Source organism: Tursiops truncatus, chromosome 2, assembly GCF_011762595.2.
Source record: "Tursiops truncatus isolate mTurTru1 chromosome 2, mTurTru1.mat.Y, whole genome shotgun sequence".
NCBI classification, from domain to species: domain Eukaryota; kingdom Metazoa; phylum Chordata; class Mammalia; order Artiodactyla; family Delphinidae; genus Tursiops; species Tursiops truncatus.
The window spans coordinates 141,002,492-141,116,705 of NC_047035.1; the positions used below are offsets into that span (position 1 = coordinate 141,002,492).

At 41.0% G+C, this 114,214-nt stretch overlaps 2 protein-coding genes and 1 pseudogene across 12 annotated transcripts; 1 reads left to right on the top strand and 2 right to left on the bottom strand.

The window, feature by feature from the left end:
- The first annotated feature begins 7,415 nt into the window (after positions 1-7,415).
- Positions 7,416-48,154, top strand: TM6SF1 (transmembrane 6 superfamily member 1). Of its 9 annotated transcripts, XR_012330301.1 has the most exons (11): positions 7,419-7,966; positions 12,875-12,978; positions 15,161-15,258; positions 18,800-18,903; positions 20,685-20,767; positions 21,392-21,513; positions 23,276-23,380; positions 25,171-25,263; positions 25,468-25,587; positions 46,875-47,070; positions 47,878-48,154. XR_012330301.1 is itself a non-coding variant. In XM_073801442.1 (10 exons), the coding sequence occupies exons 1-10, from the start codon at positions 7,875-7,877 to the stop codon at positions 46,887-46,889; spliced, it is 936 nt and encodes a 311-aa protein (XP_073657543.1). In that variant the 5' UTR covers positions 7,419-7,874; the 3' UTR covers positions 46,890-47,710. The 9 variants fall into 9 exon arrangements, 8 of the variants coding, with proteins under 8 accessions (XP_019801447.1, XP_073657543.1, XP_033708099.1 ...); XM_073801442.1 differs by lacking the exon at positions 47,878-48,154 and having other exon boundaries at positions 46,875-47,710; XM_033852208.2 differs by lacking the exons at positions 46,875-47,070; positions 47,878-48,154 and adding an exon at positions 32,992-34,892 and having other exon boundaries at positions 7,422-7,966.
- HDGFL3 (HDGF like 3) lies at positions 34,702-109,501 on the bottom strand. Of its 3 annotated transcripts, none has more exons than XM_019945887.3 (6): positions 109,280-109,501; positions 59,844-59,920; positions 51,925-52,063; positions 49,052-49,210; positions 44,933-45,079; positions 34,702-35,797 (listed from the first exon to the last, which is right to left on the bottom strand). In XM_019945887.3, the coding sequence occupies exons 1-6, from the start codon at positions 109,361-109,363 to the stop codon at positions 35,792-35,794; spliced, it is 612 nt and encodes a 203-aa protein (XP_019801446.1). In that variant the 5' UTR covers positions 109,364-109,501; the 3' UTR covers positions 34,702-35,791. The 3 variants fall into 3 exon arrangements, with proteins under 3 accessions (XP_019801446.1, XP_073657549.1, XP_019801445.1); XM_073801448.1 differs by lacking the exon at positions 34,702-35,797 and adding an exon at positions 37,041-37,686; XM_019945886.3 differs by lacking the exon at positions 34,702-35,797 and adding an exon at positions 41,033-41,185.
- LOC109551811 (low molecular weight phosphotyrosine protein phosphatase pseudogene) lies at positions 86,886-88,983 on the bottom strand (annotated as a pseudogene).
- Positions 109,502-114,214: the final 4,713 nt, after the last annotated feature.

Genomic DNA, 114,214 nt, shown 5'->3' on the forward strand with positions numbered 1-114,214 from the left:
GATGAGGGAGAATGCCATTGCTTTCACCTATTACATTTTCGTGCCAGGAGAGAAGGAAGGGCTGACTATCTGAGCTGTCCACAACACTGCTCCTCAATGCTCGTCCAAACCCCCCTACCCTGCATTTATTGACTCTGAACTTGGACCTGCTCCTTATCTCCCTTGGGAAGAATTTTGGTGTCTCAGGTTTAAGTTGCCTCTGTTCTTTCTCCACTACTGCTTCCTATTTTTCCGTTATCCATGACTGCATGACAAACCACCTCAAACTTTAATGGCTTAAAGCATCAAAAATGTCTCCTTTTTCATGCTTCTGTGGGTTGACCATGCAGCTCTTTTGCTTTATGTGGTGTTGATGTTGGGATGGCTGGGAGGTCAAAACTAACCTTCTTCCATGCTTGGTGCTGGCTGCTGGCTGGGATCTCAGCTTGGGCTGTCAGCCAGGGGCCTTGGTTCTTCTCCGTGTTGTCCTTTCCACATGGCTGCTTGGGCCTCCTTACAGTATGGTGGCTGGTTCCAAGAAAGAGCACCATAAGAGGACAGACTCTAATGGGCAAGCTCTTATAAGCTTTTGTTTAAATTATACTTCCTAATGTCCCATTGGCCAGAGCAAGCTAGCCACCTGCCAAGTCCAGAGTCAGTGTGGTAGGGAACTACAAAGGGCACAAATACTGAGAAGTGTGGTTCAGGACACCAGCAAAGTAACAGCTACCACAGTCTTCTATGTATCCTTCAGATTTCAGGTCTACTAGGAGTACTCTTTCCTATTTCAAGCACTGTATTGCTTAGTCTTTTTAAAAAATGTATTTATTGGCCAGTTAATTATGTTAACTATTCTTATGTTAACTCTTGAATCAGAGGTTGAAAAGGTATCTAGAGGGGAAAAGTAAATGTCAAGGAAGTCCCTCAACCTCCCCTCCAATGGGTTCTGTCTAACCCAAACCCTGACATGTGAAGTCTTTTTTTGTTATACCTCAGGAGGGTCTGAACAATGCAGCAACCTCGGGTTTGTTTGTCCCATGCTCATCCTTTTCATGCAAGAGTGTCAAATTACCCTCCATTTGTTTGCCTGTCAAACCATAATGCTCTGTCCTTACTTATCCACTCAGAATGTTTCTTCTCTCTTGCCAGCCACTGAAATTTCAAACTCTCTGTCGCTTCATTTGTATTAAGATGTTACTATATGAAATAATATTCACAGAATATCACCTGAAGGATATTCGTGAATACCCTTTGATCAGAACTGGCAGATCGATTTAGGTTGGCAAGTGAGAAGAAGCCTATTGGTGATGTCCAATCTCCATGGGAGAAGGTTTCATTGATCATTCGTGAATGATCAATGAAACCCATTGATGCTCTGGGCTTGGACTGGAAGTGGTGGTGTGCTTGCCGGGAAGGTATTTCCGCCTCTGCCCCCAGATATCATAAAATCTATCATCGAACCAAACCAAACCTTCTGAGAGCTGCTTATCTGTGAGGAATTATTTTGGCTCCTTTGCACTGAGTGACTCTTGGCAATATGCCAGCCACCTGCACTGAAGACATACTGAGAGACAACTGTTCAGAATTAGATTTCTATATTTATTGTAGGAATGTTGCTGAGGACATACTATATGACATGGTGTTCCCTTTAAGAGGAGCCATGAGAGAGATCTTCTGAGCCTATGATCTGTTTTTATCTTACGGACACTGACTGTTATAACATTATGTTTCCCTCTTTGCTTTGATTGCTAGGAAACCCAAGGCAATGGTGCAGATCTCATCTAGCAACTGCACAAGACTTTTTGACAAACATTTTACATACTAACTTTACCTCTCCCTTCAGCTAGCATTTATTGAGCACCTGCTCTATGCCTGGCACTACCCAAAAATATCCACGTTAATCATTGTAGCATATTAAGACAGTCAGGGCACTTGTGGCCAAAGACAAACCCAGTGTTTAATGTGACTTAGTGTTTAGGATAACTTAATGTTTCTTTGAGTGGACTGGTCACTCTCTGGTCCCTTCTCGGGACAAGACCCTAGTAATGTACCCACCAAGATACACTACCCTTACCCTGGTCACTCTCAGGTCATTTTTTTTCTGTCTCTATACACCCCACAGAGCAATCTGTTTGCCCCATTTACGTTTGTCTAGAGTGTTCAGCCTTTCCAAAGAACACGATCACAACTTTTATCAGAAGGATAAAAAGTGGGAAAAAAAGGGAAGAGGGGAGGGGACAAATTAGAGGTATGGCATTAACAGATACAAACTACTATATATAAAATAGATAAGCAACAAGCACTTACTGAATAGCACAGGGAACTGTACCCGGTATCTTGTAATAACCTGTAATGGAAAAGAATCTGCAAAAATTACTGAATCACTATGCTGTACACCTGAAAGTAACACAATGTTGTAAATCAACTATACTTCAATAAGGAAAAAAAAGAAAGAAAAAAGGAAGGAAGGAAAATAGTGGAAAACTGAAGCATGTGAAAGCGGAAGACGCCACTGGGGCTGGGTACTAACGAGTGAACACAGGGCTGACTTCTACACTCTTCCAGAACAGCCTCACTGTGCTCCCTCAGTTCCTGCCCAGCAGTATTCTTCCTTAGTTCCTACTTCCTATGCGACCAGGTTCTCTGATGTTTTGCTTTCACTTCCCCTCCATGGCAGAAGCAGACACGGTCAGGGGCCCTTCCGTGTAATTCCAGATTTGTCAATTCTTTTGAACCAATACACCCAAAACTGTCTTTCTCATCAGGGAATGGGCAGAGTACAGACCTCCGTGTGTCTATTTTTGCTTCCAGGAAGCTTGGAGTCAAATTTCACAGCTATAATATTAGCCTTCACGGCTTGCAAGATGGATGGTCCTAAAAAAACAAAAACCGAAAATCAAAAAACAAATTTATTGTCTGAATGCCTTTTATTCTAAGTCATACCCAACCCATTTTCAAGAGAAGGGGCAACTTAATAATTACTGATTTGCATAGAGCAGAACTCCAGAACTCAGCCTCCTAAAGCAATGAGTCAACTGGCCAAATTTGTAGGGTGTCCACCCACCATTTCTAAGGTGCCCGATGTGGTGCTTTGCTGCTGGTCAGCTGTGGCATCATGGGTATAGTGACTTAAAGTCAGCAAATCTGAATTTAAGTGCACCCTCTCTTAGCCCTTTGACCTTGGGCAAGTTGCCTCACCTCTTTGAGCCCCAGTGTCTTCATCCATAAATGGCTCCATACTCTTCAGAGAACTGCTGTGAAGATTATAGGATAATGTTGATGGAATTCCTTTATAATTTACAGAGTACTGCAGTGCTGGAGAATGAGATTATATTCACTGGGTTTGTGCCCTCCCCAGAAACCTGCGGAGGGTTTCTTCACCACTACAAGCATTCTGACCACTCATATTTTCAGCATTAAGACAAATTGTTGTCAACAAAATAATATAATCTCCAACATGCACACCAAAGTACCCCAAAGCTTTGCCATGGCCCTTGGGTCCCTGGCAGACTCCTAGGGAGCAACTCACAGGTGTGGGATGTTGGATGCTTCTGCCATTGAGTTCAGATGCCCTTGGGCTGCTCTGCTGATGGAAATGCTCACCAGCCCCTCTCAGGTGGCCTCTATTACCATTCTCTTTGACTCGACCCTCTTCCTGGACATTGAATTCATTTCCTTGATTTTTAAGCCACACCTCTAGGCTGGTGACCCTCAAATCTGTATCTGCAGCCTGCGCTTCTTTGGGTGCCAAAGACCAGTATCCCCAACTGCCTATGGGACGGCTCCTCCTGGGAGCCCCATGGGTACTGGAAACCCAACGTATCCAAAACCAAACTCATCCTCAAGCCCCCTTCTCCAGGCTCTCTCCTCTTACAAGTCCTATCCAGATCTTTCACATCTGCCCCCTCCTCTTCCCTCTCATTGCCATCACTTTGGTTCAGGTCCTCAGCATCTCTTGCTAGGATAAGCCTCCCACCTGGACTTCCTGCCTCCTACCTCTCCTCTTTCTAATCCATGGTCCACATCAGCTGCCAGCAGATCTTTGAAGATGCTACTCTGGGAAATTCCCCTTCAGGCCAGTGGTTCGGACTCCGTGCTTTCACTGCCGCAGCCCAGGGTTCAATCCCTGGTCAGGGAACAAAGATCCCACAAGCCTCGTGGCAGGCCCCCCCGCTGCAAAAAAGTGACTCTGATTAAGTCAGCCTCTCCTCCTACTCATAAATCTTAAATGCTCCCTGCCCTTGAGGTTTTCTGAGACTGAATCCCCGATCACCTCTCCATTGCCACTTCCCGCCAGCCCCCCTCATGCACGAGTGTTTCCAACCAGAGCAAACAGCTTGAAGTTCATTGACTGACATGCTCTCTCTTACATTTCTGGCTTTCACATGTGTTATTTCCATTTTCTGGAAAATCCCACTAGTCCTTGCCTGCTTATCCAGCTTCTACTCGTTCTGCAAGGCTGGTCTAAAGCCTCAACTCCTCTCTGAAGCTTTTCTTGACTCCTTCAGACAAGATTGGTGATTCCTACAGCAATTTGTACATAAATCTTTTATCACCTTGCATGCTAATTGTTTACATGTGTTTTTCCCACGCTAGACTGTGGTCTTTTGGGGCGAAATGTGTTTGTGATTCATCTTTGTGTGACCACTTCTTAGAACAATGCTGGAAACATGGTAGACCCTCTGAGGATGTTTGAGTCCTCTTGTTAGTGATTTAATTGTCACACCCATTCCTAAAGTAGCAGAGAGCATAACCGAAGCCAGTTTGATAAGATAGGAGGAATACATATAGAACTGTGAAGTCCAATACAGATGCCACTGGCCACAGGTAGCTATTAAGCACTTGAAATGTGACTAGCCTGAAATGAGTTATACTGTAAAATACACACAAAATTGCAAAGCCTTAGTATTAAAAAAAAAAAGAATGTAGAGTTTCCCATTAACACCTTTGACATTGATGACCATTGAAATGATCATCTTTGGACATATCGTGTTAAATAAAATATATTATTAAAATTAATTTCACCTCTGTCTTTTTACTTTTCTAATGTGGTTACTAGAAAATTTAAAACTACACATGCGGTTCACATTTGTGGCTTGCATTATATTTCCGTCAGACAATGATGATCTAGAGCGTTCATTCTGTGAACAAATGTTTCTCGAGTACCTGCTCCATACAGGTGTTAGTCTAGGTGATGGAAATAGAATGGTAAACAAGATAGATAAGGTTCCTGACCTCAGGGAGCTTATATCATAATGGAGAGAGGGACACAGAACAGGAAGCAGATGTGTAAACAAGATGATTTTGGACAGTACAAGTAAAGTACTATGAAGAAAGCAAAGCAGGGTACTTGATAGAGAGGGTGGAGGAGGCACAGGAGGGTGGCCAGTTAAGGTCTTCTAGAGCAGGTGAGGTCAGAGGCAGGGAGACGGGAGGAGGCTGGCACATGGTAGATAGTAGAGACCTGAACTGAGACAGCAATGGTTCAGATAGGGAGACAGACTTGAGAGATATTTGGGAAGTAACAGGAGGACTGTGTTAATCATAGGAGTTCAGGATTGGCCAGAACCGATGCGGACTGCCAGTTTTCTGGATCACCAGGTGAATGGTGGTGCCACCGGATGAGATAAAGCTGGAGTGGTCTTGCGGCAGACGAGGAATTCCATTTTGGCCATGTTGAGGGTGAGGTGTCCGTGGAATGCCAGGGAGCAGCGCTGAGGGGAGACATCAGTGCTAGGAATGATAAAATGGGATCTATTAGCACAGACACGGTCATTAAAACCCAGCATGGATGGGACGAAGTGAGAGAGTGGCATGGACATATATACACTACCAAATGTAAAATGGATAGCTGGTGGGAAGCAGCCGCATAGCACAAGGAGATCAGCTCGGTGCTTTGTGACCACCTAGAGGGGTGGGATAGGGAGGGTGGGAGGGAGACGCAAGAGGGAGGGAGATGTGGGGATATATGTATATATATATATATATACATATATATATGTATATGTGTATATATATATATATACATATATATGATTCACTTTGTTATAAAGCAGAAACTAACACACCATTGTAAAGCAATTATATTCCAATACAGATGTTAAAAAAAAAGTTTTAAAAGGGATAAAAACAACAACAATAACAACAACAACCCAGCATGGATGGGAAAGGAAAGAGAGAAGATGGCAAATGGAGAGGACACACAGGTCCAGGGAGCAGTTTTCTAAACTGGATCATACACGAGCATGTGTCTAGGTTGAGGGGAAGGACCCAGGGTGGCTAGAGGGGTTCACGGTATAAGAGAGAAGGCAAGATTGATTTGGCAAGGTTTGGCTGGTGATGGAGGGGTTGGGCTGGCCTGGGAGACTGGCTGGGAGGAGAGAAGGGGTATCCGACGAGGTATTTGTCCTCGGGGAGGAGGAAAGAGTTTAAGGAGCTGGTAAAGGTTAGGAGTAGCTGTGGAAGAGGATGATGTCCAGGTCACAGGTAAGGACATCACTTGGGGAAGCTTTGGATGTATCACAGTTTGGGCCAAGGCTTTATCATTATGTCCTCAGAGTTTGAGAAGCCTCCAAGAAGCGCTGGGATAGGGGATTGGGAAAGCTGGCCTTTGAAAAGTTGAGTGGCCCTGGGGCAGCTCAGAGCCTCTTTGCCTCTCACTCTTTTCTCTCACCTCTAAAACGAGCTGCTGGTGTCTTCAGCTTGTTAGCAGGTGTAAGGTCACTAAGTACATGTGCTTCCCTCGGTTGCTTGAGCTGTCCTCTGTCTGAAACTCACTTCCCTTCCCTTTCCCAGCCAGTAGAGGACTCCAGGCTCTGTCCCAGGGGCTGTCTGAGGCCGCCCCGCAGCAAGGTCAAGCAGCCAGGACAGACTTGGCCCGCATTATTCTCTGTAACGAGTGGGCGTCTGTCTGTCTGACAGCAGTGTGAGGGCAGAGTCCTTGGCTTCCTTGTACTCTGTATGGCCTAGGGCAGGCTGGCTGGTGGTAAGCTGGCTTCCAGGAACGCTACCTGTAAGAGAAATGGATAGCGTTCTAGTCTCTTAAATCATCGTATTCCTCGGAGTGTCAGCTCCAAGTAAAAATGGGAATTGCAGGTGATAGCAGTGTACTGATTAGTACTGGGCACGCACTCCATGCCTATTAACTCAGTGAATCCCACAATCACACTGACGTGGGTTATTCCCATTTGGTAGAGAAGGGAAAAGACACAGAGAGGTTAAGTACTTGACCAAGGTCGACATCTGGTGAGTGAGCAGACGGGGTTTAAACCGGAATTCGGACTCGGCGTAGGAGCACTGCTCGCTGCCGGTTGTTGGCTGCTCCGGTGGAGAGGTTCCAAGGTTTCGGGATCATTTATCCCTTCCTATCCCCGGCCCGAGGGTTCCCCACGTGGATGATCTCGCGGGCTCTTCCCGCTCTGACACCCCCGGGTCTGGCTCCACCCTCTGCCTGCCCGCAGTCCGGCCCAGACACTCTTCAGAGCCTCTCTCGTCGATGACAAGCTCCCGGCTGCGCCCAGGGCCGGGGCCCCGCGCCCACCTCCCGGTCCGCCGCCTTCCCGCAGAGCGCGCGCCTCCGGGGACACCTGTCCGCGGTCAGCGGGCTGTCGCCGCTCCTCGGCGCCGCCCGGCGCTCGCGGTGGAGCCCCAGCAGCCCTGGGCGGGAGGACGGCAGGGGACCTCCCGGGCCTGTGCACCTGCCCTGCTTACCAGGAGGCTGCGGGCGGGCAAGGCGTGGGCGCGCTGCTGAGGGCGCTGCTGAGGGCGCAGCGCGGGGGGCGCGCTGGGCGGGGCGCCTTGAAGGGCGCGGCCGAGGGGCGCGGGCGCAGCCGGAAGCTGGGGCGGGGCGCCCGCGCGGGATGCGGTGAAGGGCAAGCGGCGCGGCGGCGGCGGCGATGAGTGCCTCGGCGGCCACAGGGGTCTTCGTGCTGTCCCTCTCGGCCATCCCGGTCACCTACGTCTTCAACCACCTGGCGGCCCAGCACGAGTGAGTGGGTGCGCGCGGCGGGGGTCGGCGCGTCAGGAGCCCTAGCAACTTTTCAGAGGGGGCCGAGCCGCAAACTGCAGGGCAGCGGTTCGCCGGCCTCCAGGGCTCCCCGCGGGCAGCCGGAGGAAGGGAGGCGCCCGGAGTCGTGCGGGCCGGGGTTCTCGCTTAGGCTGGCATCCCTGACATTCGGCGCAATTCTGGGGGCAAGTGCTGGGCGTCCGTTCTGTGCCCGCCCCGTGCCAGGTATCCGGGGTTACAGAGGTCAATAAGGCAATGCCCCTAAACTTCAAGTGCCCAGGGGCAGGGGTGGGGCGGTACACACACCGACAACTTGGGAGCTTGGTCTTATCTCAGGCTGTGCCTTGTTCGTTTCGCATTTCTCAGGAACGTTCCCATGTATGCACACACGCATACTTGTCATTTCGTATTAATTTTAGAAACTGTTGTGAATGACTAGCAGAAATAGCCCAGAACGAACAGACAAAGACCTGGGTTCTAGGCCTGGCTTTGGCACTAACCGTGGGGCCCGGCCTCAGTTCTCCTGTCAAATGGCCTATATTTGCATCCTATTGTCGGGATCCAAAAAGCCGTAAGGGCGCAGTGTTGTGTAGGATGGGCAGCGAGGCAGAGAGGCAGGGCAGTTCCATGCTAAGGAAATGGGTGGGGCTGAAGGAGGCCGCATATGGATTTGGTTCAAAGCCCTGCCTCTCCTCTGTGAGGGATCCCTGGTCAAGCAATGGGCACCAGTCAGCAGCCAGCCTGCTCCAGCAGTGGGAAAGGTGCCAGACAGACCCCCGGGCCTGCTGATGTTTCTTGCTCTCTGCGGGGAAGAGGAAGTAAACCTGTTATGTGTCCCACAGCAGTTGGTGCTAAGGAGATTGCATCAGTCTGTATGCTGCAGACCCCCTCCAGACCTGCAGGCTGTAGAGAAGTGTCTGCCCACAGGGTGGTGACTTGCTCCTCTCTTGTTCCTGGGGCCACCACTTGCTGACAGCCTTATCCAGATGGCACCCATCCATACTGAGTGCTCCCTAGGCATGGGCGGTGACAGCCCTCGGTCTGACCCAGTCTTGGGGCACAACTCCTGGAAGAAGCATCTCTGGGCAGTGAATGTCACATGTCTGTGAATATAGTGCATGGAGGACCCTGCCCTCCTAAAATGGCATTATGGGCAGTTCAGCAAATATTTATTGAGTACATATTCTATGCTTGGCACTGTTTCAGGTGCTGGGGAAATAGCTATGAACAAACCACAAGAGATTGGGGAGGCATGTGTTGAGATAGACATCAGCACAGAAAGTGGGGCGACATGAGAGTGATGGGGGGGACTGGTGGTCAGGGAAGGCTTCTTGGAGGAGGTGACTTGAGCTGCAGCAGGTGGCCACAGGAAGATCTGGGGACAGAGCTTTCCAGGTAGGGGAACAGGGAGCAGTGCAGGGAGAGGGATGTGGCTGGGTGCTGGGATGTTTGGGAGGGGGGGCAGTGCAGCTTGTTGAAGGATCACATGGCATGGAGAGGATCTGAGATGACTGAGATTTTGGCCTCAGCCACTGGGAGGATGGTGATAGCATTTACTGAACACATGGTGAATTATGTATTGCTGTGTATTGTTGAGCACATTGCTAAGCCCTGCAGAGTTTGGAATAATTGGTTCCAACCATTCTTCCTGTCCTCCTGCAGGTTAAAATCCCAGTAGCCTTTGATTCCTCCCTCTTCTTTCTCCACTCCTTCCCTCCAGCCCTCCCACTGTCTCCTTCTCTCTAATTCCCTGGGCTGGGCTAGCATGTTTCCTCCTTCCTGTTCCCCTGGCACTGGCCCTCTCTGGCCCAGCCCATGGCAAAGCCTCCCACGGGAGGTCCCCTTCCTGCCCCAGTGCCCTGTGCATTTCTGCCTCAGCCCACCAGCGCAGCCCACTGTGCTGGTGCTTCAGCCACACGGGACTGTTCTGTGCCCCTAGGACACTCCTTAACTTTCCTGCCTCCCGGCCATTGCTCACACTGTCCCCTCTGACGGGGATGCCTTCCTCCCTGTAGCTGACTGTTGAAGCCACACCTGGGCTTTATGGCCCAGAGGAAAATGCCACCTCTTCCTCTTCCAGGTCCCTCCAAGCAGATGTGATCTCTCCCTCCTCTGAGCCCGGCTGGGTTGTGCTCTTCCCACAAGAGTTACTTTCCTGTGGTCAGAACTTACCTTCTCAGGCCATAGCTCCCCTTAGTATTGTCCTGCCCAGGACGGGGCCTCGTGCCTAGTGGGCTATCCCGTTAAGTTTGCATTAGTTGACTTAGTTGAAGCTTCCTTCTCACCAGACCTTTTACAAAAGCCTTAAAAACAGAAAAATCAGATTAAGTCGAGGAGTCAGAAAAGGGTGGGATCTCTCTCTCTGTCACACACAAATACACACACACACACAAACACACACGCACACACAAACACTCTGCTCATACTCACCCATACATGACCCCGCTCAGTAGCTGTCTGTTCATGGAAGGGCATCAGTAACTCCCCGCTCCCCATCCCAAAACACACACACATTCCAAGACTAACAACATTTCCACCCTTGGGTTAGTGGCAGCCCTTACCCCTCCCCCCACACCCCGAGTCCCTGCTGGATCCATTTCTCCCTGTTCTGAGCAGGCCCTGCACTTGGCTGTCACTGGGAGACACAGGTGATCTGTTGCCCCAGTTTCTCTTCATTTTTTGCTCCTCCCCCAGAGGTGGAGAGTGTGAGAGGACACCGTGAACCAGTTCACACTGCTCTCTCATAGTCCAGAAGAGCATCAGCTGTGTGACGGTGCTGGCTGCGAGCCTAGGTCCTTGGTAGGAGCAGGGATGGGAGTTGTCTCCTGGCCACTACCTGTCTCAGGCTGTGATTAAAATGTCTGTCAGCTTACATCACACACTATCCTCTTCCCTCTTCACCGGATGCTTCAGCCCAGCATCATGTTCCTGACCCACATTAGCTTCCTCTTCCATCCTCTCCTCCTTTGTCTCATCCCTACAGGAGAAGCCTGGAGCATCCACTGATGTGTACCGCTAGAAACCTCCTATTTCAGTCTCTTGCCTGGTCACTGACATGGTCATCCTCATTCTTGTCATAGAACTATGTCATCCATTCACCATCCGTCCATCCACCCATCCATCCATCGTCCATCGTCCATCCGTCCATCCATCCATTCATCCATTCACCATCCATCATCCATCCCTCCACCCACCACCCATCGCCTGTCATCCATCCAGCTATCCATCCATCTACCATCCATCTGTCCATCCATCTACCATCCATCCACCCATCCATCCATCCCATTTCTCCTTCCTTTCTTCCTCTCCCTTTCCTTCCCTCCCTCATTCATCCATCAATTCCTGAACACCTTAAAAGAGGTCCCGAGGCAGACTTTCTGTGCATACACTTCCAGGTTTCTTGGGAAAGGTTGCACGTTCCCATACCCCACCCCTGAAGTATTCTGATTCTGTAGGTCTAGGATGGCATTTGGAAATCTGGGCGCTGCTGATGCCCAGAGCCCACTCCTTTACTCTTTAAGTGGGTCCTGGGGCCAGGTGCTGGGGACACAGCTTTCCTGGACCTGGGGCCAGTCTCCTTGGGGTCCATCTACCTGCAAGGAGTTGGATCACTTCCTGACTGACCTCTCTGACATTAGGGGCAGATTTCTGACTGGTGCCTAGCACCCATTCCAGCTGTAGGTGTGTGGAGTGAACTTCAGCATAAGTTCGTCCCTCAGATATTAGTAGGCATTGGTGGGCTGTGAAGGATACTTTCCAGAAGTCCCAGGGCATGTGGCAAACGTTATCCAGAAATCCTCTGTGATGCTGTGGAGGGCTTTGGCTAAGGAGTGGTGCTTGCAGCCTCTCTCAAGGGCTACTGAGGAGTGTAGCAGGCCATGGGAGTGGGCCAGGTGGTGCTTTGTCTAGAACTGGATGCCTTGTTGGCGTGGAGGAGTGAGAGAGAGAACATCTCTTAGGACTGGAGGTAGCCTTCTGGGTGAGAAAGCTCAGAGCCTATTGAGATAGGTTCCCCCCATGTAGACAGGGATCTTTTTTCATCCACAGTGCCTGGCACATAGGGGTGTGCAAGGCATTTTCCCTCAATATATTTTTTAATGAATTAAAAACCAGATGATGAAATGACATGATGTTCCTAAGGTCACACAGGGAGTGGCAGAGTAGGTACTGGACTCCAGGTCCCTTGACTGCTGACTCCACCAAGCCTCGTGCCCTAGTGCTGTCCTGCTGAGGAGGGCCTTTGGTCCCCAGTCTCCTTGGTGCTGTGCCCTCTCCCAGGAGAAAGACCAGGGGCTGTGCCCAACCTAGCCTCACCCTGGCTCCCTGGGCATGGGGTTGCATGCTGGCTTGGCTTCCTGGGTGTTGGGGCGCTGGCATCATTCTGGCCTTAGGCCCGGCCTAGGCTCTTCCCTCCTTGGATTGGCCTCGTCCTCTGGCCCCTTTGATTATACACACAGCCTGTGGCTTGTCCACCGAGAAGGTGTATGTAGTTGTGACTCCTGTGTGTTCCCTGGAGCTCGGTCTGAGGGTTTCCAGCTGGCCCTGAGAGAGGAGGCAGATTCAGTGGTTAGACCTGTCAGACACTGGGAACAGGGCTTGGAGGAGCAGGTGGACAGAGGCAGCGGGACAGCAGCAGAGGGCGCTCGGACACATGGTTCACCCAGGTGGGCAGGATGACAGGAGAGTGAGGACCTAGTACCTCTGGTCCCTGAAAGTCACAGGGGCAGCCCAGAGGGGCCCAAGTGCTGCGGATAAACTTCATGAACTCCACAGTGCTTGAGGGATAGGCAGAGGCAGAGCTGCGAGAGAATGCATTCAATAGCCAGGGAATTCCATACACCAGTGTGTTTATTTTGATAAGTGACCACCACCCTGTTCTGGTTGTTGCAGTTCCTGGACAATTGTAGGGGTGGCTGCCCTCATCCTGTTCCTGGTAGCCCTGTTGGCTCGTGTCCTGGTCAAAAGGAAACCACCCCGGGACCCACTGTTCTATGGTACGTCTCCATGGGAGGGAAACACTTTGTGTCCACTTAAGAGCACAACACTGGGGCCTCAGTCTCTTTCCCTCTGTGGCTGTGAAAACTCTGAGCCCCCTGGTAAAGCGGCGGGAAGGGTGGGAGTATTTTTGTTCTCCTGTAAGCTAAAGTCTCTCCCAGGCTGTGGACCCCACCCTGTCGCAGCTGGGAGCCTGGTGGAGGGAAGGTCGCTGCCAGGGCCAGGCAGGACACCCCTCCGTTCCTCTCCCCTGCGCCCAGCCATGCTCTGACCTCTGACCTCGGCTCTTTTACCAGCTCCTTCCTGGCTTCCTGCCTTCAGCCTGCTGTTTGCAGCGCCCTCCACCTGGCAGGTGTGGCCCTGGCAGCCACGTGTAGGAACGTAGCCATATGGAGCCTCAGTTTGCACATTTGTGTAATGAGGAAAATAATAGTATCAATACTTACCACGGGGGGTTGGTACCAACATTAGATACTAGTTGTAAAGTACTTAGACCACTGCCTGGCAAGTACGCTTGTATGTTAAAGGAATAAAAACACCACTGATTGAGCACCTGTGGTGTGCCTGGTGTGACTCTGACCGCATTAGCAGTATCATTTTATTTAATCCTCACAACAAATGTCCTCCCTGCACAGATGAAGAATCTGGCTCAGAGGGTGCTAAGAAACGTGGTCAAGGTCACAGTTAGTGAGACAGCACTGACCCGCACACTTTCTCCCAACTTGCATGTAAAAAATGCTGAAGCTTAGAGAAATGATGTAACTTACCTAAGACCTGACAGCCGGTCAGGAGATGAGCTGGGCCTGTCTGAGTTCAAGGCCCCACTCCACCTGCCTTTGATCTGGCCTCTGCCCCCCTCTGCAGACTGGTCTCCTGCTGCCGTCTTCCCCCGACTCCCTCCACACTCCGTGGAGCCCACGCTTAGCTGCGCTCATGTCTCTTCCAACTCCTCAGGGTGGAGGACCCTTGCTCCTACCCCCTCAGCCCTCTGTCCTCATGTCTGTCACTGCAGCCACAGGGCCAGACTGGAGGGCAGAGAATATCCTTGCCATCTCTGACCCAGCGTCTGACACTCCTGTTGGCATCGGCGATTGTTGGTAGAATAGCCGAATGAGCATGTGCTGAAGGCTTCCTCTCCTGGGAGACACGCAGTGGCTGATCACCTGATGGCTCATCGCTGTCAGTGGGATCTGGACCAGAGGCCTGCACAGAGGCCCGGGGAGGCAGGGTCTACAGGGCCGGGCACGCGTGGGCCTTCTGCTCCTTCTGGGGAAGATGTAAACGCAGACTCAGGGCAAGGGCAGCTTCCCTTCTCTGTGAGTTAACCTTCCCCTCTCTCCTCTCCATTTCTTTTTTCACAGCTGTTTTGATATTCATCATCAGATTTTTCTACCATCCATGCCCATCACATAGTTTGACACCGATTTGTTACAACTTGAACGTGCAGCTTTATTGACAAACTGCCACACGCTAAATTTGATCACTCACTGTTTAAAAAGTGTTATTCCTAAGCTGTTTGTTGCTGGTAGTTTTCAGCCCGTTGAGGAGATTCTCACAACCTTAGTGAGATTCTCTAAGATGCTACGGCTTTCCTTCTTTAACATTCATCGGTTCCATCTCGTATCCATTTTTTAAAAAAATCGCTGGCCTTTCTTCTTAAAGCCACTGTCACTTGCACGTCAGCCACTGTCTGTCTTTCGGATCTCCAGTGTGGGATAAAGCAAGTGCGTTGGACACACCGTGAGGCAGACTGCTTGGTAACCATTGAGATGAATGATCTCTTTTGAGTCCATGTTTTAAACCTGGGGGTCACCTCTGTGCTTCCTTGGCCACTGGTTAATGGTTTTGTTCCCGCTACCCAGGTGGGATGCAGATGTGGCCCTGGCAGCCACGTGTAGGAAGTGGAGGATGGGTGGGGCAGGCTGGTAGAATCCTCTGGGACAGTCAGTGGGTGACTTTGTCACTCGCTACTCCCTGGGTCGGGGGGTGTCCTCTCCCAGCTCCACGGCACGGGCAGAGATCCAGCTGCGTGCACAGGAGGTACGTTCTTCTAGTCCGTATTGACAACGTCCACAGTATCTTCTGGAAAACAGGAAAATAAATCATTACTGGCGAATGCCAGGCTCTTAGGCAACGTCCCCTGAGCTACGGCTTTTTGAACTCCTGCTTTCTTTGCTCTAGTGTATGCAGTTTTTGGATTTACCAGCGTGGTGAACCTCATCATAGGACTGGAACAGGACGGGATCATTGACGGCTTCATGACATACTACTTGAGAGAGGTACGGGGTCGGTAGCGAGTACCAGCCTTGAACTAAAGGGTCTGCGACCCCAACAGCATTGCTCGAGATGGAAATCCTTTCGTTTAGTGTAAGCAGGGATGACACACGGTATTTCATTTGCTGCCATAGACACAGGACACTTAGTCACGTGGAAGATGAAGCAGAAAGTTAGGATTGGATCATGGGAGGCAGTTCTCCTCGGCGTTCGGTCTTACAGCTCCTTCCTCACACCCAACCCACCACCTTTCCCCTTTACTTCTATTTAATATAAATGAGGTTACTTTAAATGAATCCAGTATCTGTGGATCTACTGTTATTAATACACTCCTCTCTAAGAAAGCCCAGGTCAGTCTTAAATGTATAAAGCCCCAAACACTGAGGCAGTTAAGAAAGCCATTTGATTGTGAGGATGAACATGCACTCCTCCCCCCATCACAGCATGATAGACCTACCTGGCACCTGACAGAGCTAGTCCTTTTTCCTTATTTTATGGTGTGATGAATCCAGCCCCAGAGAGGTTAAGTAATGTACTTAAGGTCACACAGGAAATAAGGAGCAGAGCTGGAAGTGTAGTCTTCATCTGTGTTTCAAACAATGGGGAGCTTTGTGTGCAAGCTAAGGGAGTTTGGATTTTGTCCCGCATGTGAGGGAAGATGTTAAGTCAGCGAACAGTGCAGTCAGCTCTGAGAAGGATGGGCTTGACGGAAAGGGTCGATGTCATAAGCTGGGACACCAGTCAGGAGGCTTTTGCAGGGCCAGCGAGGGCATGAAGATGGCCCAGACGGAGGCCAAGCATGGACAGTAGAGAAGGACGGACAGACTTCAGAGAACTTGGGCGGCTGGAATGAGTAGGTCTCGGGGATGAGTTGGGGGCAATGGGGAGAGTAAGGGCTGAGGCGCCATCCTGATTCCTGCTTTTGGAAGAACGCTGGTGTTATTCAACCGGAGAGGGACAAAAGGGGAAATGCAGTTCCACAGATGTTCGGTGAGCAGACTGTGGGGGTCACAAGACCTGCTTTCTCCCTCCAGGAGCTAATGTGGCAGTGAGATGGCATGGTCCTAGGCGCAGAGACGGAGGCTCACGCCAGGCGCAGCGCGCACTGAGGAAGAACTGACTCTGGGAGCACTCGGGGGAGCCTCAGCGAGTTGGTGACGCTGCCCTCGGCTTTTTTAAAAATGGCAGTGGCCGTGGATGATAAATGTTTTCCAGATAGACTAGGGGGTGGAGGGCATGCCAAGGAGAAGAGACAGTGTGGGCAAAGGCTTAGAGAGAAGGGACTTCCCTGGCGGTCCAGTGGTTAGGACCGCGCTTCCACTGCAGGGGGCGTGGGTTCCAGCCCTGGTCGGGGAGCTAAGATCCCACAAGCTGCACGGCACAGCCAAAAAAGAAAAAAAAAAAAAAAGGAGGCTTAGAGAGGAGAAACAGCATATGTCTCCCCACTGCCAGCCTGGGGCACACGTGTGCAGGGATGATGCTGGGTTCATCTGGGGACGTGTGGAGTTTGAGGTGGGTAAGGAACATCCTGGCAGGTGTCCCAGCTGGCAGGGCTTTGCAGCTGTTGAGCTCGGGGAGGAGAACAAGGACCATCAGAGTACAGTTGGTACCTGAAGGTCTGGGAGGAAAGGAGAGGGTAGAGAGGAGAGGGCCGAGGGTGGAACTTTGGAGACCGTGGCCAGAAGATCAGGACCCTCTGAAGTGGACTGTGAGGGGACAGGCGAAGAGGCAGAAGGAAAGCCTGGAGAGTGCAGGGCCACTGAGTCCAGAGCGGGGAGGTTTCAGGAAGGAGGCAGCCACCTAGAGGGCCTGGAGGTTGAGCTGGTGAGGGTGGTGAGACAGGGTATGAGATGGGGGGCTGGGGTGTAACTGTGGGAGGGTCTGCAGGGCCAGGCTCAGGGACCCGGCTGCCAGAGAAGGGGAGATGGGGCTTGGTCTTGCAGCCACCAGTAGCTTTGGCAGGTTTTTGAGCAGAAGAGTGACATGTCAAGAGCCAGGGCAGCAGTGAGGTGAATCAGAAGGAGAGGAGAGAGGTAGGAAGACCATGTGGGAAAGGTCTAGTGAGGGGCACTGAGGGCTTGAACTAGGCCATGACAAGAGGGAGGGTTGCCTGGGGTGACCTTATAGAGGTAAAATTGATAGGACTTGCCAACAGACTGCATAAGAGAACAAGGAATGAACAACGACCCTGTGGTTTTGACCTGGGTAAGTTGAATGGTGTCGCCATGAAAATAGAGAGGCCAGGTGGGGCTTGGTTGAAGGGGGAAGCCAATGAGTTAAAGGAGGTAAGGTGAGTTTGAAGGGCCCACGGACCAGACAGTTGAAGATACCCATCAAGCCACCAGGAGAGGTCAGCACTGGCCGTGAGAGCCAGGTGTGTACGCATCAATGATTAAAACCATGAACTTGGATAGTATTATCCAATCAAATCATGTCAGAGAGAAAAGATGTGGGCCAGGCATGGGTACTGAAGTATGACTCACGTTGTTTCCTCCACCTCTGATTTTCACTTGATTTGATTTTTGAGGCAAGATGACAGACAGCAGTCTTTGCCCCAGGGGAGTGCAGAGCTTCAGAGAATCCCCTGCTTGGTTGGTTGACTGATGGGCTGGTTGATCTGCTCTGTTCCTTGTTGTAGAAAGGATTTAAGGCATCTTAGGAAAACATCTGAAACAAGGCAGGAGATCACAAATGTGGGAGAAAGAAGAAAGGAAAGTGAGTTGGAGCCAGAATGACACTAAAAACCTAGGCAAGTTTGACAGTGATTGTACAGTAGCCACCTGGAAACATAAGCACCTGGGAAAGGGAAATGTCGTTCATCATATAATCTGTGTTTATAAAATTAAAAATTTCTCGGAAGTATAGCTCTTCTTGGTAGTATAGTTTCTGCTAGGAATTAGCTGTGTGACCTTAGGCAGGTCAGGTAACCTCTTCCAACCTCTGTTTGCTCATCTGTAAAATGGAGTCAATCGTGTCTATCCCATAGTGTTGTTGGGAAGGCTGAACGAGGGGTTGGGTGTGAAGCTCTGAGTATAGTGCCTGCCGGTCTGTGCCTGCACTGGGGACAGAGGCGGGGGAAAGGCGTGCCTTCCTCACACTCATCCCAGCAAGCCTCTGGGTCAGTATGAATTTTGAAGGTCAGCCAGTGGCTCTGGTCACCAGGATCTTCCCTGGCCACCCCTTCTGCCCAGAGCCAAACACCTTTAGTCACAGATTAGACTTGGCCTCAGTGAGTTCATCATGCGGCCAGGACTGCCTGTAACGCCATCAGTTTTGCATCACTGTGCACACCTGTGTTGACCTAGCATAGGCCAGGCATTCTCTTAATTCCACTCCGTGTGGCAGACCCTAGTTCTGGCGGCTCCAGGGTAAATGTATATTTTCATGTTTCTACCAATTGTGTAATTGTATGGGATTAAGAATAGTTTCATTTTAGCAGACGAAGATGTCCTGCTGCTTTATTTTACTTTCAATACAGGTCTGGTGTTCTGTGTTGAAGTGTCTGAGTCATATTTAAAGTGGACTTCTGTTTAATGCTTTCCTTAGGGTGAACCGTATCTGAACACGGCCTATGGGCACATGATCTGCTACTGGGATGGCTCTGCTCATTATCTGATGTATCTGGTGATGGTGGCAGCCATAGCCTGGGAGTAAGTCAGTTCGCCTGGTGGGTGTGCCTTTGTTACCTTAGCAATCGGTAGGCGGGTAGGTAAGGAAAATGGATGTAGAGAGGCACAGACACAGGCAGGTACACACGGACATGAATCTAGGGTCTGTGGAGACAAGTTAGACATGGCTTTATTTTTCCTTGTGTCACTGCCTTTCGAACATATGCCTCTGGATTTCTCCTCTGCCATGATGGACAGCTCGGGCAGACCCCCTAACTTTCTGATTATGTTCTCTTATAAGAGCAGTCTCATTTTCAGAAATTAAAGCCCAGCACATAGTAATTCAAAACTTCAAACTCCTATCAGTTCAGAGCTCTCTCTCCCTCCAGTTCAGGCTTACCCCTGAAGCTTAGCGGCCTAGCGGCCTGCTTTGAGGCTGGGGTGCGTGGTCTGTCCCTTGATTCCTTCTCAGCTTGCTCTGCGGCTGGCTCCTCTGGGAGCATGTGTGTATGTACATGGGGTTAAAGGAAGCGGGGCAGAGTCTAACACGACAATTGCTGTTTTCTGGGAATTGGTAGCCTCCGTTAGGACATGCTGGCTCTGTCTTGTGGGGCACATGTGTGGGTTCTTGGAGACCCCTACCACAGGAAGGAACGTCTGCATTACACTGATCCCTGAAATGAGCAATGCTCTCTCAGACTGAATTTGTGTGACTCTCCTGCCCATGGTGGTACACCCACAGCTTCTTTCTGCTGGGGCCTCTGCAACCCAGGAGGCACGCCCTTTGGGGTGGGGATCCTTAAAAGATGGCTCAAGCCCAGCTACCTTCCCAGGCCTCCCCTTGGCTCCAGGTTAGAGAAAGCCGTGCATTTTGCCCCACACCAGGTTGAAACTCAGCTTGACCAGCTGTCCTGTGCCCCTCCCATGCCCTCAGTCATCCACTCAAGGACAGTTCCAACTAATTTCTGGACTTTTCTAGGCCCCCCCCCGCCCATCTCTTCATGAATGTTCCCAAGCTCCAGGGAACACATCAGGTATTTCTGAGAATGCTCAGGCTCTGCTTGCTGCCAGGAGTGGGCCAGTGTTTCTGTGGTTCGGTTAGCATCCAGTTGGGGAGGAAGATTCTGGTCTGTCCCCCTGCTGACAATCCCAGTCACTGTGAACGGGCCTCTTGGGATCTGATGCATGTGGCCTGGGGGGTAGGGCAGGGCAGGAAGCACACAGTATTCTCCACTTCTCTTTCCCGTCAGAGAATCTCTTTTTGAATTTCTCATGGCCCCTTATGGAGGTGACTGTCAGTTATCAGTTGCAAACACTTTTTGTCAACATCGCCTATTAAGATTAGGGGTATGTGTCTAGCAGCTCCTTCAGAACATGGGGTAGGTATCACTTATTATACTTATCTCTGGGGCTTTAGCTAAAATCCTGTGACACCAGGGAAAGTCCACTTAACATCCTACTAATAATGGTTTAAAATATGGATCCAATTTTCTGTGAACCTTCTTTTTACTTTCATGCTGTGAGTTTCATAAGTAATAGTGAAATGCAGGACTCCTTTGATAGTGATGACCATGGTATGGTTTAATAGATCAGTGTAGCAAGCATAATTTCCTATTCAAAAGGACACAAAGAGGTTCTATAGCATATCACATATGGAAATGCAGTTTGATCACCAGGGTTCCTTGTATTTGATTTATTACTCTTGATTCAGTACATTTTGGCTCATGTACTTTACTAGTTAGAACAAAGATAATATTGTGGAGCATCTTATACTAATAGTATTCTAAGACAAATGTGTTAAGTCAGGATTTTTTTCATTACAGGGAAAGTTATAGAACCATTGGCCTATATTGGGTCGGATCTATTATTATGAGCATTGTTGTTTTTGTGCCAGGAAACATTGTAGGTAAGAAACTTTATCTTAAAGTTCACTTTCCTTTTCTGAAACAATAGGAATTGTTTTTAAATAGGGAAGCTATTTTGGTTGTAATAGAACCAAGAAATTCCAAGTATACCAAAAAAGCTGTTTTGCAGAATTACTCCTTTTCCCTTCCATCTCACCTTCTAAGAAATGCTTTTGAGCAGTTTTCAGAAGTATACACTGAACAATTAGACTATCTAATATCAGTGTTTCCTGACTTTTAGAAGGATCTAGTGGGGTAAGTATTGTGTTTATGGCTACATTCAGTGTGAAAATATTTCCTACAACTCTTTGTATTATATATAACTCTTGACACACCATGGGAACTTGATAAATGTACTTGAAAATTAAGATTCTTGAAAGCTAATGCAGAAGAGTTATTTATGCATGCAAGAAATCAGGATATTATATTGTCTATTTTTCAAGTACTGTAGATAGGGCATGCCTGTTAATAAACACCTAATAATTTTAAATTGACCTGTTTTTGGTCTCATTAAAAATACTGTCTGGCCTATATCAAAATTTTAGATGACTTGAGACGGGGAGGTGTTCTACATGTTGTGTTTGGATATACTTTTGACTTTCTCTTTTTTTCTCTTTTTTAAATAGGGAAGTATGGAACACGCATTTGCCCTGCTTTTTTCTTAAGCATACCATATACTTGTCTTCCTGTCTGGGCTGGTTTCAGAATCTATAATCAGCCCTCAGAAAATTATAATTATCCCTCAAAGGTGATTTTATTAAGTTAAATGTAACCTGTTCTCAGACTCACAGGGCTCACTCATATCCACTGGATACTGGACTGAACCATGCCTCCAGGGATGGAGCCTTTGGAGCATTCGATCAGTGTGACTGTGCTGATTCTGCAGCATTGGTTCACACCTTAGTTACGGTAGCCAGAACGGTCTGTTTCTGCGTGAATAGATCTGCTTTGATTGGCCAGGCCATGCTTTTTGGAACTTCCTGTGCCAGGGGTTGCACTGGCTCTTCCCATCAGATTCCGCATTAGTGTGTGGAGCGTGAGGTTTGTCTGGGGCTGTTAACAGCCTGGAGTCTGAGCACCTGGGTACCTCTTTCAGAGATATCTATGCACTACTGCCCCAAAGGGAGGCTGGAGATATACTGCTGTTCCAGGTAGCACACACAGACATAGGGTCCGATTACCAAGAGATCCAGGCACATGGAGACTGGCTACAGGACGTCTTCTGAGACACCTCCCTTCCATTCACAGCCGAGGTGGTCAAGGTGAAACAATACTGGCCGGGCAGGTACTCTGTTAAGGTCTTCATTTCTAAGCTAGTGAAATTTTTCTAAGTTTCTCTTCCTTTCATAGGTATTAGATCCTTAAGCAAGATCCTTTAAGCAAAATTGATATATGAAAATATGAGTTACTAGAGATAATCAGAACACGATTCTTCATTTTACAAAAAGACTTACAATAGAATTCATTAAAATACATTTTAATTTACAGACACTTCATTTGTAAACATTTAGACACATGCTATGTAAACTCAGCTTGGCACATTGACAACTGGTACTCCCTTACACCCTCTTGAGGAATGAGGTGGTTGTTAAAAAATAAGCGAACAGTAACCATAGCCTTGGTCCTCACTCGGCTCCACGTCAGTGTATCAACACCGTTCCGTTCATGTTGTAAGACACATAGACTGTTCATTTAAAAAAACTGTTAAAACACAGTGATGGCCGGGGAGAAATAGGCATTGTCATACAGTGCTGGTAGGAACATAAATTCAGAATCGCTCTGCAAAGCCACCTGGCAGTGTTATCAACCTTAACAAATCTAACTTTTTAATCTAGTAATTCTACTTCTAGGGCACTATCCTAAGAAAATCATCAGAGATGCTGTCAAAGATTTATGTACAAAGTTGCTCATCATCACATTAAGTGTAACAGTGAAAATGCCTAAATGTCCAATAATCAGAGATGTGGCACTTCCATGTGATGTTGTTTCAGAAGAATTTTTAATAATGTGATAAAGTACTGATAGGTAGATAGTGAGAGGCAAGAGAACAAATGCAAAATTGTTTATACATTATGTCCTAATTTTGTGAAAAAATAGATGTAGATTATACATCATACATACATATGTAGTACAGTGTGTGTGTGTATCTATATATATAACTATATATATGTGACTGGAAAATATAACAACTGTTAATAGAAGTATGATGGGTTAATGGTTTATTTTTTAAAAATGAATATATTTTACATTTATAATCATAAAAATGCTTTTTCAAAAAAAATATGGCCTCATAGAGCCAGAAGGGCCCTTTGAGATCACCTGGCCCAGTCTCATTTCACAGATGAGGAACTGAGACTTGAGGGGAGAAATTATTTTCCTCTTGCATGGCTAGTGGTTTTGAATCCTCAACGTTCTCTTATCACCCATCGTCATTGTATCTGTGTTTCAGTAGATCTCAGATTATTCTTTGGCACCTTGGGCCTGCTCATTAGTTACCAACTCTACTTTAGGTCATTCAAGAAATCCAAGCGAAAGATCTGCTGAGAAGACCATGTGATTTAATGCTGGTTGTGTGTCTCCTTCTGGCAACTGGATTTTGCCTGTTTAGAGGCTTGGTAAGCATAAGAGATCATAATAACATAAAGTATATTTTTAATCAGATTTCCTAGTGCACTAACAAAACATACCTCCCATTAGAGCCTGGAGGCCTGGACCTGCTTCCTGACTCTCCTACCCTCACCCCAGACCTCTCCTCCCAGAGGGGTAGGTCCCTTCTGGGCTGCTCCATACCACCTCCTTCAGGTCCTTGGATCAAGCTCTGTACCTGAAAAATTAGCCATGAGTCTCATTCTCTTGGTTCCTTTGATGTTTCTGATTTGAGTATCTTTGGTAAGGGTGGTAACTTAAGACTAGTCAGACTGTGGCACAGAGCATCCATGTGTTCTCAGGAGTAGGGAGATGGGATTGAGGAAGGGGTACCAGAGTACAGTGTTAGACTCCTGGCCATTTACTAGCTGTGTGGCCTTGGAAAAACCACTTAACCTCTTTGATCCTCAGTTTCTTCCTCTGTAAAATAACAGTACCTACCTTACAGTACTGTTTGAAGATTAAATGAGAGGGCCTTATACCTAATAAGCGCTCAGTAAGTGATTGCTCTTACTATTTTTATTGATCGAGGATCCTTCACAATATCCCAGTTGCATGGTTTATTCTCAGTAGCAATAAATTTGAGCAGCCAGAATTATACGGGTAATTATATTCAGCTTTAATGACAATTACTGTTCTAAGGCTGCTGGCATTGCACAGCAGTTGGGGGGCAGAGTGGCAAGTGTAAACTGATGCAGCTGATTCATTGTTTTGGGGCGGCTAGCTGGGTCAGGGTGAGTAGCCTTAAGAGCTGTCTCCCTCTTTGGATCATCAGAAACTTCCTGGAGCAGAGTTGGCTAATAGGAGTGGCATGGGGAAGGGAAGTAAAGGAGAAAGCAGGGCCATAGGCTGTGCTCGGACCACAGAGCACTGAAACCATTCTTTGTTTAGTTTGCTGTAATTCCTAACGTCAAAAGAACAAAAACAGCAACAATAAAAATGAGCCCCAACTGTTTTCTTGCATAGCCATCTCCACTCCCCTGTGCACATGAGAAAAACGTGTGCATGGGCGAGTGTGTACCCTTTGGTAGGTGGGGCTTTTAGGTTGGGGCCCATTTTTACCAACTCTGCCACTGACGTGTTCATGTTATTTAGGCGGGACAACATTTATGGCTAAGGACACAAGGAATGGTACCTGAGGGAGGTGACTCAGAGGGGACCCAGTAATGTGCCAGAGAGACACTTTGTCTCTTCTGTGGCCTAAAGTCTACTCTGCCGTGACTAAATCTGCTCTGCCCTCTTTCAAAGTGGATACAGGAGGTGGCTTCAGAGAGGACCTCACTTTCAAATCATTATCCTTTACTGCCCCCAAAGGCCATTTACTCTGTGAGGCACTGGAGATAGGAGGATGCTATTTCTGAATCTTGCAAAGCACAGTTAAGATGAATTTGGTATAGAAATGTACTTTTCTTCCTGCCGGGAATAGTTGGTGAGTTATTCCCAGGAAAAGTGAAACTGATGATCTAAAGCAAGCTGTGCTTTGGTTAGCCAAACCTAGACATTTAAACTGAATACTCGGAAGATCCCAAGAACAGGGCATTAGTTTCCATTTCCTTCTCCACTATTAACCTCTACTTAATCTCTTCAGAGTAAATCTGTAGAATATTTATTTTCTTTCCTTTTTTACTGATGAGCTTCTAAAATAGCTTTTGTTAAACAGAAAGCAGCTTGTGACTAAACCTGGCACGTTTAGCCTTATCAGCAAACATAAGAACCAGATGTGACTGTATCTTTATAATGCATTCATTTTTGTTCGTAGATTGCTTTGGATTGCCCAGCTGAGCTCTGCCGATTATATACGCAATTTCAAGAGCCCTACCTAAAGGATCCTGCTGCTTATGCTAAAATCCAGGTCAAGTAGTTATGAAGCCTAAGATTTTTCTAAAATTAATTTTCTTTTTTTTTTTTTTAAAGAATGGGAAAATGTGATACCATGTAGGAAATAGGAGTTAACGTTTTCTAAGGCGAAAATGTTAATTGATGAAAATGTTGTGCTTTTCGTAAGGCCAGATTAACTATTAGTTTACTGATGACGTTATTCCTCTGTTCAATGTAGATGCTGGCGTATCTGTTCTATTCCGTCCCTTACTTTGTGATGGCGCTCTATGGCTTGGTGGTTCCTGGATGCTCCTGGATGCCTGACATAACACTGATACATGCTGGAGGTGTAGCTCAGGTACTAAGAATATGCTGTTAAGAAAGTTTATTGGGGATGTGGCTGTCATTGTTGAGTGTCTAAAAAATATCTCTGCTCCGTGTTTTAGGGTTGGGAACAGTTATTAGATATGTTGTGCCCTTTGCTTTACAGTTCTTTGGAAGACATTTCTGCATTATTTAAATCTCATAATCTGGTAGGTGTGCCATTCAGTTATACAGATGAGGAAACTGAGGCCCAGCAAGGTTAAATGATTTGTTCAAGGTCACATACCCAGCAAGCGGCACTGCTGTTTCCCAGTCTCTGAACACCACAGCTACTAAAAGAGAATTGAGAGCTGTTATCATTAAGATGTCTATCTGAATTTAAGATTTCAGAAGTTCACTATATTATGCTACACAGGACCAGGGAAACTGGTTTTAAAAAAGTTCTGCTCCTGGGAAGCTGGGCCTGTCATCCCATTCCTCCCCTCTGCTACTTAGCCAAGCCTCTGGCCTACAGTAGATGTTCAGTGAATGCTTACTTCATTGAACTGGGAATGAAATTATCTATGGAATTATCATTCAAAGCATATTTTTATAAGATAACAACCTATCAAAACAAATTGATCTTATGAACAAGGAAGAAAATTATTTTGTTCTTTTCTTACTGTAAATTAGAAAACCCAAGTGAACTCATCTTTTAAAATCATTATCTTTGTCCCGCTCTTTTTAAGCAGGCATAAAAATGAGGTTCATCCAGGAACTCTAGGCATATACAGTTAATTATACTTACGGTATAATTATGATGGCAAAAAGACACACTAGAATTTACAGGCTTTAAAACCAGTAACAGCATTTATGGGTTAATACACGGGGCTCAATCTTTGCAGTCTGAGGTACTTCTTCTTAACTATAGAATTAGAATATAAATATCAAAAAAAGTTGATGCAGTATTCAGAAGTAATGGTTCCTGTCCTTTCCTTGAAGGACATAAAGAAAGAGAATTAGTATGTACCCTCTGCAGACCTCTGAATACCTTATTTCTCAGGCCTTGGTGTGGGTTTTTATTTCCATATCTTTCAATACCAACTATAAGGTGATGACTTTTCATTTCCCATCTTTAGCTCAAACTGTTCCCAGACTCTTATATTTAATTCCGAACTCCTTCTTTTCACTTGGGTGTCTTACTGACATCTCAGATTTAATGTCTAAAATAGGACTCCTGATCCGCCCCACAACTTCTCTTTCATCTCCCCATCTCTGAAAATAGCCCTTCCTGGCATCCAGCAGCTCAAGTCAAAAAAGTGGAGTAGTTCTTTACGCTTCCCATTCCCTTACCGTCTACATGTAGCCCATCACTAGGTCGGGTTAGTTCTCTTGCCAGAGTACTTTGCAAATCCACCACTTTTTTACAGCTCCACTGCCACTACGATAGTCTGAGCTTACTTCATGCAAGGCAAGCCATGCTAAGTGTTTTACTTACCTATTTGTGTAAAGACAGGCTGTGTGCTCTGCTGGAGTAGCAAATACCCAGTGGTTAAAAATAAAGTTTTATTTATTGCTTGTGCAAAGATCATGTGGGATATTTTCAAAAGTCAGGCCTGGCACTGACCCAACTACAGAGGAGGCTGATACATGTGGTCTTCCTGTCTGCCTCAGAAGAAACTGTGTGAACACATAGCATCATCTCTGCAAGTTTTTCAAAAGCCTCACTTAAAGATAAGCAGGCCGAGACCCAGGGTAGTTACTTGCCTAAGGTCACAAAGTTACTAGAAGAGGGATATAAAATCCCATCTGACTCCAAAGCCCATATTCTTCTCTGTTGTGTTATCCCTCTCCTCATGCAAACAACCAACTATGCTCCAGAATCCTACAGCAGAGTAAGACTTTGTACGTGGCATGTAGGAGTTAGAGGACCTTCTGGGAGTGGGAGGCAATGACACCTGAGCTGTGGGCTTTACTGGCTGAATAGACTTGAAAAGACTGTGGAAGCGTTTAGATGTTGGAGTGTGCCCTGGTTAGAGGGTACAGAGGGCCTCCCACTCGCCCCACTCTTACCAGCCCCTTGATTAGATTGTTCAGGGTTCAACATCTACTCATTACCCGTGTGCTCTGCCTGCACAATCCAGCTTCCTCTGCATGCCATGTACCTTGGTCTGCCCTGCACCAGGCCCTGATGCAGGAACACCGAGTGTCATCAGCTAGGAGGCTGGCAAGAGTGAGGCCAAGTGTTGGACCTGGTCAAGTCTCAGGAGACAACTTGAGAACTAGGCAGAAGACCTAGGCCAGGGCCTAGCCATGTGCACAGGGTCAGCAGAGTCAGGAGGCTTAGGATGGTCAGAGCTTGGGGGCGAATGGGTACTTAAATCTGTAACAGTAAGATGAACGCTACCCTGTACCTGCTAGTGAGGCTAAGCTTGCAGACAGGCACCTGTGACTCCAGCCAGGAGGTTCTGGGAAAGGCAGTGTGGATAGCAGAGCGGCTGGCAGCAGCAGTGGCAGTTTCAGCCATACGCCAGGCCTTGGAGAAATCTCTGGTCTCATCCATCACTGCCCAATTTGCAAAGGTAGCCTGAGGCTGTCAACTAGATTCTATCAATGTCAGAAGGATGTTTCTCCCAACCCAACAGAAGAATGGTGTAATCTGAGAATTATGTGTCTGACATTCCCATAACTCTTAGCTGGGCTTTAATATCTACCTATTCAGAGTGTTCAGCCTATGGAAAAGTTACAGATCATACTGCAACAAAACAGTGCATATGAAGCGAATACTTGCTCACGAAATGAATTCTCATCTTGAGAGGATATCAGACACATTCATCATAGAAGCTCTCCATTACCTTGATTAGCACCCCGAGCTTGCTAAAACTGCCATTCCTAATTTAGAAGCTTTATGTATTCATGATCCCACTAACTTTATCAATGCTTTTATTGTAAGATCTAGTGAACTCCCAAGAACCTGTGACTTAATAATAAGAAAAAAATCCTTGAAAAACTTCTTGACCAGTACAAGTCAATGGAAAACATGGTTAGTAGTTATTAGGTCCCTCATTTCAGACCATTTAGGAATCTGCCAAACCTGCTGCCTTCAGAAATCAAAAGATAAATCAAAAGGTAAACTAAAATGCAATAAAACCAGGACACATTTTACACCGAAGAGTTCCACTGGGGACTTTAACCCAAGGGTCTTTTCATATAAAATTAAAGTTTCAAGTCTAATTTGAAAAGTATTACAGGCTGTTTAGATCTACTTATTAGCATTTTTTAATCAATTGAAGAATTTTTCTCTGCTAAAATATCACTGAAAATTAAAAGAAAAGATATAGTTAATATGGTTAAGACCATGAGCTCTGGAGGCAGACTGGTTCGAATCTCATTCACTGATCACTTCAGTGACCTTGGTCACTCACCTCTTTGATCCCGTTTCCTCTTCTATAAAGTAAGAATAATAATAGTACCTTTCTCATAGAGCTGCTGTTAAGGATTTTATGAGGTAATATGTGTAAAGGGCGTAGAGCAGTGCCTGGCACATTATAAGCTGTGGGCCTCTTTGTTGCTTTTGTTAATGTTGTTGTTAGAAGCTTCCCAGTAAGAGTTCGGAGGAGAAATGCCTTATGTTGCTCAGAAGATACATTAATCTGTAGCTGTGTGTTGTGTATAATTACCTAAAAATCAGAGAAACTGGAAGAAAGCTCTGGGACAGATTCACAGTGGGTTTGGCAGGGAGCCTGCCATGCCATCCAATTAACAGCTCGCAGCCATGGAAGCAGGAGCAGTTCCACTTCAGTCAGGCAATGCCAGTGCCCCTTCCCACCTGCTGCCTCAGACTCTCCCACCCCCTGGCTATGCAGGTGCCACATACTTTCTCACGAAAGGGTCTGGAGGCTCATCTGTGGATAATTTGGTTGTCAAGAGTTGACTCTACTGGGGGACAAGTTTTATTAAGTTTTTTCCTTTATGGAAGCCTTTAAGAAAACCTGAAAGTAAAGGTTTAGGAAGAACATGGATAATTGGGATACTAAAGCAAATCTCATTTTAATCATTTGCTTCTGATGTGATTCATCACTAAACATCTTTTTTGGTATTAAAACTAGAGCTTGGGTTTAATGTCTTTTTACATGCTTGTTGTCCTTTGGTGGAGACAGTCTTGAAATTGTCAAGAGATCAGCAAGGCAATCTAAAAACAAAGGGCCCCGGTTTTCAAGCAAGTAGAGTGCCAGATCATGAGCAAGTATTTCACCTGGGTTTTGTATCTGTCTGTGGAAGAGCTCCATGTGCTTGGCACTGTCCTAAGCACTTGACAAAGATCAACTCATGGAACCTGTATAACAATCCTATGAGGTGGACTCCTGCTTTTCAGGTGAGGAGCCAGAGGTAGTTACATACCTAACACAAGGTCATATTGCTGGTTTTCGGTGAAGCTGGGATTTGACGCTGTCAATCTGGTTCCAGATTCAGTGTTCTTAACCACAAGACTATGGCGCTCAGAAAACCCTAAGAAACGGTAACACGGTTCTAGATTAGCTATTTATACCGAATCAGCCAAATAACCTGGCTACTGTCCCAATGTTCACATTAGTTTTTGCCTATAATATTTATGTGGGCACACAAAACTCTTTCAATTCTCCTTTCTGGAACCAAGATTGTGATTTTTAGTCAAATTCTTTCCAGGCTGTCTCTATAGGAAAACACAGCTATTAAAATTTAACTTTTTTCTTTGACTTTATTGCCTCATTTTCCATCCCAACCATCCATTCTTAAAAAAAAAAAAAAACCCAAAGTAAATCTCTTAACTAAATTTAAGGTGAAAAATGATTTAGAATGAAGTAGAAGAAAAATTATTAGGGGCTCGACCTCACATCACTGAATTTTGGAGAAATTTCTGGGACCCATAACTTGAACATGTCATCTTGGCCATGTGTCAGTTCAGCAGCACTGAGGTCACCAAGCCACCAGATCCTACTAGCACAGTGCTCAGGCTGAGCTCTTCGGCCCTGTCATAAGGAGGTCTCATGTGCTGGTGGGAAAATCACCCAGGAGACACGGTGCAGCCCCTTAGCAGCTATGTGCTTGGGAAGGGAACCCTTCTCAAGTGAGACTGAGGGTTTTCTGAAACTTCAGCACCCTGGAAACTGGACACCATATGTCTTGGGAGGAAGCTATGGTTGGATTGCTCACTCAGCTAGAGGTGAGGCCACTGTAAATACACCCACTAGAACCATGAGCAGTACTGGAACTGCAGAAAATTGGCCTCAGGCTCTTTCTCTCAATTACATACCTCTTTTGATTAGAAATGCAATCATCTTTGCCCCTTGTTAAACAATTTTGAAGCAAAAGGCCTACTAAAATAGGTATAAAAATAGAGAAATGCTTTGTAGAAGCTTTTTTGTATTTTGACAGTCACAAGACCATTACTGTTGAACGTTTATTGAGCTCTAACAATGTGATAGGTGCCACACAAAACATCAGACACAGTACCTGCCCGGTGGGCTTACAATCTAATCTAAGGACACGATCATTTTTTAATGTTGCCATGAGTTTGCTGTTTGTGAAAATGAGGTATTAACTGCACCGGTTAGTGCAGCAAAAAAGCCTACGAAATCAGACTCTTTAGCAGGTTCCCTATGCAAGTAGGCATGATTGCTCATATTATTCTCTCAAACTATGGTCCGCATTTCCCCAAATTTGGTGATTTTTGAGATGTGTATAAGTGTCTATAAAGATAGACACCAAATGCACATTTCTTAAAACCATGGTTCAAATCTGGCCTCTAGTCCAGAAGAAAAAATTTAGTTACAATATTCAGAAAAATACTGTTATTCAAAATAGGCCCTAGAAGAAAATAGTGACGGAGGCCAAGTTCCTGTTCAGTGTTCCTAGAATGTCCACAAGAGCAGCTCCTCAGGGCAGCCTCTCAAATGCCCTTTACTCTCAAGGTGTTTTGTCTTCATAGCCCAGAGATGAAATATTTAACGTTTGCTGGGTTCTGTTTGGGCATGTGCCCCGGGGGAGGTGTGTTTGAGGGCAGAGCCCTCTCAGTGCCTCACAGATCACAATGCAGACAGACGATTCCTGCGTTGGCATTGGCGTTGGTCCCTGGGTCCTTGGCAACACACCACACTAATTTAATTTCTATCTCCAGAAAGCAGCAAAACTACCAGAGGCCCCCAGAATGTATCAGTAACTTGCAAAAATGTAACCTGTTAAAATCTGTCACTGATACAATCTGTATACATACTGCTTATGAAAACTTGTCCTTTGCTCATCATAGTAAAGTCAAGTGCTAAGTAACACTTTTATCTGTGTTAACCACTTAGCAGAATAAACTGATTTATTAACCACTTAGCAGAATAAACTGATTTCATATGGAAGGAAATGTAAGATAACTCATATGTATTTAAAGCAAATTATTTAGTTTTCATTCTTGTTACTTCTGTGCCTTCTTTAGATTATAGTATCTTCTGTCTCTTCACTTTGATCCTGATGAACTAAGTCACCACTTACTACATTTAGATTCCCAATCCTTTGTGTATATCTTGAATTTCAGTAAGATATGAAATGCAGACTCCAGGACTGCATTCTGTAATGATACAAGGATCCTGAGGAAATACTTTCACAGAAGCCTTTTCTAATAGATTCCCCTGTGCTTACGAAAAGTATCAAAAAAGACCAACTGGCACATTCTGAATGTATGTTCTCAACAAGTAATCTAAGTACAAATGGGAAGCTCTTGCCTTTCTGTTTTGTAAACTCAGATTATGCTGACAAGCCATACTTCTAAATAATTTGATTTGAAAAGGTTGCCTGCATGTATATTTGCCATTTTATAAAGAGCAACCAAATCCCTACGCCCACCCTTATCTTACAAAACAACCCTTAGTATTTTTTAAGTTGCATAAAAAAAAAATATGTGAATAAATAAACAAACAAATGCATAATGAAGGCTTTGAGCTCTTGCTCCAAGGAGTAGGTGAAAGAACTGATAAATGAAGCTGAGGTCCTCTCTCAGTGCTTCTCTTTAAATAGTTAGGCTAAAAATATTTTAAGCTGTCTAAACTCTGTACTTGCTTCATTTTAATTGGAACACATTTTGTGAGCCACAACTGAGTTCCTATATAGGATATCTCCAGAAGGTAAATCAGGAAAAAGCAGATTTTATTCAGATTTTTTGTCAAATTGAGCCACTACTGTTTGGTATGGGGGCACTAGATGCGTTAAAAAACAGCTAGCCTGATAAAGACGTGCTAAAGGTTTACTTTATTTGAAAAGTTAAGTCAAGAATAGCCCTAAATTCAATGAAATACTGAAGACGATGGATTGTTTGCAAGTCCTGGTTTTGAGGGCACAGGAGCATGGTCTGAATGAACCATTCAGAACTCATCGTGCATCCAACTAAACACAAAATTCATGCTTATCACCCCCCCCCCTTTTTTTAATGCCACAGGCTCAGTTTTCTCACATCGGTGCTTCTCTTCATGCTAGAACTGCTTATGTCTACAGAGTCCCTGAAGAAGCGAAAATCCTTTTTTTAGCATTAAACATAGCATATGGAGTTCTTCCTCAGCTCTTGGCCTATCGCTGTATCTACAAACCAGAGTTCTTCATAAAAACAAAGGCAGATGAAAAAGTTGAATAAAAGCATTATTTTATGTTCTTTCTCTCTAGATTACTGACTTTTGTTATTTTGGTACCAATATTTGGTCCCATTCCACTCTCTTCCCATACAGGAACATTTAAGAATACATAAATTCTTGCTCCGTACTGTATATGTGAGCTATCATAGGAATTATGTGGATAAATTTTCTTTTTTTGAAGGAAAATTGAAGTTATTCAGAAAGCTTGTTTAAAGAAATATATTTCAAGTTATTTGTGAATAAACTTGACCACCTATCTCAATATTCTGTTTGCACACTTTAAATATAAGTGAAAAATTACAATTTAGCTCCTATAATAGTGAGCATGAAAAGGAAACTGTTCAAAAGTGAAAATGGTCTATGCATATTAAAAATTTCAAAGTAGCAAATACAGATGGAGAAATATTTTTGCATATAAGATCTATATGTTTCATTATCAACCTCAATATAAAAGACAAATTATCAGAATATTTAAAAATGTTGTTTGAAAAATGTTTTCCCAAGGAAAGTATATTATTTACTGCTGTTTCAAAAATTGCTTTTACTGAAATTTTTCTGTGAGTCTAAGTAGCTAAGGAGGGATCTATAACTTTATCATTACCCTTATTTTATTGATGACTGGAAATGTTTCTATTGTATTTCTGTGTATAGTTTTAATAAATTATTTTTGGTCTTTTATGAAGACAAATCTTACTAAATTTGAAACATTTTGTATATTTTTTTTCAGAAAAAGTTCTGTAGTCTTTACGCCTTTTGTTTTAAAAATCTGTCAGCTATATTTCCAGTTCAAAATGTCATCTACATTCTCATGTTTTAGTGTGAGCAATGAAGAGGACTTTTCATGAATTAATTAAATTTCATTACTTTTAAATTAAAATATTCAAAATTAAAAAGTACCTTTTAAGGAAAAAGAAGTGGACTGGCATTCCTACTATCTTTTAATGAACTTTTCATATTTGGAAATGTGAGTGAATATAATAGAGGAAAGTCAATATTTGCTAAAAGTCAGAGAAACAAAGCAAAAATCCAGCCGCCGCCTCAGAGCCCGGGAGTGGTAAGTGGCGCTTTCATGCCCTCAGCTGCCATCATCGCCACCACCACCACCACTACCATCATCATCATCAATGGCCCTAAGCTTTTAGGGCCACTCATGTTTTTCCTTCATGTTATTTACAAGCTCTTCACCAAAATAAGAAAACCAAAAGAAAATGGGGTCCAAATCACTGCATGGATAATGTCAAGTGTGTGAATTTAGGGTCCACTGAACTGGTAAGTATCTTAGACGTGCAAGCAATCATGTAGCCAGTTCCTCTCCCTCCCCACAGTGTTTAAAAAAAACCCTAAAATCCATAGAGTGTTTAAAAAAAAAAGAAAACCCTCACCTGCACTTGATTCTATTGTCAACTTGCTGTTAACAATTTTTGCTTTAATATATGAATTACATTAATACCTCACATTACATATATGAAGCCAAATTACACTAACTTAGTTGTTTACAACCTCAAACCTTACTCCCAGTACACATTCCAATAAATTTATTCTGTAAAAACAATACATTTTTTTGTTTTTGATTTTTTTTTTACAGTAAACTTTTCAACTACAAACCTCGAATACGCGAAAGATGTTCCAAGGACAAGCATAACAGGACTGATAAAACCCAAACTGACTAAATGTGTTCTCACAATATAAGCTGGCATAAAAATAAATAAAATTTTCTGTTATCACAATTGCAACAATAATGTACACATAATAATGGTTTGTGGATGAGTATTAACTATTCTAATTCTAGTTCCAAAAGAAAACAACCGATCATTTTAAAAGTCTATATTTAAAAGTCAATGCTTTGTCTTACTTCCCATAGGGCTACTGCTGATTCCAGCTTTAAAATGTAAAGAATCCAGCTTGAGTGATTAGCTCAAATTGTATTGAGATTGGGAAAAAATAAATCATTGCCTTTATTTTGGAGTAACACAAAAGACTCACTAACTTCACATATAGAAACTGAGTTTGTGTACGTTAACAACATGAGTTTTGAGAAGTATAAGCTGTCAACTAGCTATTTCTAATACGGAATAGATATTTTACAATATGATTAAACTTTACACATGGCCTCAAAAACTGAAGAACAATTTTAAGTTTATCTTCAATATGCCAACATTGTGTATCTAGGAATTGGTTCCTGGGTTCTGTCACAGAGAGGAAATCCCTTAAGCATTATGTTGAGTGGTCATTTTAAAAAATGCTAATTTATATTTAACTGAGTGTTTGGTGATGGTGGAGTAAAGGCAGGAGACTGATGAACATAACTGCCTTGATAAAGGATCCTAGACTTGTATAAGCTTGTGCAAAAATCTGGATAATCCTTAGTGGTTAAGGGCAACTTCATGCAACCAAATAACATGAAATTAAATCAATAACCTTAAAAAAGGCTAAAATGTCTTTTTTCCCCCAAACACAACAGAGAGGAATGTGAATAATGTACATACAAACTGGGGTTCTGTCAATGACAACAAGGACTATGTGTTGGTTCATATCAAATCCAAGAATATTAGACAACCAAACGTATAACCTTCTTGTGGTTTTCTTAATATGCAGCATTCATTATGGTAGTTAGGTCTGAAAAAAAAAGAAAGAAAACAAGCCTTTAGATGATTTTGGATATTAAGAATAAAAGCTAGCCACAACTTTATAGTATATAACTGGGTTTTCTGAGATTCCAACCTGCACTGCAGCATTAACAATATTTAGCAAGAACAGCCCCTGAGACTCTGCTTTATACCTATTAGTGCAAAAAGCTGAAGGAATGACTAGGGCATTTTTAGTGTTCCATTAAGAAAAAAAAAAAAGGGGGGGGGCTTCCCTGGTGGCGCAGTGGTTGAGAGTCCGCCTGCCGATGCAGGGGACACGGGTTCGTGCCCTGGTCCAGGAGGATCCCACATGCCGCGGAATGGCTGGGCCCATGAGCCATGGCTGCTGAGCCTGCGCGTCCGGAGCCTGTGCTCCGCAATGGGAGAGGCCACAACAGTGAGGGGCCCGCGTACCGCAAAAAAAAAAAAAAAAAAAAAAAAGTATTTGAAGAGTATGCAGATTATTCTGTATAATATTTACAACTTACTTGTGACATATGGCTCAAAGAAATACAAAAGTTAATAAAATCAAGATGTACAAAAAGAACGGAAGCCTAGATTTCTGTTAAAATTTAGATTACATCCATGTGACAAAGATAAAATATTTCCGTTTCCTAAAAGAATTATGTTTCAATTTTGGTCCCACTTTAAATTGTATCAGGTTACATTTCCCCACAGGGATGCTATTTTTGTTTTCTTCATCATTATCCCAAATACATTAAACCCCTTAGTAATGTTCTCATGAGATGAATGAAAAAGGGAACTCGGGCCCCCAATATTTTTTCTAAAAACAGCCTGCTTCAGCTCTTTACTTCACTGAGTGAATGAACTTGTTTGTAAGCATACATGTGCTCACTCATGGGTATGTTTTCACTTATGCAGCCAAAATCTATCCTGTACCGTACAGAATACAATACACAAATAATTCCAGAACCTTCAAATAGGAAAAGTTACTAAACCTACCATCCACTCAAGATGGCAGAAGTACATTTCTTAGCCTTCTTTGTTCCTACCAAAATGAGAAAGCTAATCTTAAATAAAAATTACATTTAAAATCTGTGAACTTGCAAGATTCAGAGCCTCGTGACTCCTAACAAAGAAAAACACTAGAAATAAGATTATACTCACAGACTTTAGAGGATTTTCCTCCCTTGTGAAGGAGGAAGACACCCATTAAAACAATGAAAAATTGTTAATCGACCAAAGAAAATTCTTTGTAACAATGTCTTTTTATTAATATTAATGTGAAAGGCAATACATTCTATGTTTACATTGGTAGAAAATTCATAGTAACAACTACTCAATCCATGTTGAAGAGTATATTTGGAACAGATGGTCTGATGGCAGCCTCAGAATATTATTCGTGCTCCAAACAAAGTGCAAGTGGTAGCAAAATGTGACTATAACTTTAAGGACATGCTTTTTGGGGGGCGGGGTCTTTAAACAAGGTGCTATCAAATGAGTACTTACAAAACCAAATTATAAATCTAATTTTTTTAACTTTTCATACCATAATCACACTCTGTGCGCCTGTGTGTGAAAATATATCTTGTTAATTCATAATGGTGAATGTCCTGGACACACTGTTCTGAGTATTTGCTAGACTAGAAGTCTCCTCCACGTAAGCAGCCAGAATTTGTTCCTTAACGCGCTGGTTGCCATGCTCAGCGCCACACCACTTCTATACTGGATAATGGCTGGCTAATCCAATCAGATTCTCTCTTGAGGCATTTGAATATGAGGCACATTGAAAGGCTGCAGGGTGGCAGTGAAGCTGAAGGACACCCAGAACATAGTAAGCAGAAGTTATGAGGCAGGTGAAGTCATAGGATCTTTTTTTTTTTTTCCATAGGATCATTTTATGGAGCACCAGTTTTACTGCAAAAAATGACGACAGATAAACTATGGTTATTCAGACTTGGGCATTTGGCACTTTGTCAAAAATAAATGAAATAAGCCTATTATTTCAAGGAAAATGGCAGTATTTGTCACCAATGATAAAATCTGAGCTTTTAAGTGAAAATTAGAATTCTAGAAACTTAAATCCTCCACAACCAACAGCTTCCCAAAACGTAGATTCTTCTGACAAGACAGGCAGTGATATTTAAAATGTGACTAAAAAGATTTCATAATGAAATATTTGGAAAACTTGAATAACTCAGGGAACAAAGATTTTCCAAATGTGTGAAAGCTATTCAAAGTGCCAGACAGTCCAATGGATTTTAACCAAACAGAATACAAAGGGTTCAGTTCCACACTGCAACTAACCTCTGAGAAATTACCACTTACAGAATTGGTGTAATATCAGAGAATACACACAATGATATGAAAAGACTATTAAAATACGCATAACTCCACTTCTCAACTACATGTTTATGTAAGACCACATTTTCTTCCTATACTTCAACCAGAATAACATCACAACAGACTGAATCCAGAAGCAGATATGAGAATCCTGCCTGATGTCTTCTATTAAAGCAGACATTAAAGAGATTTTTAAAAATGTAAAACCGTGCCATTTTTCTCAAAAAATTTTGGGGAAAATGCACTTTTCACAAAAACGTGTTATTTATACTAAGTAATGGGTTTATTATTATTTTAAAGGAAATTAGTATCTTAAAATTTTGTTTTTATTTCTAATTAAGTAAATATCAATAGCTATATCAAAAACTCTTTGGGGCCCTCAATAACTTTTAAGAGTATTAAAGGGGTCCTGAGCCAGCTTGATGAACCACTGGCTTAGAATAAATGAGAGTGAACGGTGAGAAATGAGGCTGAAAAGATAAATTGGGGTTGGAGTGTGAAGGCCATTATATGCTGAAATAAGGAGTCTGGGCTTGATCTAGAGGGCAATGGCAAGACATAAGGAGGCAGCACTATATGGCAGGAAGAACAATAGTTCCAGAGTCAGAAGAATAAAGGTATGAATATTGGTTAGTGGTTACAGTGAACTCTCTGGCTATCCTCCCAACATTTATTCTATCCTCTGCTCCTCCCCACAATTATGTGATAGCCTTGTGATTTGGGGACTTGACTCCAGCTCCAGGGATGGGGAGAACCTGAGTGGTCTGAGCCAGTTCTAATCCCCTTGTTATCAGTGGTTGGTTCAGGGATGGGCAGCTTTCTGACATGGATCTCAATGATGGCTGCCTCCTGGTATTCATACCCTTGGGTAATACCCTCCCTTTGAGTGTGGGCTGGACCTTGTGACTTGCTTCTAATAAACAGAATGAGGCAAAAGTGATGGGATAACAAAAGACTGACTTCTGTGTTGCTAGCATTCTCTCTCTTGCTAATGAAGCCAGCTGCCATGTTGGAGTTGCCTTATGGAGAGACTCATGTGGCAAGCAACCAAGGGAGGCCTTTGGCCAATAGTCAATGAAGAACTGAAGCCCTCAGCCCAGTAAGCTGTGTGTAACCAAATCCTGCCAACAACTTTCTGAGTGAACTTGGAAGAGGACCACCCCTCCGCACCCCCCAGATGAGCCTCAAAATGATTTGAGCCCCTGCTAATACTTTTAACTGCAGCTTTGGAGAGATCAAGATAGAGGTATCAACAAGTTACATCTATTTGGATTCCTGACTCATAGAAAATGCTATTTTAGGCCACTGAGTTTTGGGATAATTTGTTACATGGCAAGAGACAATAGAACAGGTATATTATCTGCATGGCTTCCTGGCCACAAAGATTAGTCCCCTCCACTTTATAGCCACATGAATCAGGAAGGGGAGCTCTAAGTGTTCTGGAGCCTACCCTTTCTGCCTCATGCTTCCACTAGCAGGGGTGAGGATGAAGGCAGAGAGCCTCTGGAAATAAAGGGGGTCTCAGAAGTCTGTGGGTTCCTTGTAAGAACCTCTTCTTTCCTTTCTTTATCAATATTCATAACTTCAACACCACTATCTGCCTTGAGCCATCAATAATCCTTTTTCCTTACGCCCTTTATTCTTGCTTACTTCGGTTGCCACAAGATGGGCTCCAGAGCATCTATCACTTCCTGGACTCTCATCCTCAGTCACTTTTTACATGTTTGTTTATAACCTCATCTCTTAAATGCTCCCACCGCCCCCAACCCAGATTCCTTAATCTCTTCCACTGGGCCCCTTGGAAATCATAGCCATCAGCAAATTTCCTAAATTCATGATATATTTTACTCATCAACTTGTTCTAACTGAAACCTGGTTTCCCCTGAAGATAGTGCTGCTTCTTTTCCTGCAACCCCCAGATGGTAACTATTTCCTTTGCCACAGCTCTTATACTACAGGCCCCCGAGGTGGGGAAGGTGTCCTTGATCTTAATGACTATTTCTAAGCTCTTCTTCCTCTCCCCTGTGCTTCCATCCCCAGGAAAAATAATCCTTCTAGCTTTTAGTCTCAATATTGTGAACCACCACCCCTCCCTACTGCAGTCACCTCCAGACACCCCAGGTCACTCCCCTTTTCTCCTTGAAGACTTTAGCTCTGGCCCACTGTCATTCAATAGCATAATAACTGCTGGATGTCGACATGCAGAGAGATCGTCTTTCCAACACTCTGGCCTCTTAAGTTCCTAGACTTCCTCTTCTCCAAAGATCTCGCCTTCCACCTTACCTCAGTCACTCATTTCCATGGCTATTTCGTAGACAAGTGTTTCTCAACCACTGAGAGTATTTGCAAATACTGTTTTAAGTCACTGTTCTTTTGGGGGCAATTATGGGAACATTTTAGGTTATTATAAGAACTTGGAGGTCCTGTGGCATTTAACGGGCAGGGGCCAAGGGTACTAAATGTCCTGCGATGTGAACAGTGCTCACACAATGAAAAACTGTCCCACTCAAAATACCAAACTCACCTGCACTGTCATCAGCATCTACTGCCACCCTTCCGCAGTTTGATCTAAACATCTTCCTATTCTATAACCACCTATCTTTCCAGCTCGCTCCCTTTATCCAGTATTCCAACTCCAAGAATTCTTGGATATGCAAAATCTGTTGATCCTGTCTCCTTCCTCACATCCTTATTTCCCTCTGAACATATTTTGGATTCCATGGGTCCATCATTATAATTAATCCCTTCCTTGCATACATCCTCAACTCCCTTGTCTTGAACCTCCTTTATTCTCTGGGCAAGCACCAATTCTAGTTAAATGCAATTCTCTGCCACTCCATGATTGCACAATTGAATATGCCTGGAGAAAAACACACAGCCATCTGACTGTTCTCACTTTAAATTCATGACCACTAACCTCACGTGGGCCCTTACCGCTGTCTGGCAATTCAACTTCATTTCCCAAGTCCAATCACTCTTCTGTTCTTCTAAGTAACTATTTTATCCCTTTTCCTCTCTCTTTAAACTTTCAACACTTCTTCCTGTTCTCACTCTCAAATGTTGACCTTGCTTCCTAAGAAGATAAAAGCAATCAGAAGAGAACTTTTGCATGCTCTCACCCCAAGTACTCATTTACCTGCCCCTGTGCCCAAACGCTCTGCATTTCCTCCTGCTTCAGTGGATGGAGTAAGGTAACCCTTCCGGATGTGCACTAGATTTTATGCCTTCTTGCCTTCTGAAGAGCACTACTGTGGCAATTTTTTCTTACATTATTATTTTGTGATCATTCCATATTTGGATCATTCTCATCAGCATATGTGCTGTATATTCTCCCATCAAGAAAAAAAAGCCCCTCTGACCTTCTATCCTGGACCATGTCTATTAAATATTTGAAAAAAAAATTAGGCTACTTGCCCTATAAGATATCAGGACACATTATAAAGCTACTAAAATTTAAGAAAGTTTAGTACTGACCAAAGGAACAGAATAGAGAACCCAGAGAGAGACCCATGGCTATATGACAGATGACACTGCAGATCAGAGAGGAAAGGAGAGACTATTTAATAAATGGTGCTGGTTAAATGGTTATGCTATGGGGAGAATGCAGTAGGAGCCTATCTCATACTATACACAAAAATCAATTCCAGATGGATTAAACACTGAAATGTTAAGAACAAAACTTTACAATTTTAAAAGGAAATATAGGAGAATACCTTTCTGACTTTGAGATAGGAAAAGACTTCTTAAACAAGACAGAAAAACGATAACCATAACAAGGAAAGTTTGATACATTTGACTACAATAAAATTAAGAAAGTCTGTTCACTAACAGCTTAGAGAAGATATCTGCAATGCATGTGACCACCCATGGCAGTGAGAATCCAGAATATGTAAAGGAGTCCTACAAGTCAGTAAGAAAAGAAGTCCAACAGGAAAATGGGCAAAAAACCAAAATCAAGCACTGCACAGAAGAGGAAAACAGAGGTGGTCAATAAACATGTGAAAAGAGGCTCAACTTCATTATTGATCAAAGAATCACAAATTTAGACTATAATTTACATCCACTATATTGGCAAAAATTTTAAAGTCTGACAATGCCCAGTTAGTCACAGGGAACTCATACACTGATGGTGGGAGTATACATGGATCCAACAACTTAGGAAAATACTTTGGCATTACCTTGTAAAGTTAAAAACCTTAAACTCATGACTCAGCATGTCCAGTGTGAGTTTACATACCCTAAAGAAACTCTTTTATGTGCATTAGCTCAAAAATGAGCAAAATTATATTATTATTTAAGTATATACGTATATGTTAGGTATGGGCTAAAATTTTGAAAATGAAAGGAAATAATAAATACAACGCTAGTGGTTATCTCTGGTTAGGAAGAAGATAGGATGGGGAAGAACATGTATATAGATACAAGTTATTGTTATGTTCTAGTTTTGGCTGAGTGGTAGGGTCTCTGGTATTCATTAAATTACCATGCTTACTACTTTATTTTTATATTATATATATATATCCTTTTGTGTATAAAATTATATTATTAGAAACAGGTTAAAAATAAAAAGATCTCAGGCTCTTGCTTCAAATTCAGGCTCTGACTAGCTGTGCGACCCTGGCCCAATCCTTTCAGCTTCAGTTTCCCCAGCTACAAAGTGAAATAACACCTGCACCTACCTCCTGGGATTTGTATGAGGATCAAATGCATGTACAGCATTTAGCACAGTATGTGGCACATGGTAAAAATGTTAGCCACTACTACTCTGACTCTGCTGCTGTTGTTACTTCTAGTAGCAACTATCTTCTGAGGTGCTTTCAAGTTATTAAAGTAGAAATGGTTTTATTAAATTAGAAAAATGAATCTACAATGCAAGAGCTAGAGTGAGAAGTCATCAGTAACACCTAACAGCTGAAACCACATGAGTGCATAAGATGGAAACAGGGGAAGCTTTCAGACTGGAAGTGTACCAAGACAGCCTAGAGAAAAGTGCTCTAGAAGGAGACTGAGGAGACACTGGGAGAGGAAGCAGAAGAGACTGGTGACCTGGAGGCACAGTCAGGAGGAGAAAGTGGCTAATGGTATTAAATGCTGCAGAGTAAAATAAAGACTAAAGGAGACACTGGATTTGGCAATGAGAGGATCACTAGGAAACTTTACAAGAGCAGTTTCCATGAACCGGTCAAAGAAGAAACAAGAGTGCCATGGGTTAAGGTAGTGGTCCCCAACCTATTTGGCACCAGGGACTGTGTTTCATGGAAGACAATTCTTCCACGGACTGGGGTGCAGGGGCAGGGGTGGGGTGCGGGGGGGAGATGGTTCCGGCGGTAACGCGAGCGATGGGGAGCAGCAGATGAAGCTTCCTTGCTCGCCCGCCGCTCACCTCCTGCTGGGTGGCCCAGTTCCTAACAGGCCTCTGACGGACAGGTAGCGGTCCACGGCCTGGGGGTTGGGGACCCCTGGGTTAAGGCATGAGTAGGTGAGAAGATGGACGCTGGGAGAAAAAAGAACTCTTTTAAGAAATTAGAGATAAAGAGAAAGGTGAAAAGAGTAGGATACATGGTGGAAGGGAGGTATCTTTAAGGTTAAGGGAGACCTGATACTGCTTATAGGCAGAGAGTAAGGAGCCAGCAGAAAAGAAAGTAAAGGTATAGGAGAGAAAGGGGACCACTGATGGGGTGTAGCCTTGGAGAAAGCAGGAGATGATATTCTGGACTCTGGTGATAGGAAGGTGCAGATTAGTGCTTCTCTTTAACTTGGGCGTTTAGTTAAAATGCAGACTATGATTTGATAGCTCTGGGGTTAAGCCTGGATTCTGCATTTCTAACAAGCCCCCAGGTGATGTTGATGCTACCTGTCTGCAGACCACACACTGAGTAGTACGGGTGTAAACTACCTCTTCCTCTGTCATGGGAAGTACAGCTAGAAATTTATTGGAGAGAGGTCAAGAGAAGGAAGACAGGCAGAGGATGGGGTAAACTGAGCTGGGTGAGAGAAACAAGGGAATAAACAGAATCATAACTTGGGAAAAATCATGGGTAACTGGAAGCAGGAGGAGACAGTTGAGAGGTAAACAGTAATGACAAGAGTAAGCAAGAACTCAGCTGAAACCAGAATTTAACTAAAGAGTAATAATAATTTATTTTATCAGTATTGTTTTAAAATGATTTGCTGCTGTCCAATTAGTCTTCATAAAGACTCATGGAAAATGACCAGGGGCAAAATCTGCCTTCACTAAAACTTTTACGAAGGTGGACTTGCCTGTGACTTTGAAGTTAACAGAGGTTAACAAAAGTTAACAAGATTCAAAGTGTACAAGTTTTCCCCTTGGTTCCTTTAAACATTAATATTCACATATAGGTTGAATATTTAAATGTTTAAAATCCCCATGGGTGTATTAAATTACATACTGCTTCTAAGAAAGAAGGAGCAGTATAAAATACCCTATTTTGAACATGCCATTCATTTTATAATATAAGAAATACAACTGTCAAATTCTGAGGTGGCATTTCATAATTTCAATACTTCATGCCTGACTTCTAAAAAACTCTCAAGGTGAAGTTAGTTTAAAAAAGAATAAACCTGTCAGAGTTCCAAACTGATAGACAGGTGTAATTCCCACCCAGCTCTCTTTTGTTCTCAGACTCTAAGCATCTGATCACTTATTCAGGAGCTGTGAGTGAATGTATATGTCAAGCTGAGAATGTTTCTCCATTTACTAAGGCAACGTTTACTAATGCTGAGATAATGAAACCTGTTCTGAGGCAAAATGTCTTCTAAGTTAACAGGAAGATAAGAGAAATCACAGGTACATTCTTACCCCTTCACTGGTTTTTTGCAAGTCTGAAGTTGTGTTTCTTGTGTCATTGCCGGCATCTCCACCCTCAGAGCTGCTTTTATTTTCTTCTTCTTTGCAGTCCTTGTCATCTTCATCTCCTGGAGATTTCCGGGACTGTTTAGAGGATTTCTAAATATTTAGACAAGTTAAAAAGTATAGTCAAAAGTAGAAACCCAAATGCACAAATGTAAGTAAGAAATGTAGAAGCAGCTGACCTATATCCAGTCTTTGTGGCTTGATACAGGATATACCAATACAACATGGCAGTGTGCCACGACTGAGCTAGGTGACCTTGGACAAGTGATTTCACCTCACGGGGCCTCAGTTTAACCAGCTGGAAAGGAAGTAGAGGTGGACTAGATAACCTTCTAGTTCTTTCCAGTAGTGTGATATTAAAAGCAGAAAATAGAGATTCACATACCTGGAACACTGTCAATGAATAAATATAGGTGATGGACACCATTCTAGGAAGGCTACAGAGCTAGAAGGCACCCTAAAGGTCTCCTTGTCCTTCCCCATCATTTCACAGTAGAATGTGAGGTCCAGAGAAGCAAGGTAAACTATCTAGGATACTATATGGATATTCATGTTGGAACACTTATGGAAGCTGTTTGGTTAATGGTATACATGGGATGATCTTGACAAAACTTTTCTATCACCATATGATATGAATTAACTTTAATCTTTTAAATTATGGATAGTTATTTAAGAACTCAAGGCCACACTGGAAAACTAGCCCTTTTTTTCTTATCAACTTGCATTTGAAACCAAGATGAACTCTACATTGAAGATGAAAATACAATTATAGTTCGCAGCCAGAGATGCTTTGCAGAACAGCATTAAAATGATCAAAAGCTGGCCCCACTGTGTACCTTTAAGAAAATAACATGTAGCATTTCACTTACATTTCCTTTTTGAGAAATTTTATGAATCTTTAAGCACATGGTAAATAACAGCTAAGGCAAAACTCATTAAAGCAAGTCACTTTTGGTCTTACAGAAATGAATTAGCAAATCTGAGCTTCCTGAGACAATCAATATTTTAAAATGCAACTTTCAAAGAGAAAATATCTTCTAGCTATGTGACAGAATATGGAATTACACTGCTTCTATCTTACTTAAATGAAACTACCAACCAAGCCCAAAATGTCAGTTTAAAATGACTTCATTTTTACTTTTTACAAGGAGGGAAAGCAGGGGTTTAATAATCCAAACATGGAGTGCCTGGAGTTAAAGTTTAGATCAAGTATGATGATGTAAAAAGTGAAATACTTTTGTTCTCCTAGTAAATACAGTATAATTATTGAAATGCAATAGTTGCTTTATATAATAATTCTCAAGTAATAGTCCTTGACTTGCAGTTCTTACAGATAATAGGCAGAACTCCCTAAAATTTATAGTGCTTACAAAGGATACTTACGAGTAATCCTACAAGTGAGTTTTTAAGCTTTATAATTTGATATGCATAGACTAGAATTAGGGCATTACTATGTTTTGCTAATGAGTCACATTCGGTATTCTACTAAGAAATCTGGCTGCCAAGCTATATTTGGTAACCTTAGAAAGCGCTTACTGTGCTTATGCAGATCGTCGCAATTCCTGTAATTTTGGGGAAGGACCCTTCATCAGTTTCATCAATATGGTTTTGAATTGGTTGTGTGTCCAACTGTTGCTATCTTTGGTTTTTAACTAAGATTACTAACGGTTTACTATCATCATCAGTTTAGTTTGTTGTGAGGCTCTCTGATTAGCCCTACTTTATACAGTAAATAACTTGCATGCAAAATATTTTTCGCTTATAATTTTCTAGTATCTGTTATGGCTCAAATATGAATCACACATACACTTACTGCTAAAATGATATATATATAACCTCCCTCAAATGTGCTTATACTATGGCTCTTATGAACATTTTTTTTCCACAGAAAAAACAGAATTAGGTGAGGTAGAGGGAAAGTGAGACTTCTCCCTCAACCTAACTTGGATGCAGTCAAAAAAGTTTGTGAACCAAGAGTTTAGTGGTAAAGGAAGATTATTCAAGAAACAGATGTAAAAAAAATCACCATATTCAACAAAAAGGAAACATCTGGGAAGCCAAAGAGAGCAGTGAGGTTATACGAGGTAAGTGGTTCTCTAAATGTGGTTCCCAGATCAGCAACATCAGCTCACTGGATATTTAATTCCCCACCCTGGACCCTGCCCTAGACCTACTAAAATAGAAAATGGTGGGGGGTGCTGACACTCAGCAATAAGTGTTTTAATAAGCCCTCCAGGTGATTCTGATGCATGCAAAAGTTTGAGAACTATTGTGCTAGGTTACTCGGTTGATATTGAAAATTAAAAATCATGGTTCTTAAGTGATCATGAAAGTTGTGATCTTGAAGGAAAGCAAAGGAAATGATTCTTCAATTTAAAATCGATACGCCTTAGTAAGTAAAGTATGTCTTTACCTCTTCACTACTTTAAATTATAAATCCACCCCAGGTATGAGCCCTATTACTTCTGGTTTTCACAAGAGTGATGAAATAATGACATTTAAAAGCCACATATCCACACTATTAAATACCTCAGGTACCTTAGAGGGCTTAGATAATTTAGGGTGGTGCAACACATTACACAGAAGCTCAGCAGGCAATCATAAACTAAATTAAATTCAATTGGGTGTTTAAATGAAGTCCAAAATGTTAAAAGAAATTCAGCTTAAAAAATAACCCCTATGGAATATACAGTCTGTTAGGGAAAATTCTAATTATTTTGTTGCCATTTGCAAACTTTACCCCCATTTAAGGCAGATACCATGTTTTTCATTAGGTGTACAGGAAGTTACATGCATTCATACAATTTTACCCGTATGCCAGTTGGGTGGATTTTATAGACTGTAAAATAAAATGTTGATAGTCTAAGAAACCCTTGATACTTGTTTTTAAGGAATTTCCTAAGTATATCCAGCCAATAAATACCAGAGTCTAAATGGAAGTAATTTGTCCAAGTATTCAACTGTGTGACAGACCAATTGCAGCAAAACTTGTACCCATCTTTATCTTCAAAGATCCATCTACCCTGCTTTAAGTTTCTAAAAGGTGAAGAATTTCCACAATATCATAGTTTTTTCAATTGTATTTCTGAATTACTGTATGAAAAACCTAAACTTTCAATTTGTAAGTCAAGGATCATGTCACGCCTCCAATAAATGATTGTTACATCTGGAATAAAATTCAAACTCCTTAACATGGCGTGCCAGTCTCCATTATTTAGCCTTTGCCTGTCTCTCCCTCCCGATCATGATTCTCCAATCATGCCTGCCTTCTTTCAATCCAGGCCATGTCAAACTCTTCCCTCCCTCAGAGCTTTGCTGCTCTGCCACACGCACTCCTCGTCCCATGCTCTTCTTTCAGGTCTCGGCATAAATTTCATCTTTTCGGAAAGGCCCGGCCACTCTATCTAAATAGATACACTTACTCTGTTGTTCCCTGCTCCCATTCATTTCCTTCATAGCCCTTTCAGAATTTACAGTTATTTATTATTTGTTTTTTAACTCTGTGTTTCCACCCCCTCCAACCCACTGTATTGTAAGTTACATGAGGGTAGGAATGGCGTTGGATTTGCTCACCACTATCTACCTAGTACAAGTGTCTGACATAGAATAGGTGACCTGAGATATGAGAACTGAACAAATAAAGAACCAAAGCACATTCTTTAAAGCAGAGAGACAAGAAAGAGTCTATCTTTATATTTACATCTATAATACTAGACATTGTCCTAAATTGTACTGAGTCTCCTATATTCCTAAATTCTTCAGGGCTCACCTGGGGGTTGTTATAAGAGGAATACCTATTCTTACATCCTTGATTAAAGAACAGTCCTCCTCCAACAGAGAAGGTGCTATTTTCAGGGTCAACAGCCCTTATGAGTCAATACCAGTTAACCTCACATCTAAGATCACCTGTCTTATTCCCCTCAGATATATTACTGTCTCTAAAGGCAGAGGCTCCACAGAGCTAATATATTTCTATGTGCCCAGTGAATGAATTAAAAGTAATCTAAAAGCCTTTAATGAATATGCATACAGCATTAACAACAATGGGAAAGGTTTCTTAGTAACCTTTGAAGTGTATGACTTTTTCCGTTTTGAGCCTGCTTTTTCATTCTTTCTTTTGCCTTTTCCATCTTCTTCTACTCTATCACCTTCTTCCTCACTGCTTGCATCTGCAGTATTCCCGCCTTCTCCCTCGGTTTCTGAAGAGCTCTGTTGCTGAATTGCCTAAGAGATAATAAAATATTAGCTAATTACATTTTTGAAAAATAGCAAAGACTACAGACTATGAAAAGAATCATTCTATTCTAATTAGAAGAAGTTCAGCTTACTCAAGATTTTCAAAATAAACGGCTGTCAACTTCAATTTTCCAGTGACCAATTGACATGAACCCTCTTAAGGTAATAGAATTACAGGCATACCTCGGAGATACTGCAGGTTCAGTTGCAGACCACAGCAATAAAGTAAATATCACAATAAAGCAAGTCACATGAATTTTTTGGTTCCCCAGTGCACATAAAAGTTATGTTTATACTAAACTGTAGTCTATTAAGTTTGCAGTAGCATTATATCTATAAAAACAATGTGTATACCTTAATTTAAAAATACTTTATTGCTAAAAAATGCTAACCATCATCTGAGCCTTCAGTGAGTCCTCATCTTTTTGCTGGTGGAGGGTCAGCCATGCTGATGGTTGCTGACTGGTCAGGGTGGTGGCTGCTGAAGGCTGGGAGGCTGTGGCAACTTCTTAAAATAAGACAACAGTGAAGTCTGCAGTATCAATTGACAAATGATTTCTCTGTAGCAGGCAATGCAGCTGGATAGCATTTTACCCACCATAGAATTTCTTTCAAAATTGGAGTCAGTCCTCTCAAACCCTGTCACCACTTTATCAACTAAGTTTATATAATATTCTGAATCCTTTGTGGTCATGTCAACAATCTTCACAGCATCTTCACCAGGAGTAGCTTTCATCTCAAGAAACTACACTCTGCTTATCCATAAGAAGCAATTCCTTATCCATTCAAGTTTTAGCAGGAGTTTGCAACAATTTAGTTACATCTCCAGGCTCTGCTTCTAATTCTAATTCTCTTGCCATTTCCACCACATCTGCAGTTCCTTCCTCCACTGAAGTCTTGAAACCCTCCAAGTCATCCATGAGGTTTGGAATCCACTTTTTCCAAACTCCTGTTAATGTTGATATTCTGACCTCTTCCTATGAATCATGAATGTTCTTAATGGCACCTAGAATGCTGAATACTTTCCAGAAGGTTTTCAACTGACTTTTGCCCAGATCCATCAGAGGAATCCTCATCTATGGCAGCTATAGCCTTACAAAGTGTATTTCTTAAATAATAAACTTGAAAGTCTAAATTACTCTTTGATCCATGGCTGCAGAATGGATGTTGTGTTAGAAGGCATGAAAACAACACTGATCTCATCGTACATCTCCATTAGAGCTTCTGGGTGACCAGGTGCATTGTCAACGAGCAGTAATATCAAGATTTTCAAAGGAATTTTTTTTCTGAGCAGTAGGTCTCAACGGTGGGCTTAAAATATTTAGTATACCATGTTGTCAATAGACTGTGCTGTCATTCAGGCTTTGGTGTTCCATTTATAAAACACAGGCAGAGTAGATTCAGCATAATTCTTAAGGGCCCTAGGATTTCTAGAATGGTCAATGAGCACTGGCTTCAACTGAAAGTCACCAGTTGCATTAGCTCCTAACAAGAGTCAGCTTGTCCTTTGAGGCTTTCAAGTCAGGCATAGACTTCTCCTCTATGAAAGTCCTAGATGGCAACTTCCAATAGAAGGCCATTTCACCTACATTGAAAATCTGTTGTTCAATGTAGCCACCTTCATTAATTATCTTAGCTAGATCTTCTGGATAACTTGCGGCAGCTTCTACATCAGCACTTGCTGCTTCACCTTGCACTTTTATGTCATAGAAATGGCTTCTTTCCTTAAACCTCTGGCATCGACCTCGGTTAGCTTCAAACTTTTCTTCTGTACTTCCTCACCTCTCTTAGTGTTCAGAGAATCGAAGAGAGTTAGGGCCTTCTCTAGATTAGGCTTTAGCTTAAGGGAATGTTGTGGCCGGTTTGATCTTCTATCCAGACTACTCAAACCTTCTCCACCGTAGCAATAAGGCTGTTTTGCTCTCTTATTATTCATGTGTTCACCAGAGTAGTGCTTTTAAATTCTTTCAAGAACTTTTCCCTTGCATTCACAACTTGGCTAACTGCTTGGCTCCAAGAGGCCTAGCTTTCAGCCTATTCCAGTTCTCGACATGCCTTTCTCACTAAGCTTAATCATTTCTAGCTTTTGATTTAAAGTAAGAGATGTGTGATTTTTCCTTTCACCTGAATACTTAAGATGCCATTGCAGGGTTATTAACTGGCCCAGCTTCAATACTGTTGTGTCTCAGGGGATAGGGAGGCTCAAGGAGGGGGAGAAAGGGGAACAGCTGATCAGTGGCGCAGTCAGAACACACACAACATTATCAATTAAGTTTACTGTCTTATATGGGTGTGGTTTGTGGTGCCCCAAAACAATTGTAATAGTAACATCAAAGAGCACTGATCACAGGTCACTATAACAAATATAAGAATAATGAAAAAGTTTGAAATATTGAGAGAATTACCAAAATGTGATGCCAAGACATGAGGTAAGCAAATGCTGTTGGAAAAATGGGGCCAACAGGCTTGCTCAATGCAGAGTTGCCACAAACCTTTGATTTGTAAAAAATGCAGTATCTGTGAAGTGCAACAGAGCAAGGTATGCCTGTACATTTAATCCAAAGTGCTACTGGAACCAGAAAGAATTCTGACTTCAAATGGGTGGTGGGTAATCATTAGTACAAAGGACATATAAGAAAGATCCAAAAAAGAGTTAAAATAAAAAATGAGATGCAGCAAGTGATAATGAAGTAAACCATCACCTGGTATCCAGTAAACTTTACTCCTGGGTTATTTTCTATTTCCCACAATCCTTCATTAAATCCTTTCCGTTTGTTTGACTTTCCAAACTTGTCTTTGTATTCCTTATAAGGGAAAAGGTCTTTGGGACCTAGAAATGCACTGCAGAGATATATTAGAAAGAGATTTGATATTCTGACCTTCAAATATAAGATATTTTTAATATCAACTCAAGTGTCAGAGCATATTTTAGTAAATACATTAAAAGTATATATAAACCCTCTCAGTTAGACACATATCACAAGATGTTTTGCACATATATTTCAAGGTAGAAAAAATAGACAGCTAGGTATGCAAACCAGCAACACTGAACGGTGCTACTTTGATTTTACTTTTAAATTACTAATTTCTTTTTTGTTTTGAAATTGATTTTTAGCTAAACTACTTTAAAAGTAGTTTTAAAGATGTCTACTTTGACCACTTAAATCATCATCTTAAACTAAGACTTACCTAAGCTAATCTTTCACAGGTAAGGGTTTTGTAAGACTCACAGTAAAAACATAAACACTGGATTAAAAAATGATTTTAACTCTTTATGCCACATTAGTGTATTTATTCACTATTATTTCTATAAATTAAAAAAGCATTAGTGTTTAATGAGGCACACAAGAAAAAAATCAGAAGTGGCAAAGTAGATAGAATCTCATCCAATTTAAACCTTATCCTAAATTAGTCATAATTATGAAAAGAAAATGAGTTAGAATAAATCCTGGGGCTGGCTAACAGATCTGAGCATTTAAACTAGAGTCTTCAGCATTACTATCTATGATATTAACCTGGTGAATGAGATGGTGGAGGCCCACATGCTGGCTGAGACTCATTTCAAACTAAGATTCATTTACTCAACAAATTTTATCGAACATCTCTAATGTGTAAAGCACTATTCCAGAGGTGCTGGGGATTCTTCAGGGAACAAAGAGATGAATGTCTCTGCCTTCATGGAGCATACATTCTATTAGCAAGGGTAGGGGACCAGACAATAAAGAAGATAAATAAATAAAATACATAGTACTGTGTGCTGAAAATAAATCAATAAATATATAGATGAAGCAGAGGAGGAGGATGGTTAAGGACTGGGGTGGATTTTACAGTTTTAGAAATACAGATCAAGAAGGAAGGCCTCACTGAAAAGGGAACAGCTAAGAACTGAAGGGGGTGAAGGAAGAACCCATGCAGTTATCTGGGGAAGAGTAGAGCAGACTGAAGGAAGAGCAAGTACAACAGACCCTGAGGTGGGAGAATGCCTAGTGTGTCTGAAAAATTAAGAGGCCAGTGTGGCTAGACTGAAACGAGTGAAGAGAGAGCTGTGTGAGATGAGGTCGGAGAGGTAACAGGGTGGGAGCACAGATTATGTCAGGCCTTGGAGGCCACTACAAAGGCTTTGAGACATACGGGAAGCCATTAAAGGTTTTGAGAAGTGACAATTTGTGTTTTAACAGCGCCACTTTGGCTGCTGTGTTGAAAACACACTGAAGAGCTGGGTACTAGGGTAGAAGCAGAGAGACTAATTAGGCTATTGAAGTAACAGTGGTGACTTGGACCAGTTGTAAGCAGTGCAGTTGGTGAGAGGTGGCTGGATTCTGAATTCACTCTCAAGAGAGCCAAGGTATTTATTAATGGGCTAGATACAGCTCGTGAGAGAGAGGGTGGAACTGAGGCTATCTCCAAGGTTTTAGATTGAGCAATTAGAAGAATGCAGTTGATATTTACTGAAATGGAAAGATTTTTGAGAGAACAAGATTTGAAGGTGAAAAGCTTAGTTTTGGATGTTGAATTTGAAAACTTGGTTAGATATCCTAGTGAAGATGTCAAGTAGGCAACTGGGCAGGTGATTCTGGAATTCAGGGGAAAGGTCTGTGCTGGAGATGAATATTTGGAACTTATCGCAGAGATGATGTTGAAAGCTTTGAGACGATAGGTTAACAGTTTACTGCTGATTTTTATAAATTCCATTTTCTGACTGGATCTTAGTACTGATCCCTTCCTTACACTGCCCAGCTGGTCAAGAATTCAAGTTGATAAAATCACCTGAGGAAGCTTTCTGACCCCAATCACCAAACTTTCCTTGACTGTTCACCTTTAACTGTTCAGCATGACTGCATTTCACTGAATCCAGAGATAGTTTATTAGGATACTGGACATTCTAACCAAATGCCTGACAAACTGAGCATGAGAAGGAAATGTGGCTTTGGGTATGGTGATTTCACTTTTAGAGCAATCTGACATGAATTATTAGACTGTGGCTTGTGACCTTTCTCCAGTCCTTGACTCTATGTATAGGAATTGTGGGCTAAGCTGCCTGAGGTTCACGTCAGCTACAGATGCTAACCAGAGCTTGTCTGTACTTTAATTATGCCTCAGGAGTCAAGGTTAATGATTCAACTGGCCATGTTAGCTGCTGCCAGAAAGAGGGACACTGAATGAGCTATTCTAAAACAAGTTCTTGTTTTTGATAGACAATCTTGGTTTTTCCTGGATTATAGATAATTCCACAAATCAAATCCCCTCTCAACTGGTTAACTTTGCTGTATGTTTTATAAATTTTAAAGGGTAGGCCAGAAAATAGTTCAAAGTTACAAGCTCTAAGGATGTTATTTTTTTTCCTGACAAAGGCTGCCTTGAAAATTGTCCAGACTAAAACTACTGGGGTAAAGTTATATGGAGCAGAAGAAATTGGGGCTCCAATCACCTATCTGTCTGAGCAACAGATTCAAAGCCATGTTCTGAGGAAAATTCTGGTCCTGCCTGAGGGTGCTCCTGCTGACAGTTTTTTTGTTAAGTTCCTCACCTTCCACATACCTTCCCCCCCTTTCATTTATTTCATTTAATCAATTTTAATTCATTCAACAGCTAGTTTTAGACACTCCTGAAGTCATTCTACGAGACCACCGTCACCCTGATACCAAAACCAGACAAAGATACTACAAAAAAAGAAAATTACAGACCAGTATCACTGATGAATATAGATGCAAAAATCCTCAACAAAATACTAGCAAACAGAATCCAGCAAAACACTAAAAGGAGAATACACCATGATCAAGTGGCGTTTATCCCAGGAACGCAAGGATTCTTCAATATACGCAAATCAATCAATGTGATACACCATATTAACAAATTGAAGAATAAAAAACATATGAACATCTCAATAGATGCAGAAAAAGCTTGTGACAAAATTCAACACCCATTTATGATAAAAACTCTCCAGAAAGTGGGCACAGAGGGAACATACCTCAACATAATAAAGGCCATATATGACAAACCCACAGCAAACATCATTTTCAATGGTGAAAAACTGAAAGCATTTCCTCTAAGATCAGGAACGAGACAAGGATGTCCACTCTTGCCACTATTATTCCACCTAGCTTTGGAAGTCCTAGCCACGGCAATCACAGAAGAAAAAGAAATAAAAAGAAATAAAAGAAATAAAATAAAAAAGAAAAAGGAATACAAATCGGAAAAGAAGAAGTAAAACTGTCACTGTTTGCAGATGACATGATACATACATAGATACATAGAGAATCCTAAAGATGCCACCAGAAGACTACTAGAGCTAATCAATGAATTGGGTAAAGTTGCAGGATACAAAATTAATGCACAGAAATCTCTTGCATTCCCATACACTAATGATGAAAAATCTGAAAGAGAAATGAAGGAAACACTCCCATTTACCACTGCAACAAAAAGAATAAAATACCTAGGAATAAACCTACCTAAGGAGACAAAAGACCTGTATGCAGAAAACTATAAGGCACTGATGAAAGAAATTAAAGATGATACCAACAGATGGAGAGATATACCATGTCCTTGGATTGGAGAAATCAATATTGTGAAAATGACTATACTACCCAAAACAATCTACAGATTCAATGCAACCCCTATCAAATTACCAATGGCATTTCTTCTTCTTTTTTTTTTTTTTTTTTCGGTACGCGGGCCTCTCACTGTTGTGGCCTTTCCCGCTGCGGAGCACAGGCTCCGGATGCGCAGGCTCAGTGGCCATGGCTCACGGGCCCAGCCGCTCCGCGGCATGTGGGATCTTCCCGGACCGGAGTGCGAACCCACGTCTCCTGCATCGGCAGGCGGACTCTCAACCACTGCGCCACCAGGGAAGCCCTACCAATGACATATTTTACGGAACTAGAACAAATCATCTTAAAATTTGTATGGAGACACAAAAGACCCCAAATAGCCAAAGCAGTCCTGAGGGAAAAAAATACAGAGCTGGAGGAATCAGACTCCCTGACTTCAGCCTAAACTACAAAGCTACAGTAATCAAGACAATATGGTACTGGCACAAAAACAGAAACACAGATCAATGGAACAAGACAGAACGCCCAGAGATAAACTCACGCATCTATGGTCAACTAATCTATGACAAAGGAGGCAAGGATATACAATGGAGAAAAGACAGTCTCTTCAATAAGTGGTGCTGGGAAAACTGGACAGCTACATGTAAAAGAATGAAATTAGAACACTCCCTAACACCATACAAAAAAATACACTCAAAATGGATAAGAGACCTAAATGTAAGATCGGACACTGTAAAACTCTTAGAGGAATACATAGGAAGAACACTCTTTGACATAAATCACAGCAAGATCTTTTTTGATCCACCTCCTAGAGTAATGGAAATAAAAACAAAAATAAACAAATGGGACCTAATGAAACTTCAAAGCTTTTGCACAGCAAAGGAAATCATAAACAAGATGAAAAGGCAACCCTCAGAATAGGAGAAAATATTTGCAAACAAATCAATGGACAAACGATTAATCTCCAAAATATATAAACAGCTCATGCAGCTCAATACTAAAAAAACAAACAACCCAATCCAAAAATGGGCAGAAGACCTAAATAGACAGTTCTCCAAAGAAGACATACAGATGGCCAAGAAGCACATGAAAAGCTGCTCAACATCACTAATTATTAGAGAAATGCAAATCAAAACTGCAATGAGGTATCACCTCACACCAGTTAGAATGGGCATCACCGGAAAGTCTACAGACAACAAATGCTGGAGAGGGTGTGGAGAAAAGGGGACCCTCTTGCACTGTTGGTGGGAATGTAAATTGATACAGCCACTATGGAGAACAGTATGGAGGTTCCTTAAAAAGCCAAAAATAGAATTACCTTATGATCCAGCAATCCCACTACGGGGCATATACCCAGAGAAAACCATAATTCAAAAAGACACATGCACCCCAATTTTCACTGCAGCACTATTTACAATAGCCAGGTCATGGAAGCAACATAAATGCCCATTGACAGACGAATGGATAAAGAAGATGTGGTACATATATACAATGGAATATTACTCAGCCATAAAAATGAATGAAATTGGGTCATTTGTTGAGACGTGGATGGATCTAGAGACTGTCATGCAGAATGAAGTAACTCAGAAAGAGAAAAACAAACATCGTATACTAACGCATATATGTGGAACCTAGAAAAATGGTACACATGAACCGGTTTGCAGGGCAGAAATTGAGACACAGATTTAGAGAACCAACTTATGGATACCAAGGCGGGGAAAGCGGCGGGGGGTGGGGATGGGATGAATTGGGCAATTGGGATTGACATATATACACTGATGTGTATAAAATTGATGACTAATAAGAACCTGCTGTATAAAAAAATAAATAAAATAAAATTCAAAAAACAAAGAAACAAAAAAACACCTACCATGGGCCAGGCACTGTGTAAAGCACTGTGTATATAGGGCTTAGCAACATCCACAGAATCTCTGCCTTCACAGGGATACTGAATATTAGGTACTTGCCAGGGCATATAATCTCAGGTTTAAGGACACCCAATACTTAGTAAATGATCAGCTGAAACAATGTTATAACAGGTTTTCTAATCCAGCAAAAAAACTCACATATGGACTGTATCACACTGTTCCTTGGTAGAATTGCTTTTACTGAATTGAGACTTGGAATTATGCCACTGACTTATATTAAGGATGCTATAAGAAATAACTCCATAAAATCCTTCACACTGTTTACTGGAATGATTCTGTTACTTGTACTAGCAATATACTAGGTGGCAAATTCTTTAAGGGCAACTTTTATTTTCGGTGCCTTAAAGAATATCTAGAAAATGTTTACTAAGTGAATGAAAGTTACCATATAATATTAGTAAATGGTTGATTTTGGTGTATGCAATGGAAACGTGATAATCTTGTTTATCAAATCCTGCCTTGTTCTAGATGTACAATCAGATCACTTGGAATTAGGTTCTAAAGGAAAAGCAAAATAATGGTACAGACATAAAAGGGAAGCAGGAATGAGGGAAATACAAAAATGGGTATCACAAAGCCCTATGCACTTATTACTATAGGTAAAACATTTATTTCTAAGCTTCGAGCAACCTCTTCAAGGAGAAAAACATGTTAAGTTGCATAGTCCACAAGTATCTATTAGATAAAAATAAAACAAAGAAAATAAAACTAACCTCTTGAAAAAAACATAAATTTCTCACATGAAGACAAGAAAGAAATATGCCTTAAACGGCCCTCTCCCAGCTAGCTCTCTTTCAATACGAGAATGAGGAAGATGTCAGAGTGGTAGAGACAGCAAGCAAAGAAAAAAAGTTCATGCCTAGGGCTTCCCTGGTGGCTTAGTGGTTGAGAGTCCGCCTGACGATGCAGGGGACACGGGTTCATGCCCCGGTCTGGGAGGATCCCACATGCCCCGGAGCGGCTGGGCCCGTGAGCCATGGCCGCTGAGCCTGCGCGTCCGGAGCCTGTGCTCCGCGACGGGAGAGGCCACAGCGGCGAGAGGCCCGCGTAACGCAAAAAAGAAAAGAAGTTCATGCCTGGCTCTACTAACATTCACACGAACATAGGGGGTGACGCTGAATATAAGATTTCATCTTAGTTTTTAGCTTTCCCTCCCATTTGCAGTTTCTATTCCATTTGTGTCCTTGTTGTAAATAACCATATACGTTCTCAGTGTGTCAGGTTCTGTGTGTCAAGACTGCCTATGGTTCCCTAGCATCCATTATCATTGTCTTTCTTTTAATGGATACTCCTCCCAATTTGCTTCCCCAACAAAGTTGCCTAGCTAGAGACTATGCTTCCAGCTTCCTTACAGCTAGATGTGACCATATGTCCAAGTTCTTGCCACTGGTATAAATGCAACTGTAAGCCACATATTCAACTGCTGTGTCATTTCCTTACCTCTTCTCTCTCCCCCTTCCCTCTACCTGGAAGATGCACAGGTACTGCTGAGCCAGTTTTTGCTTTTTTTTTAAATAAGCAGACAAGGGCAATGCCCTAGGGAATGGTAGGACAATACAACAGAAGAAACCTGGGTCCCTAGAGCAGAGCGGAAGGAACATCCACCTTGATCTATCTACCTTGATAGACAGATCTATCTATCTATCTATCTATCTATCTATCTAGATCCCCCATCCCTGGACTGTTTCCAAAAAAAGAAGTAAATTCCTATATTATTTGAGACACTGTATTTTCAGTTTCCTTTATTCAATAGCTTAATCTGTATTCTGACCAACACAATTACAAAAACTTAGAAAGGTAGTATGTTTCCTTCAGGGTCTGACAAATTGAAGGAGACTGAGAGAACATAACTTTGTTCTGTGAAATATGAATGGAAGACATCTCTCTAGGTCTTAAAAGTGTCCTAAAGGAAACTTCTGGGTCATGCCCAACATTTAAGCAGAAACAGAAATGATATTCAAAAGCCAAATAAATGAAAAATCTTTACATTAAGAAAAAAATATATTATCTTTGCAATTTTATATAATTGATTATAATGATTTTAACAACATATAAAATAATATAAAGTGATTTTAACAACATATAATGTAGTCTAGCAGAATCAAATTAGAATTGTTGAAAATTTAAGTTGTTTTGTTGACTTACGTTTCATGGGTGCCAAAAAAGAAGATAGGATACTTATTTGCTGGAGGCTTCACAGCTCCCTCTGGGAGTTCATCAATCTATTAAAGATAAAACCATGTAAAATAGCATAAACATGATATAAACATTGTTCTGATAATTTATTGTTAATTTCAAAATAAAATCACTCTAATAAAAATCCCAACAGTTTTCCTTTCCTTGAACCTTATAAAATGATTCTAAAGGTCGTATTTGGCACACCATATGGAGAGTAACACTGTAAATTGATTATAACTATTATGGTAATACATAATCAGGAGCCAAAACTACTCATTTCCTTCAACTCAATAGAATTACTCTTGGGAATGTGTCCTAGTGAAATAATTCAAAAGAATAACAAAAAAGAAACAAAAGATGCACTTTTGGGGGATAGTAACAAATTTTTATATCCCACCCTTACAAGATAGGAGAATTATAGAACATTAACTCAAAATATTATGTAGTCATTGAAAGATATCATCTCTTGCCTGGACTAGTGCAAGTCTCTCCTCATCCACTGAAGCTCACATTACCTTTTTAAATGCATATTTGATTGTGTCAAATCCTTCAACAGCTTGTCATAGCTGTGCATCTGAAACCTCTGGGGCTTTTAAAAACTAAAGATCATCAATCCTTCCCCAGACCCAGCAATTTTTATGTACAGCTGAGGTTGAAAACTTCTCATAGGATAAAGTCTAAGTTCTTTAGAATGCTACATAGTTATATAAACATCATTCCCTAGAATGTTTCAAGAAATGGTCCTTGACTCCTAAATCTCCATCTGTAGTTCCAACCTTTCCTTTGAACTCCAGGAATGAAATTACAAACATCTACAAACCATTTCCATTTACATGTCCTACAAGCAACTTAAAATGAAGAAAAGGCCTGGAGTTCTTCAGAAGAGGCATACTTGGAGTTTATAGAGCAAGGAAAAGGGTCTGGTATCCTGTGTCCTGAAGATATCTGCAGGCCTTCTGAACTAACATATGGCGACAGCCTGAGGATTACTACAGCATCACAACATTCATCTCTGAACTGAAAGAACCATGTGTCACAGAACAGATGCCCTGGTGTACTGAGAAAAGATGGACTTTCAGTCTAGAAACTTTAGTCCTGCTTCTGACTTCAATTGTGATATCGAAGATATCACTTAATGACTTTCACATCTGTAAAATGAGACGGTTGCACTAGGTAACCTCTAGGTTTCCTTCAAGTCCTGAAATTCCATGCCTTGCCTAAAACTGAACTAATTTTCTCTGAATCTGTTTTTGTTTCCTATCTTAAGTACTGGTACACTCAGTACTAAGAAAGAAACCTTAATCTTTTTATTATTTCCTCAAGCTCCACATTCAGTTTTTCACCAAATTCCCCAATTTGGCTCCTGAAATGTCTCCAAATTGAACACCATTCCCACTACTAAATTTAGTTCCCTAAAAAAGTTCTCAAGATCTTTTGACAAGGCCACAGCAGCCTGTCAAAGTATCTCCTTGCCTCTGGGCTTTCCCGTTACCGACCGTACAACTTCTGGGTAAACCCTGTATGTTTTACATTCAATACACTACCCTACAAAGACAATTTAAAATGAGTAATTTCATTTTGAATAAAATTCAATTATACACACACACACACTCTCTCTCTCATACATATATTATTGTGGTAAAAAATACATAACAGAAAATTTTCTATCTTACCCATTTTAAAATTTACAGTTCAGTAGTGTTAAGAATATTCACGCTATGATATAGATCTCCAGAAAATGAATAACTATATTTTAAATGGACAAAAAATAGAACTTAATATGGAAATGTATGTTTATGTATGTGGGAGGCACTGAATTGCTAGCCGACAAAACACTATCACATCATGTTTTTTTTTTCACTCTTGTGAGAAAACTGAAAGTGTATCTTTTTAAAAAAACTTTTCTTTCAAATAAAACACAACTTTTGGCTAAACTTTTCCTTCACTGTGTTATGTAACTAACATCTACTGTAGAAGTTGCAAACTGACAGCCCTTAGGCCATGTCTGGCCTGAAGAAATGTTTTGTTTGGCTCATACAGTGTTTTTAAAAAACTGAATTAGGTATCAACACTTTAAAACTGGAAGATTCATCTTAAACCCAGAACAATAGCCTCCGTAATAAAATATGGAAGATAGGAATAAGCAACACTAAGCTTGCATTCCCAGGAGGCAACAATTAGCTGAAGATGATCAACAGCTGCCTTCAGACAAGGTATGTTCTCTCAAGTTTGCTACATTCCCCACCACTCTCTAGGCAACGTTGTTAATGCCTGCTTCCCTTACTTACAATTGCTTGCCTGGCCCCTTTGAATATCTGAGTTCACACCCCTGTAATAAATAATGCCAAAATAGTGGCTTTACCATCACGCTGGTTCCCTCATAAAGGTGTTAAATGTTGACATGCACTCACTATATCTTACTGAGTCTTGTTTTGAAAATTACACTTTGACAGTTTTGGAATTATACGAAGTTGTTCAAGTGGATATATATGCCTTCTTGAACCAATTAAAGAGTGTACCTCCTGGGCACTGGTTTTTGTTTGTTTGTTTTGGCTTCTAGAGTGAATACCAAGTGGCAATAGAACTTTAACTTCAGAGTTTCTGTTTTTCTACTGTTTCTATTTTCCTGACTTTCATTTTCACTTTTATTTCTGGTTCTTGGCTATGTTTGGTTCTGATTCTGGTTTGCACACAGCCAGTGTGTTATTCCCCGTTAATAGGAGGATGGGGACCTATTCTCTTTTGGGTATGACAGGGCAAATAATCTGGTACAACAGTCTTTTGGTTTGTAGAAGAATAAGTCTTGCTTTTACTGGAAAGAAGAAAAGCCCTTTGAGATCTAGATCAGTGAGTACATGTATTTTGTGTTTCCTTTAACCTGTAACTGAAGTAGACCTGAAGCCGTAGGCTCTCTGTGTGCCTATCATACCTGAGAGTCTTTACCCTTCCCTGTGTGAGTTTGAAACATTTTCCTGTTTCTGGGAAGGGTATTAACAAATTAGATATAAATTTCTTAAAATGAAAGAGCTCTGTTTTTACTGATTTACAGACACTAATAAGATTACAAAAATCTAATATAAAGGAACGTTAAGAATCCTCAAGAAATTAAAAAGTGAATGTAGAATACTTCAAATACGGTGGCCTTTTTGTTATCGTTCATTGTTTATCTGTCTGCTTTGTTCACTGCAGAGACACAGGCAATGTCAGTTAGAACTGAGGCTGGACTTGGGGCCTGGAGGCAGGCAGCCTCACATTTCCTAGAAAACTTGTTCTCAGAGCTCATCCCTGGGCCTTCACCATCAGTGTCACCTGCGGACTCATTAGAAATGCTAGTTCTCAGTCCAGAACCCTAATGAGGGTTAGGCCCAAGAATCAGGGTTTTAAGAAGCCTCCAGCTGTTTTTGATATACATTATAAAGCATTCCATCCTCCTGCTGTGGTTCCTGTGGATGAGTTGCCTTTGTTTCTTCTGATTAACATTAAGTCTGCTTAGGGAAGAGATATGGGGATATATGTATATGGATAGCTGATTCACTTTGTTATAAAGCAGGAACTAACACACCATTGTAAAGCAATTATACTCCAATAAAGATGTTATAAAAACAACAACAACAAAACATTAAGTCTGCTTAAATCTGTGGGATTTTTGCCCTGAGACTGCAAAATTGCATCAGTGCATGTTTATTTTCCTAATATTTTAAAAAATGTCCAATTTTCTATTTTTTAATTAAAGGAGTGCTACACTATATTAAATGTGGTGGCTTTTTAAGGAAAAACCCTTCTCACAGGAACTGTTAGCTCGTAAGTATTCTTATATAAGAATCCAAATTAAAGTAATCAAAGTGAATCTTTGAACAAATCAGACTGGTTTACAATTTTGGTTTAAAAATAACTATTTCTCTTTATCTGGATTTAATCATTGTAGAGTGTAATATAAGTAAATTTAAGAAAATAAAATTGGGGTTTCTCATGAAGATACTAATTTACATCTGAATTCCTTAAGTTCTGAAGTTCTTACCTAACCTCCCTTGGTAGACTTCCCTGGTGGTGCAGTTGTTAAGAATCCGCCTGCCAATGCAGGGGACACAGGTTCGATCCCTGGTCCAGGAAGATCCCACATGCTGCAGAGCAATGAAGCTCGTGCACCACAACTACTGAGCCTGCGTTCTAGAGCCCACGAGCCACAACTACTGAGGTCTCATGCCACAAACTACTGAAGCCCACACACCTAGAGCCCGAGCTCCGCAACAAGAGAACCACTGCAATGAGAAGCCTGCGCACCTCAAGGAAGAGTAGCCCGCGCACCTCAAGGAAGAGTAGCCCCTGCTCACCGCAACTAGAGAAAGCCCGCACACAGCAACGAAGACCCAATGCAGCCAAAAATAAATAATAATAAAAAAAAGGCATCATCATATAGATAAAAACAAATAAGAAAATAATTTAAAAAAGAATAAAATGGACATTAAAAAAAGGAAAAAGGGTCTACTGATAAGCTAATATTACTTCCATATAATGTTTAAGATGAAGGAAAACGTAAACTTAAATTATAATTCTGACAAACTTTTCTATATCAACAGTAATTATGTTCTGTGGTATGTTAAGATTAAACACAATTTCCAACAGTTAACTTTAAGACCTTGGACTAATATTAAATTGAGTTAAAGGATCATCTTTGCATCTCTGAGTAATTCCTAAGTAAGACAGAATACTGAAACACTGGTCAGCAAGTGTAGTTTTAACATATATATGATTTTAATTTTTATATGTTATGTAGTGGAAAGGATATGTGTATTAGGTATATCCATGAGCTTTGCTGGTTTGTTAAAACACTTGTATATAACAGAAATTTCCCAGTTTCTCTGTGAAACAGAAGTTAGTTACCTTGGTTAAGTTATAATTGATATGCAGATTGAGACTATACTAAGAACAACAGTGACACAGAAATACAACCATGTATGCAAAGGTAATGAATGGCATGTGTTCTTGTTTATTAATGGGAAAAGATTAGTCTTGTACTTGAAGTGAAGTATCTAGGTTGTTCCAAAATGTGAAAGAGGATAATGAAGGACAAACCTGGATATTGAAAGCTGTAGATTTGTGGAAAGGGAAATTTATTTGCCTTGGACTATAATAACTGCAAATAACAGTCTAAAATATGCAATGAAATATTAAAATTTTTCCAAAGCTGGCTCAGTTTTGATGGATTTATTCATAAGGTTAAAAAGGGAAAGCTTCTAAATCCATTAATGTCAAATATTTATTAATATAAAACCAGAATTTGGTTTTCTCTGTTAAAATAAGAAATTGGTCTTGGAGTATTCTGTTCTTAACAAAATATGGTAAAAGGTTATTCTTTACCTCCTGTAATCTGCATAGATAGCCATATCTCACTAGAATAACTTCTTGGACTTTGTGCTGACTCTGTCATATCTTTAAATTTGTTTTAAAACAAACAACAAAAGTTCCTTGCTAAAGAGTTAAAGTTCTTTAAAAAAACTGGGTCACCACTTTCTATGTTAATTTAAAACATTATATTGTTACTTTGACTAAGTCATTATTCATTATCTTCAGATATCTAAGCTCCTATCTTAATCAAGCAATGAAGTCTGATAATTCTTGTGATGCTGCTGAGTTCAGAGAACTCACTGTGTAACAAATGATTTGGCTCAGATTGTGGTGTAAGACCCAAAGTGCAGTATTACGTGCTGCCTCAACATTTTGTAAAATTGGGATGGTCTTGAATGGTCTACCTGCAAGTTCTCTTCCTCGCTCTGCTCCTGTGGATAAGGTCCCCTAGTCAAAAAATCCTCTTCATTAAAGGGACCAAGCAAAGTTTCTTTTTAATCCCTGCTAGCCTTTATCCCCGGTTTTAGTTCCCTGCTAGCCTCGGAATTATTCAGACAAGCCAATCACATCCTCCTGTGGGAACCCCACTCTCTTGATACTACAAAGTCTTCTTCCCATTGCCTGAGTTGTTCACTGTCTCTGAGTGCAACCTCCAGGTCGCCCTGTAAGGCAGGCAGTGTCCTCCTCCTCTGGGATGTGAGTTTATGTAACTAATACATTGTTGCCTATCTTATCTGCCCAGTGTTGTGTGTTGAGCCATTCCCAAAAACATATGGTGGGAATCCTCTCTCTCACCAATAGGGTGAATAGGAAGTGATTAAAATACAGATAGGCACCAACACCAGGGGAATCTTATCAGAATGCTGGGGTAAGAGGTTCCACACAGTGGCTCAAATTTATTATGTGTGGTAGCTTAGAGGTACCGAGTCCAGATGGTAGTTGGGGGTGGGGTTGAGTGGAGGAAGGGAAGTCCTGAGGGCCAGAGGGCTAGGCAGAGATACCAAGGTCCCTCCCTTGGCAGTGTCTCTTCTCTCAGAAATGCTCATGGCCCATTCATTCCCGTACTTTGTTCAAATCTCTGCTCAAATAGCACTGCATCAGAGGGTTTTTCCCCTACAACCCAACTTAAAATAATACCTCTTACCCTGTCATTCTCTATTCTTTTATTCTGCTTTATTTTTATTGTAAGAATTTCCCTGCCCTTGAGTATTTGTTTGTTTCTTCACATTAGAATATAATCTTTGTGAGAGGGAAACTTGCTTTGTTCTCCACAATAGCTCTACTGCCTAAAGCAGCACCTGATACATGACTGGTGCATAATAAATATTCCTCGAGGACCAAAGTTTCCTTACTGACTCAGGACCTGAAGAAGCCTATACTTACATGATGAGAATCAGTGACCCTGGCTGTGAAGAAGAGAAAGGTACACCACAGACCACTTTCAATCACAGATTACTAAGAAAAACTATTATGGGGTTATAGTATAAAGGAGTCTCTATGCTTAAGAAAAGGAAATAAGAAGAACAAACTTGTCTCTTTGAATATGCCAATAAGAAGAATTTTGGGGGCTAGCTGACTAAGAATGCGGAGGAAAAAAAGACCATTTTACCTATTAAAGTTTATGAGGTGAGGTTAAATTACAGAGGGGAAAAACGCTTGTGATATTATAAAATGGCTTTAGATAAAGAGAAGTCTATAAATGAGTCAACAAATTTACTGTAGGGGAAGAAAGGGAAAGCACACTATGGAAAAAGGAAATGTATACAAGAGGAAGGGGAAAGAATTTTTAAAATCTGAGTATATCTGGATTAACAAACAGGTAACTGATCAACTTAATATCTGAAAATAACACTTTGTTAGGACCCCAAACATAAGGAGATAACTTCCAAAATAAGAGTTCAAAAAATCTGTTGAAAACCAGTCCGTAATTATCTTCAAGAATATAAAAATCATCACTTGTTAGTTGACAGAGCAATTTCACATTGAAAGACATTTTGTTTTTCACTCAATTAAACTTTCAAAAACCTCGCCATTTTCATTTTTAGAAAATTATAAATAATTTTGAGAGGTCACAATACACTTACACTTAGAACACAGTGCTTTTAACTTATTGTAGGCTTTATGTAGGGGATAGGCGAGATGACTGACTGAGGTCCCTCATTCATATGTTACATTGCTGATTCTGGAGGAGGAGCATATATGGGGCATTAACACATCCTCACAGTATACCTGGGGAGAGCCAATCTGACAAATGGAAAAACTCAGGCTGAATAGTAAAAAGTGAGGGATTTGGTGTGATCTTCATATAAGATCTTCATTTATATTGCCAGATCCCTCTTTTTTTTTTTTTAAATTATAGCAGGCACATTTTAAATTGAAATGTATAAAAAATCTGGCCTATTCCCCCAACTTTCCCTCAGTCTTAAGCAATTGTCCACACAGGTTCAATCTTGAACAGGTATAAATAAACTCATTTTTAGGGTTTAGCTGCATTTTTAAAAAATTTTACTTATTTAATTTATTTATTTTTGGCTGCATTGGGTCTTCGTTGCTGCGCGAGCTTTCTCTAGTTGCGGCAAGTGGGCGCTACTCTTCATCGCGGTGTGCGGGTTTCTCATTGCAGTGGCTTCTCTTGTTGTGGAGCACGGGTTCTAGGCATGCGGGCTTCAGTAGCTGCAGCACGTGGGCTCAGTAGTTGTAGCTCGCAGGCTCTAGAGCACAGACTCAGTAGTTGAGCGCACAGGCTTAGTTGCTCCACGGCATGTGGGATCTTCCCAGACCAGGGCTCGAACCCATGTCTCCTGCACTGGCAGGCGGATTCTTAACCACTGTGCTACCAGGGAAGCACTCTATCTGCATTTTTTTGAAGTAAAATTTATAATGAAATATACTGATCTTAAATGTATTGAATATATTTAACGAGAATTTGATATATGCATATACCCATTTAACCAACCCCTAATCAAAGTACAGAACTTTAAGTTATCTCAGAACATTTCCTCCTACTCCCTACTGGTTCTCATCCACTACAGGCAACCACCTTCCTGATTTCCATCATCACAGATCGGTTTTGCCTGTTCCTGAACTTAAAAAAAAAAAAAAGCAACAAGTCTTTGGTCATTGGCTTCTTTTGCTCCATGTCTTTTTGAGATGAATTCATATTATATTAGTAATATAATTCTAATATCATTCTTTTATATTGCCAAGTAGTATTCTACTGCATCCATTCTCTTTATGTGATGATGGACATTTGTTACTGTTTCCAGTTTTGACTATTGTGAATGAATCTGCTAAAATTATTCTTGTACCTTTCTTGGGGGGAATATACGCTTTCATCTTACTTGGATAAATACCCAGGAAAAGGATTAGTGAGTAATAGTGTAGGGATATGTTTAACTTTGTAAGAAACTTCCACACTGTGTTCTGAAGTGGTTATGCCATTTTAAAAAAACTTTATTTTACTTATTTATTTTTGGCTGTGTTGGGTCTTCATTGCTGCATGCGTGCTTTCTCTAGTTGCGACTAGCGGGGGCTACTCTTTGTTGTGGTGCGCGGGCTTCTCATTGCGGTGGCTTGTCTTGTTGCAGAGCACGGGCTCTAGGCACACAGGCTCCAGTAGTTGTGGCACGCAGGCTCAGTAGTTGTGGCACGCGGACTCAAGAGCGCAGGCTCAGTAGTTTTGGCACACGGGCTTAGCTGCTCCGCAGCATGTGGAATCTTCCCGGACCAGGGCTTGAACCCGTATCCCCTGCATTGGTAGGTGGATTCTTAACCACTGCACCACTAGGTAAGCCCGGTTATACCATTTTAAACCCCCTTGAACAATACATGAGTTCCAGTTGCTCTACATCCTAACCAACACTTGGTGCGGCCAGTCTTTTTAACTTTAGCCATTCTAACAGGTGTGAAGTGGTATCTACCGTGGGTATCTTTTAACATACCAAACTGTCATAGTGCTCTACACATTTACCCAAGAGAAATGAAAGCTTATGTCCATACAAAGATCTGTACAAGGATGTATATGGCAGCTTTACTCATAATAGTGAAAATCTGGAAACAGTCTAGATGTCCATCAACATGAGAATGGTTAAACAAACTGTGGTGTATTCACAAAAGGGAATACTATTCTGTAATAAAAAGAACAAAGTACTAATCATACAATAACATGGATGAATCTCAAAAGCATTATGGTAAATGAAAGAAGTCTGCATAAAAGAGTAATACTGGAATATTGCATGATTCCATTTATATGAAGTTCCAGAAAAGAAAAAGCTAATTTGTGATGGAAAAAAACTCTAAACAGTGATTACCTCTGGGGGAAGGTGGGAGTGGTAACCGACTGTGGGAAGAGGCATAAGAGAATTTTCTGGGGTGATGGTATATTTCATATCTTGATAGGGGTTTGCATTATATGGGTGTATAAATCTGTCATAACTCATCAAATGGAATATTCACTGTATGTAACTTTCACCTCAAAAATGTAAATAAACGTTAAATTCTAGTTAATTACATGCATGCTAAAGTGTTTAGGAATGAAATACAATAATGTACGTAAATTAACTTAAAATACATAAAAATAAATCGATGGATGATAGAAATTGTTAGATGGATACAAATGTCATAAAACAAACCTAGCAAAATGCTAATTGTAGACTCTAGGTGTGGTGGGTTATGGTGTTCACTTTTTATATCAACTTCTGATACGTTTCAAAAATTTCATAATAATATTTTGGTAAAAATAGGAGAAGAGGGGAGAGAGGATGAGGGTAGTATAACAAGTTGGTTATAACCTTGCTCTTAAAATGGAGTCAACTGATATTGTTTAGTCAATAAATCAGTATGAGACAGGAGGGGCTTCCCTGGTGGTGCAGTGGTTAAGAATCCGCCTGCCAATGCAGGGGACATGGGTTCGAGCCCTGGTCCAGAAGATCCCACATGCTGCGGAGCAACTAAGCCTGTGCGCCACAACTACTGAGCCTGTGTGCCACAACTACTGAAGCCCTCCTGCCTAGCCCCCAGGCTCCACAATAAGAGAAGCCACCACAACGAGAAGGCCACGCACCGCAACAAACAGCAGCCCTCACTCGCTGCAACTAGAGAAAGCCCATGTGCAGCAACGAAGACCCAGTGCAGCCAAAAAAAAAAAAGAGAGAGAGACAGGAAACTGTTGTGCTTTCTTATAAGCCAAGTTGGTTTTTAAAACTGTGTACATACAATACTTAAGCTAAAAACAACTGAATTCAAAAAAGAATTTTTAATGAAGCAATGCCATTTGCAGCAACATGGATGGACCTGGAGATTATCATACTAAGTGAAGTCAGACAAAGACAAATATCTCATGATATCACTATATATGGAATCTTAAAAAAAAAAGATACAAAATGAGCTTGTTTACAAAACAGAAACAGACTCACAGACATTGAAAACAAATTTATGGTTACCAAAGGGGAAAGGCAGGGGAGGGATAAATTAGGAGTTTAGGATTAACAGATACACATTACTATATATAAAATGGATAAACAAGGAGGACCTCCTGTATAGCACAGGGAACTATATGCAATATCTTATAATACCCTATAATGGAAAAGAATCTGAAAAAGAATATATATATAAAACTGAATCACTTTGCTGTACACCTGAAACTAACGCAACATTGTAAATCAACTATACTTCAATTTTAAAATTTTTTTAAAGTTTTTAAAACCACCAAATTGTCAATTAGTGATTGCACTTCCACCAATCATGTGAGTCCCTAAATCCCTACATCTTCACTAATAATGAATAATTTATTATCTTTTTATCTTATCTAAATTTGCTATGTGAAAAATGCTGTTTTGTTTTAATTTGTACTTTCTTAATTATAGATGATGTTGAACATCTTTTCATATGTTAAAAAGTTATTTGTATTATGTTTTCTATAAACTGCTTTTTCATATCCCGTGCCCATTTTTCTACTGGGTTGTTGTCTAGTTTTGTTACTGATCAGTAGAAGCTCATTTTGTTTGTATGCCTGTCTGTCTGTCTACCTATCTATGTCAGCCCTTTTCCTACCATTTGTTACGTTTTTTACCCATTTACCGTTTGTCTTGACTTCATCTGCAAAATTTTTTTTGCTAGCAGAAATTTCTTAATTTTTATATAGTAACAGCTATTAATCATTTCCTTTGTGCCTTATGGGTTTGTATCTTGCTTAAAAAGGCCTTTTGCTTAAAAAGGCCTTTAAGATTACCCAAAAATTATCCCATATTTTCTCTTGTATTACTTTTGTGATTTCACAAGTCACAAAATAATTCTATGAATTATTTTCTTAAGCTATAAATGTGCCTAATAGTAAGTGTAGGGAAATGAGCACCCACATAAATAATTACAAGGACTGTAAACTGCTACAAACATTTAAGAAATTGATATGATTGCATATATTATAAAATTAAAACATACATACCACATGGCCTAACAATTCCACTTCTAGGAACCAATCTATCCTACAGAAATAAGAACATGAGTGAGTATGTAAACATAAACAAACGAATATGTTCACTGAGGCTCTCCTGCCAAAGAAGAAACAACTAACGGGCCTTCATGGTAGGAATGGTTAACTAAATTATGGTGCAGTCATAGTATGGCACATTCATAGCCAAGATCTATGTGCACTGACTTGGAAAGTTAGCAATATATCAAGGACAAGTGAAAAGAGCAAGCTGCAGGATAAAAAATGTTAACTACATAAAACCATACGTGCATGTGAATGCTTATGTAAGTGGAGGAAAACATTAGGAAGGGTACACGCCAAACTATCAATGCTAGTTATCTCAATGGGGTAGGAACGGTAGCACTATAAAACATTTCTTCTGAAATTAAAAATAAACAAAAATATTGTCAGAGTAACCCAATAAAAATATTGATGCTTAGGGCTTTCCCTGGCAAGTCTGATTAAAAAAATAATAGCAGAATGGAATTTTTATTAGGTAAAGAGCAAATGGACAATTAAGCTTCCAGACTCTACTGTCTACGTGTGCTGGATGACTTTTCCTTTAAACCGTCAGCCCCTCTATGGTTCAGCCCCTCTGAACCAAGGAGAACCTCATCTGATCAGATATAGAGGCACCTTTTCCCACTACAAGGGGGGTTTGGAATGAGTCTCCAGTTATATACTTGGTTTGAATTTCTAAGGACACTATATTTGCAGAATTTAGCCTTCCCTTTTCTATTTCCCTAGTAAGGAGTCTTAGCTGGTCTTCCTCCAGCAAAATTTCCTTAATTATATGCAAGATTTTATATAGCACATTTTAATGGGGAGAGAATTCACTGCTTTACTCATATCCTCCAAACCCTGCCTCCCCCATCAAAAAAATGTAAAGAAAAACAATCATGTTAAACTAAATTCAGACACTTGTGAATCTAATTCACAGTATTTGTACCAATTTGGGAACATCTTTTATTTTTGGTGTCAACTCATCAAGCTTTATGTTGTCAACAAGAAATGATATACAATATCTGTTTTTTTCCCCTTAAATTCTACTTTATATGATATAAATTACTGCCATTACTTGTTTTATTCAAATCTGATAAATAGATCTTTCCAACTGGGGCAAATTTTTGTCTTCTACTATTCTGTGTTATTAGATCGGTCTCTTTTAAACATTGCATTGCTGGGTTTTATTTATCAATCCAAATGGAGAACCATTTATGTTTGTAACAATGTCTGGCTTTTTATGCCTCTGTTTTTTCTCTTCATGTTTATTTTTATTACATGAATTGTAACTCAAATACCTCATTTTTAATTCACTAAGTACTTCCTATATTTCAAGAACACTATTAAAATAATATTTACAAATAATATTAAGATAATATTTACCTATTTATTCTAATCTGAAACAAAATATTTAGTGCTTTCCCCTCACTTCTTCCCTTCCCCAATCTTTATTAATCTTCCCTCCATCTTTTCTCTATTATGTTTTACTGTTTGGTTTAATAAATTAGTTACTAATCACTTTTCTTGTTATAGTGACTGTAGGCAACTATCCAAGGGAGACGCATTCAAAGAAGGAGCAGGAAGAAGGCAAAAGCATATAAAACAGGATGTTGATATGGAACTACCTGAGTGTCAGTTTCAGCTGAAGATCTAAGACAACAGATAATACATTCCAAAATGAGGTGAGTAACCACCATGCCAAACTTGCAAAGAATGTGGGCAAAAAACCTTGTAAACTTTAGCTCTAGCACAATAAGAAAACAAAACAAAACAAAGAAAGGTTGGAGAAGGCAAGAAAAGAGATAGAGATTAGGAGAGGATTTTTGGAAAAAGCTTCTTTTCCCCAAGTACCTTGACCTAGGGAAATAAGTTTCAAGAAGACTACTTGGAGAGCTTAAGATATATCTTCTAGAGCTTGGGAGTCACAGGAGACTGGTGTTTGACTCAAGTCTGAGAAATCCTGAGAAAGAGTACAGGACTTCCTGGTTAGTTCCTCTGATGGCAGAGTGAAATGGGTGATGAATGCACTGAGGTTGGCTTGCACTTCAAGAGTTTCTTGTGGTAAGAATGCAAGTCTTCCATGGACCATTAGCTAGAGATACAGTAAGTCCTCTACATACAAACCTTCAAGTTGTGAACTTTTAAAGATGCAAACATGCATCCGCACGTCCAACCATGTAAGGTAGTTCACGTGTCTGGTATACACTGTCACATGCATGCATCCTCTACAAGTGGTTGTGCTTTTGTGTACTCTACTGTACAGCACTGTAGAGAGTACGGTAGTACAGTATCTTTATTTCAAGTTAGGATGTCTGGAAGCAAGCATAAAAGCAGCAGTGATGTAGCTGGTACCGCTAAGAAACGCCAAGCGGTAATGATGTAAACAGAAGTTAAAATAATTGAGAGTGGAACGAGGAGAAAAGATGGTAGGCGTTGCTCGTTCTTACGACTCGTTCAACCATCAGCATGATTCTAAAGAACAAGGACGATCATGAAAAATGTGAAGTCTGCCGTGTTGATGATGTTGACAATAATATTGAAGAAGCGTGGAAAAGTGATGGAGGACATGGAGAAACTTCTCAGTGTGTGGATGCAGGATCAGCATCAGCGCTGAGTCCTGCTCAGCTTAATGCTGATTCAAGAGAAATCTAAAAGCCTTCATGAAGACTTGAAGAAGAAACACGGCGAAGAATCAGAGGGCACATCTTTTAATGCCAGCCATGGCTGGCTTCATTGGTTCAAGGTTACAGACAACCTTCACAATGTAAAAGTTAAGTGTTGAGGCAGTGAGTGCAGATATGGTAGCTGCCCAGGAATTTCCTGAAATGCTTCAAGAAATTATTGATGAAGGTGCATATTTACCCAAGCAGGTTTTTAATGTGGATCAGACAGGACTGTACTGCAAGATGCCAGACCGAAGTTACATCAGTAAGGAGGAAAAGTTGATGCCAGGCTATAAAGCAGCAAAGGACAGGCTAACACTTGTTGTTTGGTGGCATTGCAGGCTTCCAAGTTTGGTGGCAGGCTTCCAGCTGAAGCCTCTCTTAGTTTATCATTCAGAGAACCCAAGAGCCCTTAAAAATATAGCCAAGGGCTCTTCCTGTTGTGTGGAAGAGTAACCCCAAAGCCTGGGTTACACAGGCCATTTTCCAGGACTGGTTTTTCCACTACTTTATCCCAGAGGTAGAGAAATATTGCATGGAGAAGGACGTCCCATTCAACATTCTATTGCTGCTTGACAGTGCTCCAGGCCATCCCCCATTCATGGATCCCTTTCATCCCAACGTCAAAGTAGTGCACCTGCCACCAAATACTACGTCACTTATCCAACCTATGGACAAGGGAGTTACAGCGACTTTCAAAATATTATTTGCATCACACTTTTCATCAGGCAGTAAAGACGAGTGACAGATCAGGAACAACCTTGAGACAATTTTGGAAGGACTGTAACATCTACAAGGCCAGAAAAAACACTGACTTTGTTTGGCGTGAGGTTACAGCCGTCACCATGAATGGGGTTTGGAAGAACCTTTGTTCACGCAGTTTGTTCACGATTTTTATGGATTTTAGAAGGTGGATGAGGAGTCCAAAGAAGTCTTCAGCAACTTAGTGACCCTCAGCGAGAAGCTGGAGCTTGATCTCCAAGAGGATGACTTCACTGAACTCCTTGCTGTGCAACATGAGGAGCTTACTAATGAGGACCTGATGGAACTGGAGGCCCAGAGAAAGGACGAAGAGAGACAAGAGGAAGAATTAACTGAAGAACCAAAGAGATTCACGACGCAGGAAATGGCAAGGGGATTTTCTTTTTTTTGAGGAGGCACTGTTAGTTTTTGAGGCACAGGACCCGAACGTAGAATGCTACACAAAGCTTGCAGCAGCCATTCAGAATGCAATCCAGTGCTACCGTGTCATCTATGATGAGAAAAAGAGCTAGTACCCAGACATAACTGGGTTCTTTTCAAGAGGGTAGATAGAACTGAATCCAGCAAGGAACCAGAACCTGTGCCATCGACGTCAGGTGTGAGTGAAATTGCAGCTCGCCCTCCGTCTCCTATTGCTGACGATCCTTCAGCTCTAGCATCTCCCACCTCCTCTCCTTCCTCCAGTCAGTAATTCTTCTTGCCTGTTCACTTGATGCCAGCCCCTGGATGCCAGCTCTTGTACTGTACTACTGTACTTTTCAAGGTACTGAGGGGCTTCCCTGGTGGACCAGTGATTAAGACTCCACACTCCCAAAGCATGGGGCCCGGGTTCTATCCCTGGTCAGGGAACTAGATTCCACATGCTGCAACTAAGACCTAGTACAGCCAAATAAATAAATATTTAAAAAAAATAATAAAATCAATCAAGGTACTGTACTGTAAGAGTCAAAATGTTTTCTTTCTTGTGTTTGTTTTTTATGTATTATTTGTGTGAAAAGTATTATAAACCTGTTCCAGTACAGTACTATATAGCCGATTGTGTTAGTTAGGGACCTAGGCTAACTTTGTTGGACTTAATGAACAAACTAGACTTATGAATGCGCTCTTGGAACAGAACTTGTTATATGTATGTAGGGTACTTACTGTAGTATGAAAGTTGTCTTAAATCCTATCCAAGAGGGCCATGTGGAGGTGAGGGGACCACGGCAGAAAGAAGGCAGAAATGTACCGTGACATGTCTAGGGAGGAGGGACTGGACTAAGTGACTATTCACAGGAGATACATTTGCCTGTATCAAGAGAAGTGAAGATGAGATAATCCCAGGATTACTGGTGGTGGGATGGTAGGGTGCTTCTAAAATGGTTCCCAATAATCCTCATTTCCTGGTATTCATGGCCTTGTGTAATCCCCTCTTCTTGAGTGTGGGCTAGATCTAGTTATCTACTTCTAATGAATGGAATATGGTAAAAGTGATGGGATGTCACTTCCAGCTTGCAGACTCTTGCCCTCTTGATTGCTTGCTCTGAGGAAACTGGCTGCCATATCATGAGTTGCTCTGTGGAGAAGCCCATGTGGCAAGGAACACAGGGATGGCTCTGGCCAACAGCTCATGAAGAAATAAGGCCTTTAAAGTCAATAACTCATGAGGAAGTGAATCCTGCCAACGATTCCTGGAGTGAGCTTGGAAGCAAATCCATTCCCTAGTCAAGCCGTAAGATGACTGTGACAGACAGAGGCAGAAGGTCCAGGTAAGCCATGCCTAGATTCCTGATCCACAGAAATTGTGAAATAATATGTTTATTGTTTTAAGCCAGTAAATTTTGGAGTAATCTGTTATGTAGCAAAAGGTAAAACAGGGTAGCTCTAAACAAAGTATAAAAGAATTCATGGGGCTTCCCTGGTGGTGCAGTGGTTGAGAGTCCGCCTGCCAATGCAGGGGACATGGGTTCGTGCCCTGGTCCGGGAGGATCCCACATGCCGCGGACCGGCTGGGCCCGTGGGCCACGGCTGCTGGGCCTGTGCGTCCGGAGCCTGTGCTCCACGGCGGGAGAGGCCACAGCAGTGAGAGGCCTGTGTACCGCAAAAAAAAAAAAAAAAAAAAGAATTCATGAGAAAAAGAATCAGCCCTAAACAGCTGCCCAGTCCAGACAGCATCAACACCAGCTCACAACAGCTATTAGTCTAATAAGAACTTTCCTGCTACCTTCTACCCGTTTCAACCCTAGAGGGCTGAAGAATGTTGGATGAGCAGTCAATACATTAAGTAAGGTCAAAAAAATTAGTTGACCCCCCCTCTTAATACAGTAGGCCAACCTTTGGTAGGGAGAAATTTTGGCTTTAAATAAAGTTTGAAGTTTTAAATAAACAGAATTGACCATATTAATTATTGAACTTAGTCTGCTTTTGTACTAGAACTGCTTTGAGGACTTCTCATTAGCAGAGAGTGATCAGAAAAGTTATAGGACTTCATCCAAAGGGACTGGAGCAATGTTAGCATCACAAAATGGGTATGAACAGAGTAGAGGCAAAACAAAGCTTCAAAAAAGCAAAATGAGGAAAGAAAGAAGTCAGAGCAGCTAAATCAGAGAGAGAAACAGCAAAGGTGGGGGTAGGTCAAGATGAATACTGAGTAATGCATGAAGACAAGGCAAGAGAAAATCAGCTAGGCTAGAATCCAACATTTTGTAAATGGTAGTTTCCAAACTCACAGGTCTTCACAGTGCTCTGAGAAGTTTGCATTATTGACAGTCATGGTATCTGTTTCAATTTCAATTTAAAAATCAATAAATACAATAATTTAAATACTTTCTTTCTAAAAAGTATGAGAGCCTCTTCGTATCTACTGAGCAAATATGTGTAGCAATAGTTGGTAAGTGTGTTCACGATTGAAATATTCAGTTAGGTTTATCACTCAACTGAACACAGCTAGCTGCTTCTGGATTTGACCATTAATCTGTTCTAATTTTTATTCTTTGTCTCAATATTATTTAGCTTATATCCAAAACAAACCGTTTGTTAAGACTGCAAAAGAAATATGGATGTTGAAACAGAAGTTAGTAAAGAGCACAAAATGATAATAATCTTGTAAATTTTTTTTCAAAATTATCTTTATTCTATCTGAAAATTGAATTTATCTGATCAATATCAAGATTCTCCATCTGAACCAGTATTGAAAGGAGAAAAAAATGATGACAAGTATATCCCAATTTAGCATTTTATTTAAAAAAATGAATTATACTTTAGATTATCATTTTGGTGACTATCTTTTCATGTCTTTTATATACATGCACATATATTTTACATAAATGGGATATGTCACAGAAGCTGTTTTATCATGGAGATCCTTTTTCTTTTAAATAGAGATGTGTGTGTGTGTGTGTGTGTGTGTGTGTGTGTACACATATTGAGTGGTAGGTGAGTGGAGGTTTACCTCTACAACCTCTCTCAGACCTACTTATCCCAAGGTAATGATTACAGTTGGAACCTTTGTAGTCATGGTTCCTCATCTGCTGATTCGACCAACCGTGGAATGAAAATTATTTGAGAAAAAAAATTCCAGAAAATTCCAAAAAAGCAGAACTTGAATTTGCCAAGTGCTGGTAACTATACAGCATTTACATTGTATTAGGTATTAAAAGTAAGCTAGAGATGATGTAAAGTATATGGGAGGATGTGTGTAGGTTACATATGAAGGACTTGGGTGTCTGCAGATTTTGGTATATGCAGAGGTACTGGAACCAATCCCCCTGAGAATATCGAGACATAGCTATTCATAGCAAAGTATGCTTTTCTCCATGTTCATATACAATTTTTTTTTTTTTTTTTTTTTTTTTGCGGTATGCGGGCCTCTCACTGCTGCGGCCTCTCCCATTGTGGAGCACAGGCTCTGGACACGCAGGCTCAGCGGCCATGGCTCACGGGCCCAGCCACTCCATGGCATGTGGGATCCTCCCGGACCGGGGCACGAACCCGTGTCCCCTGCATCGGCAGGCAGACTCTCAACCGCTGTGCCACCAGGGAAGCCCAATATACAAATATTTTATACACAGGCAGAAGTGTTTTTTTTTTGGGGGGGTGACTATGGTGTTTCTCTCTCACACACACATGCACACAAAATGAATCACATTTTATCAAATTCTCTGCATTATTAAAAGTCCTTGAAGTCAACTGGCATAGATTTAACTCATTTATTTTTAATGACTGCATAATAATCCAGTAATTAGATAACCTATAATTTACCCAACTTTTTCCTGAGGAATGTTAAATAAGGAATTTACCTTATTTTTAGTGTTTTTGCCCTTAAAAAAGGCTACAGCAAACATACTTAGATTTTTATGCACTGATGCTTCTATTTCCATGAGATACGATTTCCAGGAGTGAGACTGTTGGATCATATATTAGAGGTATTTTTCATTTTAATAGATATTGCCAGACTGCTTTCAAAAAAGGTTATAATAATTCACTTTTCCACCAAGATATGAAAATGACCTCCCTTCCAATCTTTGACAGCATTAGGCATTTCTGCTCTTTTAAATTTGCATTTCCCTGATTAATGGTGAGGTTAAGCATCTTTTCATAGGTGTATCGGCTATTAGGATTTACCCTTCAGTGAATTGCCTATTCATATCACTTTTGCATTTCTCTATAGGCTTCTGTCTTTTTACTATTCATTTGTAATATATTAACCTGATATCTATACTCTCCATTGTAAATATATTTCTCTCTTATATAATATGCCCATTGAAACATTTTCTTCTCTTGAGTTCCAGGATACTACACTCTCCTGATATATTTTTTTTCCTTTCTCACCATCCACTTCTTTTCAGTCTTCTTTTCACAGCTCCTCTTCTCTACACAGACTTACTCCCCTGGTGATTTCATCCAGTTTCATGGTTCTGAATGCCATCTATATACTGATGAGTCTCATATTTCTACCCCCAAATCCAGACCTCCCTTTTGAGCGTCAGACTCACCTACTTCAGTGTCTCATAGGCATTTCAACTCTTAATCTTATGGCCTAATCCGTTTATCTTTCAGTATTCTCTAATGTGAGTAAATGACATCACTGTCCAACCAGCTGCTCCTATTCGAAAACTGGAAGTCATTATTGATTTACTTCTCTCCCATACAGATATGTCTCAATAACACTAATTTCTTTCAATTATACCCCCTCAAATATATCAACAAACTAACCATTTCTTTCTACATCCAATTCTGTCTGCTCTGGTCTACTCTACCATCATCTAATGCCTAAACTTCTACAAAAGGCTCCTAACTGGGCCCTTCGCATCCACCTCCCTAGCCCCTACCTCTGCCCCCAACAATCAATTCTTCAGATCCTAAACATAAGTCAGATCATGTCATTCTGCTCGAAACACTTCCATGACCTTCCATATTTTAAAAAATTCTAAACTCATTGCTAAAGCTGTAAGACCCATGATAGGAATTTTGTCTACCTCCTTGAACTCATCTCCCGCCCTTCTGCCCCTAGCCCTAGCTCATTCTGTATTAGCCTCATTTGTCTTCTTGCTCTTCCTTGAATATGCCAAGCTCATTCCAACTTTTACCCCAGAGCTGTACGACTCCTTCCTCTCGAACATTTGACTCTGCTCAAATGTCACATTTTCAGAAAACCCTTCCCTGATTGTGCAGAAACACCCACCCACACAGCATCACATCATATGCTATCCTCTTTGCTTGCTTCATCTTTTTCCATATCTCTTATGGTTACATTAAATTACAGATTGCTTTGCTTGCTTGCTTAGTCATCTGTCCCACTCTAAACTAAAACATAAGCTTTATGAGGACAGAAAACACGTCCATTCTCATTCACTACTAAATCCCTAGCACCCAAAACAGTGCCTGGCACATAGCAGGAATTCAGTGTAATTTTTTTTTTTCAAGAATGACTAAGTGTTGCTTTATTATTTTTTGACACTGATCATTGCAAAGCTAGCCTAATTACATTGAAAGGAACCAATATATAGCTGTAGTTCATTCGTTTTTAATGTTTAATATTTTTACATCAATATACCACCATTTAATTTTCCATTCTCTGTCAAGGACATTTGGGTTACTTCCAAGTTTTTTTGCTATTATGAATCATGTTGGTGTGAATATTCTTGTACACATCTTCTAGTACACACGTGTGAGCTTCTCTAGGATTACAGATGTTGAGTCAGAAAGTATGCAAAATTCAACTTCACAACATAAAGCTAATTTGTTTTCCAAAGTGGTTGACCAATTTATACTCCTTCAGTGGTATATAAGAATTCCTATTGCTGGACTTCCCTGGTGGTGCAGTGGTTAAGAATCCGCCTACCAATGCAGGGGACACGGGTTCGAGCCCTGGTCCGGGAAGATCCCACATGCTGCAGAGCAACTAAGCCCGCGAGCCACAGCTACTGAAGCCTGCGTGCCTAGAGCCCGTGCTCCACAACAAGAGAAACCACCACAACTAGAGAAAGCCTGCGGGCAGCAACGAAGACCCGACGCAGCCAAAAATAAATAAAAAAATTTAAAAACAATTAATAAAAGAATTCCTATTAGGATAAACAACAAGGTCCTACTGTATAGCACAGGGAACTATATCCAATCTCCTGGGATAAACAATAATGGAAAAGAATTTTAAAGAAGAATGTCTGTATGTGTATAACTGAGTCACTCTGCTGCACAGCAGAGATTGGCACAGCATTGTAAACTATACTTCAATAAAAAAAAGAAAAAAAATACTCAAAATAAAAAATCACGGAGTCTAATAAAACACAGATAATGGCCAAAAAACAATTCCTATTGATCCACATCCTCTCCAACATATGATACTGGAAAATCTCTTAATTTTTGGCAATCTCATTATGATCTTAATTTGCATTTCCCTACTAATAAGGTTGAGCATCTTTAACTATATTTATAGGCCTTATGTAATTCTTCTATGAAATGGCTGTTCATGTCTTTTTGCCTATTTTACTATCCAGCTATTTGTCTTTTTCTTATTGATTCATTCCGTATACTAAAGCTTTGCTGGTTCTGTATGTAGCAACTTCCTTCAGGTTGTGGCTTATATTTTCAAGTTCATTAAAGGATTTTTTAACTGAACAGAAGCACTTGATTTTAACATACTAAAATTTATCAATTTTTCCTTCCATGGCTAGTTTTTTTCTGTGTTGTCATGGAAAATTCTTCCCTACTCCAGGGATACAATATATTCTCCCCATATGCTTTAAAAGCTTTTTACGCTTTCATCTATGTAGAAATGATCTTTGTATATAGTATGAAATAGGGATCCATATGGATACTATATGGATAACTAATCATGCTAGCATTGTTTAAAAATACTCTCTCCATATCCCCCCTCCCCTACCTGCAATGCCACCCTTGTCCATATATCTGTGGACCAGTTTCTGGGTAACCATTCTGTTCTACTGGTCAGTACAACTCTCCCTGAGCCAAACACTGTCTTAATTTACTATTAACTACTACTTGAACAATTCTACATTTTGATATCTGATAGGACAAGTCCCACCATCTTGTTCTTACTGTTCAGAAATGTCTTGTCTTCGTTATCTACCCTTCCATATATATTTTAAAGGACAACAAAACAAAAACATAATTTAAAAACAAATACTCACAACAGCAACAAAAAGTATAAGATACCTAAGAATGTACAGAGATTTATAAAACAGTTAAGAAAGCCCACATAAATGAAGAATAGACCACATTCATGTATTAGAAACCTTAATAAGATGTCAAATTTTTCCATATTAATCCATAAATATAATTCAAATTCAATCAAAATCCCAACATAGTTTATTGTGAATCTTGACAAGCTAATATACTGTTTAACCCTCACTGCTTGATTGGAAGCATACAGAATTATAAATTTAGTATAAGATATAAAACTTTAACCAAAATATGTATTAGAATCTAAAATGTGATCAGCCTTATCTATTTCTGATGATAGGTCTTCCTTAATCAAAGTCTAGAAATTTTCCTTTATTATACTTCAGATAATTAATTTTGAAATATCTGTACTGTCTTCTAGAGTTCATGTTGTTAGCAAGCTGACTCTCTCTGAAATATACTTGTTGTTTATCATCTCTTCCCTTATATTTGTCTCCAAACACTTCTTTTGCTTTCTAGATATGTTCTTCAAAGTCTGGCTTCTATTTGACTAATTTATTGATTCTGCTTGCTACCTGAGGTGTTTACATACTCTACTCTGGCTATTCTTATTTAATAGTCATTGTTCACATCCTAATGTTCTTTACCGAAAAAAAAAAATTTAAAGAACACAGACTTGTTACAGTACCATAAAGAAAGGCTTTGGACAATCATAAGGCATAGCATAAAAGGACTTTAAAAAAGCCAGCGAGAAAGGGAAGAAACAGCATAAAGCTTGGAAAAAGCAAATACTCTTTGCATACTTTCAAATTTAGTATAGAAGCAATTATCCTGAATGGCTCTGAAAACAGGGACCTATGCCCTAGACTGCTGATATCAAACAAAAGGCAAAATCACAGAAGCAAAGTACAGGTATGATAATCCATGAAGTGCCTCAGAAATTTAACCTATAGCAGCATTAATAATATTCTAAGGATTTAGAACCATCTGCTAAATGTATCCAATTGTAATTTATCTCTTTTTAAGGATAAAGATGTGAAATTAGTTTTGTCTTTCTGCCAAAAGCATCAATCGACCAAAAAAAAAAAAAAAGAAAAAAACAAACCCCCCAAAAATGTAATGACTGTGTTCCTGACAGGGTTGCTAAACAAATATTTGATAATAGGAAGTAGACAGTAGGAAGAAACACCAAAAATTCCACAGGATGATTTTCTCAGAGATTCTTTCCTTCAGTTTATGTCTCAGGGATGAAATTCATCACTTGTAAGTTTGAATAATTCTACACATAAAACAAAATTAAAGCATATGATAGTCTTAAACTGTGCCTGTTTTTGACAAATAAAGGTGGTAGCTTAGCCAAACCATCTTGACTGCCTCATCTATGCAAAAGCTCATTTAAACATTTAAATAATCACTCACAGGCATTTTCTGAACACTGTATCTCATTTTCCTTGTTCTCAATTATACCCAACTGCCTCATATAAGGCTAGGCCTGGGCAAACTTGTGCTTTGTCTTCATTCTTACCTTTTCATCTTTCTGATAAGATCACAATGACCCCAGGACCTCATATTTCACTGCTCTTGCTTTCCCCACATATGCTGCATATGGATGTCCATAAAAACTCACTGTCCCAGGAATATTTGTTCAGAGTCCTGTTCTTTGCTTATTTTAAAATAAATTACAGGGACTTCCCTGGCGGTCCATTTATTAAGACTTTGCCTTCCAATGCAGGGGATGTGGGTTCAATCCCTGGTCTGGGAGCTAAGATCCCACATGCCTCATGGCTAAAAAACCAAAACATAAAACAGAAGCAATACTGCAACAAATTCAATAAAGACTTAAAAATAAATAAACAAATAACAACAAGCACAATGATCAACAGAGTGAAAAGGGAGTCCACATAGTGGGAAAAATATTTGCAAATCATATATCTGATAAGGAGTTAATAATATTTAGAATATATAAAGAACTCTTACAACTCAATAACAAAACCCCCCAAATAACCGAATTAAAAAACGGGCAGGGGCTTCCCTGGTGGCGCAGTGGTTGAGAGTCTGCCTGCTGATGCAGGGGACACGGATTTGTGCCCCGGTTTGGGAAGATCCCACATGCCACGGAGCAGATGGACCCCGTGAGCCATGGCTGCTGAGCCTGCGTGTCTGGAGCCTGTGCTCCGCAAAGGGAGAGGCCACAACAGTGAGAGGCCCGCGTACCGCAAAAAAAAAAAAAAAAAAAAAAAGGGCAAAGGACTTGAAGATATACTTCTCCAAAGATATACAAATGGCCAATAAAGCACGTGAAAACATTCTCAACATGGATAATCATTAAGGAAACACAAATCAAAACCATGAGATATCACTTCATACCCATTAAAATGGCTACTTTCAAATAAACAAAAACCCAAAAAACAAAAACCCCAGAAAATATAAAGTGTTGGCAAAGATACAGAGAAACTGGAACCCTTGTGCACTGTTGGTGGGAATGTAAAATGGTGCAGTCCCTATGGAAAACATTACGGTATTCCCTAAAAAAAATTAAAAATAGGATTATCATATGACCCAGCAATTCTACTTCTGAGTATATACCCAAAAGAATTAAAGGCAGGGTATAGAAGAGATATGTGTACCCACATGTTTATAGCAGCATTATTCACAACAGCTAAAAGGTGGAAGCATTCCGGGTTTTCATCAACGAATGAATGAAGAAAGAAAATGTGGGATATACATGCAGTAAAATATTATTCAGCCTCAGGACGGAAGAAATTCTAATACATGCTACCACGTGGATGAACTTTGAGGACATTATGCTAAGTGAAATATTCCAGTCACAAAAAAAGACATGTACTGTATGATTCCACTTATATGAGGTACACAGAGAAGTCAAATTCATAGAGACAGAAAGTAAAATGGTGGCTGACAAGGTTTGGGAGTAGAGGAGAATGGGGAGTTATTGTTTAATGGGTACAGAGTTTCAGTTTTGCAATACGAAAAATTTCTGAAGATGGATGATGGGGATGGTTACACAACAATGTGAATGTACTTAATACCAATGAATTGTCCACTTAAAAATAGTAAATTTTATGTTATGTATATTTTAACACAATTAAAAAGAAAAAATTACAATTAGCACATAAATAGCTCATCCTAAGACTGGTTTTAAACCCTTTTCTTAGCTGAGCCTTAAATTTTCTAAATTAAATAAGGGTTTCTGTCTAACTGTCAAAATGGTTAGAGTAAATTCCGTATTTTCTTTCACTTCTCCCTCTCATCCTACGCAGGTGAGTAAAGAGGGCAATGGATTGTACTGCAGTTCTTCCTACTAACTTGCTCTGTAACTCTGAGAAAGTCACTTGGTCAAGAAGTTCAATGCATTTTAGTTTTCTCATCCCTCCCCTCAAAGTAACAACACTGGAAGTTATCTTAAATCTTATGTCTCAGAAGGTACTATCACTAAACTTTCCATTAACGACTTCAAAACTGACTGCAGGGAGGCAGGAAGCAATAGCACAAAATGTAAAGGAAGGTCCATTCAAGATGCAGTGTTCTCTCTCTATAACAGTTAAATTGTGTTAAGTCCAATTACAAATAATAGGACAATAAATAGTTCTAAAAACTACATTTCAATGTCCTATAACCAAAAAAGGGCTAAACCCAGCCTTTTTGTAAGGAAATGCCAATAAAAAATGTCTCTATTCTCGTTTTCATGTTCCTTCTGGGTTGGTCAGTTTTATTACTTGTTCATTTAGTCTAGCTGCCTTGTTGATAGGAAAATCTTCTCATCACTTTCTGCACACATCTCACTTTTATTCTTTTCCTTTATGCATCTATGGTTCTCTTTCTTAACCTATCTCAAGCTTTTTCAAGGTAAGGTCATGTCTCATTCATTTTTGTAATGTTAAGTCTATCAAGTCTATCATGGAGACTAACCCAGAGTATATACTCAATGAACACTTAATGGGAATATGATGATGGAACACTAGTGTTACCCAATTCACACAGCCCCGCCTTCACAAGGAAATAACTGGAAATTAAAAAGATGAAAGTTTCAATGACAGAAATTAAGAATGTTACACAACAAACTGTTTAAAACCAGGAAGCATTTCTGCTAACCAAAAAAAGTAGATAAAATCTTGAGGAAGTCTGTTAACAAAGAGTGGAATAGGGGAAAATCTCTCAGGGGTGGTCAAAAAACATTAAGCTACATATATACTGTTTATACAATTTACATCTTAAAACAGGAAAGAAAAGTTATGAGTAAAAGGCTGGATAAAGACACAACAGCCAAATCTATACAAAAATAAAAGCATGTTACAAGTTACAAGTACCATAACTTACAAGCTAAAAAAGTATGAAGTGGTAGAGTGGATCATTATACATATATTTTGTAATTTCCCCAGTTTATTTGAAAACCATCTTTTCTGACATATATTCATACAAATTTTAGATCAGTCATCTCCAAGTGTACAGAAATTACCTATATTTGACTATAAACTAACCACTGATAAAAGAATACTTAACATATCAATATTTAAGCATTCCAATATAAAAGGACTTTTTCCAACTTATTATTTTTTCCCACCTAAGCTGATCTATATTTGACATTCAGGTTAATTATCTGCATGTAAAAGCAGGTGCGGTCCTCAAACTAACCTAAGGTAAACCAGCACACAAGTGTCCTTCTTCCCAGACATAATTACATTTCCAGAGGCAAAGTGGTTCAAATGGGAACAAATAAGCTAACTTCCTTATGAAATAAACTAGACAGACACAAACTAAGGAGTGAAGGTGCTAAAGATAAATCCCACAAATCTTCCTCATTCCTGTCTTGTCAATGCACAAGTGTGCACTGTGAGCGTGTATGAACACTTCTCACCAATATCACTGGACACCAGGCCCTGGCATCAAGAGGTAGTGCAGGGCAGGGGGCCCCGTCCACACAGAGGGAAGATGTAGTGCAGATTCTTGGAAGTGTCGATGGGCTCAGATGCTAATGGGCCTTACAGTGATGTTTTACTTCATTATGTTCTATTTTGTTGCTCTACTATTTTGTTTGTTCCACTATTTTTGTAACTGGGGTGAAGTGGGAGGTTCATCTAGTCTAAGAACATTTACCCCATAAACTGCCTGAATCAAAATTTTTATTTATTCTTCCACCAAACACAACAACTGATTTCCATCTACAATTATTTTTTAAGGTAGGAAACAGTGAGTCAACTGAAGAAAGGGCTGCGGCCTTGGCGAGGGAATGGTGACACTTGTCGCTCCACTGAGAATGCGGGCCTATGGGGACAAGCCTGGGCCACAGCAGGACTGGACCTGGGTCAGTGAACCCTCTCCAGCAAGGCTCTGCAGCACCGCACACACTGGTGGTAGATGGTTTCAAAGTCAGTGTCCTTACCATAATAAGGATCTTCAATAATGAGTTGTTCCTGTGGCTCCTAGCTCCCAAGTGTTCAATTCTCGCTCTGCAGTTTTTAACTTGATTACTTTTCCTATTCACATCTCTCAGGTTGCTTTCATCCATACATAGTATATAATCAAAAGTGGCAAAGACTTCTTTGGTAACCTGCCAGGCAACGTGACTCATGGGGATAACCATGCTTCTTCATGCAAGCCTGCCCCCGATAATCAGGAGGGTTTCCTAGTTCATACGTGGACACTGCTGCACTGTTTATCCTCCAAGTATCTGAAATGTTTTGATCAGTTACAAGTTTCCTGAAAACTGTTTCTGCAATGGGTGATCGACAGATGTTACCCAAACACACGAACAGCACTGACTTGGTCACCTGTATGGCCATCTTCCCGTGCACAGAGAGGCGCCCACTTGGATCATTATATTCTGACAAAAGGTACACTATCCTGGAGTTATAAGTCCTAAACATTTATGTGGCAAGTGAAGCCCTGAAATTTCCTGAATGGTCAAAAATATTGTGAGAGATATGTAGAAATATAATAGATATGGTAGCTATACTTCTGCATCTCTAAATATTGACTGCTACAGAAGCCTTCTTTTTAGGAATACAAAGAGCACTTTTAAAAAGTTGATCACGGGGACTTCCCTCGTGGTCCAGTGGTTAAGACTCTGCATTCCCAATGCAGGGGGCCTGGGTTCAATCCCTGGTCAGGGAGCTAAATCCTGCATGCTGCAACTAAGACCCAGTGCAGCCAAATAAGTAAACAAATAAATATTTTTTTAAAAGTTGATCACATATTAAAAGAAAACTCAAATTAAAAAATAGTTTAAAAGACTACATACTCTGATAACAAGGTAATCATGGTAAAAAAACAAATTTAAACATTGTATAAAAATTTTTTTTTTTTTTTTTTTGCGGTACGCAGGCCTCTCACTGTTGTGGTCTCTCCCGTTGCAGAGCACAGGCTCTGGATACGCAGGCTCAGCGGCCATGGCTCACGGGTCCATCTGCTCCGTGGCATGTGGGATCTTCCCAGACCGGGGCACGAACCCGTGTCCCCTGCATCGGCAGGCAGACTCTCAACCACTGCGCCACCAGGGAAGCCCTGTATAAAAACTTTTAACCAATGATAATTTCTAAAATTATCTCCTAAACATCTCTTAGGCCAAAAAAGAAAAGAAAATCACAATTAAAATCTATGTTGAAAATGATTATAAAACACCAATTACCCAAATCTACATGTTGAAGCCAAATCTGACCTTAGGAAAACTAGCTTTAAAAATTTTCATTTTCAAAAAAAATTTCAAAGAAATTTCATGACTTTTGAAATAGAAGCAAAGAAAAGTAGTGAAGATGAAATCAGAAATTCATGATGTAGGGGAAAAAAAATAGGAGAACTGATTAACCAAAAAAAAAAAAAAAAAAGGGGAGAAATAAAAACCAAGAGCTAGAGTTTTGGTGAAAAAATGACAATAAAGCTGACACACCTTTGGCAAATCTAAATACAAAATTTTTTTAAAATATATAAAATTAGTAATGAGATGTAACTATAGTGACTGAGACTAAAAATTATAGTAGAATGATATATATATATATAAAATCTACACTAGAAGGTTTACTATATCTATGAAATAGACACTTTTCTAGGAAAATAAAAATGGTAGAATTGACTCAAGAAGAGTGTAATATGTGAATAAACCAATAACCATGAAATTGATTTAAAAGATGCCCGAAAAAACCCTCAAAAAGTTTCCAGGCCTGAAGTGGCTTTAAGGTCTTTCAAGTCTTGGAAATAGACTTGCTTGCTTAACAGAAATTATTTTAGGGACTTCCCTGGTGGCGCAGTGGTTAAGAATCCGCCTGCCAACACAGGGGACACGGGTTTGAACCCTGGTCCGGAAAGATCCCACATGCTGCAGAGCAGCTAAGCCCATGTGCCACAGTTACTGAGCCCGCATGCTGCAACTACTGAAGCCCGTGTGCCTAGAGCCCGTGCTCTGCAACAAGAGAACCCACCGCAATGAGAAGCCCGCACACTGCGACAAAGAGTAGCCCCCGCTCGCCACAACTAGAGAAAGCGCACATGTAGCAGTGAGGACCCAATGCAGCCAAAAATAAATAAACAAAAATAATTTTTTTAAAAATAGAAATTATTTTAGGGCATCTAAAACTTGGAAAGCTTACCACACATTTTACCAAATCAGCAAAGCTGCGAAAGAAATCAGACAAAAGACTTACTACAACAGACAGAACTGAAAGGAGAATAGGCAATTCAACAATAATAGATGGAGACTTCAATACCTCACTCTAAATAACGGATAGAACAACTAAACTAGACAGAAGATCAAAAAGGAAACAGAACACACTATAAACTAACTAGACCTAACAGACATCTATAGAACACTTCACTGAATAGCAGCAGAATACGCATTCTTCTCAAGTGTACATGGAGTGTTCTCCAGAATAGAACATACATTAGGTCATAAAACATGCTTCAATGAATTTAAAAGGACTGAAGTCATACAAAGTATGTCCTCTGACCACAAGGTAATGAAATTAGACATTACTAATAAAAGGAAATTTGGGAAATTCACAAATATATAGAAATTAGCACACTACTAAATACACAATTGGCAAAGGAAAAATCACAAGGAAAATTAAAATTACTTGTAGATGAATGAAAACATAAACATAATATACCAACACTTATGGGATGCAGTGAAAGCAATGTTTAGAGAGAAATTTATAGCTATGTACACCTATATTAAAAAGGAAGATCATGGGGCTTCCCTGGTGGCGCAGTGGTTGAGAATCTGTCTGCCAATGCAGGGGACATGGGTTCGAGCCATGGTCTGGGAAGATCCCACATGCCGCGGAGCAACTGGGCCCGTGAACCACAACTACTGAGCCTGTGCGTCCGGAGTCTGTGCTCCGCAACAAGAGAGGCCGCGATAGTGAGAGGCCAGCGCACCGCGATGAGGAGTGGCCCCCGCTCGCCGCAACTAGAGAAAGCCCTCACACAGAAACGAAGACCCAACACAGCCAAAAATAAATAAATTAATAAATAAAATTTAAACTGTTGATTCATTCATGTAATTTAAAGAAAAAAAAAGGAAGATCACAAATCAATAACCTAACCTTCTACCTTCAGAAACTGGAAAAAGAATAGCACCAACTTAAAGCAAATAAAAGGAAGAAAAAAATACAGATTAGAGTGGAAATAAGTAAAATAGACAATAGAAAAATACAGGAAATCAATGACACCAAAAGTTAGTTCTTTGACAAGATCAATAAAATTGACAAATCTTAGGCTAGAATGACTAAGAAAAAAGAGAGAAGATTCAAATTACTAAAATCAGGAATGAAAAGAGAACATTACTACTGACCTTACAGAAATAAAAAAGACTATCAGGGAATAGTATGGGTAACTGTATGCCAACAAATTAGATAACCTAGATAAAATGAACAAATTCCTAGGAAGGCACAAACTATTGAAACCCACTGAAGAAGAAATAGAAAATGTGAGTAGAGCTATAATAGGAGATTGAATTATAAAAAAATACCATAAATAATTTAAAAAAAACTACCACAAAGAATCTAAAAAAGCGCAACTCATAGAAACAAGAGTAGAATGATGGTTGCTAGGGACTGGAGGGTAGGGGAAATTGGGAGATGTTGGTCAAAGGATACAAACTTCCAGTTATATAAGATGAATAAGTTTTGGGGATCTAACATACAGCATGGTGATTATAATTAACAATACTGTATAGACTTGAAAGTTGCTGAGAGTAAATCTTAAAAGTTCTCACTACAAAAGAAATGGTAATTATGTGAGGTGACTGAAGTGCTAACTAACCCTACTAGCGTAATCACTTTATTATGTGTAAGTGTATCAAATCAACACATTGTACACCTTAAATTTACACAATATTTCATGTCAGTTAAATCTCAATAAAGCTGTTTAAAATAAAAAAAAACACCCACAAAGAAAAGCTCAGCTCCAGATAGCTTCACTGGTGAATCATACCAAACATTTAAAGAATTAATACCAATCCTTCACAAACTCTTTCAAAAAACAGAAGAGGAGGGAACACTCCCCAACTCATTTTTTGAGGACTGTATTACTCTGATACCAGGATCCCAGAAACAGACATCACAAGAAAACAGAACTATAGATCAGTATCACTTATGACTACAGATGCAAAAATCTACAACAAAAATATAGATCTTCCTCAACTTATGATGGAGTTACATCCCAATAAACCCATCATAAACTGAAATTATCATTAAGACAGAAATGCATTTAATACACCTAACATACAGAGTATCATAGCTTAGCCTAGCCTACTTTAAATGTGCTCAGAACACTTAACATACAGTTGGGCAAAACGATCTAACACAAAGCCTATTTTATAATAAATGTTGAGCATCTCATGTAATTTATGGAATACCATTCTGAAAGTGAAATACAGAATGGTTGTATGGATACAGAATGGTTCTAAGTGTACTGGCTGTTTACCCTAGTGACAGTGTGGCTGACTGGGAGCTACGGCTCACTGCCACTGCCCAGCATCAGGAGAAAGTATCTTACTGCATATCGCTAGCCTGAGAAAAGATCAAAATTCAAAACTTGAAGTGTGGTTTCTACTGAATGTGTATCACTTTTGTACCATCATGAAGTCGAAAAATTATAAGTTCAACCGTCATGTGTCAGGGATTCTATTTCTTATTAGCAAACAGAATCCAGCAATGTATAAAAAGAATTATGCACCATGACCAAGAAGTTTTATTCCAAGAATGTGAGGTTGGTTTAACACACAAAAATCAATCAATATAATACACCATATTAATAGAACAAAAGACAAAACATCACATGGTTATCTCAATAGATGTGGGAAAAGCATCTGACAAAATCCAACATCCTTCCATGATAAAAACATTCAACAAACTAGGAATACAAGGAAACACCCTCAACCTGATAAAGGGCATCTATGAAAAACCCACAGCTAACGTCATACTTAATTGTGGAAGACTAAAATTTCCTGCATAAGATAAGGAACAAGACAAGGATGTCCACTTTGACCACTTCTATTCAACATTGTACTGGAGGTTCTAGTCAAGGTCATTAGGCTATATGAAATGTAAAATGGTATAACAGTTTTGGAAAAGAGGCTGGGAATTTCTCAAAGGGTTAAACAAAGAGTTACCATGTGACCCAGCAATTCCATTCCTAAGTACATACCCAAGAGACTGAAAACATTAAATCCACATAAAAAATTGTACACATATGTTCATCGCAGCATTATTTATAACAGCCCAAAGTGGAAATGACCCAAATACCCATCAACTGATGAACAGATAAACAAAATGTGGAGTACCTATGGAATGTTATTCAGACATTAAAAGGAATAAACTACTGGGACTGCCCTGGTGGCACAGTGGTTGGGGATCCGTGCTCCCAATGCAGGAGGCCTGGGTTTGATCTCTCATCGGGGAACTGGATCCTACACGCATGCCGCAACTAAGAATTCGCATGCCACAACTAAGGAGCTAGCGAGCCGCAACTAAGGGGCACACCTGCTGCAACTAAGACCTGGCACAACCAAATAAATAAATGAATATTAAATAAACAATAAATAAAAGGGATAAACTACTGATACATGCTACAACATGGATAAACTTTGAAAATATTATGTTAAATTAAAGAAGCCAGACATAATTGGCCATATATTCTTTTTTTAAAAATAAATTTATTTGGGCTTCCCTGGTGGCGCAGTGGTTGAGGGTCCGCCTGCCGATGCAGGGGACACGGGTTCGTGCCGTGGAGTGGCTGGGCCAGTGAGCCATGGCCGCTGAGCCTGCATGTCCGGAGCCTGTACTCCACAACGGGAGAGGCCACAGCAGTGAGAGGCCCGTGTACTGCAAAAAAAATAATAAAATTTATTTATTTATTTATTTATTTATTTATGGATGGCTATGTTTGGTCTTCATTGCTGTGCGCGGGCTTTCTCTAGTTGTGGCGAGCAGGGGCTACTCTTCATTGCAGTGCGCAGGCTTCTCACTGCAGTGGCTTCTCTTGCTGTGGAGCATGGGTTCTAGGTGCGTGGGCTTCAGTAACTGTGGCACGTGGGCTCAGTAGTTGTGGCATGCGGGCTCTAGAGCGCAGGCTCAGTAGTTGTGGTGCATGGGCTTAGTTGCTCCATGGCATGTGGGATCTTCCCGGACCAGGGCTCGAACCTGTGTGGTTAAGAATCCACCTGCCAGTGCACCACCAGGGAAGTCCACCACCAGGGAAGTCCAATTGGCCATATATTCTATGATACCTCCAAATGAAATATCCAGAATAAGCAAATTCTTAGAAACAAAGTAAATTAGTGATTGTCATGGATTGGGGGTAAGGATGGATGATGACAGACTGCTTAATGGGTATGCATTTCCTTTTGGGGTGATAAAAATGTTCTAGAATTAGCAATCGTTTTACGGCATTGTGAATATAATAAAAACTACTGAACTGTATAACTTAAACAGGTGAATTTTATGTTACCTAAATTATATCTCAAAAAAAGAGAAATGTATGTACAATAGTCCCCCATTATCTGCAGTTTCATTTTCTGTGGTTTCAGTTACCTGTGATCAACCATGGTCCAAAAATATTTAATGGAAAATTCCAGAAATAAACAATTCATAAGTTTTAAATTGCACGTCATTCTCAGTAGTGTTAGGAAATCTCAAGCCATCCTGGAGTGGGACATGAATTATCCCTTTGTCCAGCATATCCTACCTGTTAATAACTTAGTAGCTATCTCAGTTATCAGATCAACTGTTGCAGTATTGCAGTGCTTGTGTTCAAGTAGCCTTGATTTTACTTAATGAGGGCTGCAAAGCGTAAGAGTAGTGATGCTGGCAATTTGCATATGCCAAAGAGAAGCTGTGAAGTGCTTTCATTAAGTGAAAAGGTGAAAGTTCTCGACTTAATAAGGAGAGAAAAAATACCATTTGTTGAAGTTGCTAAGATCTACTGTATGAAAGAATATTCTATCCATGAAATTGTGAAGGAAAAAGAAATTCATGCTAGTTTTGCTGTTGCACTCCAAACTGCAAAAGTTATGGCCATAGTGCATTGTAAGTGTTTAGTTAAGATGGAAAAGGCATTAAATTTATACAATAAGGTATTTTGAGAGAGACCACATTCACGTAACTTTTATTACAGTGTATTGATATAACTGTTTTATTTTATTATTTATTTAATATTTTACCATGCCTAATTTATAAATTAAACTCTATCATGTGTACATAGGTATAGGAAAAAAACGTATACACAGGGCTCAGTATTATCTGCAATTTCAGGCATCCACTGGGGGTACTGTAATGTATCCCCATGGATAAGGGGGGGTTACTGTACTGAAACAAAGTAAGGTGTATTCCAGGTATACAAGTACAATTTAATATTTAAAATATATAATTAATAACAAGGCCAAAAGAGAAAACTTACAAAACTATTACAATTTGACAAAATTTAACTTTGACAAAATTTAACTTCCATTCTTGATAATTCTTAGAAGAATAAGAATAAAAGAATACATCAATGGAAAACAGTATGGGGGTTCCTTAAAAAACTAAAAATAGAGTTGCCACATGATCCTGCAATCCCATTCCTGGGCATATATCTAGAGAAAACTGTAATTCAAAAAGATACATACGGGCTTCCCTGGTGGCGCAGTGGTTGAGAGTCCGCCTGCCGATGCAGGGGACACGGGTTCGTGCCCCGGTCTGGGAAGATCCCACATGCCGCGGAGCGGCTGGGCCCGTAAGCCATGGCAGCTGAGCCTGCGCGTCCGGAGCCTGTGCTCCGCAACAGGAGAGGCCACAACAGTGAGAGGCCCGCGTACCGGGAAAAAGAAAAAAAAAAAAGATACATGCACCCCAATGTTCACTGCAGCACTATTTACAATAGCCAAAACATAGAAACAACCTAAATGCCCATTGACAGATGAATGGATAAAGAAGATGTGGTATATATAGAGAATGAAGCATTACTCAGCCATAAAATGGAATGAAATAATGCCATTTGCAGCAACATGGATGGACCTAGAGATTATCATGCTCAGTAAGTCATCATGCTAAGCAAGTCAGATAAAATACCATATGATATCACTTATATGTGTAATTTAAAATATGACACATGAACTTACCTACAACACAGAAACAGACTCACAGTCCTAGAGAACAGACTTGTGGTTGCCAAGGGGGAGGGGGGCTAGGGAGGGATGGATTGGGAGTTTGAGGTTAGCAGATGCAAATTATTGTACATAGAATGGATAAACAACAAGGTCCTACACAGGGAACTATATTCAAGATCCTGTGATAAACCATAATGGAAAAGAATATGAAAAAGTATGTATATATAGGTATAACTGAATCACTTTGCTGTATAGTAATTAACACATTATAAATCAACTATACTTCAATAAAATGAATTTTAAAAAAAGGAATATATCAACATGATGTGGACCCCAGCTGTCATAAAATTTTATCATGGGGCTTCCCTGGTGGCGCAGTGGTTGAGAGTCCGCCTGCCGATGCAGGGGACGCGGGTTCGTGCCCCGGTCCGGGAAGATCCCACATGCTGCGGAGCGGCTGGTCCTGTGAGCCATGGCCGCTGAGCCTGCGCGTCCGGGGCCTGTGCTCCGCAACGGGAGAGGCCACGACAGTGAGAGGCCCAAGTACCGCAAAAAAAAAAAAAAAAAAAAAAAAATTTTTATCATGTTCTGAAATGTGCACAAATATAACAGTACTATTATAACAATACATTATAAAACCAAGATAAATTTATATATTATTAAGTAGAAATAAAATGACACCAAAAAATCTAAATTAATAATTTAATGTCATACTGTTTTGTTGGAATTACATCCTGTTTACAACATGAATACGCCTCAGGTTCTTTTGTGTTTAGCACTCTTACGCTGCCCTGGGCTGTATAATGAATCAAATTTCACAGTATTTTTCTCTATCAGAACTACCACCAGGCCTCCATTTGCACAGCCCATCTTGACATCATTAGGTGATCAATAAGATGTTAGAGGCAAAGAATAAGGAGCATCTAGGATAATTTGAGGTCTTTGTTTTTGGGGGTGACTGGCTAAATAGTAATCTTTAAGTAAAACAGGAATACTTGGGTTGGGAGGGGTGGCTAGATTACTTTTGATGATGAATTTGCGGTACCTGAGGGACAGCTAGATGGAGCTGTCTAGTAGGTAAACGGATGTATGGATTTGAAGCTCACAATAGTTAAGTCTGGGCCTGAAACAGAAATTTAGAAGAATGGTGGCTTGAAGCCAAAGAAGAACCTGTACAGGTATGGTTAGAGAAGCAGAAGAATCTTTCAAAAGAAACACAGGAGGGAAGTCAAGAGAAGAGAATTTTTTAATAGCAGTGTTAATTTCCACAGAGGCAACAATTAGGATTGAAATGAATTCTATTAATTGGCAGGTGATGGTGACTTCTGGGAGAGGGGTGAGAAAGAGACAGTAAGGTCAGTTATTTAAAGAAGCATGGCTACCAAGGAAAGCAGAGAGAGCAGTGCCTGGAAGATAGGAGAGATTATTCTTTCTAGTCTGTAGAGAGAAAGTCAGTGGAGGGGAAGAGGCTGATGACTTCAAGTCTATGAGAACAAAACTTTGTTTAGGTTACCTCTCTACCCCTAGCATCTATGAGGGTGTTAGTGTTTGGGACATAGCAAACACTCAAAAATATCAATATTTGCTGAATGTTGAATGAAGAAAGGAAAAGGGTGGGGTCAAGCAAGAAGGGGAGGGTCTTAGTAAGGAGGATGGGGAAGAGGCGATGGAGAGGGAAAAAAACATTTTTTGATCATCCGTTAAACTTCAGATTCTTAAAAAAAAAAAAACAAAAAACCCCACAAAACTTCAGATTCTTTATGTTTAAAATCCTTGAAATAACCCTGAAAAGAAGGCATTATTGTCTCCATTTTACAGTCCATCAAAGCCAAGAGATTAGGTACCCAAGGTCATTCATCTGTTGAGGGATAGAGACAGCAGACACGGCTTTATCTGCACATAAAGCTCCTGCTCTTCCATTGCACCTTGAAAATGAACATATAAAATATGAAAGTAAAATAATTTGCTGAAAATAAGGGGAAAGAGGTTGAGTTGGAAGAGGGTAGTAAAAATATCTACTAACACCTGAGGAGGATAGACAAGGAACTGACCCAGGTCAAGTAAAAGGAGTGATAAGCAGTGTTGAGGACCTAACGAAATTAATCCTGGAGCAGCCCCAGTCTGCATGCCTTTGTGATTATGTCTAGTTGGTCTCAGCAGGAGTTTGTAGGGTGAATGCATGAAAGTGTGCATGGGGTGAGAGCAGTTCAAGTAATCATGTAGGTCTAATTTGGACAAGGAAGGAGTGAAGCCAGGAGGTAGCTGGGATACCCAGAGGAAACGGAGAGGTCACAGTAGTTGGATTTTACAATACTGAATGAGAAGCAATTTTAGTGGCGCAAAGGAGGGGTCTTCAATCACCATCATCTCTATTTCACTTCAACAAACTTCTCTAACCGCCCGCTCTTGCTGAGCTGCCCTACTTCTGTAATTTGCTTTTATGACAATATTAAAAACAAGGGACACATTTGTTCTGGGTTACCTGATCCCTTGTAGTTAAATAAATATTTGCCCCAGACAAGGAGCTTATTAAAAATGAACAATGGAGACCATCAAATTTCATAACTCTATCAAAGGCTCTGTCCTTCACCCACCACCCCACCTAGCACTAGACAGGGCCGGTGAACAACAGCAGTGACAAAAAGCTGAGCGGAAAACCACGAGAGTTCTTGAATACCTGACTTAACACAAAAGATTAACCTAACCCTTTTGTTTCCAGATACTTCCACTTAGTATAGTGGGGCTATTTTCCAATAGAAGTGTACTTATTTTGCGTGAGTCAGTCAGCCAGATGTGAGATATAAAACTGTGCTTACTGTAACTTTTCAGAAATATATCTTTTTCAGAAATTGAAGTGTCTTACTATCATCAATATTAGATTGTCTCTTCTAAGATTGCTGTTATCTAAATAGTAGCAAGGAAATCTTTTTGATTGGACAAAAGTGATTGTAAAGAAAATACAGAACCATTAGAAATGTGGTAGTCCCATGACTTTACATCCACCTCAGAGGGTACCACAAACCTACCCCACCTATAGGTTTTCTGGACTTAACAAAAGCCCATATCAATCCCAGTCATAGATAGCCTGATACCTCTACAGTCTAGTCTCAAAAACCCAAGAAAACCCCAGAACCTCAATATTATCAGCCAGGGAACACTAGATAGTCAGTGTTTATCACTAACTAGTTAGCAAATGTATGAAGCTTATTACCCTCAACAAGCCATATGTATGAAACTATAATTAGCTTCATAGAGAAAGCTAAGAAAGTAGTAGGTATATTTGCAGTTCAAAGAATAGAAGGAAAATGAGAGTAGAAATATTTGATCTGTATACCTTTGGAGATCAAGTAAAACAATGGCCAGGGTGGTTAAGTGTCCTAACATAACTTTCATTTCTTATGTTCATGTGACCTCCATGTAGGACTATGGCTACAGCAGAATAAAAAGCTCAGGACTATTAACTCATCTCAAAAATCCAACTACTGTTCTATATAAACATATATAACTCACATAGATTAATTTCCCTTTGGCCTAACAGACCAGACCAGTACTTTTCAAACTACAGGTAGTGAAATTGATTTTGTGGGTTACAACCTGATTTTATACAAAATGAAATATAAAAACATCAGGATGCATCACATATAGTATGATGTGGTGAAAGTCTTTTTCTAGTGTGTGTGTATGAAATTAATATTTATTTCCTATTGTCAGTTACAGCCAAAAAAAGTCTGAAAGCCACTAGACTAGACTGCAACAGAATCAATCAGCAACCATGACTCATTTCCAAGGTCTAAATACTTTTTCAAAATTATTGACTTAATCCTCATGTAGCAGTCCAGTGAAGGAGATAAGAACAGTTATGCCTTGTTTGAAAATAGCTGGTCTCATTTTGAAAGTCAAACAGAAGTCTTGAGGGAATTAATTTTCAATCCATTTAACATATGCTAACTCCAAAAAAAAAATGAACTGAGAATTCATAACACTGCTCCCTCTAAATATGCATTTCCTCCAAAATTAAAGATGCCATTAGTACAAAAGTCTACTTCAGTGACAAAAAGGAAGAAAAGCTCTAAAGGCATGGGTTTATTTTTTGACATTTTTCCCTACATAAAAGTTTTTCAATCTCTGTGAAACTCATTTTTATATTTGCTAACCAGTACTGAACCTAAATGAACCCATCACTTACAACAACTCTCGTCTTAAACATATTTTGATAGAAACTAAGAAGTTACTAATATGTTAGTAAGAACTACCCAGTCCACTTCTGGAGAGCCTTCGAGACTCTATAATCAGGCTTAGGGAATCCACTCAGAGCTTGAGTTTCAGTGATCAAGTGGGAGGAGTAGTTGATTCATAGGCACCATTTAACTGCCAACGAAGTCCAGCTTAGTTTGCCCCCAAATCCTGAAGCTATGTGGACCCTCTAGAGATGGCTCATCACACTCATAAATCTGGAGGGGTAATATTAATGGGAAGTCCCTACAACTCCCAGAGCCTAAAGCCAACTCACTATTATAAAGTCACAAGGAAACTGCTGAAAGACACACTTGCCAAACCACAAAAACACTTACTGAGACTTTACTAGGTCCGGTGTTTCTAGGAGGTTAATTATTAGGTACTTAATTAGCAAACACTTTCTTCATGTATATTTTCACATTTGATTACTAGGAAAAAGGGTGAGACTAAGAATTATCACTCTCCCTGTTTTACAAAGAGATTTGTAATAAAAAAAAGATGCCCAAACCTAACAAACCAAGAGAGTGGTAGAATGAGGTGCTTATCTTTTAACTCCTGGTCTAGTTGTCTTTCCGGACATGGCAGGAAGTCTTGCTCAGAAATCTGGAGGATGTCACTCTAAATGTCTGAGCTCACCAATCATTGGATTATTTCACTCTTTTTAACCTCTAGGTGGCTCTCTGTGACCCTACAGATGGTACTTACCTGACTGACTACAGCAAATTCTTATCAAGTAAGAAGATATAGTAGAAAAATTCAATTACTACCTCCATTTTAATCAGCTGAAAGGAGATTACATATACAAATGGCAGTGATATACTGTACATAGAAAAATGCTGTTACAGAGATTGGGAATGCAGTAAACTGGCAAGAAGTTACACAGGCTAGTAGTAGTAGTTCTTATGATTTAGCTTCTAGGCTCTACTGAACCAGTAACTCTCATAACTACCCTACTTGATGTTCAAAGTAGATGTGTTCTCTCACACATAAAGGTTTTAGAACTTACACTAAGTCAACATCATGCTACTCATTCAGAATTGATTTTAACGGGTCTCTGCTTTCTTTAAATGCACAGCTAATACTTATTTTTATATTGCCCTGTGTCAAAGGACTTTCAAAGAGATATAGACTAAAGATAATATAATAAATGTTACAATAGTAAATGTTCTCTGACTGAAGATTTCCAGCTTCACAGAAACTTGTAGCCCTACAAACACACATACATGTATGTTCTTTTTACATACTGCCAAATGCTTCTTTAGTCCTTTACCTAATCTGATATCACATTTCTTATGTTCTTGTGGCATTCTTAATAGTCGGGGATTAAGACAATTAAGTTGTCTTTAGGTGAATTTCTTAAGCTAAGTCTTGGTTCTCTTATGGGGATATCTACCTCATAGTAGTGTTATTATATATACTCATTCTAACTTGATAATCAAGACACATATACATTATTGATAGAATGTCATATATGATACATATATTCTGCCTAACTTGTAACCAAAGAAATTAATTCTATTAAATATTTGTGCTTATTAAATTGAGAAAGATTTTTAAAAGTTTGAATCATCCACTTTTAATGAATATGTGAGAAAACAAGTATTCTCTTATTCTGGTAGTGGGTAAGATAAGATAGTTAAATCTTTGTAATACAAAGCTTTAAAACATGCACATGCCCCTTGACTCAGAAATATAATTTCCAGAGACTTGTCCTAAGGAAATAACAATTAAGCCAAAAGAATGTTTCTCAGAGTATTCTTTTATAGTATAAAACTGGAAATAAAATAAATGTCTTATAATAGCAAGTAGTTATAATTTATAAAAATAAGTCCACGCCATAAATTACCAGATGGCTATTACAAATAATGTTATAAAAACATATTCATTGCCATTGAAAGTCTTCTAAAGATACAGTGTTTAGTGGGGAAAAAAGGTTGCAAAATGTATATATATTACAAAAATTATGTACCTAAACATATAGGTGGATATTCATGATGCTTGTAATTATGTCTAGGATGTTAATCTTTCTACAGTGACATTATTACTTGTGTAATAACTGTAACTCTGTTACACAGCTGAAATTAATATATAACATGAAGGTCAGTCCATTCTCTCTTTTAAATAAGCATAGTTTAAACAGTTTACAGTATGAGCAAATTGTTTTCGGTGCAAGGAACACTACTGACTGTTAAGGATCCTATATAGTCAGTACTTCTATTCTGTGGTGAAGGAGCAATTAAAAAAAATCTAATTAGTTACAGACATTTTAATAAAATAGATTAAAGATGAATTATTAGAAAATTAAAATTAAAAGGCATACAAACCTCAATTTTAAATCAGATTCACAAACAAAAAGTTACTCTATCAAATTGCTAAAAAAATTTCTAAACTCTTGTTCTCAATTTCTATATCTATCTTGTCACTGACAGGTAACAGTCCACAGACCATGCTTTCAGTACTGCTTGAAATGATTAAGAAATCTTTTTGCAGTGGACTAACAACCGTATTAAGTGGACTATATTTTGATCAGACATCTGGAGGCTCTTCTGCAATAGAAGATATTTCTCTAGTAAACAGGAATATTTGGGCTCTTGCTCTACTATACTTATTAGTCTATAATGTTTTTCTAATGCTAATAGACATTTTCAACAGTCATATATCATTTTAAACCATCATTTTCCAAAAGAATCAAACACAACCTCATATAGTGGAATTAAGAGAATTAATATTCTTCAAATCATGGGGCAACAAGTAGTCATTAGGGCATTTCAAAGGGGATATGCCACATACACAGATGCACCTGGCTGACGGAAAATGTAAATGTTGGTATTGAGTTTAAGTTGCCTGTTTGCTCCCAGGGTTAAGCTGAAGAAAATGAGACAGTTTGCCAGTCTCAAACTGGCAATGTGAATATAGTCTCTTGGAGAAAGGTTGAGTGAGCCTGTGCCACTCTACCTGAGGAATGAACCAATGATGCATTTCTGTGGACTCGGGACAAAGTAATAAAGATTATAAACATCTTACTTTATGTCGAGATTAAAAAGAATTTAAGTGTCAACTGATTCTCTGAAAATATGTAGCCTGGTCTGCAGAAATAAAGGTTCACAGTCTAGCAGTTTACTGTCAAAGGCAAAAAAAAAAAAAAAAGGAAAGTGCTATGGGTCAGAAACTGAGGATTCCCAACCAGTATTTACATTAATACAGGATAGGGAAACACTTTATTCAATTACAATGTTTTTAAATTGCTGCAAATTTAATCTGTTGGTAGAAAAACGAAAAAATACACCTAGTACAGTGCCTTACATACGGTAGGTACTCAATAAAAGTTCAATAAGAGTTCAGATCTTTGAACTGTCATAGAGGGGTAAGTCAAATGCTTTATTCTTAAGTTTTAACAAGTGAGAGGTGGAGAGCTAGATCAAAAATATGATGAGCAATGAATGATTTAGCATGAAAGGAATAGAAAGACTCTAGTAGAGTTAAGCAAAAGACAGAGGCAGAATCCAGAACTACAAAGAAGCCTCAAGAGAAAGCTGTGAAGTAGTAAATGAAGCTTCTAAAATAGTCAAAGGAAGATGCAACTTTGTAGGACTGAAGCCTTAAAGGAAAAAATTTCTCGCTGAAAGCTAAGAATGGTGAAATTGAATCCATGAAGAAACTTGGAGTATTAGATTCTTCTTTTTCCCCACCTCATACAAAGTGTGTGTTTTTAAAATTGAGGCATTATATACGCAAATTGAAGCATTATATACATAATAGTACATAAATCCCCAAGTGCAAGCCTGATAAATTTTTACATACGTACAAACCCACATCAAGATACAGAACATTTCCAGTGCCTCCTACCAGTCAGTAACCCCCCCACCACCTCCACCTACCACAAACTGGTCACCATTGATCAGCTTTGCCTGTTTTTGAACATCATGGGATCATACAGAATGTACTGTCTTGTGTCTGGCTTTTTTTTCACTCAACCTTGTATTTTTGAGATTTATCCATATTTTTGTGGGCATCAGTAGTCTGCCCCTTTTTATTGCTGGGTAGTACTCCACTATACAAACATACTACAAATTTGCTTATCCATTCTAGCATTGATGGACATCTGGGTTGTTTCAGTCTTCTGCTATTATGGATAAAGCCGCCATATATGAGCATTACTGTACAAGTCTTTTGGTGGACATAAACACTCATTCTCTTGGGTATATGCCTAGAACAGACTGCCAAGTCACAAGGCAGGCGTGTGTTTAACTACAGTAGATCAGGCCAGTTTTCTAAAGTGGTTATATCGATTTACTCTCCTATTAACGATGCTTGAGAGTTCTCATATAAAGTTGTATTTTCAAAAGCTCTTTAACTGAAACACAAGGGCTTTAAGACTTTGGTTTTTGTATTGTTTTTTGTTTTTCCATTTTTTAGAGTAGGGGTAACATAAGCAGAGTGTTCACACCTCGGGGGATACACAAGATGATTTTAGGGGGTCTGTGAAGAAAATAGTACAACTTCTATCTTAGTTTCTTATTCTTTCGCCTAAAAAGTAAATTTTACTAATATCCAATACATCAATTAACACTAGTGTGCTTATTTACATAATTATATTTATTCACTTTAGGCATACTGTGACTTATTGCCATTTGTGTGTGCCTGGTTGAGTAGAATTATGGAACATCTACTTCTAACAGAATTCTCGCTAAATGAACAAGTGGCTAAAGGAGTCCTACAAAGATGACACTAATAATGTAAGCACAAGCAAACAAGGAAATGGCTAAGCTGACAGTTCTATTCTATAATATCTCTTTAAAAGATAAAAACTGTGACAATCTAGTCAGATCTCACAAGGAGGCAAAAAAATTCCAAAAATTAGTACTTTTTAAAATATAAACTTAATCTAGTACTATTAATGACATTTTGCCAATAAGAATTTTAAAACATAAAATATCATCTATATCATCTGTCATCCCTATTAGTTTTTTTGTATTTATCTTATAATATATATAATAGTACAAAGTACATGTAGATGTAATTTTAAAGTAAATTTACACATATTAGAGATGCATGCTCTATTTTTCTTTTTTCTTTACCAACAAGGTACACAATCAAAAGCCTTCAGAGGGACTTCCCTGGTGGTTCAGTGGTAAAGAATCCACCTTCCAATGTAGGGGACTCGGGTTCGATCCCTGGTCAGGGAACTAAGATCCCACATGCCATGGGGCAACTAGGCCTGCGCACACGCCACAACTGGAGAGAAGAACTAGAGAGAAGCCCGCATGCCACAGTGAAAGATCCTGCATGCCGCAACTAAGACCCTATGCGGCCAAAAATAAAAAATAAATAAAATATTTTTTTAAAATTAAAAAAAAAAGCTTCGGAGACTCTTGTTTTAGCATAAGTATTTTTTAGTATTAAGCTAGTTAATCCTTAGGCATAAATGAACTTCTAATTTTTAAAGTCATATACAGCAAGTATACTCCATTAGAAACAGCCAGTTGCTATTTAATGTTAAAATAATATATCTGAAAAGGGAGAAGGACAAGAATCAACTGGGAAGAGGCATAAGGGAACTTTCTTGGGTACTGGTACTGTTCTGTCCCAGTAGGGGCTAGCATTACACCAGTGTATACATTTGTCAACTCACTGAATGGTACATTTAAGGTAAGTGCGTTTCAGTCTATGTAAATTTTACCTCAAAAGGAAAAAAAAGAATCTATTAAAAATATTGATCTCTAGTTAATGAAATACATTCTGGAGTGTCTAGGAGTAAATTATCTGCAACTTACTTTGAAATGCATTAAAAAAAGATGGACTGCTGTATGGATAGAGGGATGGATATGTGAACAAATAGGTGATATAGACAGTATAACAAAATGTTAAGTGCAGAATTTAGGTGGTAGATATATGGCTGTTCACTATACAATTTTTAAAATTCTCTATATGTTTGAAATTTTTCATGATAAAATGCTGGACAAATAACAAATCTATGTAATAGCTGAAAATTTTAAATAGTGTAGTGATACAGGGGAAAAATTAGAAATTCAAAAAGCAAAAAAGATAGGAGCATTCAAGTACTGCTGCTTAGTGCTTTTACATACACTAAATCTGTGAGGTGAGAATTATCCCTATTTTACAGACTAGTAAACTGAAACTTAGATTACAGAACACACCCTGGGCACAGAGTGTGAAGCTCAGCCAAAAGCTGAAACCAACCTGATCAAATTTACTAGATGTCTGAATCCTCTAGGCTCACATTCCTCACAAGGGGAGTCCTAGGACCAAAACAAATGTCTTCTTTACAGCAGAGAAGTCACTTCTCCATGCCACGTGGCCCAGCTCTGACCATCAGAAAGCTCCTCCCCATAGCCTGAAGAAATGTTTCCTCCATGTTCTCCCTCCTATGTTTCATTCCTTATGGCCATATATTGATAGAATCCCAACATGGCTGGCCTTCATATCAAGGGATAATATTTGAAATTTAAATAAGTAGGATTCCCTCCCCATACTTGATAATATCATCATCTACAAAGCTATAGCTAGGTGTAAAGTGGGGATACTATCTCACAGAATTGGGATGAAAATAAAACGAGAACACTGACACATTCAACTGTAACAAAGAGTAGGGACTCAAATATCTTTCTTCTTTTTCTAACCTTTACCTTTCTTTGGAAATTACAACATGCCACTCACTATAAAATATTTTTTAAAAATTAGAGAGACTTAGGGCCTTCCCTTGAGGAGCTCGCGTTAAATGTGAACAGACACACATTTTTCCCCCTGTATTTACTGTATCTTATCTAACAATGTAATTGATTTTATTTCCTCATTCTATTTTCCATTTTGCCTTGGTTTGGAATTATAACTCCTAGGAATTTTATGTACAATCAAATACACAACTATGACTACTTCTGCAGCACTTTTTTGTTTCAAAATTACTACAGGTGGCCAACATATGCAAGCAACATGTTAATGAAATTTTAAGTCTATTTTCTTTTTGACCCTCAGGAGGTATTTTTCAGAGGTAAGATTAAAGAAAGCCATTGTGTTACAAGAAAATGACCAACTGGTGATGCTAACTTTCAATTCACTTTTAACTATGTATAAACATATGCGCCCTATAGCTGTTTATTTCTTACTTGATGAATATACTCAAGGGGTTCCCTAAAGGACTCCTAAAGTAACAAATCTTGCCCCAAAACATTATGGCACTGTAGTAGGAAAAATAACCCATTATTCCACCATGAAAACTTTGCCTTACTTAAGGAAAACCTACAGTTCAGATGTGGAGAAAAGTTATTTGCACAGCCTAACGAAATCTGAATAAGACTGTTTTTTCCCCTTGACATCTGAGGTTGTTAGTGTTGGAAGGAATCCTAGAGATGATCATTTTACAGTTGCAGAAATGGATATTCAGACAGTTGAGATGATTAGCCCATAACAGAGCCCAGACCAGATGCCAGGGTCCCCCAATTCCTGACCCAGTATTCTTTCCATTTTACAATCATGACAAACTAAAAACAAAAAAAGTGATTATGTCCATCCATTACTTCAACTTCACTAAATTTCAGTCTGGCCACCCATGATGTCACTTCCTTTTGTGAATGGGTGTATTTGGGGGAGGGGAGAATCTCAGTACCTTCACTTGCATATAATACAACATATTTAGAGCCTGCACTCATATTTATGCCACTATTTCCCATGTCTACTTCTATTCCTCAAGTTTACTAACATAATCTTCAACATGCTTTGACCCTCCTTTTCACTGTTTCTTATTTCAAGCAATTAAGTGCCAACTGTTATAAAATAAAAGTAAAAGGGATTTATTTTAAGACACAAAGCACACATGTTAGCAAAGGACCTAATAAAATTTAATGTTATGTATTACACGCAGATGCTTTCTAGAGAAAGAGCCCAGCGAAAACCCTGCTACACAGAAAGAGAGCGCTATTGTGGACTGTTGTGGGAGGCCGAGGATAAGGTCTGGGATCTGACCTAAAATAAACATGGAGGTGAAAAGGCACGAGGAGCTTACAGGACACACCAGCCAGTGCCAAGCTGCAAGCTCCCGGCTATTTGGTGTCGGTTTAAAAGAACCATGGGCACCAAGGATGCACGTACCCCAGGACAAGGATAGGGCTGGCGGGGCACCTGGAATCGCGCTCCGGGAAAACTCAACAAGTCTGGAAGGCGAAGGATGCAACGAGAGACGGATGAATGACTGCCAAGAGGCTCCTGCTGGCTCTGAATGACCACTACCCCTTTCCAGGATTTGCGCCGCGGGCACCCGCCGGCTCTCCGACAGCCATTTGCACTACGCTCCCCTACGTACCCCGACGTTCGCCCGGGACCGCGGTGTCTACCAACGACCCTGCCCGGAGCGATGGCTCCACTCCAGGCCCGCTCCCCGGCGGCGCGGGCTCCCGGTCACCACCGGCTTTCCGGGAGGAAAGCAGCGGCGGGCCTGCCGGGGCCGGAGCCGCCTTCGAAAGTGGGCGGAAGGATGGCGGCCCTCGCGGGGTGCGGGCGCGGCCCGGAACCCTCGCCTCCGGCGCGGCCCCGTCCTCCCTGCGCAGCGCCGCCCGCGCCCTCAGCCCCGGCCGCAGTCGGCCACTCGCGGCGGGCTCCGCGCTCCGGGCTGAGGCGATGGGGAAAGGGGGCGGGCGCGCCATCATGAAGGGGAAAATGGTGGGCGGGCGGGCCCGCGCGCGGCCGCCGTACTCACCCGGGCCGGCCAGTGCGGGTAGCCCTTCATCTTGGCGAAGACCAGGTCGCCCGCCTTGTACTCGCGGGGCCGCGGACGCGCCATCCCGGCCGCTCCCCTTCCTGGTCGTCCTTGGGCGCCGCGAAGATGCCGGGAGGCCGCCCCCCCGCGGGCCAACAGACTGCGCCGCGCTCCCCGCGGGCCTCGAGCCGGGCGGGCGGGCGGACGAGCGGCCGCTCCGACGAAGGGAAGCGGCGAGGCGGCAGCTGGGGCGAGGGGTGGGCGGGGGGCGCAGCAGGCCCGGCAAATCACCGCCCGGCAGCGGGGGAGGGGAGCCCCCGGCCGCTCGGCTCTCCCCGCGCTGAGGTTCCCCGCCGCCGCCGCCGCCGCGCGCTGCTCACAGGCGCCGCGTCGCCTGCCTCATGCCGCCGCCGCCGCCGCCGCCGCCGGCGGCCTCTTTCCTGGGCTCCCGGGCGCGACGCGAGCACCGGGCCTCGCGCCTCCTCCGAATTCCTCCTCGGGCAGCGACCGCAAACACGATCTTATTATTGTTCTCGCGCGCGCTCAACATCCCCCCCCCACCACCACCACTTCCCGCTCCCCACCCCTCCCCTCCAGGGCCGGCCGGTTAATTCCTAGGTACACGGCCGGCTTTCGCGCAGAAACCGAGCGCGCCAGCCCGGCTGCTCGGCGGGCGGGCGATGGGTGCGTCTTCCCCCAGCACCGAAGCCCGCGCCGGGCGGGCGGGAGCGCCTACTCCAGAGGCCGCCCGCCGCCCGCTCTCTTTTGTTCTTGGCCCGGAGCTGCCAGCCGCAGCCCAGCCAATCACCACCTGGCCGCCCCCCTCCCCACCAGTCCGCGCCACATCGGGGGCGCTCCCACCGGCGTCCCCAGTCCCACGGCCACCTCCTGCTGACTGGTCTCCCTCCCGGCTCCCCGCCGCGGGCCGCTTCTGCGAGTGCTCTCGGGTGAGTGGGGCACAAAGGCGCTCCAGGCCGGGGGCCGGCCGCGCGAGGGGACCCGCTGCCCAGAGCATCAGGCTGCTGGAAAAAGCACCGCTCTGGAGTCAGCGACCTTGTTGGGGTCTCACCCTAGGCCTGCCCTTCACAATGCGGTGTGACCCACCCAGGGCAAGCTGACCAGAGTCACCGGAGGTTATCTCATTTGCCAAGGGGGACAGTCGGGATTCGAACACGGATCTCCATAACTCCAAAGTCCGGAAGCGGTTATGCTTTTCCATGCGTGGGCCTTATAGGCCTGTAGTTTTGTGAAAGGGACTTATTCTGGCGGGTCACTCATTTCCAGTCCTGGCAACATTTTGGACAAAGTTTTTTTGAATCTCCCCAATGAATGCTGCCTCTCTCATCATTCTGAAGCTCATCTTTAAGAGATCAGCTGACGCAGCTCCTGAGCGTAACGGACTTTCTGTGGTCCTCATCTTGTCTCCTTGTTTGTGTCTGTCCCCTTTTCTAGGCTTTCTTGCCCTCTCCCCCTTTTATAGAAGCTACAGTTCCTCCCAGCATTTGCCTTCCTCACTTGCTGTGTAGAATTGTGTGTTGTGTTTTAACCCCTGCTCGTGTTCCTCTAATGGCGCTTTAAATTCTCTAGGCTTCCTGTGGATTGTTTCCTTTAATAGTGCTTAACATTATCTACTAATGCATCTCCTTACTACTTGCATCTGGTGATTTTCCTTTTTAGATATTTACCCTTCCTCACCAGTCCTACAGGTTCACCTTTTCCTGTTTTCTCACTGTAGACTAGTCTAGGTCCTTTTGCCTCTGTTGCAAGAGCCTGTGTAAGTCTTAGTGCCTTTGGGCTGCTATAACAAAATACTGTAAATACTGTAGACTGGGTGACTTATAAACAACAGAAATTTATTTCTCACAGTTCTGGAGACTGGGAGGTCCAAGATCAAGGCATAGACAATTCATTTGTCTGGTGAGGGCATGCTTCCTGGTTCACAGAAAATAGTCTTTTCTCTGCGTCCTTACATGGGGTAAGGGGTAAAGGGGAGGAGAGTGAGGGAGCTCTCTGGGATCTCTTTTACAAGAGCACTAATCCCATTGATGAGGGCTCCATCCTCATGATCTAATCACCTCCCAAAGGTCCCACTTCCAAATACCTTGGTCATTAGGATTTAACATGAATTTTGGGAGGATACAAACATTCAGTCTATAGCAGCCTGCTAATGTGTCTCCCACCTCTAGGACTGCCATGTATACCTGTCATCATGTCATCATGCCCTGCTCATGAACCTGTGAATGGTTCCTATATCCTCTTATGCCAAAACCAGATCCCTCTGACCAGCTGCCAAAGCCCTAGCTGTTGGCTGCTCTCCCCACATGGTCCCGCCTCCCTCTGGGCACAAATTAGAGATAGGGGAGAGGAGAGAAATGAGAGGGGAAAGGTGGTCAGTTGGAAGCCATGGGAGGACTTTAAATAGGGGAGGGGCACGATCATAGTTTGGGTTTAGACAGATTACTCTGGGGGCCTGGGTGGAGGTGGATTTGAGGGTGAGAGTCTGGAGGCAGGAGCTCAGCTGGCGGGTGGGGGGCTGTCTCCAGAAGAGAGAAGACAAGGGCTGAGACAGGCCTTGCTGACTCACTGAGCTACGTATGTAGCAAGGAAGAAGGCGGAGTCAAAAACTCTTCCCTGGTCTCTGGCTTAAGCAATGGGATGATTAGTTTTTTGTTGTTTGGTTTTTTTTTGCGGTACGTGGGCCTTTCACTGCTGTGACCTCTCCCGTTGCGGAGCACAGGCTCCGGACGCGCAGGCTCAGCGGCCATGGCTCACAGGCCCAGCCGCTCCGCGGCATGTGGGATCTTCCTGGACCGAGGCACGAACCCGGGTCCCCTGCATCGGCAGGCGGACTCTCAACCACTGCGCCACCAGGGAAGCCCGGGATGATTAGTTTTGACTTTCACTGAGATGAGGAAATCCATGAACAATGGGCAATTTGGAGATGAGATCATGAGTGGTTTTGTGTGTTGAGATTTCCCGGGGTATCCAGAGAGAGATGCTTTAGTGGAGAGCTGAATACACAGCGTAGGGAGAGTGGTCAAGGTAGAACATAGAGACTTGAGTGACTTCAGTAGATAAGTGGTGGCTGAAACCATGAGGGAGGTTCCTAGGAGACCGTGTAGAATGTAAAAAGCGGTGGTGAGGATGGAGCCAGGTAACACCAACATTTAAGGGTCAGGCAGAAGAAGACGAGGAGTGTGGTCCTGTAGGAACCAAAGAATTAAAGAATTTCCAGAAGGAGGGAGATGTCCAGATACCTGCCACAGGGAGGTCAAGTTAAGATAAGGGAGGCGATGGCTCCATTTAATCTGGTGATTGAGAAGTATTTGGTGTCCTTGTTGGGAACTGTGTCACTGAAATGGTGATGAGAAGAAACCGGAGAGCAGTGGCTTGAGATGGGAATGAAAGGTGAACATGTGGAAGCAGGAAGTGTAGACAGCTCATTCCCAGCCGTGGAGAAGGAATAGCCCAAAAGCATGCCAGGAGAGTTGTTCTGTTGTGATTATTTGGCTGGATTTTAAAGATTGGAGAAATTTGAGTTTGTTATTAGGAGAAGGAGCCAGTAGAGTGGTTGAAGACAGAGTCCAAAGAAGGGACACTTGATGGGGGTTTGGTTATATCGATACTGTGGAGATTTCTCCCAGTCTAGGCTTTGGTTTCAGGTTTTTAATTGAGCCTCGGCCTGACTGCTCAGCACACATTTTCTGCCTGCCTCTCCTGCCGTACCAAGTCACACTTAATGACACATGCACATGGGATCCCCGTACAGGCTCCCTCTGACTGGTCATTGGGAATCTCCTAATGTGCTTGGCTAAGAGCCCATCTGTTTTGCAGCCAGGTTGGATGCAGACCACCTTGTCAACACAGTTTTGCCAGGGATGAAGCATTGCTTGTGGCTTTCACTGCAGACAGAGCTTTCAGACTGGGTCCTCCGCTTTTTTTTTTTTTTTGGTCCTCCGCTTTTATGCAAAGGATTGTTCCTATGGCTATTCCAGAACAATGCTCTAGTCAAATATTTAACAGATAATAAGTAACCCTTTAGAAATATCACTAAGACCATTAAAAGAATCTGATGTATTTTATTTTAATCAATGTGGCCCCAAAAGCTGGTCTATTTGCTATGTCAAAATAGAATACATTAATTTTACCTGAAAATTGAAAGGCTCTCCATTCACAAATGGTGATAATATCAACTTCCTTTGATCACCTGATTTCAGCATCCTCAAATCCCGATGGGCTACTACATCTCCCTGCCCTTGGCTACCTGATCTATTTTTTGCCACTCCTTACTCACACATCCACACATGCTGTCAACCCTGTCCTGTTTTCACCTTCCCCTTTCATATCTTGGCTCAGCTTACTGAAAAAACTCTTTTAACAGTTCCTTCAAATCTTGCCTCCCAATTCAACCATTCCACGATGCTTCAATTACCTACAATCTATTCCTCCACCCCAAATTATATATGAGATTATATATCTAAAGCACTCGGAACAGTGCCTGGCACATACTAAGTACTCCTTAAATGTTAGTTTATATTGTTGTCTTTGTTGTTAACATGGTGTGGTGAAAAGAATTATGGAAAGGGAGTTGGGAAAATTTGGTGTTACACACACACTCGGTATGTCAGAAGGGCACTCCCTGGACTTTGCATCAGAGTTCATTTCTATTACTTTTGCCACTAGGGTTATCTCTCAAATGTCCTTTGACCCAGTCCCAGAAGAACGGGTCTCATATTCTTTGAAAGAGAAAGGATCATAAGGTATTGACACCTTTGTGACAGTCAAATAGAAGGACTGTAATATACTACTTGTGGTGAGAGAGGGAACTCCCACCTCAGTGTGAGCGCCAGGAAGTTCTAGGTTGGCAAAAGGCATCATAAACTCAGCATGGGCCACGATGGGGCAGGGTAGGGGTCAAAGGTTGGGGTCAGCATT

Bases quoted from the DNA above. Each gene is read 5' to 3' on its own strand.
- TM6SF1 (XM_033852208.2), top strand. From the start codon at position 7,875: ATGAGTGCCTCGGCGGCCACAGGGGTCTTCGTGCTGTCCCTCTCGGCC. The intron at 7,967-12,874 runs GTGAGTGGGTGC...TGGTTGTTGCAG, and splicing joins CACCTGGCGGCCCAGCACGA to TTCCTGGACAATTGTAGGGG. The intron at 21,514-23,275 runs GTGATTTTATTA...ACTCTACTTTAG, and splicing joins ATTATAATTATCCCTCAAAG to GTCATTCAAGAAATCCAAGC.
- HDGFL3 (XM_019945886.3), bottom strand. From the start codon at position 109,363: ATGGCGCGTCCGCGGCCCCGCGAGTACAAGGCGGGCGACCTGGTCTTC. The intron at 59,921-109,279 runs GTGAGTACGGCG...TATCTTTAATAG, and splicing joins ACCCGCACTGGCCGGCCCGG to ATTGATGAACTCCCAGAGGG. The intron at 49,211-51,924 runs GTGATGGTTTAC...ATTATCTCTTAG, and splicing joins TAAAGTTTACTGGATACCAG to GCAATTCAGCAACAGAGCTC.